Here is a 125942-nt window from a genome sequence, read left to right as displayed (position 1 = left end):
TTATAAAAAATATATATAAAAAAGATTAAAATTAATTAAAATTTATATATTTTTAACCTTCCTATTCCCGCACATTTTCGGTACCAATGACAGCCCAAAATAAAATTGCAAGGAGAGCAAAGGATGGTTGTAGTTGTGGACCAGTGGTGGGCTTGTGGGGGTGGTGCGTGCGTCTGCGTGATCACAATTTTGCGAATGGAGGGGATTAGTAGGATAGGCACGTGAAGCATGCATGCATGAACAACGAGTCCATTCTCACCCTCTCTTCCTTATTTTCTCATCCTCTCATCTTTGATTAGTTTATTTCTCCACCCCAGACCTACCACCTCACCCCTCACCCCGCACCCCTCACCCTAATTTATTTCTTCTCATCTTGTCGCGGTATATATATATTTCCTCCAACGTAAATTAATTTGGGAGAATTGTGTTTTGGGCCCAGCTGAGCCCAAAAATTAATATTTGGTCCATATAACTTCTATAATTGATGAAAAGGATATGAGATGTTAAAAGACTAATATATCCTTCAAATTCCTATACATTACCTTTTAAGGATATAAAATAGTGATGGACTAAAATACCCCATGACTTTTCACATAAGTTTTTTTTTGTATTTATTGCACCACTATTCATGCAACTATAATAATTATATTTTAACAATTTGAATTTTTCATTATTTTAAAACTTTTTATTTATAAATAATTGAAAATCAGCATTATTTTCTATTTTAAATTATAAATAAAGAAAAATTATGTTCAAAAACTATTTTAAAAAATACTTTCTAAAAAATAGTAATATGATTTATATTTTTATATTTTCTTTTTGAAAAAACATTTAATTAAAAAATGAAAACTATTTTAAAAAATAAAAATTGAAAAACTTATTTAGTACTATTTTTTATATGAAAATAATTAAAAGAATTAAATTTCATTAATTGATTATCCATTTTTTTTTTTTCATTAGTTATTTTAATAATAAAAAATATATAATATGTTTACGATTAAATAAAGAAATTGATCAATTATGTGTTTTTTGTGGGACTATCTTTTATATGAAAAATAATTAAATAACTAAATTATATATATTTATTACTCTTTTTAATTTTATTTTCTTTATTTATTTTTTGTCTAATAGAAAATTTTAATATATCCATAATTAACAAAGTAATAATAAATCAATTGTGCACATTTTAATCTATTAAAATAAATTACTTTATAATTTAATAAATAAAATGAAATAAGTAAATAAATTAGGGGTTATTTCTATTTTTTTAACATATCTTATATCAATATTTTTTATGATTAAATAAATTTTTTATTTTTTATTTCTTTAATTCCAAAAATAAAATGAAATAAATAAATAAATTTGGAATTTTCCAATCTTATATTCATATTTCTTATGGTTAAATAAGTTTTTTATTCTTTTTTCTTTATTTCCAAAAATAAAAGGAAATAAATAAATAAATTTGGCTTAAATAATAGTTTTTAAGTAATTTCTTTGTCTTATTTTTAATTACATTTTGCATTGAAAATAAAATAAAATAACGTTTTATTTAAGTCACTGTACAAGGTATTTACACTAAGTGTACATAACAAATATACTAACTGTATAAGGGTGTACAAGACTATTATTTGTGAAAGATTTTAAGTGATTTTGAAAAACTTGTTTGTTTATTTTCCCTAACCGAGGATAAATGACATTCCTTACACACATTAGTTAAGCATACATTCATCTTATGCACTTTATCTAATTTGTATATGGTCATTTTAATAGGTACCTCACTTATGATAATTATAAAACAAAATTATACAACAATTTTTCTTCTTTTTTAAAACCAAATCAATGCAAACATGGTTAACCGACCTATTGTTAGATATTCATGAGATGATGTATGAAATTTGAGTTATTGTACAAGAGTATTATACTAACTGTACAAGACAAATTTACTAATTGTACAAGGGTGTACAAAACTACTTTTTGTTAAAGATTTCAAGTGAATTTGAAAAACTTTCCCATTTTTTTCCACTCAAATATTTTTTCCTCACTCAAGTTCTCTCACTCAAGAATTGTTTCGAACTTTATTTTTAAATTTCATCATCAAATTTTTGTAATTGCATATTTTGTTTTTGTAGTTTTAGCAATGTTCTTTCTTTCCACTATTTTTTTTTTTGTGAAATTTTATCCAAATGAATCTATATTTAAAATTATAATCATATTTATCAAATTTTTTACTAAGATTTTCTTTAATTTTTTAATATATTTATACTCATTTATTTAAAAAATGAAAAACTAATTTTTTGTGTAAACATGTTCTATTACCTTTCAAGTAAAAAATTAGATAAGTTTGAAAGTCAATAAAAAAAATAAATAAATACCACTTTCAACAATTTTTAGATAAAATTTTATATAATATATTTTATTTGAAATTTAATTTCTAAAGTTTTACTAAAAAATTGTACTGATAATTTTCTTGTTGTGAATCAAAATACTTTGCATTAGTCTATCTAGATAAGAAAAATTATTAATATAATATTAGAATTTCATATCTTAGTTAATTTTTTCAATAAATTTATCTTTTTAAAAATTTTAAAATAAAAACATTAAAAATTAAAAAGCTAAAAGGATATATATATATATATATAATAGAGTGAAGTGATAGTCAATTTTATTTATTTTTTAAATATGGTTAATGTAGAAAATATAAAAAATAATTAAAAATAAGAGAAAAATATAAATGAAATGGTAATATAAATTTAAAATAAAAAATAAAAAATTAAACTAAAAAATAAATACAAAAAGATAAAAAATATTTGGATGAAAAATCCCAAAATTTTTATCATTGCTTATAATAAGAGCAAAAAGATTCAATATATATATATATATATATAATAGAGTGAAGTGATAGTCAATTTTAATTTTTTTTAAATATGGTTAATGTAGAAAATATAAAAAATAATTAAAAATAAGAGAAAAATATAAATAAAAGGGTAATATAAATTTAAAATAAAAAATAAAAAATAAAACTAAAAGATAAATACAAAAAGCTAAAAAAATATGTGGATGAAAAATCCCAAAATTTTTATCATTGCTTATAATAAGAGCAAAAAGATTCAATATCTTTAAAAATGAAAAACAAAAAAACATTATTACTTTTTATTTGACATAAAATAGAAATATAGATTGGAAAAAAAAAGTTAGAAATGAGTAATACTTAATAGGGAATAGAAAAAGGAAAAAAAAAACACAAAAAAATTGAAATTCACATTCACTTGTGCCTAGGTAAGGGTTAATGGTATTTTAGGGATTAATGAAGGACAATATCCTTCATCTTAATTTTCATATTTTGTTTGGGTCTTGGGCTTAAATATGCATGATATATAGACTAAATGTTAATTTTTGGGCCCAGCTGGGCCCAAAACATAATTCTCCCAATTAATTTTATGGGCTTGAGGTAGTGATAGTGGTGAAGTTTTTGTTTTCCCATGTGAGTAATTGACAAAATGGTTTATTTTTTCAAAAATAAATAAAAGATAAAAAAAGGTTGGCTATGTTTGCTTATCGGAAAGCACCAAGGAAGAAAAAAACCGTTACGCTATGTTTGGTTCTCAAAAAATTTAAAAAAGGAAAAAAATATAAAGAAGAAAAGTAGAAAGAAAGAAATTAAAAAAATATATTAAAAACCAATAAATTATTTTTATTTACTTCTATAAATTCATTTCATTTATTTGAACTCATCGATATATAAAGATTGTATAATTTGAAAAAACATAAGTTTCTAATTAGTTTTAATTATATTTGATTTTCTTTGTTATTTTTTATGGGACAATCAAATATGAGAAATCATTTTCTTTAACATTTTTTTCATTTTCTTAGTATTTTTTGGGAACTATAGCTTCAAGGAAAACAATTTTCTCATGTTTGGTTTCACTATGGACAATACAAAAGAAAATAAACTCTAATTAAAATTTATTAAAAATTTATATATTTTTCGATTATTTAATCTTTATATAATAGAGAAAAAGAAGTAAAATGAGTTTGAAAGAACACATTAAAATAATTTATTGAATTTAAACATATTTTTTATTTTCTTTAATTTTTTATTTATTTCTACTTTTCCTTCCCATTTTCTTTCCCCCATATTTTTCCTCAAATTTTCCGAGAACCAAGCATAGCTTTAATGAAAGTAAAAACATTGTATATCACTTGAAATTATTATCAAATGGGCCCGAACTTCTTATGAAAATAAACTCATAGCAAAGATCTTTCATTGCTTGGAATAAAGACTAGAAAGGATAAATATTAATTAATTTTTTTTCAAAAAATATTTATTAAAAATTGGATAAATTTTTTAACTCTAAGCTTAATTAATGTAACATTTAAAGTGATATTTTCTTCTTAGTTATAGCCAAACATGCTTAATATGAGACTATACCAATATGGTGAGTTCATCACCATCTTCTCCTATTAATTTATTGGGTCCACATCGAATCCAGAAGCATAAAGAAAATAGCATGTGGGGTTTAAAGAAAATCAATTTGTGGTAGAAAGGCAAGTGAAGCATGCATGCATGCATGCATGAGCAACTAGTCCATTCTCACCAGCTTCTCCAATGTGATTAGGTCACACGTGATTGAGTTCACACATCACCATCACAAAACCTACCCTCTTAATTTGGTCTTCATTACGTACCAAGCCCGCATCTTCTTAATTTAACTCTTCCTTCAACTACTCTTTTGGGCTTAAGCTTTCATCTTGATTAATTAGATACGTAATTTTTCTTTTCTAGTTTGGTCAACATTGTGATTAGTATAAATTTTCTATGTTAATTAATTAATTGCCGGAAAAGGGGGAAGAAAAGGGGAATATTTGTATATATATAAGTTTGTTTTTCTTAAGAAAATTATCAAATAGGATGAATGGGTGGTGATAAGCATCTTAAAAGGTTATACCGATTTTTATAAGTTTGGAAATCAGGTAGCAATGAGATCATGTGGGTGCATGGTGTAACTCTATTAGGAGTTTGTTTGACAATGATTTTAAAAAGTGTTTTTAATTCAAAAAAATGTTTTTGAAAAAAAAAATTATAAATTTTATAAAATTTAAGAAATATTTTTAAAAATTTTAAAAATCATGTATAAGATTGAAAAATCACTAATAATGTTTTCTGGAAAATGTTTGATAAGTGATTATCTTAGAAACACTTTTAAAGAAAAGGTTTCTACGAAAAATATATATTTTAAGTAAAAATACAATCTAACACACTCTAAGTAGACTTGTTTCGTCTCTTAGAGCGTGTTTAATAGTGTTTTTATTTGAAGTATTTTCTTCAAAAGTGCTTTTAGGAAAACCATCTATAAAGTGCTTCTCCATAAAACATAAGTGATTTTTTTTAATATTAATAATGATTTTAAAAAATATTTCTTAAATTTTACCTGATACCTAATTTTCTTCCATAAATACTGTTTAGACTAAAAGTGATTCGTACAGTTACTATCAAACTGATTCTTAATCAATCTTAAGTAATGAATAAATTAAATTTGATGCAGTGGGTGAAGGGCTGATGTCAAATTAATGAAGTAAAATCCATTCATTTCTCCCTCTCGGTGGACTAGCTAGAATATTGAAGAGGTTCATGATGGGAAGTACGTATAACCATGCACCAGAATGATCAAATTCAAGCCAAATTAGTCAAAGAATAGTGGGTTACCTAGTTGTTGGATGGCCTTCTTTCATTGTTCAACACACCTCTTGGATATATACGTATAACTTATAAGCCACAGCAGGGTGCATCCATGGTTTTCCAACAACGACCTGCATCCAAACCCCCCCACATTGATGCTTCTGAGCCCCATCGAACCCTTCTAAAAACCCTCAAGGTCGACCCACTTGTCTGAAAAGCCCTAAGATTGAACCATTTTTGGACATATAATGACTAAAGTATCATGAATGCTATACAAGAGTACATAGCACGGGCCTTCTAAATTTTGGTTTTCCTAGCCTTTCATGTTATTTGTCTCGATGGTTAGTTTTACTTTGGATTTGCCGTTAAACATAAAATAATTAGGGAAGATTCAACTATGCATTAATCTTAAAGCATACTTATTTTTGCCTCCTTGGTAGAATTAGTCTTGCCCACTTGTTTATGATGCCCGCCCAAAGCATACTTTTCTCCAATTTCTATGCTAAAGGTTCAAAATACCAAAAATAATTCAATGGCTTTGAGTTGGCGTAGATTTTGGATGTCTTAATCTCTTTGGACTTTTCCTCATTGTGGATGTCTTCATTAATGATTTCAATCTCAACCACCGACTATAAATTTAAAATTATGAAAAATTTTAATTAATTCAGTTGATATATAAAGAATAATAACTTCAAATTAAAATCTCCTTCCAACCAAAAGGCAGCCTGGCTTTTTGAGGAATCTCAAAAGATTAATGGGAGTTGACCCGTTATCCAAGTACCCCATAACTCATACACATGGAACCTAAAGGAGTCCATGGACAAAACCCTTGATGGGACTGCAGTAAGGGGAAGTTTTCAATAAAAAACATCAACATATATGCTTAAAGCCTCCAATTTAGTACTAAAAATTGTACATTGAACTTGAAAATTAAATCTTAGTCAACCCAAAATTAATCAATGTGATCTTGTGTTTGTCAATGTCCACATGGGTCTGTAATCATTTTCCAAGAATTACAAAAATATTTTCTATTTTAAATAATAAAAATTATTTTCAATAACAATTTTGGAAGCATTACTAAAGTTGTTACCACTTTGATTACAAAGAAGTATTGCTTGGATGACAACCTATAAACCTAACATATGGGAAAGTATTGTTTGGATTTAACCACTTGGTTATCCTTTACAATGACTTATATTTCTAGGTTTGGGAAAGATATCATCTTAAGCTTAAGATAATACCCACTAATTAATTATATAATCCCATTACTACTCACACAATGAAAGCAACATTAAGGATTTAATTATTTGGGAAATCATAATACAATATTCCCAATTTAAGGAATTATTATATAGAGCTTCCTACCATTCTTAATTGGTGGGGTAGTTGTTAACACATGTGGAGCCACACAAGCCTTCCTTCCATTCTTTGTGGTTGTTGTTAGGGTTGATTTTATCGACTTTATTCATTCAATACATTTTACAGCATGCGAAAATGAAAAGAACTCTCTTAATTATATGTATGTAAAACTTTATATCATGGGATTTTTCTAAAAAATATTTCCCCCCCTATGAGGTTAACCTAACTGTTTTCTTTTTCATGGGATCATGGCATGACATAAACCTAGTATTATAATTGTAGATCTCATTATATTATCGAATCATACATATCGAATAGTGGGATTAATCAAAAAGTCGTATAGTTAGGTGTCATGTTTAATGCTTAATCACATTTATTAAACTTTATAGGAATTAGAATCATAGAAAAAGGAATCCAACAAGGGAAAGAAAGAGAATACGAGGAAAGAGAATCGAATAAAAGAATTTTATTATAATGTTTTAAAATGAAATCAGAATGAATATGGTTGTTTAAAATGCCATTGAGTTATATCATTTCTCTACCCTTGAGAAATAGAATTGATTAATCTTAAATAAGACAAATGGTCAAGAAACTTAACATCACTATTTTTGAACAACTTGGTGTTGGATGTTCTTTTCACACTATTACGAATACAAAAATAATGGAAAAAATTGGATTCAATTGTCAATTGCTCTTATAAAAAAATATGATTGATTACAGATTCAAGTCATTGCACATGGTTTTATAAAACCGTAAGATTTTTCCGCTCTAAAACAAATAGTGAATTAAAAAGATTTGGCTTAACATATTCTATTCGATATAAGTAGGAAAATAACTCAACTTGATATTCTTAAAAAAAAAAAAATATAGAGAAACAAGTCAAGATGATATGGATTAACCCTTTCTTGTGCCAAACATCTTACAATTAATTTATGAAGGAACTAGTGTAATTTTATTACTCTACCTTTTTACCAACAATTTTCATAATTATTATTAAAGATAAAAGACCTTATTTAAATTGATTTGAAGATGAATAAAATTATTTTTAAAACATTGTTGGTTAATTTTCATAATTATTTTTAAAACATTTGCGTTTGAGAAAAAAATCATTAATTTAAATTATAAGATTAATTTTTAAATTGAAAATATTTATCCTTTGGAGCTTAATTAGATGTCACACTAATTTTTACCAAATTTTAATTTTAGCATGATAAAAATTAAAATTTATTTAAAAGTTTTGATTTTTAAGGTTTTCTTAAGATCAAATATTCAAGGCATTGTAATTATGGTTTTGAAAAATCCATGATTTGAAAATTTAACAAATATATATATATATATATATATATATATATATAATATTATCGATAATTTTAAAATATTTAAAAAAATTTATTAAATTCAGATATTCAAATGTAAAATTATTTAATTATAACAGTAATTATTTATTTTTAAATATTCAAATATTTAATAATTATTTTTAATATTGGAGTAAAATGATCAATTTTTGTGATTTCGTTTTCGACAACCACATTTCTCTACTATGTGGGAAGAAACACATCCTGCATTTTGGAGAATGGTTTCCTTAAAGTTTGATGGGATGCAAACTCTTTTTCTATTCCTATATACAAAGTAAACAAGGGAATGAAAAAAGATAATGAAGAAGTGTCAATTAAATGTCGCATATGAAGTGGGCACTAGGTTAACCACAAGAAGACAACAACCGACATTTAGCTACTTGAACCATTTGTGCTCAACAGCTACATGTTTGTACTCAACAACTACACAAACCATCAATGCAGAAAAGAACTCGAAAACAAAAATATTTTTCAGTTATACATTAAATCAATGGAAACATGACACATAGAAAGTTGTACAACGATATATGTGTATAAATATATATATAGTATATACAATTTAGGTTTTTTTATTTTGTACTTAAATTTTATTCGTTTGTCTTATGTATAAGATCTCATTATTTTATACTTTAGTTACATTTGATTGTAATATGATCTTATTACTTTATATTTTGATTCTATTTGCTTATAATTTAATGAAATAATTAGTTAAAAACAATTAAATACTCTATATTTATGAATTTATCAATTCTCATGAGTAATAATATAGTTCAAAATGATTGGAAGGTGGATATGAAGTACGCTTTTTCAACATCATTTCGTGTATCATATATGTACATATTGAAGTACATTTTTTCGATATTTATTGTATGTTTGTTTAATAGTTGAAATTTTATCATATATTTTCGAAGATTAGGATTTAAAATTCAATAAATATTAATAATCGACATTTAAAATTCAATAGATATTGATTCGATGCTTTCATCTCTCTCCATGTATATATTATGAAATGGTGGTAATATTTGAATGTTGGCATCTAGAGTCCAAAATGACTGGAAGGTGGATATGATTGGATGATGGGTGATTAGGACAGTAATGAGTCTGTCTTCCTCGTGTCTCACCATCATCTCATCAGTTCTCTCCTGCCACCAACCCCGGCCACTTCCTTTGTGGTGGTGAGGTTGGTGTAGGTTCAATTTCCATCCATATTTGCAGGTGAGATGCTGCATGAGCCTCACCAAACAGCCTACTCCTTTGAATCACTGGCGTCTACGACTTTAATTTCCTTTGTATGGCGAATTTCTAGCCATTTTGTTATTATGCCCACATTTTCTATTTATTAAGGACTGCCTTGGAGTCTAGCAGAGACTTATTTTTGTTAAAGATTCCCAAGCTTACCCTTGTGAAATTTTGTAAATTAATGCTATGCGTGTTTCAATTATTTGAGTAGAATGAGACCCACTTGATTAATTGGGAAGACAGCATCAGTGACTGTGAGTTTAAAAAAGGAGAAGAATTATGAGATGGTGGAAGTTATTTATGGAGCAAAAATGTATATTTTTGGATGCATAACACCAAATTGAAACACCCGAACTAAACCTACTGAGTTTTCCTTATCCCACCTAAGAAAATTAATGACACATAGGGGCCAAGTTTTAGCTTCTTAATCCTCATGAGCTTGCGGAGAGAAAGTGGAAGCTCATCCAATATGATTTTGGAGGGCTTGTTCCAAAAATCATTTGATCGGAAACATTCAATGAGTTCATTATGCGAATGTCAAGAAAGAAGTAACAGATAAGTTCATCATGTGATCTTGAGCGTCCTATCCACTGAGTTGTTTTTTATGTTTATTACTCCGTTAAAAATATGAATGATATATGAGAAAATTGATCAAAAAACATGTCAAGGTGCTAGAACCTAAAAATATGTCTTCAAAAGTTTCAAATTTTTTAAATGACTTAAGGATTGATGTATCATTTCAAATCCATGCCTATCATGCATGTCTTAATTAGTGAGAATGAGGATACTAAGTTGCATGAGCCTTTTGTTGTCGGGTATCTTCTCGAGGCCTTACTTGAGTCCTGAAAAGAATAATAAAAAAGTATGGAGCATACGAGGGAACTAACATTTAAAAAAAATACGATAATCTATATTAGGATTGAAGAATAGAACAAAATCAAAGAAAGTAAGGAATTCAATTTCCAGGCTAATCTACTAGAACACAAATTAAAGAATAGTGAGAACAATAAAAATAACCACCAGCCTAGAAATAAGAAATCTAACTCCACTTCTATGAATAAGTCTTAGAACACTAAATTTAAGAAGTCAGGAGATTGCTTTGTTTATAGAAAACTTGGGTACCGTGCAAAAGAGTGCAATTATAAGAAGGGGAATGAAGAACCAAAGCCTAAAACATACTTAGCTAAAATTGATGTGATAGCTATAGTAATTTCCTTTTAGATGAACATGGTCATTAGTGTGAAAAACTAGGTGGTAGATTTAGAGGCTATTGACATGCAAATTATTCTTATATAAAGAAAATGGTAAATATTGAATTGATACTTAAAATATTATTAGAAAACCATAAAAATATAAACATCATGTGAAATCTAAAACCATGGAGAAAACTTATAAGACACTGTAAGATAGTTAGAACTTTGAAGTCTTATTTATATTGACTTAGGAAACTTAAAAGGTACAACTAGTAGAGGTAAAGGAATTTACATAACTTTTATAGATGATTAGTCAAAATATACAAGGGTATTTTTTTTTAAACTCAAATATCAAGCTGAGATATTTTCATAAAATATAAAATAGAAGTAGAGAACCAATTAACTAAAAAATTTAAGAGACTAAAAAAAGATAAGAGGGAAATACAGGTCAAACCCTTTTGTGAAAATCATGAGATCATTCATGAAAAAAATCTTACATAATTAATCCCTTGATTCAAATGGTGTAGAAGAATATATAGGACTTAAATAAGAAATAAGATAAATGTAATGTAAGTATAAGAGTACCCTTGAACTTGCGTGGGTATGCAATCATCTCCATGAGTGACATTTAAAATAAGATACTCTTTAAAAAAAATGACAAAATACTATATAAGTTATGGAAGGGTCATGTGCCTAGCCTAGGATACCTTAACCTGTGGGAGTGTTTTGGGAAGACTCTCTTACCTTAATATAAGAACATTAGGTCTTAAAACTTTTGATGCAGTGTTCATTGGATGTTGAAAGTAGTATAACATACAAGTCCCTTGTGGTTAACTATGACAACAACTTAAAGAAAGTGAATGTCATGATAAAAACAAAGAATGTTGACTTTTTCAAAAATAATATTTCTTATGAAACTAATAGGGAAAATTAAATTCAAAGAACAATTAAAGATTAGTATGATGAATACTTTGAAATTAAACTACAAAAAAAGTAAAAAAAAATGATTTGAAATTGAACTAAGAAGAAGTAAAAGAGATAGGAAATAAATAAACTTTGGAGATGACTTCTTCACTTTCTTGGTAGATGATGACACCTTGAGAATTATAAAAAACTATGTTTCTCTTGATTTTTCTTTCTCAAAAGAAGCCATTAATAGGAAAATTAAGACTATAATGTCAATTGTCAAACCATATATGAGAGATAGTATATTTACCTTGTACAAAGGCTAGAGGTTGTGAATGTATCTTTAAGAAAAAAAGACTAAAACCAATTAAGTCTATAGAGAAATACAAGGCACATATGCTTGCTAATGGATACAAACAAAGGAAAGATAAAGATTATTTCAACATTTTCACCCATGTGAGTAGGATTTCCTTTTAATAAATTTTGATGTCTTTACCTTCCAATTGTAACTTAGTGGCCGACCAAAAGGACATTAAAATCATGTCCCTAAATAGGGAATTGGAAGAGAATATCTACATGGGCTAACCAAAGAATTGTATAGTCCACGGAGAAAAGCAAAATGTGTGTTGGCTAGTCAAATCTTTATTTGAATTAAAATAAGCACTTAAATAATGATGATATAAAAAATTTGAACATATGTTGATATCTAATGGATTTTCGATTAATGACACTAATAAATATATTTTATAACATATTCATGGAAAATATGTGTCATCACATACCTATATTCTTGATTTATGGAACTATGTAAAGAGAGGAAGAGAAGAGGTAAGGGGTGGTAATTATGAATAGGTAGTCCAACCTTTTTATGTCTAAATTTAAAGTTTATATTGTTTCATATGTACTTCAATTAATTCAACATCCAATCTTTTAATCCAAGAATAATTAGGTATATAACAATAATTTTATAGAAAAAGTTAATCCTAAAAAGTATTTTTGAAGAAAAATTAAGTGTTTGACACAATTTAAGAAGCATTTTTAAAATTTTAAAAGATGACTTGTAGTATTGAAAAATCATTTGCAATGTTTTTTTAGAAAAACACTTAGATAGATGATTATATTAGAAACACTTTCAAAGAAAATATTTTCACGAAAAACACTGTGAATATGAATACTATCAAACACACTTTTTATCTCAAGTTATTTTGTCTCGCTTACGTGTATTGATAAGAATATATTAAACTTATGATTTCACATTTTTGACTCATTTTTCATAACAAATATAACAAATATTTTATGATTATCTTATGTATTTTACAAAACTTTAAATAAGGATGTTTTGTAAATAAATTTATTGCTTAAAATTAATGATAATAAATATGAGTTAAAATTAACAATAATAAATAGGTCAATTTTGATGATTTAAAATAAAATTTAAGTTAATTTTACTAAATAACCTTAGTACTGTAAATTTTTTTAAGAATTTTATTATTTTCCTTGATAATTTGTCTTATGTTAATGTGCAAATATATAGAAATTGAACTTAGTTATACAAAGTAAATTGACCTAAATACTCAATTAAAGGAATTTAAAATCAATAAAATTAGTGCTTAATTATAGGAATATATAAGTCAACAATCTCAATAAAGATAAAAGAGAAAATCAAGTCTAAGAATAACATACCATGTAATTTCCTTTGGTAGACTTGAGGATATTTGATTTTGTATAATGGTAGAATGGAGCACAACCCTTGGCTCTAAGTTCTAACTACCATCCCACCAACCACCCAACACCATTCAGCCTCTCCTCTCCACACATTGTTTGCTCATTATTCAATGACTTGACTTTTAAAGTCAAATTGTTAATTCAAGTAATGGGCTTTAGACATCTTGAATTCAAATATGTTTTGTTTGTTTCATAAGGTGTGTTGATTCATTGTTATTTTTTCTTGGGTTTTTTTATTAGAAGGGATGATATCATTCCTATCTATAAATCTAGTCCTCCAACTTTTTCACCCTAAAAAATATCCATTTTGGACAAAAATGCCCCCATTTTTTCTTATAAAATACATGTAAATAATTGAAATTTTGAAGGGTATTTATGTTAAAAATAGATTATTCTTAAAGTTAAAAAATGAGAGATGTTAGTTTTATAAATTTGGCATCTTTCCATCTCTTTTAATCAATTAATCCTTTCTCCTTATAATCTGTTTTTACAAATAAAAAACAAATAACATTTAATTTTTATTTTTCAAACAAAAAATTATGATCAATAATATAATTTTAAGAATACATTGATGTTACTTTTAACTTAAAAAGGTTTTTGAGTTCAACAAATAGAAATGCTACCGAGAGGGATATATTTTTAGGAATCGATCCTATTGTTCTCCTAATAGGATGAGTATGATAATTTCTTATGCGTGCTCCACTTCAAACTCGGGACAAGCTTGTAAATAAATAATTAGAGTGGGATTGAAATGTTGTGACTAGTTGACATCTCTACTTATAATTAATACATAATGAAAAAAATTATATTTTACTCTTGTGTGTGTGTGTCCGCACAACTTTTATTTTTCTTATTATTATATAAAATTACTATATTTGTTACAATAATAATAAGAATAACAATAATTTCATTAAAAATATAATTCAAAAAAATCATTTTCTTTTATAAACCAACTTTGAATCATGTAAGAAATATGTATTTTTATTATTAATGCATTTGTATATTATTGAAAGTTGTAAAGATCTTGTAGATTGGTTTATGTGAAAAATAAGAAAATTAATTAGAAAATAATTTATTTAAAATTTAAATATTTTAAAATTCGTTCACTTTTTAAAAAAAAATTAAAAATATGAAAAATAGATTGGGAATATTGCATAACAAAATGCTTTCTAACAAATGTACTAACAAAACTATATTTAGAGTTAAGTTTGTAAACAAAATTTCTTTCTAAAAATAATAAATAAGGGTTACAAACCCTTGATTTTCGTTGCACATAAGAATATTATATGAAATTCCAAGCCAAAATTTATTTTATTTAATCACTAATTTTGTTAAAAATAAACAAATAAATAAGGAAAAATATTATGAAAATCATTAAAGGAAAAAAAACCAAAAATATTTAAGAAATAGTACGTTCTACTTTATAAGTCTAATAAATTAAAAAAATCATATCCACTTAACGCCCCAAACCTAATTTAAGGGTGAAAACATAATTTAGAAATAAATAAAAAAATAAGTTAAATAAATTTAATTAGGATAAAAATGTATTTTCATATTTAAAAGTCCTATATATAAATTAGATTGTCCTCATCTTCTCTAGGAAACCTATTATACAAAAATCAAAGGGGTTGGAGAACATAGAGCAACATAGGGTTAAAATTTTGGAGCTTTAGGGTTGAAGATTAGTTTTTGGGTAAAATTTTAATATTTAAATTAATTTTTTATAGTAGTTAATTAGTTTTAAATACTTAATATATTCTTTGAAAAATCTCAATTTAGAGTAGGGTTTGTAATAAAAAATTTCAATTTAGAGTAGGGTTTGTTAAATTAAAAAATGAAAATTTTATGAATATAAATAGAGTTATTAACAAATATTAGAAAATTTTGAATATTCCAATTAATAGATTAAAAAAGAAAATAAATTATAATTTTGGATGTGGAAGAAAATAATAACAATAATAAAAAAAAATATATAATATATATAATGAGAGGTGTATAGGTGGCCCTAATACTAAATAGAATGTTTTTAGGATTGTCAAATTTTTACTTGTAGATGAATAATCAATATTAATAGTTGTGTTTAATGTTATGTGTCATTTTTTAGTGCTTTCTTGAGATAAGAGAAATTAATATAGATTTTGTAAAAATGAAATAATTTTTTTATACTGTATTTTGAAATGTGTAAAAATATTATTTTTTATTTCTATGCATAAATTAAATATATGTTTTGTATGAAAAATATGTTTGAACATTTTTTTTTGTTTATGAATAAAAATGAAAAAATGTGGAGACACGATGTTTTGTTTTATAAGTTTGAATTAATGAAATAAAGTGTTTGACTTTGATTTATATGATCCTAGTTAACGAGTTATAATTGTTGTCATTTTTTTACCTTAATCAACGGGTTATAATTGTTGACATTTCCAACCCTAGTCAACAGGTTATAATAGTTGACTTTATGATCATAATCAATAAGTTATAATTGTTGACATTTGGTTTGTCCATATTAAAATAAACAAATTTGAGGCTAACTACTCATTTGTGAAGTCCTACCTAATTGGACATTATTTGTTATTCGATAACTAGAGTAAAAATATTTTGAATGTATTTTATTTAGTTTTGATATGAAATTGTTTTGACATAAATATGAAAATGTTTTGGTTGAAAAGTTTTGAATGTATTAGCATGTCAAACTCAAACATTTTTATGAAAATGATTATAGAGTTCATTCCCCTTGGTTGATAATTTTTCAGGTACCCTTAGTTCGGGCGAGAAGTGATGGCTAGGCTGGAGGATTTTTTTATATTATGATTTTGGTTTAAACTTTATTTTGGATATTATTTAGATGTTAAAATTTAATTCTCGTTTGCATTATTTGGACAATAACACTTTAGTTTTTAAAGTTAAGAATTGAGGATTATATAATTTATTTATTTTATTACTTTGAACAAAAATTTGGAAATTGGAAACCATTCTAATTTGAGCTTTTGGGCTTGAGATGTGAAATGATCGTCATGCCCTTAGAGGGTGAGTTTTAGGGAGTGAATAAAAGTAAATAAAAAAAAGGGGTTATTTTTAAGTTCTTCCACTCATGTCAATTTACCATTAAAAAATTAGTAGAAAATTATTACTTATTTAAACAATTTTAAATAAAAATTTTCATATATTTTAAAAATTGAATGTAATGACCCCTTCCTCTAGGCTCAAAGGGGTTCTCAAGTCTTTAAAATGCGTTTATAAGGTTAAGAGAAACCTATACTTATATAGCCTTGGTAACTTTTTCTTGATGTGAGAATATTACAAACACCCCCCTATAAACATAATGTCCTTATTGTGTTTCATGGATTTAAAGGGTTAAACAAATAAACATTCCCTGTGGGTATTTGTGATATCTCATAACAGATAGGGAAAAAAATTTCTAATGTCATAAAAGTATGAACTTTTCTTAACTTTGTAGATGCATTTTAAAATCGTAAGAGTCTCTTAAGCTCAGAGTAGACAATATTTACACGATTGAGAGTAAGTTGTTATATTGAAACACCATTAAACTAATTAAATTTTGATTTTTTAATTTTCTAGGAAACATCAAAGTTAAATATATTAAACCTTTTTGAGTAATTTTATTGAAACAAATTTTTTATTTTAATAAAGTTTTTGTTTATCAAAATTATTACCTCAAATGAAATCTTAGAATTCTTAATATATATATATATATATATATTTGTATTTATTAATATAATTTAGTAAATTAATGGGATTTTTTTTTAATATACATGATTCCATACATATAAGAATTTAATTTTCAACTTATTGAAAACAATTAGAAGAGGCAAAAGAAAATAAATAGGTGGTTATGTAATGCGGGATTACCATAATACCATTTATGAGACTTTGAAATTGAATGACATTTTGGTCATTTGAAGGTTTGTTTGGTTGTTATTTTTAAGAACTGTTTTCTGTTTTTGAAAACAAAAAACACTAAAAACATGTTTGGAGAAGGGGGTGTGTTTTTGTTTTTTTTTGTATTCTTTATATTATCGAAAACCATTTTTTTTAGAATAATAAAAAGATGTTTTCATTATTCTTTTTACTATTAAAAAAATAGATTGTTTAATGTGTTTTTATTTTTATTTTTATTTTTCTAGTATTTTTTGTGTTTCCACGAAAAGTGAACTCCACCTAACCACCACACCCCCACCGACAATCCCTTTTTTCTTCCTTAAATTATTGAAATTAATATACTTATACATAGTTATAAAGTCATAATTCGTTTAAGATAATTATAACTGGTATAAAATTTTTAAAATAAAATAATATTTTTTTAATTTAAATAAATTATACATATAAAAATTATTTATATATTTACAACATTAAGTTAATGGAAGAAAATACTTTATTAATTAAAAGAACAACTATCAAACATATTTTTTGTTTTATTTATTCTAAATTTTTTTTATTAACTAAACCATATATATATATTTTTGAAATTTTTGAGAACAAAAATTATTTTCTAAAATTCAATTCCCCAACAAAATATTTTTTTTAAAAATACCAAAAATTATTCTTAAAAACTGTTATTAAAAACGATCAAATGTGTCCGAATAATCAGATCGACCTTCCCTAAAATCAACCCACGCGAGATGTTTCCGTAATTCAAATCGACGGCAGAACCTCGCCACGTCACTCAATCCTATGGCGACAACATTGATAACGCCTGCTTTCGAATCCAGAAATCACCACGTGTCATCCCGCCAGCGAGAATCTTAAACGGAATCCAAAATATCGTCACTCGAGAGATTGAAAAACTCGGACGATAAAACATTAGAAGATGAAATTAAAAAAACAAAAAAATGAAAAAGGATTTTCAGTTCCTACTTCCAGACTTCCAGTAGGCAGCCTATTAATAAATCCAAAAAAAAGTTCCCTCCCCTTCCCTTCCTCTCTTTGCTATCATGCGCACCTGCTTCGCCTCTTCAGTTGTGCGCCGCATAACCTTGATGGTGGGCCATTTTTTCTGTTTGTTTCCTGTGAAACATGATAATCTTTTTCCTTATTTTTCTTCATCTACGAAGCTGAAGCTAGTAGCTTGTTGCTGTCTAAGTTTTTTGTTTTTTGTTTTTTGTCGGAAATATCAGATACAGAGGTTCGGTATTTTGGTTTTCGTATGGATCCTGATCTGTAGTGCGATTGTGCTATATTGCAGCTATGGTATGAGAGCGTGAAAGCTAGAAAATCGAGAACTCTGTGAAAATTCATTTATTCTGTGGAGAAAGCGCGTGGGGTTTGGCGAGAATGCCGGCGTTGGAGTTTTTGACGTGGGTTGGATCGGAGAAGAGCGGGAGGAGATTGAACGACATCGTAGGGTTAACGCAGAGAGGTCGGAGAGATAAGTTGATTAGTTTGCAATGGAGAAGCTGTTCGAGTCGGCAGAGACGAGTGTCTTTGGGGATTTCATCTCACTACTGTAAGGATTCTCAAGGTCAGTGTGAACTGTAAACATCTTTTGTCGCATGTGATTCATGTTTTGAGTTTTTGTTCAATGTGATCGTTTGAATATTCTTTGTGAGTTTTTGTATGATAGAGAGAGGGCAGAGACATTCACATTCAAACATTGCAATCAAAATCGGAAAAAGTTACTTTTTCAGCTTCATATCCATTTGGAGTCTACTTCTGATTTTCCTGGCATCCAAACGCGGCCTAACTGTATTGTTATTATAAAATACGATGTGTATGTTTCCCACTTTGTGGTAGGTGAAATTTTGAAATAGTATTTGAAATGCTTGAGTTGGTGTGTTTGCGAAAAAATATTTTGGTAAAAAAATGTGCTGGTCTGTTTTAACATAAGCGGTAAATAAATGTAGAAATTGAAAAAATTCCTTCTACTGAATTAGATCGTTTAATTACCAATATGGTAGTATTCGATCTAATTACTAGTCTTCTAAATTTGTGTATTTAAACTCTGATTGCTATTTGATTTCTTAATCTTGGTTGAGATAATCCACTACATCACTCCGTAATTTAAGGGTTTTTTTTTTAATTTTATTTTATAACACTAAATTGACTTTCCTTTTTGTTTTTTCTGTTCTTTCTGAGGTCTTGTGCTTGTGGGTATGTACTGTATTTATGTATTTGCTAAAATTTTATGGCTTCAAGGGGTTCCGGTATCACCTTGCCATGAAACAGCTAAAATTGTTGACGCCAGAGTAACTGAATATTTTATTATTATTATTATTATTTTTCTGGATCAAGTTTATTGAAACCTCATGCTGTATGATAATTGATTATTCATCTCTATTGTCACTATTTTGTAGCTCCTGCTGTGGAATCGGGAAATTTCTATGCTTGTTTTGATGGGAATTGGTTGTTAAAGGTATTAAATTTTGTAATAAAATTATTTGAGCTCGGGGAGTTTTTATTTTTATTTTTACTTTTACTTTTATATATTTGTATTTGATTGCTCTCAAAGTGTGAACATAGCTTTTGGTCAATATAATTCAATTTTGTTCATCCATTTTAATGGTTGCCTGATACAACCACAGAAGAAAGGGCAGGAGGTTGCCTCAAATTTAAATGGGCGCTGCATATTTCTTGTTGGTCAGTTCCCTTTCTCAAACCTGTCTTCTGAGATAACATTTTAATTTATTCTAGTGATTCAACTCTATGTGACTGAAATTCAGGAATGATGGGATCCGGGAAAACAACGGTGGGCAAGATCTTGTCAGAAGCGCTGGGATATTCTTTTGTTGACAGGTTTGAGCCTTGACTCTGTTTTGTTTTCTGGGGAACCTCTAATAAAATGGTGATGAATATGGTTCCAAGTGCCACGGTTTACTGCTAGGGATAGAGGCATTTGTGGTTAGGTTGGATCTACCATCTAGTTTGTCTTTCTCCATTGAGGACATCTGGCATGGTCAGTTGGTTCTTGACATCTTCCAGTAGCATCAGAACATGAGTATTGGTATCTAGTGCAAGTATGGTATATGGGCATCTCTAAAAAGTTGGATTTTGTGATGTAGAAATATATTTAAATAGAAATCTAAAATGCAGCTGAAAATGTGTGCAATATTTTGTATAATCATCCTGTAGATTTATCATGTATGTAACAAAATTATCACGGCGCTTGATATTTTGATTTCATATGTGGGTACAAATGGTGCATGCTCTGTTGTATGTCTAAAGTAATAATATTCAAAAAGGAGATATAGCAGTGCTGACCATATTCTATGGAGGATAGGGTTCTAAAATGTGCAGCACATAGGAACTTCACTCTCTTTAATGTGCCCAAGCAACATGGTCCACTGACTACCATAAACTGTTCACTTGACAGGCACATTCTATTTGTAATCAAATGTTACTGTAGCTTGTTATATGTTCATTAACAATTATATTGGTGTTTCAGTGACACTTTTGTGGAGAAGGCTGTAGGTGGAACATCTGTGTCTCAGATCTTTAATCAGTGTGGTGAGAAATTCTTCAGAGATTATGAGGTTTGTCTAAGAACAGTTTATTTATATTACTGGCTGCATTTTTCCTTCTGTTGTCTACTGCAGATGTGATATTTTTTTTAAAGCTCTTTCTTTAGAACTCTCAATTTTTACTGTGTATTCTTTGTTTTTCAAACACTCTCCTCCAAAAATAGTAATATTATTATTTCAAATCCCAAAAATTTATGATGCTATTATTTTATCTAATCAGGATATGATATTTGATAATTAATAATTCAAAAAAAATTTAATCTAACTTATTTCAAATATCCCAAAATGCCAAAATGGATTATAATAACAAAAAATTTATGATGATTAATTATGTAATTAATTTAGGATTGTTGGTGGGTAGTAATTAGGGTTTCTAACCATGCTTGATTGCTAAGAGAATGTTAAATGATTTTTAGGTTAAGTTTCATTGATTGCTCATTGGTGCATCTTTTAATTTATGAATTTGTGATTAAAATATCTATTCAATTATTGAGATTAATTTATTAATTTTTGGATTTTCAATTTGGAGGAGAACATCAAATCCTAACTTTTTATTTTTCAAATTGGAATTGTTGATTCTAGATGAGTGTGAATTACATTGCGGAGTTCTAATTGGAGAAATTTCATTTGAATTAATGATAGTTGATTTAATTCTGTTTTTATATATTATAAGGGGTTGAGCTTTGAAAAATGGTAGTAAATTGATTTTTGATCTAAATTTTATGATTTCAGTGTTGTTTCTTTTGTTTTATAATAAAAAATTTACCGAAATTTAAGTTTGATTTTGTTGAGAAATGGATGAGTTAGGAGACAAAAACAGTAGATGCATGTGGTTGAATCTTTGTTTTGATTTTTGAAATCTTTGGATTTATTTTAGATTCATTTTTCTTAATCTAAATTAAGTGATTCTTATATTGTTGATTTTGTTTTTAGTAAGGATTTCTAAAAAACTTTTATATCTAAATTTGTTTAAACATTAAGAGGCAAAATAGTAAAAAATAGTACTTATGTCAGTATATTCATTTTTTCTTGATGACAGTTTTGATAATTTATGCTAAATTCATTTCTCAATCAAATTGCATGAAATTTTGTGTATTTTGATTTAATTTTAAATCAAGAATTAATTAGTTTTATTTTGAGTGAGAAGTTGGGTTTGTGTATTGTAGAAGTTAAATGTTGAAAAGATAAAAGAGAAAAAGGGCTTTTCCATTAAAGAAAAATTAAAAAATTTCATTTTTTTTTCTATTAAGACAATTTTCTTATTTAAAGTAAAAAAGATGCAAAAAAGAAAAAAGAAAAAAAAAAGGCCCAACTAAACACCTAGAGTTGAGACCATAAAATTTAGGAAAGAGGTCTTTTCACCCCTTATAGCTCTATTCTCAAGACGACCTTCCTAGTCCTTTGACTTGAACTCCTAGGCCAACTATCAAACACCTTTGCAGTTGATCTAGGCACCACTCACTCAATGGCAATTTTAGAGTAACCAATAGTGCATCTAGAGATGGTTTGGCATGTTTTTATCCTCCTTAAATTTACAACACAAATTCAGAAGAATCTTCCTTCTTTTAACAGTTGATTAATTGTTAAAACCCTTTCCTTGCACTTCAATATTATCACATAATAGAACTTGTAGGAGAAAATATCTCATTTTGACACCTTCCATATTATGATAGGAGAGAATATCTTATTTTGAGACCTTCCATATTATGTTATTATTCCCTCCACCTTTTGTCTATTGAAATTTTATGGATATATCACAATATGATCCATGTTTCTATTGACAATGTATTCACTTTTTTTTTGATAAAACAACAAATATAGTAGTAGTGCCTAGAAGACGAGTGCACTAAAGTACACAACATTTACAAAAAGCCCCAAAAGGCAAATAAAAAGGAAGAGAGAAAAAAGAAACAACTCCCTCTCCCTACTTAGAGCTCAATACATTAGGCCTTAGTAGATTTTGGTACTAGGAGGTGAAGCAGTTCACAAGTCTAAAAGAAGTCTTCAAACACATCTCTAGAACATGAAGGAAAACAAACCCACTTCAGCGTAAAGTATTTATTTATTTGTTTCACAAATGATGCTGCAAAACTTTGATTCAAAATGCTAATATAGTTATAATACTTTTAATTCTAAAACATACTTAAAAGGTTACATAAATGTTGCTCCTTCTTGTGGCTAGGTGGTGAAAGCTCTATTTATATTTGCTGACCATAATAACTCCAATCCTAAGTTCCAAAATGAACTTAATAAAAGAACATTTTTATTTGTGAATTTTACAAAATTGACAAGGACAAAAATGTCATCCCGAATATTAATTAGTTAGCTGGCTGCATCAGTCATCCCTTGTTGTTTTTAAATTCATCCTGAAGTTGTTATCATCTTATGGTTTGAAGAAAAGTTTCCCACATTGAAAGTTGCTAAAGCTCTGTTCACCAGGACCTGATAATATTTCTATCTATGATGCTTTGTTGATCTCTCATAACTCTATCACAAACATATATGTCTTCATATTTGGTTTTACTTCCAAAACAACATCTTGTCTTGTAAGTGATCATGAATGTTAAACTTGCCCAACTTCGTTTTCATGTCTATTCAAGCAGTAGCAAAACTTTGCAAAGTGATCTATGACCAATTTTCTAATGAATTATTAAAGAAATGAGTTATAAGAAATGAAGTTAAAAGGATCATCATAGGGTGATGAACATAATAAAAAAATGCCCTTTTATTTACTTCCCTTGTTCTCACTGTAACTTTTCTCACTTTTTAAGATTTTTTTTTTTTGATAAATAAAAGAGATAAAATTGTATTGAAAAGAGCCACCAAAACGACTCAAAGTATACAAAGTAGAAACTCTTCCCCCCTCCCCAGCTGGAACAAACAACAGTCAAACATGAAGGAGTAAGAAAAACCCCAACTCAACGAGAACCCACCCAATCAATGAAACCAACTAAAGTCGAAGGACCATATTTTATGAATAATTTTGTCTCTGACCAAAGAAAGAAAAGAAAAGAACTCTTAAGTCTTTGGATGGACAATACATCATCTTCAAATGCAATTATGTTTCTTACCTTCCAAACCGTCTAAAAAATATATAAGGGGTCTACTCTCCAAACTTTCTTTCTCTTTTTTCCCACAAGGGACTTGTCTTAGCCCAAAAGCATTGCCTTAACTGTGGCTAGTAGCACCCATTGCACCCCAAGAGAGAGAAAAACAATGTCCATAAAGTCCTTGTCTTGGCACAATGGAGGAGGATGTGATCTATCAATTCTTCATGCAATTGGCAAAGGTAGCATCTATTCGCTAAAGGCCATCCTCTTTTTTGAAGTTGGTCCAAAGTTAGAGCTTTTCCCCACGTTGCTTCCCACCTAAAAAAACTCACTTTGGGTTGCACACAAGATTTCCAAATAACATTCGATGGAAAAGAGACTGGAGGGCTTGAAACTAAGGCTTTGTAGAGAGACTTAACAGAAAACTTCCCACATTTAGTCTCTATCCAAAGCATCCTATCTTCCACATCCCGCTGAGCACTCTTTTCATTGAGGCCCAGTAAAAAACTGTGCACCTCATCCACCTCCCAATCATTGAAAGGTTTAGAGAATTGCAGGCTCCAACTCCCCCCTCCCTTAGTGGAACTCTACACATCTTTCACCCAAGCGTTCTTGGAAACAGCTAGAGCAAATAAAGTTGGAAACAAAACACGAAAAGGTGCAGCCCCACACTATCTATCCCAAAATTTCACCCTTTGACCATTACCCACCACAAAAGAGAGCCTACTAATTGCTTTCCACAACCGCACACCATACCCATCCCTCACTTCCTTGGAACACCAACCCCCTTGCTCCTCTCCATACTTTCCCTTATCACTTGATTCCAAAAGGCTTCTCTCTCATTTGCAAACCTCTAACTCCATTTGCATAAAAGCACCTTATTTAGAGTAGAGAGACACTTTACCCCCAATCCCCTTTGCTTTTGTCTAAGCAAACCAACGCCCACCTAACAAGATGGGGTTTTTGCTCAAGAGCCCCGCCTCCCTACAAAAAATCCCTCTGAATCTGCTCTAACCTCAATTTGACCGTCTTAGATAAAGAAAGCACAAACATGAAATAAATGGGTAAGCTAGCAAAAGTGCTCTGAATCAAGGTGATCCTCCCTCATTTGGAGATGTATTGGCTCTTCCACCTTGCCAATTTCTTTCGAAACCTCTCCTCCACTCCATCCTAAGCAGCCAAGGATTTATAAGAATGCACCCAACGACAATCCAAAATAAGAGGATGGAAGACTCCCATTCTTGTAACCAAGTTCTGCAGCTAGAGCCTCTGTGTTTTCCACACATCTTAGTGGGATTAACTTGCTCTTATCCAAATTAATTCTCAACCCCGAAATGGCCTCAAACCACATTAGTGTCCAACTTAAATACATCATTTGATCCTGAGAAGCCCCGTAGAAAACCAAAGTGTCATCGGCGAACAAGAAGTGAGACACTTGAGCCCCTTCACCGCCTCGACCCTTCACCTTATAGGCCAACAAAAAACCCCCATTTACATCTCTCCGTAGAAGGCAACTAAGTGCCTCCATAGCAATCACAAATAAGTACGGTGAGACTGCGCTCTCTGCCTTAAACCCCTAGAACTTTGGAAGAAACTTGAGAAAGTCCCATTAACTAGAATAGAAAAACTAGGTGGAGATACACCATCGCATCCACCGAAGCCATTTCTCCCTGAAACCCATCATACCCACAACTGAAAGCGAGAAGGGCCAGACCACATGATCACTTTTTAAGAAATAACTTCCTCACAACTCCATTATTGATAATAGTTTGGCTATCTTGCACAAACTTTGCGTGTGGTGTGGAAGATGTTGATTGGAAGCCAATATGCCTTGGTTTCTTGATTTGGCAGCAGCAAACTTCTTTGAATAATCAGCGCCTCACTAGAACTACAATACAAAATGCTTTCATTGCCCTCCTATTCACTATTTTCTTTCTAAGGATCATATAGGCATGTTGTCTTAATCATAGTTGTTATTCCATGCCAAACAACCACTAGAGGCTTGCTTACAGTCCCAAAGATTATGCAGGATTATACATGAAAGATCCTTTTTTGGCTCTCTTTAGCCCTATGTCTCTTATCCCTAGGAGGTCTTCCTCCACTAGCAAGTTTTTTCAGAACACATGGTCTTGATCACCAAAATTGAAGCAATGAAAATTAAACCCACTTCTCTGGTTTTGAATCTTCACTGAACCTTGAGGCATTGGTATATTTTCCAACTGCAGCAACTGAATAGGAAGGAGCTTCTGGCCATATATGAGGCTGTTCTACTCCTCCTTTGTGTTTGAGAATTACTCTTTGGTGTGGCAAAAGAAATTTTTTGAAGTTTGCAGTTCAGCTCCTGCCCAGATTTCATGTCTATTTTGTTGCTTTTCTACAATCTAACCATGCTAGTAAGCTTTTGACATCAACCAAAACACACAGAGATTAAGGACATTTCCCTTGTTTTAACATTATGTAGACATTGACTAAGGGTTCAGACAATTAAATGATAGAAAGTTCTCCTTTAGTTTCTGCTTCATTTTTTTCCCAACCATTAATCTTTGCCTTTCTCCTTCCCATGTTAACTCGATTGTTCCTGGTAGTAGAAACTCTACACTTCAATTTGGTGTCAACTAGCTTGACTTTCTTATCATTTGAGTGTTTCTTTGAAGTTGAAAATTCTTTCACCTATGCTTGGCCAATCACTGAGTTCCTCAGCTTGTGGAACTCTATTGAATGTTGGTGTTTCAATCTTAATAGTCATCTCCCCCATTTGGTCATCTTGTACAAGGGGCCCTCTACATGGGGCAAAAGCATGAAACAGGTCATCAAGGTCGCCTTCCAATCCTTCATCTTCCTCCTCTGGAGTCGGGGTTTCTAGTTGTATTATTTGCTGAGTAAGAAACTCATATCCTTCATTGTTCCACATCATCATTGTCTAGAGAGGGATTGACATGGCATGTTGTATGCATTGATTATGTCCTTGGGCCTGATTCATCCGGGAAGTTAGTTTATCAACCTTAAACATGATATCAAACTGGAGCAGTTCACAAGCCTAAAACAAGACTTTTGAATACGGTTTAATACTATAAAAAAGCAAGCAAATCTAAAGAAGAGTTGTGGGGAAATATTCTAAGATTAAGCTATTATTATTTTTTATTTTAAAAAAGTTTCTGCAAAAACTTTCATTCATAATGCTAATATAGCTAAAGAACAATTGTAATTTCAGAACACACTTACAAGGTACTATAGATGCTGCTTCTTTTGGGGTTAGGAGGTCAGAAGTCTTACTACTAGCTGAACGCAATTAACTATAGTCCTAGGTTTCAAAATGGAATTGGTGGGTTGACATGACTACTTGCTACTTTTAGAACTGACAGAGTATCCTTCCGAATATAAACTAATTTGTTTCATCAGGAGGGGCCTCTGGAGACACTTTTTTGGGGAAACCCTTCCTGCAGTCTCCTTCAGCTATAGAATTGTTTAATAAAGGCAATGCATGCACTACCTATGTTACTGACAATCATTATGTTCTTTTTGAGAAATATGATCTTATGTGTAATTTTGATTTAGAGTTGATTTTCCAATTGGTGTAGTTGTTTGATGCAGAAACTAATAATTTCTATTCTTTAGAGTGAGGCATTGCGGAAGTTGGCTTCAATTCCCAAGCAAGTTGTTGCCACGGGTGGTGGTGCAGTGGTTCGCCCAATCAACTGGTATCCTGGGGTTGTGGATATCTTAAAAATGAATGTTTGACGTTGTCTCTTGTCATCTATATCTTATTTATTGGTTGTTAAATGAGCTCTGTTCTTATTTATTGAATTTTCAGGAAATATATGAAGCAGGGAGTCTCTGTCTTCTTGGATGTACCTTTGGACACATTGGCAAGGAGAATTGCTGATGTAGGAACTGATTCTCGCCCTCTTCTGCATTTTGAATCAGGCGATGCTTACACAAAGGTGGTTACCAATTCCATTTTGCTATACGGCCTTTCCACGAGAATAATTATTAATTCCTTTATTTTTTCTTGTTTGACAAGAATCATAGCGAGTCAGAAACAGCTCTAAAATTTGAGTACTGGTTTTGACATTTTCCTCAACTTCTCTGCAGGCTTTTGTTGGACTATTTACCCTTTCAAAAAAGAGAACTGAGGCCTATGCCAATGCTGATGCTACAGTCTCCCTTCAGCGTATGTCTTCTTATGTGCAGTTTGACTTGTTCTTGATCTTGTCTTCTATGCTCTTTCATTATTTCCCGTTGCATGTTGGTAGACATGATTGCTTTTCAGTTGTGGGAAAAGTGGAATTTGGAGATGGCTTGAAAAGAACAACTCTTTGCTTTGCCCTGCAATTACTATTGATATAATGCTATAATGAAATGAATGTGGGGCATATAGGACCTAATTGTGTTGCGGGCGCTTATTGGCTTCCTTTGCTTTCTTGGAACAATTTGAAGACAGCCTATCGTTTGATCTTTAGCTACTTAGAAAGGCCATCAATGTTAGGTGTAAAGGTTCCATCTATATTAATTGTCGAACCAAGATGAATTCAGAGAACATTTGGAACAATGATTTAAGGCTTATGAAATGTCCTATGACACCCATGACCTAGATGAATGCAACATGGTAGGATGTTGAGGCATGAAATTTAATCATCGAACCAAGTTCTGTTCTGTGAATGTATGCGAGTGCTGAGGAACCTTTTGTCTTTTTCCAGATATTGCTGCGAGGTTGGGTCTTGAAGACATATCTGATATCACGCCTGCTGCTATAGCAATGGAGGTCTCTCTTCGTCTTCCTTTAACACTTGAATACTTTTCTGTACCACTGTTATCCTGCAAACACAATCCACACAACCCGCAACACAATGCAGCCTCCTCTAGTAAAAATGCTTAACAAATCAGATAAGCTTTGGAAAATCCTTTTTTATGTCTCCGTTTCTACTGTACTGCTGTGCTCGCCTAATCTTATACCACTCATTGGCTCTTTGGTCAGGTACTGGTACAAATCGAGAACTATCTACAAGGGAAAAATGGCATCGGAATGTTCCCTTAGCATGGTTTAGAGTATCTTGGTTCTCCTGTCTCTGGTGACTGTGTGCCTTTTTTTCTATTTTTTTTCCTCTTTATAATCATTTTATGGAAGGATTCATTTTCCACTACCAAGTCCCAAAGTAAGAACCAAAAAATTTAGAGGGAGGTTCTTCTGGTAAGACAAGGCATAGAATGTACAGATGAAATAAAGGTCTCAAATCTCAAATATCCATATATACACATATGATAATATTGATTATTATTTTTATTTAGAATTATGCACATTAGGAGTTTTCTAAAACATCAAACACCAATCAGAACATTAGCCTTTTTAATACAGCAGATGATTAGGTAAGCAGGGAATTGAAATTAATTTTGGTGATGAGGTTGCCATCCAGACCTCAAGGTTGAGTTTGACTAGGTTTTTTTAATAATCACCCACCAAGTTTAAAATGGAATAACCCCATCCAGACCTGTGGCTTCACCCCTCCTACCATGCCCATATTTATCCACTGATTTCAAGGAATTGCTTCTGTGATGCTAATGCTATGTGTTGTTTGAAGGAAAACAAATAATAAGGAGAATGGTTTTCTTTTGTTATATTTTGCTGTATGTTTGGTTTTGAAAAATTTGAAAAAAAAAAATGCTAAAAAAAATTAGAGAAACAAGGAAAAAAAAAATGAAGGAAATTGAAAGTTAATAAATTATTTTAAACATATTTCATTTATTTTAAATTCTTTATATAAAAATTAATATTAAAATATATAACTTTCTAATTAATATTAATTATATTTATTTACTCTTCATATTTTCCACACATTAGAAAAACAAATGTTAAGAAAAAAAGTAAAAGATATGAATAAAATAAGATGTAATTAAAATTAATTATGAACTTATACATTTTAAAATTATTTAGTTTTTATATTGAAAAAAATCAGTTTAACAAAAAAAAAAAATGTGAAAATGAGTTATTAAAATCTATTTATTTATTTTTTTTCAAGAACCCAACATGGAGTTAAAAACAAAAGGAATTAATCAAACAAAATTTTTAAACGAGTAAAATTTGAATTACCTATACTACATTAAAATAACATAATTTCCAATTTGAGTAATCATATGAATTAATTTTTTTAGAAAAATTTCAAGTGAAACGAGTTTGACCTATCAACAAATCCTCTCTCACCACACCTGGATTTGGTATATGCTATAATTAAGAGTAGCAGATTGGGGAAAGGATTTGATAATCCGTTGACCATCCTAATTTTAGGATGCTTGAATTAGGCAGATAAATAAGGTATGATTGCTGTAATCATGGACATGAAATGCTTATTTTTTCTTATTTAAGTTCTATCAATTCTCATTTCTTCTTCTTGGGTTGCGTCATTTGGTATTAGAGTGATGATCCTGCTCGCTTCTAGACGGTAGATGGAACTAGAGGGTAAGAAATGAAGTAGATTGAGGCAACTGCATGAGAATTTAGATTCTTATTTTGAAGTGATCCTGCAACAAACTCAAGCCTTAAAGGAGTTACGCCGATGGAAGGTTGCAATGAATTTAAAGTATGATAAGATTAGTAACAATTGTGTCTTATTAGCCAGGTCGTGGTGAGACCTTGCACCACAATGACAATCGGACAAACCATAACCATAACAACAACTTCCAAGCTTGGTATTGTAAGATTGATTTTCCTAAACTTTTTGGGATTAGTGTTCAAATGTGAGAGGGGTTTTTCCGTTACCATGGAGTGGTAGAAGATGACAAGGTGTATGTGGCTTCCATTAATTTAGAAGGTATGGCCCTTGATTGGATTCAAAGTTATGAGATAAGTAATGCACAAGTACCTTGGGAAATTTTCTCAAAGAATGTTATATAGCATACATCGGGAAACTAAGTTGCAGTAAACCAGTAGTGTGAAATGGTATCAGTTAGAGTTTGAAGCACTCATGAGTAGAACAAAAGGGTTCACTATGTAGTTTTTCATTAGTTGTTTCTTTAGTGGACTACAACTAAAAATCCACAATGGAATCTCCATGTTCAAACCAACCCCCTTTTACAAGCCATGAGCTTAGCTTTGCTACAAGAGAACTCAGTGCTGCAAAAGGCCTACAATTAGATGCCATTCAAATAAGAGAATCTCGTAAGCAGAAATGAATAACAAATGTGCTAAGGGGTTATGCTACTATTGTGATGAAAACTATGTGTTAAGCCATCGGTGTAAAAAACATTAGATTTATTGGTTGGATGAACATAAGAGGATCAACAGTTTGACAACAATGAAGAATTAGAAGAGCCACTAATTTCTGTCTACACACTTTCAGATTCATGGTATGTGAATCAAAGGGTTTATCAAGAGGAGACCTATTACGATCCTGATTGAATCTGGAAGTACTCACAATTTTTTAGACCCCAATGTCACTAAAAGGACAACTTTCTCTATTCTTTAAACTAATTCCTTGTCAATAGCTGTTGCAAACGATTTTAAGATTTCGAGTAAGGACAAGTGTTAACAGCTGAAATGAGTTATGCAAGGCACCATGTTTTTTTTCTTTTTGGCTAATTTTCACTTATTATCTCTTGGAGGCTATGATATGGTTTTAAGGGTTCAATGACTTGCTACTCTGGGTCCTATACTTGCCTTGCCTTGCTTACATCAATTCATTCAATGGCTTACACTTGTACTTGCCTTGCTTTATTTTTTCAAAGAATTTACTATTAAATGTGATGCATTAGGAGTGGGGCTTGGGGTTGTCTTGATGCAAGAGGAGCGCCCAATAGCATTTGCTAGTCACACATTATCCCGTAAAAGCCTTGGCATGCCCACATATGAGAATGAACTAATGGCAATGGTTTTTTTAGTTTGTAAATGGCATTCCTACCTTGCTTGGTATCATTTTAAAATTTGGATAGATCATTTGAGCTTAAAAGATATGCTAAAACAAAGAATTAGCACCTCTGCATAGTAACGTTTGTTTTTTTTTTTTTTTTATAATCTAAATTAATAGGCTACAACTTTGAAGTTGTCTATTGTAGTGGCAAGGAGAACAAAGCAGTCGACGCACTTTCCTAGTTCTAGAAAATTCTAGCAACGGTTCACGCTTTTTAGGCGCACAACTAATGGATTTGTTAAGTCCTATTTCTACTTAGCTTGATACATTGAGGGAAGAGTGGCGGCAAGACTCTCAACTACAGTACTAATCAATGCACTTAGACTCAATCCACAATCCAAGCATGGTTATACTTGGACAAATGCTCAACACACAAAGGTCGCCTTGTCTTAGGCACAACTTCTTCCCTCAAAAATGCAATTTTACGTGAACATCATGACAGTTTAATTAGAGGACATTATGGTGTTTATAAGACTTATCATTGAATCAAATGAGAATTTTATTGGTCGGGATTAAAAGAAGATGTCCAACATTATGTTTTTTTTTTGATAAATAAGCATGAAATATATTAACAAAAGGCAAAAAGCCACAAAGCATACAGGGAGTATACACAGTAGCCTAAACCTTAAAACGCAAAAAACAAACAACCTTACCAGCCCTTAAGTGGACGCAAGCCACTCCAAAAAGCCCATCAGTGAAGATGACTCCTCTCCAATATACACCCTAGCCCAACTCCACAAATTACATACAAAAGAATTTTTGAGTTTTTGTATAGTTGAGGACCCCCCATGAAAGCTAATCTATTCCTTTCCTTCCAGACTGTCCAAAAAATACACAACGAAATGGAATTCCAGATCTTTTTTCATTTTTTTCCCCACAAAAGGCCCCATCCAACTAAATAACACTTCTTCAACTGTCTCTGGGAACACCCACTGAACCCCAAACAAGGTAAGAATGATCTCCTAGAGGACCCTGACTATTATACAGTGTAAAAGAATATGATTTGTAGCTTCTTCTTCATAACCGCACAAAAAACAACGATTGGGGAGCTGCCTCCCTCGTTTTTGAAGCCTATCTAGGGTAAGAATCTTCCCCCACGTGGCCTCCCAAGCAAAAAAGGCAGCTTTGGTTGGAACTTTATCCACCCAAATGCACTTTTTTGGGAAGGCGAAATCGTTGGGAGCAACCAGCAGTTTGTAAGCTTCCTTAACCCCAAAAATTCCATTTCCCCCACCCTTCCAAAAAACTGAAACCTCATCTGAAGATAACTTGTAATCCCTCAACATAGAAAGCAAATCTCTTATTAAATCCAACTCCCAATCATTAAAACCTCTAAAAAATATGAGATTCCAACTTCCTTGACCAAAATTTGGGTCTCACACTTCATTAACCGTTGCATTCCTATGGACTGCCAAAGCAAATAATTGGGGAAAGTTTTGGGACAACGTTGCATTGCCACACCAACAATTAGTCCAGAACTTGACTTTAGTCCCTTTACCCACTTTAAACTCAATGTTATCCCAACACCAGTTTGTCTCCTTCAAAATCTTCTTCCAAACCCCCACTCCAAACGTCCCACGAGCCTCATTAGTCCTCCACCCAAAGCCCTCTTGGCCATACTTCACCAAAATTACCTTCTTCCAAAGATTGTCATTTTCATTGGCAAATCTCCAGATCCATTTGCCCAGCAAGGCCTTGTTCAAAAGAACAAGCTTCCTTATGCCTAGACCACCCTTCTCCTTTTGAGCACACACCATCTCCTAGTTGATTAAGTGGACTTTCCTTTCCAAGCTTTCCCTTCCCCAAAGGAAGTCTCTTTGTAATTTTTCTAGCCTTCTTGCAACAATCTTGGGCATTCGAAAGAGGGACAATCGGTAAAGAGGCATGTTGGCCACCGTGCTCTTAATGAGGGTGATTCTCCTGCCTTTGGAAATATATTGTCTTTTCCAAAGAGCTAATCTTCTCCTCATTCTCTCTTCCACCCCATCCCACATAGAAGGAGCCTTGTGATAGGCTCCTAAGGGCACCCCCAAGTAAACAGTGGGCAGGGACCCCACTCTACACCCTAGCTCCACTGCCATTTCTTCAATCTCTTCCACCTCACCAACTGGAATTAATTCGCTTTTAGCCAAGTTGATTCTTAAGCTGGACGCAGCCTCAAACCAAGCCAAAATCCAACTTAAAAAGGTTAAATGCTCTTTCTTTGCTTCGCATAATATGATTATATCATCGACAAAAAGTAAGTGGGAGACAATCATCTCCATCCTTCAATTCCCTCGAATTCTGTAGCCTAGAATGAAACCCTCATCAGCAGCCCTTCTTATGAGTGCACTTAGCACTTTTGTCCCCAAAACAAAAAGGTAAGGAAATAGAGGATCTCCTTGACGCAGCTTCTTGGAACTCGAGAAAAAGCCCGCCGGCACCCCATTAACCAAAACAGAGAATTTGGTAGTTGAAATGCAATGCCAAATCCACTCCATCCACCAAGACCCAAATCCCATCTTAAGCAAAACCCTCATAAGAAAATTCCAATTGATGTTGTCATAGGCTTTTTCAATGTCCAATTTACATGTCAACCCTTTCTCTTTTCGTTTTTGCTAGGAGTCGATCACCTCATTAGCTATAAGCGAAGCATCCAAAATCTGTCTGCCCCTCACAAAATCATTTTGATCCACATAAACCACATTTCCTAAGACCTTCTTCAGCCTATTTGCTAGCACATTGGCCAAAAGCTTAAACAGTCTCCCTAGAAGGCTTATGGGTCGGAAATCCTCAAGGTCCTCAGCACCACCTTTCTTTGGAATAAGGACTAGGAAAGTGGTATTAAGGCTTTTGGCAAAAGAGCTTTGATCATAAAACTCCTTAAACAACTCCAAAATCTCCTCATTCACAAAGTCCCAACAAGCTTGCCAAAAAGTTACTGTGAATCCATCCGGGCCTAGAGCTTTATTACCATTCATTTCCATCAAGGCAGAATGAATTTCTTCCTCAGAGAAAGTCAGTTCCAAACTTTCAGCTTCTTAGGAACTTAGACGTTCAAGATGCAGCTCCTCAATGTCAGCTCTCCAACCTGGCTTTTTTGATAGCAGTTGCTGAAAAGCATTAACAACCTGTAGACCCCCGTTGTGGCTCACTTTTTGGCACCTTTACAGGATATATTTCTTTGCAGGTGGAGGGCTCTCAAGAAGCCACATGTCGATTCCTGGTTGGTTGTTGTGGAATCAGGTTAGTGGGTTGAGAAGGCAATGGAAAAGTGACACCTGTAAAGGGAGATTCAGAAGAGAGCGTATTCTGTTATTCAGTGCAGGAGGCTGTTAAGCAGATGGTGGTGCTTTTGTGGTTTTTTTTTTTGGGAAGAGATTTTTGAGAAGACTATTTCTTTTAACTTGGAAAAAAAGTTTGAGAGACAAGGGAGCAGACTGGTTTTCTGAGACGAGAGTTTGAGAGGAAAGTCGGGGGAGGTGAGATATTTTTGAAGAGTCACAGGGGGATTTTTTTCATTTTCTTAGGGGAGCAAGTTGGATATTCAGAGTTACAGAGAGGGAGAGGGAGAGAGCAAGATTGCCGGGGCAAAGAAAGTTCAACTAGATTTTCTTGGAAGGGAAAACTGGTCAGAGATAGGAGGAAACACGCAGAGGAATCATCTTGAAAGAAGACTACTCAGGTATTATTTCTATAAGCTACTAATCCTTTGGTGTTCATGCCATTTTTATTGTGTTTTTTGACTCTTATGAGATTCTATTCTGATATCAGAGTTTGCTCACACTCATGTTGTGTTTGATTTCTAATCTATTTTTTGGGTGTTGCCTTGAGTTTTTTTTTTCTTTTGTGAGTTGTTGGCCATCACGATATGATCTCTCTTTGAAACTTACTTGGAACCCATTTTGGATCACCCCTGCATTTAAGTTCATTGACTGATAAATGAAATGAGGCTTGTATGGGTTCGTTTTGCTCCTATTATTGGTGCTCTGTTTTGGCTGTTTTCCCCTGTTCTTGGTACCTCGCCCATGGTGCGTGTCAGTTTTCTCACCTCTGCCTGAGGGAGTAAGGAATGTGTTCTCCGTCTGAGGAGCTGCCTAAACTCAACCAAGGGATGTGAGGAGTCGACTTCAGGATTTGGCACAAGATGTCCCGAATTTGATGATCTTACTGTTGAAGCGACTCTCTTTGCTGACAATCTGGTATTGTAAGCCTCAGAGTTCTTGTTGTGGAAATGAAAGCCAATTGAAGGGAATATGACAGTGTCTTCAAGGGGTTTGAATCTCATCAATCTGATGGTGTATCGGCAACGACTATGACCTTAAAAGGAATTAACGACATGATCCTCTCCTTTGACTGCAATGACCATAGAGCCAATACATTTACTGCAGTATGCCCCTGTTTCCCTGCAAGGATGGGGTGGTTGCTTGACTGGGATGCACTTATGGGCGCTTTGAATCCTCAAACAAAGTGTGTACTACAGAGGTCTTGCTGATATTCATGGTGCCGCAATTTAAGCATAGATGGAGACAATAAGAGCAATAAAGATGATCAAGATGCAAAATCCAAACTGCTTGGTCACGGTGGATATTTGCTATGGAAAAGAAAAATAGATAAAAGCAACAACAACTCGTTTCTCTGCACCAGGGCTTGGGATGGATTGTGGTTCAACCCTAGGGGATATTGTGCAAACTTTCTTTCAGAGGTTGTTCATTTCACCGCAAATGGCTGGGGAGGCAATGAAGGGGAGCTTTTTGATTGTGGAGGTCATGACTTCTAAAGGTTTTAAGGTTTTGGCCACCTCCTAGAGCACCACGACATGATACAGTACAACTTGGAACCTGAGAGCGTCTTCTTGCTTTCTGTGAAGCTTATAAAGAAGCTCCCCAGTAGGTTCATTCACCAGACCAGTCGTGGGTTCCACTCCTGGATATACATATCTGAGGTTATCTTTGCTGATGGAACCTCCATTGATGGAAGTACATGTGAGCCCTCATGTGATGGGTTGCTGAGGGAGCCATTTGCTGCGTTCTGCCAGGGTGGTAGCCACTGCACACAATGAGGATTGGTTATAGGAGAGCTTTTGAAGTCCATATAATGTCTCTACTTTCTTTTGAAGTTACCGTCTTTACCAATCTCACTAGAGGATCAATTGAATACCGCACTACAATGTGGGAACTTGAAGAACTCGGTTTGTAACTCACCGGTTTATAAATGAAGCTGCTACCTGGCTCCACAGAATCATGGGTGCACCCCCTTGCTCCGGTTCACATCAGATCCACCGACCCTTTGCCTCATCTCTAGTATGCCATGCATGGCCACCTTTTGGTGAGCCACTCTTGAAACCCACATCTCATCCCATACCCCCATGCATATCACCATCCTCCAATACCCAACTTACCCATTTTTCTTACCACCTTTCTCTCTACACCACTTACCCATTTTTCAAATGTCCTTTAAACCCATTCCCTCAACTTTTGCATGGCCATACATGGCCACACTAACATCCATTACGCATTCCTCCAACCACTTACATTCCATTACACACCGTTCGTACCTATCATAATTGTCACCCACAGTTTATCCCACATAAACTCACCAATTCGTTATACCCATTACCATATTCATCCCTTTATCTTTCTTACCAACCTAACTCATATGTCTCACTAGTCTTCATCACTCTCAATCCGTATCTTTCGTACCTACTTGTTTCTACATTTCTTCCCCACAAATTCCTATCCCTCATACCCACGGGGTTGGATCACCATTACATCCTCATTCCATTCAGTTTATCATCTTCCCCACCATATTACCCACCTTGCTCTTATTTTATTTCTTTCACCTTCCATACACATAAAGTCCTACTGTGCATGGCTACCCTCGATCTCACTAACTCCAATAACCTCATCTCATCCTCCACCTTTATTTCTGTTGAATCCTCCTACAAGACACTCTCTTCAGCCGCTCGTCAGAAGTGTTTTCTTTCCTCTAAAATATGAGAGGAAGTCTTTGGAATGATGCCGATTCATTGTATGCTATTCACTTGCGCTCATAGGATCACCTGAGATTGAAAGGTCGTGGGTGTCAGTGATGAAAACGACCATGCCATTAATCGGATAATTGAAAGCGTATTGTAGGACACTGATTTCTGGGCAATAAATATAGATTATCAAGCTTTGTTACGTTTTGCTGCTCCGAACACGCCTTAGCATGCAGAATTTTTGACTCGTGGATTAGATAGCGACGTGGTAAATACGCTGAGTGTTAGAGAGATTTTGAGATCTCTGAAGTACTTAATCCCATGCTCTTCTTTCGTATTTCCACTCATCAGCAATCCCGTTCCTCCGAGCTGCAACCTTACCAAGTTTTGGGATCTCCAATCATAGCACGCCAGGTCGTCTGATTTAGATATCTCCTTTGATTGCATCGTTGGCAAGTTCATCATTTTCATTCGAATCACTAATCTCTCCCATATAATCCTTACTTATGTCCGTCCTAATGTCTTTCATCCGATGGTTCATTCATGGGTCCAACGTCTAGAGCTCAAGTCATGGGTTTAGTTCCATTGGATGGTATTTGTCGAAGACATAGAGATGACGATAGAGACTTGTCACACTACTTTTATTCGGCTCCACGAGATGCGGCGTCTTCAAAGGAGTTTTCTCTTTGTTTGATTTGTCCAAATGGGAACATTGGTGAGATGATGAACAGGGATTTTCAGTGCAACTTTTTGAAAAGCTGAATGAGCCTGAGGTTATATACCTTGAGGCGAGGAAGCTCGTAGCTGATAGAAAGGTGTTGGAAATCAAGCCAGCATCCTCTGTTTACTTCCCTAATTAGTGTAATGTACAGCCTTTATTATAATTGATTTAGGAATAATTCTAGCAAGGTAGTTTATTCACTTTCCATGTAAGAGTAGTTTATTTACTTTCCATGTAAGAGTAGTTTATTTAATTCCCATGTAAGAGTTTATTCACTTTCCATGTAAGGGAAATTCCATTCCGGAATTGTCTCATATCCGTAGGCTATTTATTTATGCTTTCATTCATTGTAAAGGAATGTATCACAGAATGAATTGAGGTGTTCCTCCATATTTTGTCTTCAAATTCCTTCATATTTTTCTTCAAATTCTTCATGGTATCAGAGCAGGTTTAATCCTGTCTCATCGTCTTCATCTTTAGTCAGTTTTTACTCAATTCTATTCTTCTAATTTATGCCTAAATACGGTCCAGCCTTTGGAATGGCTACCAACTCATCATCCTCTACTTCTGATATCATCATCTCATCGTCTTCATCCTCTCATCAGATGGAAACCTCTCATCTTCCAATCACAACCCATAAACTGAATGGGCAAAATTATTTGCAATGGTCTCAGTCCATATTAATGTTTATACGGGGAAAGGAGAAAGATGACTACATCACCGGAGCTTCGGCGGCACCAGAAACCACAGCATCAACCTACAAAAAGTGGATAGCAGAAAATAATATGGTCATGTCCTGGCTAGTCAACTCTATGACCGCTGACATTGGTGAAAATTTTCTGTCATTTGATACTGCCAAAGAAATCTGGGACACTGCAAAAGAAACTTTCTCAGACAAGGAAAACACATCTGAAATCATCCAGATTGAAGGCATCCTCAACGATTTGCGTCAAGGAAACCTTACAGTAACTGAATATTTCAATACTCTTACTCGTCTATGGCGTCAACTTGATACGTTTGAGGTTCATAACTGGAATTGTGTTACAGATGGTTTTTTGTATAAAAAGATTGTCGAAGGGAAACATGTGTTTAAATTTTTGTTAGGTTTGAACAAAAATCTTGATGAAATTAGAGGAAGAATCATGGGAGTAAAACCCCTACCTAGCCTCAGAGAGGCATTCTCTGAAGTCCGTCGCGAAGAAAGTCGGAAAAATCTCATGATGGGATCCCATCAACAACTGAATATGGCAGAAAGCTCGGCTCTTAAGACTCAATTCGCTCCTTTTGACAACCGTCAAAAAATTAAAGGAGGTAGACCTTGGTGTGATCATTGCAGAAAGCCGGGACACTCAAGAGAAACTTGCTGGAAGATTCATGGAAAGCTAGTAGATTGGAAGCCATGTCAACCACTTGAGAAAGAAGGACGAGGCAATCATGTGGCTACCGATGAACAATCACCACAACCTGAAGCTAGCCCTTTTAATAAGGAGCAAATGGAGATGCTTCAGAAACTACTGTCTCCTCTTTTGTCAGTACAGTCACAAACTGGCTCATCTTCCAACCAGGTCATTGGTTCCGGAACCTTGGCTCACAAAGGTAATTTTTTGAGTGCCTTCACTGCTGGTAAGAAACGTAAAAAACCTTGGATAGTGGACTCAGGAGCATCTGATCATATGACGGGAGATGCGACAATTTTTGATACATATAGCTCATGTCCAAATAATTTAACAGTCCGAATAGCAGATGGTTCACTATCAAAGGTTGCCGGAACAGGTTCAGTTGTGCTATCAAGGGATCTTACTCTCAACTCTGTTCTCCTTGTTCCTAACTTGGACTGTAATCTATTGTCAATTAGTAAACTCACTAAGGAAAAGAGGTGTATTACTAATTTTTCCTCCACTCACTGTGAATTTCAGGATTTGGATTCGGGGAAGACGATTGGCAATGCTGAGGAATGCTCTGGACTCTACATCCTTAAGGAGCGCCACGATCCACAAGAACAACCTCAAATGACAGTTGGTAGTAATTCTTTTTCGGTTTCATGTCAAAATAACGATAGTGCAATTAGGTTGTGGCACTATCGCTTAGGTCATTCAAATGTTATGTATCTCAAGTATTTATTTCCTTCATTATTTAATAAAAATCCACAATCCTTTGAGTGTGAAATCTGTCAATTATCAAAGCAAGTCCAGTCTCATTTTCCCATTCAACCCTATAAAGAGTCTAGTCCATTCTCAATGATTCATAGCGATATCTGGGGTCCGTCAAGAATAAAAAATGTAACTGGTACTAGGTGGTTTGTCTCATTCATAGATGATCACACTAGATTAACTTGGGTATTCCTCATGAAAGAAAAATCTGAAAGGAGTCAAATTTTCAAAAATTTTAAAAATATGATTCAGACCCAATTCCAGTCAAAAATACAAATTCTAAAGTCTGATAATGCTAGGGATTATTTCAACTCCATTCTAGGAGAATTTCTAGCACAAGAAGGGATAGTTCACTTAAGTTCATGTGTTGATACCCCACAACAAAACAGAATCGCTGAAAGGAAAAATAGGCATTTGTTAGAGGTGGCTAGATCACTAATGTTCTCCATGAATGTTCCAAAATTATTCTGGGGGCAAGCTGTCCTTACGGCAGCCTACCTCATCAATAGGATGCCGTCTAGGGTACTAAAATTCCAAACACCTTGTCAAACTCTCCTAAAATCCTTTCTGACTACTCGTCTCATCTCCACCGTCCCACCCAAAATTTTCGGGTGCTCTGTCTTTGTTCATATCAATCAACAACATAGAAGTAAACTTGATCCTAGGTCACTCAAGTGCATCTTTCTTGGGTATTCTTCAAATCAAAAAGGGTATAAGTGTTACTCTCCGGTCACAAGAAAATTCTACAATTCAATGGATGTCACCTTTTTTGAAACCCAGCCTTACTATCCCAAAAACGATATTCAGGGGGAGAATTCAACTCAGGAATATCAATTTTGGGATCTTGAGTCATTCAGTGAGTCACCCATCACCACTGAAAATCACATTCCTCCAGAGTCATTTAATCAACCCGAGTCCATTGTTGACTTGTGGGATAAGGAGCACATCCAAGAGGAAACGGAGGAAAGAGCACTTTCTCAACAAACCCATGAGGCAGAACCGGGTCCTAATCCAAGCAAACTTCCAGGTAACAACGCTCCTGATGGTACTGTTGATTCCGAGTTAGAAAATGATATTCTTAATATGCCCATAGCTTGGAGGAAAGGAGTTAGATCATGCACTCAGCATCCCATTGGAAATTTTATTTCTTATGATAAGCTATCACCTACGTTTCGTGCATTCACTTCTAGCATCACAGAGATACAAGTTCCTCAGAATATTCATGAAGCTTTCAAGTATCCTAAGTGGAAGGCGGCAGTCGATGAGGAAGTTCGGGCGCTGGAAAAGAATGGTACGTGAGAAATTACTGACCTCCCAAGAGGTAAGAAACCAGTTGGGTGTAAGTGGATTTTCACAGTAAAGTACAAGGCAGATGGTAATGTGGACAGGTATAAGGCTCGGTTGGTCGCCAAAGGATTCACCCAATCCTATGGCATTGACTATCAAGAAACTTTTGCTCCAGTTGCCAAGCTCAATACTGTTCGTGTACTTTTATCCTTGGCAGCTAATCTCGATTGGTCACTTCACCAACTTGATGTGAAGAATGCATTCCTCAATGGTGACTTAGAGGAAGAAGTTTACATGGACATTCCTGCTGGACTTGAGACGACATCAAATTTCAACAAGGTTTGCAGACTCCGAAAATCCTTGTATGGTCTCAAACAATCTCCCAGGGCCTGGTTTGAACGGTTCACTAAGGTAGTGAAAAGGTACGGATTCGTTCAATGTCAATCCGATCACACATTATTCGTGAAACACTTCCCAGAAGGGAAACTGGCAATTATCATTGTATATGTGGACGACATAATTTTGACAGGTGATCATGAAGAGAAAATTGACTTACTTAAAAAATTACTGACAAAGGAATTTGAGATCAAGGATCTTGGAAACCTCAAGTACTTTCTCGGAATGGAGATTGCTAGGTCAAAGAAAGGTATAGCAGTCTCACAACGCAAATACGTTCTGGACTTATTGAATGAAACAGGAATGCTAGGATGCAAGCCGGCAGAAACGCCTATGGGTTCAACTGTCAAACTGGAAGAAAGTGATGGAAGTGCGCCAGTTGATAAAGGAAGATATCAACGTCTTGTGGGGAAACTCATCTATCTTTCTCATACAAGGCCAGACATCGGCTTCTCCGTTAGTGTGGTAAGTCAATTCATGAATAATCCAACCAAAAAACACATGACTGCTGTGATCAGAATATTGAGATACCTCAAGATGACACCGGGAAAGGGCCTCTTCTTTCAAAGAACAACAAAGAAAGAGATTGAAATTTTTTCAGATGCAGATTGGGCAGGTTCAGTGACTGATCGGAGATCAACTTCAGGCTATTGTTCATTTGTCTGGGGGAACTTGGTTACATGGCGAAGCAAGAAACAGTCAGTGGTAGCCCGTAGCAGTGCTGAGGCAGAATTTCGTGCTATGGCACAAGGTATCTGCGAGGGAATCTGGTTGAACAGGCTGTTAGAAGAATTACGGGTTCCATTGAAGCATCCCATGGTGTTATACTGCGACAATCAAGCTGCCATCAGTATCGCTAAGAATCCGGTTCATCATGATCGAACTAAGCACGTGGAGATAGATCGACACTTTATCAAGGAAAAGATTGAAGAAGGAGTTTTCAAAGTCAGCTACACTCCGACAAACTGTCAAACGGCTGACATTCTCACAAAAGCTCTTACTCGAGTTAACTTCGAAGATCTGACAGAAAAACTTGGAATGATCAACATCTACAACGCGGCTTGAGGGGGAGTGTTGGAAATCAAGCCAACATCCTCTGTTTACTTCCCTAATTAGTGTAATGTACAGCCTTTATTATAATTGATTTAGGAATAATTCTAGCAAGGTAGTTTATTCACTTTCCATGTAAGAGTAGTTTATTCACTTTCTATGTAAGAGTAGTTTATTTACTTTCCATGTAAGAGTAGTTTATTTAATTCCCATGTAAGAGTTTATTCACTTTCCATGTAAGGGAAATTCCATTCCGGAATTGTCTCATATCCGTAGGCTATTTATTTATGCTTTCATTCATTGTAAAGGAATGTATCACAGAATGAATTGAGGTGTTCCTCCATATTTTGTCTTCAAATTCCTTCATATTTTTCTTCAAATTCTTCAAAAGGTGACAATTTTAGGTGCGGAATGAAGAGAATAAGAGTTTCAATTTGATTCGCGTTGTGCAAATACGAGAGTTGATATGCTTCCAGCACTGTCAAGAGATTACCTGGAAAAAGGGTTATTTTGGAATGGGTTCAAATGTGTACTTGGTCGAAATCCTCTCGAGGTTGAATAGGTCCATGAAGAGGATGATGTGTGTATACAGACTGAGGAAGAAATAAAATATTGTAAATTGATTGTTGTGTATGTTGGCCTGGAGAGAGGTGAAACAATTGACGAACAATTTGAAATGTTAAATCTCAAAGGAGTTGGAGGAGTAACCCACTGTTTGTTCAAGAGTGTAATCTCACTCAAGTCTCTACCTACTGGACCTGTTAATTCGTTAGGGCCTATATCCGCTTCAAGTTTAAGGTCAAGCTTGTAGACTTAGGCAACAGCAGAGGGTCCTCCACCAGTTTCGAAACGTTATTTTTGTGTCACAAAATTGCAGCACAAGGTCGATACATTGAGAAAGCGCGTTCATGAATCCAATGCCAATTATGTGATAGCTTATATGAATCACACTAAGCAGCTGAAGTATGCTATCCTCAAACTAGAGGCTCATGAGATGAAAGCAGCAAAGTTACTTGGGGATCTCGATAAGTTTGCCAGATTAACAACTTTGAAGAAATTCTAGAATGAGGAAGTAAGGGTTCTAGTGACAAATGAGCTTTCTGCCAGGGGTTTGGATATGTTCGAATGTGGACATGTGGTTAATCTGTACTTACCCACAAACTCAATTCACTATGCACATTGAGCTGGCAAGACAGGTAAACTTGGCAGGAAGGTACTCTAGTGAGCATATGTAAGGGGTCAGAAGTGTTTGTTGTAAAGAAACTGCAGAGGCAGCTTGGGGCTCTTATTCTGGCTTATGAGTTGGCAGAGGGCAAGCTTGTTGTAGCCATAGATGAGAAGGAAACACTGCATGGTGGCAAAGCTTGAATCATCAAAGGAATATACTGGTGGTGCATGGTATGTGGAGAGGAACCTATGCATGACCCATTTTGGGCCACGTGCCATTTTTTTTTTCATTTCACAATTTTTTAATTTTGAAAATATATTTTGACTTTTCCATTTTTCATCCTTAGCATTTTTTCTTACTTTCTAAAAATCCATTTTTCCAATAAAATATTTGCTGCCATTTTCTTCGGTATGTAATTTTCATAACTTCCATGTTTCTAAAATGTTTTAAAATAAGCGTGAATTTAATCCCGTAATTCTGAATATTGGAGTTATTAGAATTAATTCATGCAAAATAAAATGGGGTTTGGTGGGGGCCTAACATCAAATAAATTTTCATTAAAATAAAAATGAATTTGAATGAAATGTCATGCGTGCTACTGGTGGTTTTTCCTCTTGTTTGGTGATATGAGTGACATATTTTATGTTTATTATTATGCACTAACCCCATTTTATGATAGCGCGTTGCCGTTTGCTGATCAGGTATGCATCTTTTCTCACTCTGACCATCATCCATATATGTTTTGGCTTTCAATATGTGATTATGTCGGTATTCATTGCTTTTCTTGTCGATTGCCATGTCAGCTTCATTTTAGTAGAGACCCGTTTTTAGGGACTTAGAGGGGTGCTACGGTCTTTACCGTACTTTCCCGATAAATAACCTGACCCCCGAGCCTTGATCCGATTTTTCACAGATCACATTTTCCAAAATAAGGAGTCACATTTAGGATTTTCTTTCTTATTTTGTTTACCATTTTAAAAATAAAACAAAAATAAGTGGCGACTCCAAGTCATTTTCTAATAAATAAAATCATTTTCAAATAAATATCGAGCTCGCCATCGAGTAGAAGCTCATGAGCCGGAATGCGGGGTCCACACAACCCCTTCCCTCACTTCCTGCTCCTTAGTCAACCACACACCGTTAATCTTAATTCTATCTAAAGAATTATTTTTTCGGTGGGCGTTTGCCATCCGGTGAAAGAAGCCTGTGTTCCTATCCCCTTCCTTTAACTAAAGCTTCCTTGACAATTATCTCTAATGGGTTTCTTCCAGTAAAACCCACTTTTTATAGTTATCCTTAGCTTCTTTTTTCAGCTTTGTTTCTCTTTCAAATAGGCTCCTCTCACTTTCCACTCCATCCCAGTACTCGACTTGTTGCAGAGCTGAGTTTTTATTGACTTCCAGTCTTCCAAACACGTCCCTATTCCAATATTTGATTTTTCGCTTCATCTCCTTCATCTTAGTAGTCAGTCTAAAGTTGACACTGCCTCTCACCACAGTCCCTTGCTACTATCCCCGAAGGAGGTCCTTAAAGCCTTCAATTTTAAGCCACATATTTTCAAACCTAAACGGGGAGGGGCCCTGCCTTAACCCACCACCCTCCAACAAAATGGGAAAATGGTCTGAAGTGGGTCTAGGTAGTTTGCTTGGACTACCCCACTGAATTGGTCAAGCCAATTCTGGGTCACTAAGAATCTATCTAGTCTAGCCCAGGACTGATTATTCCGACCCCCATTCCAAGTAAGCAATCCCCCTTGCAAAAAAAGGTCAACTAGCCCTAGCTCGTCAACAATCTGGGCAAACCTTCTCATTGCACCAGTTAGCCTTCCTTGCCTACTCCTTTCCCTTCGGGAGAGAATAACATTGAAGTCACTCCCTAAACACTAGGGATCATCCCAAATGCCTCTGATCGCCCCTAACTCCTCCCACAAACATTCCATTTCCTCTCTAGAGAACGGCCCGTACACTCCTGTGAACATCCAAACACGCCCATCTTCAACATTCTTGAGTCTACTGGAAATTGAGAAATGACCCACCTCCAATTCAAGCATATCCAACGTCCTTTTATCCCAACAAATCAAAATCCCTCCCGCAGAGCTAGAAGCATCTAAGGCACCCCAATTTAGAAACCTTCTAGTGCCCAAACTCCTCACCACACCCTCTAACATTGCCTGAATTTTTGTCTCTTGGAAACAGAACAAATCCGCCCTCTGACTTCTAATGAGGGCCTTAATCACCTTTCTTTTGGAGCTATCATTAGCTCCACGAACGTTTCATCTCAATAGCCTTAACTTCATTGGACTTTCGTGATCTGACACCCTCTTCTTTGCATATCGCATTTCTGCTTTTTCCTCCCCTCATAGTTAATTGTGCACTCTAGTCTTTTTAGTTCCCTTTTGAATTTAGATTTCTCCAAAAGAGTTTTGCTATGAATTTTTTCCCTTCTCTTTTTTATTTTAATCAAAAAGTCCAGAATATCTTTCTCCAATCCCTCTGTCTAAAATCCCAGAAATTGCTGAACCTTGCCAGATTACTTTCCTCCCAATTGACCTTCTCCTAGCCTTTTTCTTCTTGTGGCTTAATTTGAACTGAGCTCAACTCCGCTCTTCTTTCTTTATTGCTACCATTATTCAATTCCAACAACTCCCAACGAGTAACGGTCCCACCCTCTATAAACCCCGGAGCATTGATCATGCATAACGGGGTTTCTTCCTGGACTGTCTCACAAACGACCCTAGAAAAGTCGTAATACTCCTCCACTGGAGTCGGATCAGAAAAAAAGAGAGGGAAGAAGAGAATCCAGAAACCAAAATTCCTTTAGGATCAAGAGCATTCTCATACCTCAAGGCTTCCTCAATTAAGGCATGGTCAGTCCTCGATCTTTCCTCAATTTTGGAGCTCTTTTTCTATTTGCTTTCGCAAGCCATCCTTTACCCAGAAATTAGTGAATTATGAGTCTCATATCCTCCAATTTGTTGGGCCAGACATAACTAAGGAATAGGCCACACCTAATTGGGCGCTGCCCTCAAGTAGAGGTTGGGTCGGGCCTCGACTTTCCTCTGGCCCAAGTGAAGGTGTTGGTCTCCTTTACATTGGCCCACCCAGAGTCCTTCAGAGACATTGACCCATTATTAAACGAGCCAGCCCCATTCGAAATCAAGACTGGGCTAGGCCCATTGAGCCCAATTGTCGGATTAAGGCTTTGTGGGTCATTTACTAGGCCTGGCTTAGAGGGCCCACCCAAAGACTGCATGCCTCCAAGGGGCCTGCCCGCTGACCCGTAATAGCTTCGAATAAGATCCGAAGGACGCCCCGACCCGCTCTCTGCTCCCACTTCCTGTTGACAGACTGTAGCAGAGTCTCTAGCCTAGTGTTGCCCTCCTCCTCCATCACATGCTTGCTAGCGCGTGCAGAGACCTCACCCCCAACCTCTTTTTTTGATCCGATTTTCTTCCCGCCTTTGCTGGATAGAAAAATCCTCATTGACGGCCTCACTTCCCACCAAAGGGTTAGAGAATAGCATACCTCTTCAACCCAGATTTTCACCATGTTAGAAAGATCCTCCCTGTTTGTCTTCACTAGAATTTGGGCCCATTGTAAGTCCTCCAACTTCTTCATGTGGGAGTTGACTGCTAAGAAGCCCTCGCACTCCTCCCTTATCCTTCTCAAGATGGCCGGATCCCATAATGTAACGGGTAATCCCACAATTCTCACCCAGGCCTCACTTTTTTTTCTTTCTTTCCACCAAACACCCCGTCTCAGGGCTCCATCTCTCCAGGCGTAGAAGATGCTCCCCAACCGAGATTTTTCCATAGTTAAGAGCTTTCTTAGCTTTTGCTAACAACTCAAACTCCAGCAACACCTTACCCTTTTCCAATTTTGCCAATCCTAGTTTACCTTTCAGCCCCCAAATTTTTTCCATTTGGTCTCCAACCTTTTCAAGTCGTCACCTTTAGCTGAGCTAGGGTTCCAAGCCCAACAAGGCAATGGACCAATTTGTTCAAGTTTCTGCTCAAATCCTTCTCTCTAACCTCCACCCTAACCACTACTCTGCCTTTACTCCTCGGCAGCTGGACCACTTTCGCAAAAGTTTACACCAAGTTAGGTTTCAACAAGATTGCCTCATCCTACTAGCTTTCTATCCTTCCAGTGGTTACACCCAAGCTCTGTAAGGTCTCTGCCATTGAAGACCAGCCACCCTTTACTCCTCTGCCTTTCGGGATGAAGATGTTGTAGCTTTTCTTCTCCAGGTCCACAATGCCTAACCGGAGAAAGCACCCCCCTTGTTCTCATCACGCACCAGCGAGTAGGACCTCCCGTTTTCCTTCCATCTTCTTTCCCATTTCCCAGTTCTCGTATCTTTTATGCAGAGTAACAGACATTCCAAAAAAAACCCTAGGCTCTTCGGTCCCAGCTTGACCCACGAAGAAATCCTTCTCTTCCTTTCCACAATAATGGCTTGCAGTTTACCTTTCTTATCTTGTACTTCGATCTCGAAAGTCTTCGACTCCACTTCGAAGCTACTCCCCTTCAAGCTTTTTCGGGACCCCGAGCAAAAAATGATTTCTACACCCTCGCTCACACGCAGATTCTATCGCTTTCCTCCATCATTCTCGCTCTCTCTCTTTCTTTCTCTCTTCTCTGTCCAACATTATGTTGTTGAATGTGATGTGTGCTAACACAATAAATATGACAATGTTGCTTCTCCTGGCTTGCTTCAACCTCTCCCAATCCCTACTAGAAATTGAAGTGACATTTCAATGGACTTCATTGAAGGGCTTCCTCGTTCAATAGAGAAGGATGCCACTTTGGTGGTGGTTGATCGACTCAATAAATACAACCACTTCATCGCATTAAGTCATTCCTATTTGGCCAAGGACATTGCTAAACTCTTTATGGACCATGTCTTCCGTTTACGTGGCATGCCTACCACCATTGTTAGTGATAGAGATCCCATCTTCACCAGTACCTTCTCGAATACTTTTATGAAGAGGCAAGACACTTAACTATGCATGAACTTTGCAGATCACCTTTAGTTGAATGGGCAAACAAAGGTTGTTAATCGTTACTTGGAAAAATTATTTCTGTTGCATCATAGGTGATCGCCCAAAAAAATGGTTGCATTAGCTTGCTTTGGCAGAGCGATGGTTCAACATTTCTTTCCACACCACCACTAAACTTGCATCATATGAAATAATTTATGGCCAACCTCCTCCTTCTTTACCAATATATACTCGAAGTGATTCTAATGTGGCAGCTATTGACCAAAAGTTGATGGATCGCAATGCCATAATATGGGTGCTAAAAGAAAATTTCGAGAATGCTTAACACCATGTGAAGCAACAAGCTAACTGACATCGTTTTGAAAGATCCTTTGAGGTGGGGGATATGGTGTATCTTCACCTTCAACCATATCGACAACCTTTTGTTGCATTCCGCAAAAATAAGAAACTTTCTCCCCAATTTTATGTTTGTTCAAGTTCTCACTCGTGTTGGATACGTTGCCTATTGTTTGGCGTTGCCTCCTTGTAAAATTCACCTTGTTTTTTTTTATGTTTCTTGCCTAAAGAAGATTGATCAACAATTAGTTGTGGAACTCAAGCTACCACAAGTCAACAAAGATGAACAAGTCTTGTTTGAACCCCTTGCAATTCTAGATTTTGTCCTGTTGTCAAACATGGCAACTACCCCAAGACTAAAGTCCTGGTTCACTGGTCCAATTCATTTCCAAAGGATGCCACATCGGATGATTTGGATGCAACTACCCCAAGACTAAAGTCTTGGTTCACTGGTCTAATTAATTTCCAAAGGATGCCACATCGGATGATTTGGAACCACTCATTGCTTTCCTCACTTCAAACCTTGAGGACAAGGTTCTTTCAAGGGGAAGGGAATATTATGTACCTTCCAATAATCACGGTAGTAGATTGGGGGAAAGGATTTGAGAATCGGTTGACTATCCTAATTTTGGGATGTTTCAATTAGGTAGATAAATAAGGTTTGATTGTTTAGATCATGGGCATGAAATGCTCTATTTTTTTTCTTATTTAATAGGTATTGTAAATGGGAGGGAATATCATCTAGCCATTGTATTTCTTTTTGAATTTTCAGAAATGAAAGTTCTATCAATTTTCCTTTTTTCTTCTGGGGTTGCATCAGTTTACTTTTGATGCAGCACAGCCATCTCCAACTGTGTGCCTAAATTTGGTGCTCTGCAGCTCTTATTTCCCAGTCAGTTTGGGAGAAACAGTGTTGCATCCATGGCACTAAAGAGTGATCCATATTGAGCCCTCCATAATCAGGATACATTTTAGCAGGACACCGCAATAAAGTATCAGCAAGTTCCTCACAATTGTTCATTGATTAAGAATTTTCATGAAGAGTTGTTTCGTTACATCATTTTGTAGGTTGAACCCCAACCCACCCACCCCCCACCCCCCACCTCCCCCAAAAACCCAACAATGGCACTTGTAGTTCACTACAATGGAAATGAGCAATTTCAAAATAAAATTTTCACCCTTTTTTGTACCTAATCCCAGCAAACTCTTGCTTCCTCTAATCCCTGTGTGATTTTATGTATTTTGTCCTCTCATATCTTATACTGCAGAAATGAAGCCCGACCACCTCTTATGCTTCCTCTCAACATTTTAGAATTGGATGGCTGTCACAAAAATATCCTCCGAATCGTCCTTGCTGCAACTCGAGACATTAACCTTCCAGCCAGATTTGATGGCAGTAGGAGTAGCTGCTGTTGCAATTCTGGTGGAAGCTGACAAAAATGTTCAGGTGACAAAATGCTTAGCCTGATTCTAGCTATAAAACGATTCACAACACAATACTGTATAGAAATATATGCGTGTTCAGTTCAGTCCAGTTCAGTTCATTATTTCAGGCGTTCCTGTGAGGGCATGATTTTGATACTTAACCAGTAGAACTTGATTTAGAACGCTTTAGGGCACTACGGTACTATCTCCTGGTAGAAAATATGCAGCTGCTCTTCAAATAAATTATCCGAAACACAATTTAAACTCTTTACCTCAGGAATAATAGAAAGGATGGGGAGAATTTCCTGAACAGAAGCAAGTTGATAAAAAGCCAGTGACACTTCCTCCGAGTCTTTAACTCCCTACAATGCAGTCCTTCAAAAAGTTATATTGCAAGATTGAAAGAAATAACTGTTGTTTCATCTCCACAAGGCAGTACTTGAAAAAGTTTGTATACTCCATAAAAATATTTCATCTCTTTATTTTTTTTCAAAAGAGGGAAAAAAAATCCAGACTTTTTCTTTCAATAATTTCCAATTGCTAAAATATTGTAAGGGAACAACAAAATTTCCTCTTACAGGATTATGAACAACATTTGTAGATACCCGAGGTCTTATTAGGCAAATTTAACATTCCGTAAACAGGAAATCTTTGAATTGTCTCAGTGGGAAACAAAGTTAAATGAGCAGTGTTATAAGCTCAACAACAATCGAACTGAACTCACAAATAATAGCAAATATAAACAAATTATATAGCATAATTAGAGATTTTTTAAGTTGCAGTTTCACAATGGCTCAATGGATATTCAGTTGGATAGCTTCCCATACCTATATTTCAAGATCCCACTGAAATCAATGACTGGTAATTCATTTGAATTAACCTTAAAAACTTCAATGCCTAATTGCCTTTGACATAGCCAACTTTTGGGGATTTTGAATAAATGTGCGGATTTTCAAATAATTTGTAGAACTTCCTCTTTTGTTATGATATTAAATCAGATCAACCCATAGGCACTATATATAAACAGGGGCACTAAGATTATAAGGCAAATGAGAAGTTGAGAAAGAAGAAAGGAATTATAAGAAACATGAATTGTAGAAAGATTTTCCGAAGAAGTTAGAAGGGTAGAGAGGTTATTTATGGGGCATACTCATGTGTAGTTAATATTTTATTTTATTTTGTTTTTTACAATAATAACAATCAAAATTGTAAGAGGGGGTTATCTAAAGGGGAAAAGTGTCTTTTCATACATTCATATAAAAAAACCACAAAATAGGAACCCAAATTTATAAAATACAAATTTTAGGCGGTTATCTAAAAATAATTAGCATGCTGCATTTTTTTGTTAAAGGTAAGCATTTTTTTGTTAAAGGTACTACTTTTGACCATTCGGGTACTACCTTTTAATAAAATAAGTATTACCTTTGATCATAGTAGGTACTACCTTTAACTGGTGAGTGCATGAAAAATGTTCATATTTTGTAATTATTTTTACATGAGTGTGTGGAAACACACTCTTTCCTATTTAAAGTCATTTCACAGGTAAATATGGGATGAGACAGCAATTTGTCTCTTCCTTATAAGGCACACATGCGCACATACTGTAAAGAGTTTGTACATCAAATCAGATTTCTCTAAATTAATTTAGATGACCTAAAACAATGGATGAATAGAAAAACTAAATTATTCAGGAAATTGAACAAAATATATGACAGATCCAAGTCTCACCAAAGGCCAGCATTCATCACGATTCCTCTCATGTAGTCATAATACAGTATGTGCCCACAATCAGAAATTGGTAGTTGTTAGACTGGCTTTTTAAAAAAAAACTATAGGTGGGAGGGTCGTTTGAATTTAGTGGCTATTGAAATCTGATTAATTATGGCATACAAGGGAGGAACATGAGATCCAACTGTGGCCTAAGCAAAGATATGTCTTGCAACATAAAGAAGTCATATGGACATTTTCTCCTATTATCAAAGGAATCATCACCCCATCCATATCAATAAAATGTAAGTGTAGTTATTTATTTAAAGCTGTGAAGTACTTAAGACTTTGTATATCAAGCAATTAAATGCTCTTACCTTGCTAGAGCTTTCCGTCTTTTGAGGTCCTGATAACAGTAGCAGAAGGCGGCGCAAGGTCCTCAAGTTGTTAATGTCATCATCAGTCATTGAGGAGAATGGACGGGAAGCAGAAAAAGGTAGAGTTGTAGCAGTAACAGAAGTAATAGAATCCAGGGTTGCTAGGCCAAGTGCATCCAAACCCTGTGTTTATTTGCATAAAGAAATCATAACTACAAATCAAGCAATTACTAAACAAAAGGATAAAGTCAGAAACAAAATTCAAAGGTTTGGCATTGATTAAATTATATGGACGGTTGTTAATGAAAACTCAGTAAATGAAGAATACATACTTAGTGCTCATCCAACATATTCCATTTGGGACGTGTTTCATGCCAAAAACTTGCATGGTCAAGAAAATATCTGTACTATTCTGTAGTACAGAATGTTGCAATCATCCATTTATTTCACGAAAATTAGTGTTGGTTTTTGATGTTAAATGTAAGGTGTGGCATCTCTGTGTGTTTATGAGTTTATCTTGCTTCAGCTTGTGCTGGTGAAGGAAATCCAAACAAAAGAAAACAGTGAATTTTTTTTATTTTTTATAATAGGCTCTTAATGAAAACACATTCTTTTTCTGCACAGTGATAAGTAAATAAAGGTAGAAGCACTTGTAACGGACACGAGCAGGAGTGTTGTGCTGATACATGTCTGACATGTTACCAGTCTGTAAGTAAGTTGTCCTACATATCTTAAGTTCTATCCCTCAAAAAGATCTTCTGGGTTTTAGTCAAAGTAAACTTAAACCCATAGATTATGGGCATTTTATTCTCTAAACTGCCTGAGAACTACACTCCGGATTGCTCTTTTGAATGGAATCAGATCAACTTCTCTCCAGTCCGTATTGAACTCAATTTTTGGCATGTTTAATCTTGCATTGGAACCTACCAAAGACTCCCTTTTTCTCCACAGGGAGACATAGGTGAGTGGTTGGAGTGTTTGCATTGGAGGAAGCCAATGTTATTGCAAGCATGCTATGATATATAGCATTGGCATGAACAAGAAAATAGGCCCAACTCAGCCCGTATTAATATCAATTTTTGGCATGTTTGATTTTATAATGGAAAACAACAAAACTAGCCTCCTTCACACTCAAGACACAAAGGTAGGGTTGGACTATTTGCATTGAAGGGTGTCTAACATTGTGGCAAGTAAGCTAGGTTACTAAGAGCCCGTTTGGTAGTGATTCTAGGAAGCGCTTTAAATATTTTTAATACTAGAAAATTTTTATCATTCAAGCGTTAGAAATGCTAGAAACGCTTTCTAGAATCACTCCCAAACGCACTCTTAACATTGGCATGGACATGGATCATGGAACTTCAATACAACACCACATCAATATACTCAGAAAAAATGGGATTTGGAATTGGAAAATCCTTAAAATGAAAAACAAGGATATGGACCATAGTTTTGAAAGGCGCAAGGGCACACCTAAGGCGCAAAAATATCTTAAGGCTTTAGACACAAGGCACAACACAAGGTGTGCTCCTAGGTGAAGTGAGATACAAGCTAAGGTGCATGTAAAATTTTTTATAAAATATAACCCAAAATTCAATCCAAGAAATTGAACTCAAGGATTTCAAGTATTTAAAAGAAGCATCTAGCAAAAAACTAATGAAATTATATAATAGAAGTGTTAAAAAAGAAAAAAGAAAATAGACGAGGTGTGTCTTTCAAACAAAATGTGCACCTTGGCAGGTGAGGTGATATAGCTAGGGAGTCATTGTGCCTTGGGCCTAGTGCTATCCTTTAACAACTATGATATAGACATAGCATAAACATGGTGCTTTTTATAATTAATAACATATGCTTATCACGATATTTTGAAAAAGGGTATGATTGTTAATAAAAGGAAAACGATTTTCTATTTAGATAAAATAAATACATCATAAGAAGGTCATAACCCTCCACATGAGAGAGGAATGGAGTGACAAGCCTTCTTCTTCTTCCCCTTCTCCTCCTTCCCTCATCCCTTTGCACCAAAAATGAATGTTTCTGAAATAAATATCTCTTTTCCAACATCGCATGTATCAATCCCATGTCCATGAAAAAAAATTTAAATATAATCAAGAGAGACAAAGCACGTCTAATACATGACTGCAGAATATTGGAGCTGTGTGTTGGACATTGCCGGACTAGTGTTTCCATGCTTCAAAGGTGCTAGGTCACATGACTCACAACATATTGTTGTTTGCAGGTCATTGAGAAGTTTCTTACTTTTCCCCATTCTCCACCTTGTATGGTCACTAAATACAATGTGATAGCACAAACACTTTTAAAGAGCTTTAATGTCCAACATGGAACTCTTCTTGACATATTTATGTTGAGTTGTGTAGAACCTAATTATATTGAGAGTGAACAGCTATAAATTTTATGCGTGCTCTATTTATTCTCTCTTTCTTGTGTGTTATTGCTCTCATAAATATGAATTCACTCCTAAGTTGGATTTGGGTCTAGAACTAACAAGTTCAATGGTACGAAGTCTGCATTATGAAGAATGCAAATTCAAGATTATCTGTATGGTAAATGGCTGCATTTGAGAACAAAACTAGAAACCAATGTCAAACGCCGATTGGGATCTCCTTGATAGACAAGTGTTAGGAGTCATCCGATTGACATTGACAAAGAATGTGGCACACTAATGTGGTGAAGGAGAAAACCACAAAAGGGTAATAGAGGTCCTGTTCGACATGTATGAGAAGCTTTCTACAAATAATAAGGTACATCTTATGAAAAAATTATTTAATTTGAAGGTGGGAGAAGGTGGTATAGTGGTAGAACATATGAATGAATTTAACATCATTGTTAATCAACCATCCTTTGTTGAAATAAATTTCGAAGAGAGCAGTACTTAGTAATTCTATAGGTAACTCAAATTTAAAATTTAATGATGTTAAGGATCAAATTCTTGTTGAGGAACTTCGTAAGAAAAATCCGGGTGAAGCAACAACATCAAACTTTGCTCTAAATGTTAGGACTAGGGGTAGGAGTTAGGAAAGGAATTCTAACTAAGGCAACAGTAGATTGAAGTAAAAGAATGGGAGAAACAAATCCAAATTGGAATATTGGAATTATGGCAGGATTAGTCACATGAAGAATCGCAAAGCATTAAATAAGGATAAGAACAAAAGCGACACTGCCAATATTGTGACTAAGGAGGTATAAGATGCATTATGTTTATCTATTGATAGTTTTATTGACTCTTGGGTGTTAAGATTCAGGAGGCTCTTCTCATACCACTAGACACCACAAAATTATGGAAAATTATGCTGTTGAAAATTAGGGAGAAGAGCATTTGGCTAATGGAGAAACTTTAAACACTGTTGGTGTTAGTGATGTTATTTTGAAGACAACAAATGGTGTGGAAAAGCATAAAATATTTGAGAGATTTGATTTAGTGTTGTAAATGGGATGTTGTGATTTGATTTAGTGAAGTAAATTAGGAGATAGAATCAACTAAGTCAATGTTTCCAATTTAATTTTTATTTTTTCCTGATTTTAGGGTAGTAATTATTTGCACAATTGTACCTTTTTATTTTCTTTCTTTTGCATGTACTCAAGAGTAGGCCTATATATACGCTGCAATCCTAAACTTCAAAGATATTAAAGAACTAAACTTTCATTCAAAGCCAGTTTCCTACTGGAAGTGGTACTTTCATTTTTTGTTTCAAGTATGGATATTTTTTTTTTTTTCCTGGAACTATTAAGTTGTAGGTAGGAGTTTCAAGTACTAGATTTTTTTTTTTTTTTTTTCCTCTTGGAACTATTAAGCTACTGGTAGGAGGATTTGATGTCAAGAATCAATATGGAGGAGAATTTTGGAAATTCTTCACAGCAGGCATCAATGCCTCCATTTCAAGTCTCACCTCATGGCATTGTTGAGGTTTGAAGGGAAGAAAGTCGTAGTTCAGTCATGATGGGAGGCTCTTCTTCAACCATTCATGAGAACTCAACACTTGTTGCAACTGATGTTGCTGCCATTGCTGTTGTCAATTCTGCTATCAAAGCTGGTGATCAAGGGATCTCAAAGAAAGCAGGGGATAAAGGGAAGATATAGTGTGATCATTGTAACAAACAATGGAACACTAGAGACACCTATTAGAAGTTGCATGGGAAGCCACAGAATTTGAAAAACAATGGTAGATTTCATAAGAGAAATGTCCAAGACATGTAGGCTGTAATCGAGAGTCCAAAATCATAACTAAAGCATATCCATTCAGTGAAGGGTAGTTGGAACACTTGTATAGGTTATTCAATTAGTCTCCATCTTCTAACCTTTTTATCATCCTATTCTTTAGCACAAACAAGTAAATCTCTTATTGCTGTAAGCATTCATTATGAAAATTTTACACCATGGATCATAGATTTTGATTTAATCATATGGCGAGCTTGTCAAATTTGTTTTCAACATATTCTTCTTGTCTAGGTAACCAGAAAATCAAAATTGCGAATGAATCATTTTCATCTCTTGCAAGGAAAGGTTCAACCCCTATTTCAAAAATTTTGACTTTAGAATCCATCCTTCATGTTTCTAATCTTTCATGCAATCTTCTTTCTATTAATAAATTAACAAGGGACATGAATTGTGTTACTAAGTTTTTCCCATTTTATTGTGAATTTTAGGACCTATGCTTGGGGAGAACGATTGGTAGTGCTAAGGAGATTGATGGACTTTATGACCTTGTTGAGGATCCTATCAAGAGTAGACAAACTCAACTTTTATTTCTTCGCTTGAACATCTAATAATGTTATGACACCATAGGTTAGATTATCTTAGTTTTTCATATTTAAAAAAATTGTCTCCATCTTTGTTTAACAATAAAAATCCGCCAATGTTTCAATGTGAGGTATGTCAACAATCTAAACATCAATGTGCCTACTTTCTTGAACAACCTTATAAAAAAATCTAGACCTTTTGCATTGATACTTAGTGACATTTGGAGACTCTCACGTGTCGTGAACTTAATTGGAACTAGGTGGTTTATCACTTTCATAGATGACCACACTAGAGTTTGTTGGATTTATTTGTTGAAGAAAAAATTAAAGGCAAAAAGAGTGTTTAAAATTTTCCATGCTATGATAAAAACAAAATTTCAAACTTAAATTCAAGTACCTCGGATTGATAATGCAAAGGAATAGTTTAACTATATCCTTGGAGATTATCTACTTGAAAATGGGATCATACACCAATCTAGTTGTTTTGATACCCCACAACAAAATGGGATTGTGGAGAGGAATAACCGTCACTTAATGGAGGTTGCTAGAGCCATCATGTTTACATTAGGGCACCTAAAAGTTTTAAAACCATCACTTAATGGAGGTTGCTAGAGCCATCATATTTACATTGAGGTACCCAAATGTTTTTGGAGAGAAGATGTACTCATGGCCTCTTATCTAACAAACAAGATACCAACTAAAATTCTTGGTTTTAAAACTCCTCTTAATCATTTTTCTAAGGTTTATCCTCATACAAAAATATTTTCCTCAATTCCTTTGAAAATTTTTGGACGTACAACATTTGTTCACATTCATAAAGAACATAGAACTAAGCTTGATCCATGTGCACTTGCCAACTTTTGATGACAACGTGAATCCAAGTCTTTCACATTCTTTTGGTTTGGGTCCTGTTGGGTAAAAAAACTTAGGTTCAAGTTCAACTCTTCAACGGAGTTTTATTGTGCCAAACAATGAAGAATTGTTGATAGGGGGATAATCACTACAAAAAAATCTCAAATTTGAGCGTCGTGTCTACCTAAAAAGGAGAAATCATCAAAGTAATTCAGAAAATCATACTTTTGCCACTATCTAAGAGTCATAACCAATCATAGCGGCCTAGGAAGGTACAATTTTACCTACTCTCTCTTCAAATACAAATTCTAATGCTTCCAATGACCTTGATATTCCCATTGCCCTTAGGAAAGGAACCAAATCTTGTACCATGCATCCTATTTCTAAATATGTGTCACACTATAAGTTGTATAATTCCTTTAGAGTCTTTACTACTAACATGTCTTCTATGAAGATTCCAAAATTTAGACAGGATCATCTAGTTCTTCCTAAGTGGAGAGAAACAGTCATGGAAGAAATGAGGGTTTTTGAAATGAACTTGGGATTTGGTAAGTTTGCCAAGAGGGAAGATAAAAATAGGATGTAAGTGGGTATTTACTATCAAGCATAAGCCCGATAGTTCAGTGGAGAGATATAAAGCTAGGTTAGTTGCCAAGGGCTTCACACAAATCTACAACATTGACCATCAAGAGACGTTTACACTAGTTGCCAAGATGAACACAATTTGAGTCTTATTGTCACTTGCAAACAATCTAAATTGGGCATTACAACAATTAGATGTAAAGAATGCTTTTCTAAATGCAGAATTGGATGAAGAAGTGTATATGGATTTATCCCCTAGTTTTAAGCAATCATTTGGCATTGAAAAAGTCTGTAAATTGAAAAGATCTCTTTATGGGTTGAAGTAGTCCCCAAGAGCATGATTTGATCGTTTCACAAAGTCCATTTAGAATCTTAGGTATATGCAAAATCAGACCGATCACACTATGTTCTACAAACATTCTGGTGACAATAAAATTTCCATCTTGATATTTTATGTAGATGATATCATCTTGATAGGTGATAACATTATGGAATTAGAGAAATTAAAGGGGGCACTTGCTAAGGAACTTGGAGTTAAAGATATTGGGCAATTCAAATACTTCCTTGATATGAAAGTTGCAAGGTCTTGAGGTGGTATATTTGTTTCTCAACAAAAATATACTCTAGACTTGCTTAAAGAAACAAGAATGTTGGGTTGTAAACTAGCTAATACACCAATTGATCCTAATAGGAAATTGGGGCAAACAGAGTTAAGCTCAAGTGTGTATAAAGGACACTATCAGCGTTTGATGGGTAAACTGATATACTTATCATATACACATCTTGATATAGCGTTTGTAGTTAGTATGATCAACTAGTTTATGCAATCACCTACTGAAGAATGTTGTGAAGTCGTGTATCAAGTTCTGAAGTATCTGAAAGGAAGCATAAGGAAAGGATTATTGTTCAAGAAAAAAGGGCATATGTAGATTGAGGTGTATATTGATGTTGATTGGGCATGAGATAACTAGGATAGAAGATCAACTTCAGGTTATTGCACCTTTATTGGAGGGAACTTGGTAACTATAAGAAGTAGGAATAAAATGTTGTTACTCAAAGTAGTGCAGAAGCCGAATTTCAGGTCATTGCTCATGGAATTTGTGAACTCATTTGATTGAAGAGGATATTAGAAGAATGAAGGATTCCTTATGAGAAACCTATGAAATTATATTGTGATAATAAGGTAGCAATTAACATAGTTCACAATCCAATTCAACATGATAGAACTAAGCATGTTGAAGTGGATCGTCATTTCATCAAGGAAAAACTTGAGGGGAACTTAATTTGTATGCCATATGTTTCTATAGAAAAATAGGTAGCGAATATCCTAACTAAAGGCCTTCAAAAGCAGTTGTTTGAAGTTCTAGTAAACAAGCTGGGAATGTTAAAACATCTTCAAACTAGCTTGAGGGGGAGTGTGGAAAATCATAAAATATGTGGGAGATTTGATTTAGTGTTGCAAATGGGATATTGTGATTTGATTTAGTGAAGTAAATTGGGAGATAGAATCAGCTAAGTCAATGTTTCTAATTTAGTTTTTATCTTTTCCTGATTTTAGGGTACTAATTATTTACACAACTATATCTTTTTATTTTCTTCATTTTGCATGTACTCAAGAGTAATCCTATATATATGTTGTAATCCTAAACTTCAAAGACATAGAGGAACAATTTTTCTCTGTAAACTTTCAAATGGGTCTGTGTGAAAAATCCAGAGAGTGATGCATACACCAAAGTCAATATTTAACTTGAACTTAGTAAGACAACTTGATGATGAGGGTCGTAATGTGACATTTATTGGTGGGACGTGGTAAGTGTTGGGAATTTCGGATTGCCCCGTTTCTTGACCTTGAATCTAATAGAGTGAATGCATCTGACTTAGGGCTCTCTAAATCCTAATCAAAGCAAAAACATGGCTTTCAAAAACCAATTAGATATTTAATCTAAAGAGAATTGAAAACATATCTGGATCTAGATGTTTCCAAATCAATTCCAAATCGCAAAAGATGTTGAAGAATCCAAAACCGTAGAAACTTTGAGAAGCTCATCTACTTGGTGTTCTTCCATCCAATCACACCTTACAGAGTACTAGGCATGACAAAAGTGTGGATTTTTCTCTTTTTAGAGGGTGGCTAGGGTTTCTCTCTGGAGGCTCTCGCCGGAAGAAGTCAAGTAAAAGTTTGAAGACCTAACCTGAAAGAGAATATTTATAAGGTTCCCTGTGGGCTTAAGTGACTTGGGTGCAAATTTAGCTTGGGTCATTTAATCCACCCAATGGGCTCTAATTAATTAATTAGCCTAATTTATAAGATAATTCATAAAATATAGTGCAATCTTACTTTTTTTTACCAAAATGCCCTTATGCACACTTATGAACATGAAACTCAAATCTCTTAAAACAAATGTGTTATATCATGAATTGGATGCTTGATTGGAGCCAAAATATGTGCTTTAATGGCATATATTCGATATGATTTGTGCACCAAACGACACTTAAATCACCCAAATTTGGGGTACTTTCTGAAGTCCATAGGCATACTATATATCGTTTCGAAGCTCGGGAAGTCAAGAGTCTAACACTTTAAATGGTGTGCAAATCGAAGCTGAAATGAAAAAGTTATGGCCATGTGAAGACAACTACGTAAAGCTGAAGGGTCATTTAGAAATGATTTCGAAATTCAACTTGTGAATTTGAAATCCAACTTATGAATTTGAAATCCAAATCGAAATGACCTCAATTTCGAATTCACCCACTACCACTTTGATGTTTTGCCTCCTCTATCTCGGGAATTGCATCTAGGGCACTCCATCTGCCTTAAGTGGAACCCACACGACTAGAAATTACCATTTTATTATTTTTAATCATTTTTAGATAATTATTTTTGTAATAAGTGACCAATGAGAGTGTGCCACATGTTAGGTAATTGATGATATTATATAAACTCTCTTAGTTCTAGGTTTTAGAAATCTTGGATCTTTTTTCGAAGAGTTTGACATTGAAAGTGGAAGAAGACGAAAACTTTGATTTGTTTTTTTTTTCTTCTGTATTAAATATATCGTTTTTAGTTTCTTTTGATTCAAATTATGGATTTTTACCCTATTATGGATTGTGAATGTAACATAACCCCTATAAGAGGCTAAGAAGCCAACTTGGGGCTTGAAGCATGAAAACCTAAGGGTTAGGAAACCTATAAGGACAATGGGTAAATTATTATAACAATGAGATTAATTATTGATTGGGTGACAATTTATCAATTTTTTTATCCTCTCCTCGTGAGTTAATTTAGGGAATGATACGGTAGATTATTACCCGATACTAGTGATTCTTGGTAATTCTTAATCATTAATTATCCTCGTCTTCCTTATCGTTATTTGCCCCAAAACAAAGCTATAAGGAGTAGGAATGGTTAAAAAGCCAAATCTTAAACTGGTAATCAATCTCATTCATTTGATGGTTTTAGGAACCTGTTTTAAAAAGGAAAAATTAGGTTTCAAATGCAATTTTGAGTTATAGAACTCAAATTGATCGCGAGCAGCCAAAGATCCCAAAACCTTAAGATCACTTTACTAAAGAAACCCTTGTTCTCTCTATTTCTATACCTTAAGTTGGATTGTGGAAAGCCCCAAACTTGAATCGATTGAATTAAAAATCAATATTCATTTTGTTATTAATTTAGTTTCATTCACTTAATCTTATTTCACAAAAGATAATTCTCAAATTGTTTTTCACTTTAGGATTTAAACAAAAGCAATTCATTTATTCTAGTTGTTAGCTGTATATATCTGTACATACCATAATTTGGTTGTTTCCTTAGGGATAATACCTTCCTAATTTAGGACTCTCAATTGTATATATAAACAAGTATTATTCATCTAATAAAGATACAAGGAATTGAGAAATACCTTGATTCTAATTACATGGTATCAGAGCCACGTTTGGTTCAAGGGAATTTTCTGGGTTTTGGGTTTTGTTCCTAACAATCTGGAACAGTAACCTGTTACCTTTTTTGTTAGTTTGGATTGCGTCACCGCCGACCCAGGGAGGAGCGCATTCTTGTTTCCGGAGCGTGGGAGCGCTTGAGGCCGCCGTTTCTTCACCGATTTGACTTTCAGACGTTTCCCATCTCTCGATCTGACTTTCCGACGTTTCTCATCCGGTGTTCGATCAACTGTTGAGAGGAACATCTCCTTGGCAGTTTACAATTTACGTCGATCGAGGGATCGCAAAGATTCATCGACGACTGAAAGATTCATCGACGACTGCGGAATCGCTGTCGCTAGTCCGGCGAACTCTGCCCCTCGATTCACCTTCCTGAGACGCCTTCTTCTCAGATCCCGCCACCCTCTCACGCCTTCTCTCCGCCGCCGAAGCGACGCCGTCGTCCGAGATCATTGAAAGCCCCGGCCTCCACTCTTCTCGGGCCCGACACACGACCCACGTTTGTCAGCAGCCCTGACGAGACCTCTGTCTCAGGCTCGTGCTGCCGAGCTCCAGTGCCGGAGCCGATCCAGTTGAACTGCTCCTCTTAGCAACCGGACCGATCTGAGTTTCTTCGCCCACCTTGGTCTTGGTCGCCACGACTCACAACTTTCAGGGTGAGAAAGAGAGGGAGTCAAGGGTTTGACGCACGCTTTTGACCCTTTGACGCTTTTGACACCTTGTAAGAGAGGTACTTGTCTCTTTCTTCTTGTAGTGGTAAATTGCAATTTCTGGTCTGGCTGATTACTTTGGAGATTAAATTTTATTATCATGGAAGAGAGTAAGAATTCTGTTGCTGATATAGTGCCTATTGTGTAAAAAATAACTGAACACAAATTAAATGGGTCTAATTATATTGAATGGAGCAAGACTATCAAAATTTATTTGAGAAGTGTTGCTAAAGATGACCACTTGACTGAGGAACCTCCTAATGATCACACTAGAAAACTTTGGATGCAAGATGATGCACGGTTATTTCTGCAGATGAAAAACTCTATTAATAGTGATATTGTTGGTCTGCTGAGTCATTGTGAATTTGTTAAAGAGCTAATGGATTATCTTGATTTTCTGTACTCTGGAAAAGGAAATGTATCTCGGATGTATGATGTATGGAATGCCTTTCATTGTCCTGAGAAGGGAGCTAAATCCCTTACTGCATATTTTATGGACTTCAAGAAGGTATATGAGGAATTGAATGCACTTATGCCTTTCAGTCCGGATGTTAGAGTACAATAGGCTCAAAGGGAACAGATGGCTGTTATGAGTTTCTTATCCGGTCTCCCATCTGAGTTTGAGACTGCAAAATCTCAGATTTTTTCTGGTTCTGACATTGGTTCCCTTCAGGAAGTTTTCAGTAGAGTTCTACGAACTGAGAATGTCTCATCTTCTCAGCACACCAATGTTCTTGTTGCAAAAGGAGAAAATGCAGAAAATGCAAGAAGGGTGAATAACAGGGGCGGAAACAGGGCATTTGAAAATCGTGGCAATGATTCAAGTACAATTGTGTGTTTTTACTGCCATGAGGCTGGCCATACCAAGAAGAACTGCAGGAAATTGCAAAATCGAAATCGGAGAATTCAAACTGCCAATGTTGCTACATCTGATACTGCTACATTTTCAGACTCCTCAGACAAGATCGTCACAATGACAGCAGAAGAGTTTTCTAAATATTCACAGTATCAAGACGCACTGAAAGCATCTACTCCTGTTAGTGCTCTGGCAGAGTCAGGTAAAACATGTCTTGTCTCCTCCTCAAACAAATGGATAATTGATTCAGGTGCCACAGATCATATGACAGGTAATCATAAAACTTTCTCTACCTTCAGAACACATTCTACTCCTCCTGTTACTGTTGCTGATGGTTCTACCTATGAGATTAAAGGGTTTGGGACTGTGAAACCAACATCTTCTATTACGTTATCTTCTGTGTTAAACTTACCAAATTTGGCCTTTAACCTAATCTCTGTCAGTAAACTTACCAAAAATCTGAATTGTAGTGTCTCATTTTTCCCTGATCATTGTGTGTTTCAGGATCTTATGACGAAACGGACATTTGGTAAAGGACATGTATCTGATGGGCTCTATATTCTTGACGAGTGGGTGCCTCGACCAGTTGCGTGTGTCAGTACTGCCTCTCCTGTTGAAGCTCATTGTCGGTTAGGACATCCTTCTCTACCGGTGTTGAAGAAATTATGTCCTCAGTTTGATACTTTACCTTCATTAGATTGTGAGTCGTGTCATTTTGCGAAGCATCATCGTAGTTCTTTAGGCCCAAGGCTTAATAAACGGGCTGAGTCTTTGTTTGAGTTAGTACATTCTGATGTTTGGGGTCCGTGTCCTGTTACTTCTCAAACTGGGTTTCGATATTTTGTTACCTTTGTGGATGATTTTTCTCGAATGACTTGGATTTATTTTATGAAGAATCGTTCAGAAGTATTTTCTCATTTTTGTGCCTTCTCTGCTGAGATTAAAACCCAATATGATGTGTCTGTGAAAATATTAAGAAGCGATAATGGAAAAGAATATGTGTCTAACTCATTTCAGAATTACATGAGTCACAATGGGATTCTTCATCAAACATCTTGTGTTGATACTCCTCAAAATGGGGTTGCTGAAAGAAAAAACAGGCATTTACTTGAGACAACTCGTGCCCTCATGTTCCAGATGAAGGTTCCAAAACAGTTTTGGGCTGATGCAGTTTCCACAGCTTGCTTTCTGATCAACCGTATGCCCACTGTAGTGCTTAAAGGTGATATTCCGTACAAAGTAATACATCCACAGAAATCCCTTTTTCCACTTGAACCAAGAATTTTTGGATGTACATGCTATGTTAGAGATACAAGGCTTTTTGTTACTAAACTTGATCCTAAGGCGTTACAGTGTGTTTTCTTGGGGTACTCAAGACTGCAAAAGGGCTATAGATGTTTCTCGCCTGATCTCAATAAGTATCTAGTATCAACGGATGTTGTGTTTACAGAAGACACATCCTTTTTCTCTTCACCCACAAGTTCTGCAAGTGAGGAGGATGAAGAATGGCTTGTGTATCAAGTGGTTAATTCAAGACCAACTGTTGGGCAATCAAGTGTGGTTGATTCTGATGCATCTCTTGCTCATTTGGGTCCTGTTGTTAATATTCCTCCTGCTCCAGACAAACCACCAATTGTTCAGGTGTACTCTTGGCGCCCAGTGACAACCGATACATGTCCTGCACCAGCTCCTTCGTCATCTGATCCTTCCAGTGATCTCGACCTTCCTATTAGTCTTCGAAAAGGTAAACGACACTGCAAATCTATCTATTCCATTGCTAACTTTGTGTCTTATGATCACCTGTCATCTTCCTCAAGTGTCCTTATAGCCTCTATAGATTCTATTTCAGTACCTAAAACTGTTACAGAGGCCCTGAATCATCCTGGTTGGAAGAATGCAATGCTTGAAGAAATCTATGCATTGGAGGATAATCATACATGGAAACTTGTTGATTTGCCTCAAGGAAAGAAAGTTGTTGGCTGCAAGTGGGTCTTTGCGGTAAAAGTTAATCCTGATGGCTCTGTGGCACGACTGAAAGCCAGGCTTGTAGCTAGAGGATATGCTCAGACATATGGAGTAGACTATTCTGATACTTTCTCTCCAGTTGCCAAACTCAATTCAGTTCGACTATTTATTTCTATTGCTGCTTCCCAACAGTGGATGATACATCAGTTAGACATCAAGAATGCTTTTCTTCATGGTGATCTAGAGGAAGAGGTCTATCTGGAGCAACCTCCTGGGTTTGTTGCTTAGGGGGAGTATGGGAAGGTTTGTCGTCTGAAAAAAGCTCTCTATGGATTGAAGCAGAGTCCCCGTGTTTGGTTTGGAAAATTCAGTAAGGAGATTCAAGCATTTGGCATGAACAAGAGCGAGAAAGATCACTCCGTTTTCTACAAGAAATCAGCTGCTGGTATCATACTTCTTGTGGTCTATGTCGATGATATAGTTATTACAGGAAATGATCATGCAGGAATCTCTGATCTTAAGACATTCATGCATTCCAAGTTTCATACAAAGGACTTGGGTGAACTGAAGTATTTCCTGGGAATAGAAGTATCAAGGAGCAAGAAAGGGATGTTCTTATCACAGAGGAAGTATGTGCTTGATCTGCTTAAAGAGACCGGTAAGATAGAAGCAAAGCCATGTACTACCCCGATGGTTCCTAATGTACAACTTATGCCAGATGATGGAGATCCCTTCTACAACCCTGAAAGGTATCGGAGAGTGGTTGGGAAGCTGAATTATCTCATCGTGACGCGACCAGATATTGCATATGCAGTAAGTGTTGTTAGTCAGTTCACATCTGCGCCTACAATAAAGCATTGGGCGGCTTTAGAGCAAATTTTGTGCTATCTAAAGAAGGCTCCTGGTCTAGGCATACTATATAATAGTCAGGGACACACTCGCATTGAGTGTTTTTCTGATGCGGATTGGGCAGGTTCTAAGTTTGATAGAAGATCCACTACAGGTTATTGTGTGTTCTTTGGCGGGAATCTAGTGGCTTGGAAAAGTAAGAAGCAGAGTGTTGTATCCCGTTCGAGTGCAGAATCTGAGAATAGGGCCATGGCACAGGCTACTTGTGAAATCATATGGATACATCAACTCTTATGTGAAGTGGGAATGAAGTGCACAATGCCAGCAAAGCTTTGGTGTGACAATCAAGCCGCTCTTCATATTGCTGCGAACCCAGTCTATCATGAAAGAACCAAACACATTGAGGTCGATTGTCACTTCATTCGTGAAAAGATTGAGGAAAATCTAGTCTTTACTGGCTATGTGAAGACTGGAGAGCAACTTGGGGATATTTTTACAAAAGCTCTAAATGGAACTCGAGTTGAGTACTTTTGTAACAAGCTGGGCATGATCAACATCTATGCTCCAGCTTAAGGGGGAGTGTTAGCTGTATATATCTGTACATACCATAATTTGGTTGTTTCCTTAGGGATAATACCTTCCTAATTCAGGACTCTCAATTGTATATATAAACAAGTATTATTCATCTAATAAAGATACAAGGAATTGAGAAATACCTTGATTCGGTTACACTAGTATTGACAATTTCCATAAGCCAGTCCCTGAGGATGATACCTAGAGTACTACAAAAGCCGTAGTGATTCTTTCTCTAATTTTTTCTTGACCAGAGTTGCTACGTAAAAAAGCTAAGTATTTTTGTACAGCAGAGAAGTTCGATCAATGCTCGAGCAAGGACCCTTTAGACCCATAAGAAAATATTGGCTTCTTTAGAATCCAATTTTGAAGTTAATTCAACGCTCAAATAAAGAAAATCAATTGCACTCTAATATCCTACGAAAGTGCAACAAGGCGAAATTCGGGTTCGTGACTTACTATCCACTATATGTAGACCCCCCATGAACTGGTGTTTGTAATCTAACAAGGTAGTGTTGTCACCTATCAACATTACCTCTCAAATCCTTGAATTGCAGATCCACCTATTATGTGATCAATTGACATATTTTAGCTCTAAGGAGCATATGTCAAATTTCGACTATAGAAAATACTATAATCATAGTCTTCTAGATCACATATCCTTTGAATCACCTAAGGGAATACACTGTATCAATCCCATGAAATATCATGGTGCCTTCATTAAGAATATTTATTGCCACTAGCCTTCATCAACAGTGACTCAATTCATAAAGATATATGATCACCTTAAAGTTTCACTCATAAGTCTTAAGAGCCTCCTGTTGACTTTAGCACAAACTCAATATCCTCTCAAGGTTGAGAGTACATCTAGTATAGTAGTTTGGTGAATCATGACAACTGATAACCTTGTGTCATGATTCACCATAGGTTTTGTCCAATGTGTAACCATATACACTAGTGCACTGACAATGAGAAACCTATCCCAACAGATAAAACAAGTCAACCCTCTAATTAGGAGGTAGCATACTAGAGTCCTTGTTGATTGCCCAAATCCATGAACCGACTATGAAGAACTTATCATCTTGCAAGAATCCATCACTTGTATTTTTGTACAACTCTTAATGCTCCTAAGTCATGTACACTATAAGCGATATGGGTAGAAATGATCAAATAACCAATTAATGCAAATAGAATGAAAACGGGAAACAAAAACATAAATAAATGAATTTATTAATGAATATAAAAATTGTTACATCATGTCATGCTTTATAGGGCTCTATCCTAACAAAAGGTTACCACGGGAGCCATGGTTGTCAATTGAGGAAATAAAACTGGAACACTGTTACTACTGTTGATGTTAATGTTAATTTAGATTTATAACATTGTAGGCTTAGGCATATAAGCAAGAAGGGAATGAAAGTGCTTCTATCAACGGAAACCTACCATGATTGAAATCTATTAAACATAGTTTGTGTGAAGGTTGCATCTTTGGCAAGCAAAAAAGGCTAGTTTTTCTAAAGTTGGAAGGGAATCAAAAGTAGAAAAATTGGAGTTGGATCATACTCATGTGAAGTGATTACTATTTGATAATGGGGAAGAATACATTGATGAAGAATTCAAGTAGTATTGTGCTGATAACGAGATTAAGATTAGGAAAAACCATTCTAAGAAAACCTCAATAGAATGGTGTGACAGTAAGGATGAACACCCTAAATGAGTATGCTAGGAGCATGAGATTGCATGTAAAGTTGCCGAAGATATTCTAGGCTAAAGCAGTTAGCACTACAACCCATTTGATCAAGAAAGGACCCATAGTAGTAAACTTGATCCAAAATCTAAAAAGTGTTTTTTATTGACAATAGTGATAGCGAGTTTGGTTATCGCTTTTGGGATGACCAAAATCGTAAGTTACCAGGATTAGAGATGTTATTTTCAATGAATGAATGATATGCAAGGAAAGGTTTGACATAAAATCTAAACGCACATGATGTAAAGTTAAAAATCTAGAAATAGTTTAGTTGAAATATTTCCTAATAAATGAGTTATAGAATAGTGATTAAGAATATTAAGAAAACATGACCTGAGAGGTGAACTCACACACCACACATACTACCGTGACTAAACTTGGGAGATCTTCCAAAAACATCAGACAACCACAAAGAGACTTCCCTTCATTATTCTTCATTTTGTTAACTGATAGAGATGAATCATAAATTTATGAGGAAGTGATGAAAACTCAAAAGCTATTATAGCTACTATCAAAGTAGATTACAACCAAGTTACTCCAAACACTGTTGAGGCCAAGATTTCTTAAGGAAAAATCTAGGAAAAACCCTTTGCATAAGTTGAAACCAGAAAGTTCTGGTTAATCACTTGTATTTTTTCTGGATAATCATTAAAAGTCCTTACAATAAGCAAGCTCTTCTCTTTTATAATGATAATCCTCAACTACTTTCTGAAGGTTTCCAAGACACAATTAGTAGCCTTTAATAACCAAAAACTGACCTTTTGACTTCTAATTTAATAACAAACTTTTCCCATGCAAACTTTTGATATTTTCAAACTTGTCATAAATTGCCTATTAATGATTGCATCAGGAAGCCATACAGGCTTATGAATCAGTCAAGTGGGGGCTAGCTATGAGGGATGAGATGGACTCTTTATTATCAAATTAGACATGACACTTGGCTAAGCTATGGAAATGCAATAAGGCATTGAATAACAAATGGGTTTACCGTGAAAGAACATGATAACAATAAGCAACATAAAGTAACATTGGTTGTAGAATGGTTTCAATAGAAGGAAGACATTGATTATACTGAAATATTCTTTAAGTGGTAAAAACAACCTTCCTTCATGGTAACTTAAAGGAGGAAATTTATATAAACCAACCACAAGGAAAGTTTTGAAGAACAAGGTAAGGAGAGAAGGTGTGCAAACTTCAAAATAGTTTATATGGTCTAAAATAGGCTCTAAGACAATGGTATTAGGTTCATGAGTAATAACAGGTTCTTAAGGTGCCGGTCAAATCATTGTTACTATGCTAAGAAATGATATAACTTCTACATTATCCTATTGTTATATGTTGATGACATGCTGATTACAGAGACTTGCATATAGGAAATTGATATGCTAAAAATGGAGTTGTCAAAGGAGTTTGGAGTGAAGGACCTAGAGCTCGCAAAACAAATCCTTGGGATGAGGATTACTAGGGATAGGGTGCACGACTTCTCAAAACTATCACAAGAAGAATATGTGAATAAAGTGCTTAGTAGATTCAATATGGATGGAGCAAAGCTCATGACCACTCCTTTGACTAGTCATTTTAAACTATTCAAAGAGCAGTTACCCTTGACAAAGCAGGAGCGGGCTTATATGACCAAGGTACCTTATGTTTTTGCTATTAGTAGTCTTGTGTATGCTATGATGTGTATCAGGCTCGATATAGCACATGTAGTGGGAGTTGCAAGTAAAGATATGAGCAATTTGAGAAAACAACATTGGGAAGCAGTAAAAAGGATTCTCAAGTATTTACAAGGTATCATAGATCCAACCTTATATTTCAGGAAATCAAACTTCGGTCTGTAAGTCTATGCTGATGTTGATATGGCTAGTGATAGTGACAATAAGAACAACACTGCTTGATATGTAAACATGGTTGGAGGTAGAACAATCAGTTGGGTCTCAAAATTGCAAAATATTGTTGTTCTCTCTACTATTGAGGTGGACTATATTTCTATGATAGAAGATAGTAAGGAGTTGCTATGCTAACAAAGTTTCTAAGAGGAGTTCAACCAGTAACATATGAAGAATATTAATGAATATTTGAAGGGCTATTTTAGGTATTCTACACTGTGTATTAGCTTCTCCCATTTTTGCATTATATAAGGAATTATTAAGGCGGCTGATTTTGAGGGAGAACAAAAGAGAGGTGATTATTGTAATGCATGAGATCACCCTATAATAATTAATTATTATTATTTTTATTATTATAGTGGAAAATTTACAGCAGTAAAATGAACGTAACTCAAACATTGAGAGTAAATCATTATAAATCCTATGTGTTGTCATTTCTATTTATTGTATGTTATTTCTCTCATAAATAAGGATTCACTCCTAACACTTATGTTTCAGAATTTTAAAATAAATTTTAACACCATATACATGGGCAATAAACATTAAACATCCAACATGCATAACATTATAAAGAAAAAAGAAAAAAAAGAAAAAATTCGCAAAATATAGCATGTGTTAAATTTGTTCATCTTCACATTCTAAATTATGCTACTTTGGACATTAGAATTCAACAGAATTAATCAAGATATAAATGTCACACAATATAATTACATAAACTTTAAAAAGATATGCTATATAGTATAGCATCCACCCATTTGTCCTACTTTTTCAAAATTCATGGTGTTAGTATATAGTGTCATGTCTATGTTTATGTCCATGCCACATAGAAATTGATTGTTTCAAAAACCATACCTTAGCAAATTCTTCAAGAAGCATTTCTCTCACAAATGTCCCCTGCCAAAGTTTCAGAATAAAAACAAAATAGAAAGTTCACAATTTGACTTTATTCTGATGACCTAGCAAGTTCACAAAAAATTATGAAAGAGAAAACATGATAGTTACCTTTTCAGTTAATGTAAAAGAAAGAATCTGTTTAACAACCAACCGGGAATCAGTGCCTTCCATCTGTTTTGTAACCAAGGCCCTCTCTGTTCTGGCACGAAGAGACTGTCACAAAAGCATTTGAGTTTCTGAATTAACAAAATTATCTGGATGAAATAAAAAATTACAAAATAAAAATTAGAAAAGAAATATGGAGACTCAAAACTTTGACAATACTTTGTCACTTATAGTAAACACACACAAGATTAAGATAGTGGCTGATGCAATCCCTTTAGATGGTGCTAAGCACCAATTAAGTGGGCCAGCTTGCAGATGTAGAAAGACAGGAAGCATTTCACTATTGGAGCAAGTAACTATCACCATTATTTTAAAACCCAGACCAACCAGTTGGTTTAATTTGAACGAGTAATCCTACCTTAGCTAACTGGATTACACCTATTTGCTGAATTGATCCGGAAACCTGGTTGGTTCAGTAAAAAAGACAGCCTGGGTGATTCAACTTGAACCAGATTGAACCTTATTCATATCAGTAACTAAATTTTATTTTAAGCATAATATTATCAAATGGCATAGAACAAGAATGAACTAACCCAGAGTCCTTTCCAGATCAATAGTCAATCCAGGTTCTGCAAATAACCAGTTCCTTTTTACCTATTTGTTTCCTCTTCATCTTCATATGCTTGAAAACCAAGACCATCAATGTTTATGTAGTATATTTATCTGGAGGAGGTCAGCCATGTGGGATGATGAGGTGTCTAAATTTGAGGGTAGACAAGAGTGGGTTGGAGAGTCAAGTAATGTTCTTGTATCAAAAACTCAAAAAGAATCCAGAGGATCTAGGAGAGCATGTCTTTTAGTTTTGTTGAACTACCAATTTTCCTAAAAGCTTAAGCTTAAGTATTTGGGCTCACAACATATATCATGCCCTCTAACAAGTTTTATCTGTTGTAGGAAATGGAGCCTCCTATGATACTGTAAAAAGTTAACTCCAATGTCAATTACCAACATGGAAGCTTCTAGTAACATGAGTGTCCTGCACCCAATGAGCTTTAATGCATGTCAATTTTGGTTTGGTGAGCGTCTAACTCTAATAATCAAACCAAGATTCTCAAAAAAATTCCAAATTAATTAGTGGGGAGAGGCTAGTCTCATCACTAAAGGGTACTAAGTCTACATAGGACTCCATGGTCTCTAATCCCAACTTGCAAAGATCTATTAGCATAAGAATGTAATGTTAAATAGGTTAACTTCAAGAGAGTATAGAAGATTATTATATGTTCATTATCTTAGAAGAATATGAAGCTTTTTCTGGAAAAAAAAATGAAGCAATCACTTCCTTTAGGCCCAAATAGCATTGGTTCCACCAAGAAGTGAAGTAGGAGAACCTATTAGTCATCTGTCACAGGTGGTCATTTACATTCCATCAACATCTATATTTCATGAATATCCAACTTAGGTATCTATTTGAAAATAGGCCTCTTTGCAGCTTGGAAAGAATTTTAGTGAGCATGTGAGAAAGTATGAAGGGGCCACATGGCATATTCATCCAAAGGTGAAAAAAAACCACCTAGTCTCTTGCTAGTAGAAAACCATTGTGGTTGCATGACACCAAATCCTAAGACAAGTGGTGCTATATGTTAGATAGATCAAGGCCTATTTTCAGTAAAATCTTTCTTTTTAACCTTGTCCAACCTTTCAAATCTTGCCCATTTCCCTTTAGCAAAATTCATTTGAAAATCTACAACCCCATCCAAGACTATGGCCTTTGCATGGCTAATGGCCAACAAGAAGGTGAATACTAATAACTTGCTATAGGTGAGAAGATTGTACAAAACTCTTAGTCTTGACCATTGCACAATGTGTATGGAGAGTGAGGATCGATTGACCATCTGTTCTTACATTGCGCTATGACTTTGTGGCTTTGGAGCAGACTCTTCAAACTAGCTAGTCTCGATTGGGTTTCTCTTAGGAGCATAGATGACATGACGACTACTATCCTGTAAAAGTTTTTAGCAAAGTGCTTGTTTCACCCTAATTTGCATAGTAAAAAAATTTGAGGAAGAAGGAAAAAAAAAACTTCTTTTATTTTTCTCACACTATTTAAATTAATAATTGTATCGATATTTATACATGAATGACTAAGGTCATTTTCCTTAAAAAAAGAAATCTAATATTTGATTTTAGGAGAAAGTATCTCAAAAAATCATGAAATAAAATTAGAATAGGAAACCATTGTATGTGGTATAGTTGGTAGTACAGCTAGGCGGTACAACTGTATGCACAGTTGTACTTACCGAATTTCCACTCTCCCCCTTAAGCTGGGTTGTAAATGTTGATCATTCCAAGCTTGGATCTCAAGTCTTCAAAGTTGGTTGTAAGAATGCTTGTTGTCTAGAGAGTTGTTGGAGTGTAAACCAATGAAATCATCCCTTCTTCCATCTTCTCCTTAATAAAATGACGATTTATCTCCACATTCTTTGTCCAATTATGATGAACCAGGTTCCTAGTGATACTTATGGCAGCTTGATTGTCATAGAACATCTTCATGGAATCTTCTACTAGAATTTTCAGTTTGTTTAAGAGTCTCTTTAACCACATTCCTTCACAAATTTCATGTGTAATAGCTCTAGATCCTGCTTCTGCATTACTCCGAGCTACAACAAATTGTTTCTTGCTTCACCAAGTAACCAAATTCCCCCAAACATAGGTGTAGTATCTTGAGGTTGATCTTCAGTCAATTATGGAGCTAACCCAGTTTGCATTTGAAAAAATTTCAATATTTCTCTTCTGTGTTCTTTTGAAATAAACTCCCTTTCTTGGAGTTATTTTGAGATATCTTAGAATATGATATACCATTTTCATATGTTCCTTAACTGGATTGTTCATGAATTGACTAATTATGTTGACCGAAAAAGTAATGTCTAGTCTTGTATGAGAGAGATAGACGAGTTTCTCCACAAGTCTTTGATATCTCCCTTTATCCACTAGAGCACTTCCTTTGACCATTCCTAGTTTAGTAGTGTAGTCCATAAGTGTGTTTGCAGGTTTACAACCAAGCATCCTAGTTTCCTTTAGCAAATCTAGGATATACTTATGTTGGGAGACTACAATACCCATTTTTGATCTAACAATTTCCATCATAAGAAAATATTTAAGATTTCCCAAGTCTTTAATTTTGAACTCATGGGAAAGAAAACTCTTGAGCTTGCCTATTTTTTCTACATGATCTCCAGTTAGGATTATGTCATCCACATAAACAGTGATAATGACAATTCTTCCTTTAGTACTGTGCTTTACAAATAGTGTGTGGTCAGATTGACACAGGGAGTAACCAAACCTCTTTATAGCTTTGGTGAAACGATCAAACCAAGTTCGGAGATTGCTTGAGACCATATAAAGATTTTTTTAGTCTACAAACTATGCCAATGTTTGTTTCAATCTCAAGACCTGAAGGAATTTCCATGTACACTTTTTCTTCTAAGTCACCATTGAGGAAGACATTCTTGATGTCCAGTTAATGAAGAGGTTAATCTTAGTTAACAGCTAACAACAACAGAATATGAATTGTGTTTAATTTGGCAATTGGAGCAAAGGTTTCTCATTAGTCAATTCCATAGGACTGTGTAAATCTCTTATCAACTAGCCGAGCTTTGTACATGTCAACACTCCCATCTACTTTGTACTTGATTGTGAAGATCCAATTACTCCCGAACGGATTCTTTCATTTTGAAAGTTCAACAAGCTCCCATGTCCCATCCTTTTCAAGAGCTCAGGTCTCTTCCTTGATGGTTGCCTTCCATTTAGGCATTTGTAGGGCTTCCTAGATATTGTTGGGAATTTCAATATCCGTAAAACTGGTAACAAAAGCCCGATAACCTGGTGACAAAATTTTATAGGAGATAAAGTTAAAAATTAGATGATTTGTGCAAGATCTTACTCCTTTCGTTTTGACAATTAGCAAATTGAGCTCATCATCTTTTGACTCATTAAGATTAGAATCAATGTTACCTCAGTGTGCCTCTTCTAGGACTGAATTCGGTTCGCTTTCATGTACTAGTCCGAGATGTATTTGTTGTTCTATATCTCCTTGAGACTTCTTCTTTTTCCTTGAGTAGACAATGAACTCATTGCTATTGACAGTTTGAGATTGATTTGGGTGAAAAGGAGTATTTGGCTCAGTGCCTACAAATTCAATAGTTTGGAGTGGGACACTTAGAGTAGGAAAGATAGGGTTAGAGTTGTGAACAATAATAGACTCAAGTGTTTGAGGTTTGGTCATAGTTTTTGTTTCCCAAAACTAGTATTCTTGAATTCTAATCTCCCCTTGAATATCGATTTTGGAGTAATAGGACTGATTTTCAAAGAATGTCACATCTATGGAGGTGTAGAACCTTTTTGTGATGGGAGAGTAACACTTATAACCTTTCTGGTTTGGAGAGTATCTTAGAAAAATACACTTAGTGGCCCTAGGATCAAGCTTACTTCAATGTTGTTGGGGAATATGAACAAAGGCTGAGCGAATAGAGGAAATGAGCCGAGTCCTAGGGTATGATTTGAGAAAGACTTTGCACAGTGTTTAAAAACTCAGGACATGGGTAAATATTCTATTGATGAAATAGGCTGTAGTAAGTATAGCTTCTCCCCAAAAATTTTTGGAACATGGGAGGAGAGCATAAGTGCCCTTGCAACTTCTAACAAGTGTCTATTCTTTCTCTTAGCTATCCCATTTTGTTGAGTATTAATGCAAAAACTTTGATGAACTATACCTTCTTTTAAATAATATCTTGCATTTTTAGTTTTTAACGCTAGAATTTTGGCATAAAACTGGATTTGGATCATGTTATAAAAATTTTCGAAAATTTGTCCTACTTTGGATTTTTCTTTCATCAAGAATATCCAAGAAATGCTAGTATGATTATCTACAAAGGACACAAACCATCTAGTCCCAGTTATTTTTTTTTATCTTAGATGATCCCCAAACATCACTATATATCGTGGAAAAAGGGTGATATGGTTTGTATGGTTGAATTGGATAAGGCTTGTGAACATGCTTACATAATTGATAAATTTCACATTGAAAACTATATGGACTTTTAGTGAATAATGATGGAAAGAGTTTTTTGAAATACAAGAAACTAGGATGTCGTAAATAATAATGTCATAACATAACATCATTATCTTTATTAGAACTAAAGACAGACCTTTTTTCACCAACTATCAGTTGAGATTGTCTTTCAATATAATTAGTCACTTTGAAAATATAGCGTCTTGAATACACCTTAGCATTGCCAATCGTCTTCCTCGAATTCAAATCTTGAAAAAACAATGGTTTGGGAAAATTTTAGTAACATAGTTCTTTTCTTGAGTGAGTTTACTAATGGAAAAAAACTACAATCCAAGTTTGGAACCAAAAGAACAAAGTCAAGAGTTAGGTCCTTAGAGACGACAATAGAACCTGTACGAGCCACCTTTGAGAGAGAACCATCAGCTATATGAAAAGTATAATTCCCATAATAAAGCGTATAATTTTGAAAAATTGTGGCATCTCTAGTCATGTGATCAAAAGCTCCTGAGTCAAAACAACCAATGACTTAAATTTTCTTTTTTACTTTTAGGGCAACAAGAAAATTACCTTTTTGAGCTAAGGATCTGGATCCGATGATAGAATTGAAGGAATTTGCCACTTTTGGGGTTGGTTAAATATTTTTTGTAATAGTTCCAATTGCTCTTTGTTGAACAGATTGGAATTAGGTGGTACTGGGTTGTCCTCAACAGTGACATGGTGTCCTAGACTTTCTTTATCATTTTGAGGACATGACGACTTCCAATTCGCTGGTTTCCCATGGATTTTCCAGCACGTGTCCTTGGTATGACCTGGTTTTTGGCAGTGATCACACCAAGGTCTTATTTTTCTTGGTTGATTGTTGTTAGAAGGATTGGGAGGACCTCGAGCCGCTAGGGCTGAACACTCGGTGATAGGTTGGTTGGTTTGTGCCCCCAACATGACTTTCTTTCTACTTTCTTCTCAACGCACTTTTGAGGTTGAGGAGTCTTTCTTAGTGGCCATTCCATATTTGGTCATGGACGGATTGAATGGTTCAGAATTATCTCTGATACCATGAAGAAATTTGAGGAAGAAGAAAAAAGAACTATTATTTTTCTCACACTATTCAAATTGATTATTGCATCAATGTTTATACATGAATGACTGAGGTCATCTACCTTAAAAAAAGAAATCTAATCCTTGATTTTAGGAGTGAGTATCTCAAAAAATCAGGAAATAAAATTAGAGTAGGAAACAACTGTATGCGGTATAGCTAGCGGTACAGTTGTATGCACAACTGTACTTTTTGAATTTCCACAGATAGCATGGAAGGAAAAACATGTAAGGATTTTCTAGGATATGTAAAGAACTACAGAAGCCATATGAGACCTAATTTATCTTTATTTTTCTTTTTGGGCCTCAACAATTGTAGCTTTCAAGGGGACTCCTCTCAATGTAATTAAGCTCAATTAGGATTCTATGTGTGAATCATAAGAGTAAAAATAGTTGAGCTTTGAGCAAAGCTTCAATCTATAAAGAGTAGAGTAGCTTTTTCGTGTATATTGCTTTTGGCCGATATATTAAGGTATAGGCCTTGTTTTGTACTTCAGGGGATTTATCCACTTGCTTTGGTTGCCTAGAGTATTGTATCTAGGGGAAAGGATTCCTTATCCTTCACATGTTCTTTCAATTCCCTATCAATGAATTGTTGTTTCTGATAAAAAAAACATTTGTTAGCTAGATCACCATGATGCCTACATGTTACAAACTGAACATATGGTATGTGTGTAAAATTAGACATCCAATATGCTCACCCCCATTATCAAGGATTTAGATCCATGCCTACCATGAAAAGGATGCTCCATGCAGAAAGGATGTGCAAACCAGGTTGGTAGTCATCCATCCTTAGGTTGGGAACACAGATGTGAGTTAAGACAAACAAGAACTATGTCATGCATCAAATTATCACAATTGATTAGTGGTATAGATTTGAGAAATAAAGGAAGCAATGAGGGTATATGTTTGAAGCATGAACAACTCAATTTGAACATAAACATGAGAATAAATAATAGAAGAAAATAAAAAGAAAGAGAAGAAAATCTTACCTCTGATAGCAAAGACTCTAGACGATCAATTCTGAACACGCCTTCCTAACAAGACACATTCTAGAATCAGGGATAGTGGTTCTATATAAACATTGTTTGTGTAGAGAGAACAATCAGGTTAATACATGTACAGGGCAAAACTGACATACTTGAAGGAAAAGAAAGTTTTCATAGATTTACCTTATAAAGAAGAGCCTGCAAAGAAGACTTCAGTTTGGGTGAGCTGTCAGTTAGAACTTTTCTAGCAATCCATGGGTATGTACTACCTAAAACTTTGTAATCTCGGTTAAAACCGATTGCAATTCCCTCCAAAACAGCAAGGCTGAGAGATAGCGGAAAAGAATTTGTAGTCACAAAGAAGCACGTTATATGATGTAACATGAGAAAAAAACCACCAACCTCTCTAGCAAAAGACCTGGAAGTCCACTAGCGAACCCTTGGATTGATAGTGGATCTTACATCTAAATAGAAAAAGTAGAAGAAAACTCCAGGCAAAGAAACACTAATAATAATTTGTCTACTACAACCCCATTATAAGCATGGACTCCTTAGAACAGGAAACCCCTAGAAAAATTTCTGAAAAGTAGAAAAAGTCCCAGAATTGCTAGAACCACCAAAGCTAACTCAAAATTACTTAATTCCAAAAATTAATCTAGAAAGCAAAAGAACAAACAAGCTTGCTAAAAGTACTCCAGGCAAAGAAACTCTAATAATAATTTCTCTACTACAACCCCATTATAAGCATGGACTCCTTAGACAGGAAACCCCTAGAAAAATTTCTGAAAGTAGAAAAGTCCCAGAATTGCTAGAACCACCAAAGCTAACTCAAAATTACTTAATTCCAAAAATTAATCCAGAAAGCAAAAGAACAAACAAGCTTGCTAAAAGCTAAAAATTTCTAAAAAGGAAAAGAACCTTCACAGAACTGCCCGATAAAACTGTTTTACTATTCTCAGAGCCAAAATTGCATCCTTGAACAGCGAAGCAACTCAAAACTACCTCTAGAACATCTGGTCAATACATTAAGAACCTGTAACTCCTCTCAGATAAAAAGTTATGCTAATTTAAATCAATTGCAAAATCAAGGCACTGGATTAACCTGTTTGGCCTTCTATACATCTATCATTATAAATAATTAGTGGATGCCCATTCCATGCCATTAGAGTAATCACAAGAAGCAACAAGGCAGATTAAATTATTCAACATTTCTAATATACAGCCAGTTATTCAACAATTCTTATAAACCCAAGTAACCATCTTAATCTTTCAAAAAAAGTAATAACAACACATGCAACAGTGGAGAGGTTCACAGGATCTCCTTCAAAAGAATGAGTACCTTCGAATAACAAGAGAAAAATATGAAGGTATCCGGAATTTAAACTTGTACCTGAAAATAAAGAAAATAATACATGAACTCATATGAGAACAACATTGAAAACTCTTTCTAAGAATTTAAAACACTAGACTTGAGAAATTGAACACCTATGTTCATTCCTTTTTCTTTTTGAATGACATTCAAATGTTAATTCTTTACTACCCATAATAATTCTAACTTACAAAATAATGTTTTAGAAAAAATGAACTGCCTTTTTATTTTATTTTATTTATGCTGGTGGTGTGGAGGTTTGTTCTTGGTTTCTTTCTTTTGTTTCGTTTGTTCTCTTTGTTTTTGCTTTATTTTCCTTAAAATTGATTAGATCTCTTGTTGTTGCACCCTCTAGTAATCTCTTTCTTTCTTCTTTCTTTCTTTATTTTTTTTAAATATATAAATTAACATCCTCTCTTTGTTTTTTTCCTTTAACAAAGAAAGAAAAAAAGATGATGTTGAATTCAATTCAGGGCATGGTATTGTGTTACAAGGAACAAAAAAATGAAAATGAACCACTACCATTTAAATTCTTAGAATAATCAACCTTGTTCATCCTTAATTGTTTATTTGACTTAACCAAAGTAAAAATCATCTCCTGTAGCACATCAATTACTATTGATATAAATATGTAATCTGCAAACAGATATAAAGGATATCAGAACACCTTACATGGTGCTTCCTAAGTTCCCTAAAAGATCTCCAAAACTTATATTGCGAAATCCTTTGGCAACAGCCATTTGAAAGACACCTACAAACAAATGATGCCCATTGAACCAATTAATAGATAGCTGCTCTGGAGATAGAAGTAAAAAGACTACAAACTGAAACAACCAGAACCCCTAGGTTCATGTAGATAGAAAAAAGGAAAAGAGAGGAGGGTGGGGTGGAACCAGTTAATGCATCTGTTACAGCATCCTTGTCTGCAGTTGGCGGAAGAAGCCTGCAGAGTTTATCGGCAAACCAGCCTTATAAATATCCTCATCAATGAGAATTATCTCTTCAGCAATTTAAGGGGAAGATAATTATTATACCCAAGAGTGACGAAGTCCTTAGCCAATGCATCATAATCACGGTTTACAAGATGGAGACAGGCTTCAATAAATCCATCTCGGAGTTCTGGTTCAAATTCACCCATCATACCAAAATCTGGTGATAAGAGATGTTAAAAGATGGTCCAACATGATACACACACACACACACACACACAAGAGTTTGGTCAACACAATTGAACCCAAAATGACAGTAACTGATAGACAAGTTCTCATAATAACACAAGCAAAAGAGATTCTATTGGGATTGAGCTTTAAAAGCAAGACATGATGTAACAGAGTTAAACTTGAGCTACAACTTTATCTGTTCATTGTATGCATTGATATTGACTTGAGCATTTTAGACCCATCATGACTTGGATGCATTAAGAGTTGTACAAAAGATATAAGTCATAGGTTCCTTACAAGATGACCACAATTAGTTCATGGATTTAGACAATCTAGTAGAGACTGCAGTACACTACCTCCTAATTGGAGGAATGAGTTTCCTAGGCCATCGCGATGAGTTTCTCATAGTGAGTGCGTTAGTGTTATGATTACATATTAGACAGGATTTGCGGTGAATCATGACGTAAGACTATCGGGTTGTCATGATTCACTAAGTTACTATGTTGCATGAACTCTCAACCTTGTGAGGATATTGAAACTATGTTGAAATCAATTGGAGACTGAAGAATTTCTGAACTCCTTTATTGATTGTATTCGGTACACACCATACACATATATATACACAAATGACTGAATAAGAAAAAATCAATCTAGCTTAATTCTCTCCTAAAATTAGGAAACTGAATCATAAGGAAATATCCTAAATGATCTCTCCTTTTTTATTCCTAAAATACTTTCCTAAATTAAAATCCTAACTTTGGCATTATTTCAACACTCCCCCTCAAGCTGGAGAATATATATCATATAATCCCAGCTTACAAGTTAAGTCTTCGAAGTTAGGCCTAGGTAAAGCTTTGGTGAGGATGTCTGCGGTTTGGTGCTTGGTAGGAACATAGTTCAATTTAACCGTCTCATTAGTCACCTTCTCTGTGATGAAGTGTCTGTCAATCTCAACATGCTTGGTCCTGTCATGATGCACGGGGTTCTTTGCTATGCTTATAGCTGCCTGATTATCACACATCATCAGAATTGGAGATGAACTCGTTTGTCCCAGTTCACTAAGAACCCTTTTTATCCAAATCCCTTCACAGATTCCCTGTGCAAGAGCTCTGTACTCAGCTTCTGCACTACTTCTAGCTACAACTGATTGCTTCTTACTCCTCCAGGTAACAAGATTTCCCCAGACAAAAGAACAATATCCAGAAGTGGACCGCCTGTCAATGATGTTTCCTGCCCAATCCGCATCTGAGTATACTTCAGTGTCACGGTTCTCTGTCTTTTTGAAGAATAAACCTTTCCCTGGTGTCATTTTTAAATATCTAAGAATCCTGTAGACAGCTTCCATGTGTTCCTCAGTGGGGCTGTGCATGAATTGACTTACAACACTCACTGCAAAGCCAATATCTGGCCGAGTATGTGAGAGATAAATCAAACGCCCGACAAGCCGCTGATATCTCCCCCTGTCTACCGGTGTACTTTCTTTCTCGATACCAAGTTTCTTCTGACTATCCATAGGAGTATCACTTGGTTTGCATCCAAGCATACCGGTCTCCTTAAGAAGATCGAGTATGTATTTTCTTTGAGAGACTACAATTCCCTTCCTTGATCTAGCCACTACCATACCAAGGAAATATTTCAAATTTCCAAGGTCTTTAACTTCAAACTCTTCTGACAAATACTTCGTCAAATTCTGTAATTCCTCCATATCATTCCCAGATAGAATAATATCATCGACATAGACTATCAATATGGCCATTTTCCCGGCATGAGACTTCTTGACAAATAGAGTATGATCAGCCTGACCTTGTTTGTAGCCCAGCTTCAGGACTGCTTTTGTGAATCTATCAAACCAGGCTCGGGGAGATTGTTTAAGGCCGTACAAGGATTTTTGGAGTTTGCAAACCTGATTCTTTGCCATACTTTCTTCGAAACCAGGTGGAATTTCCATGTAGACTTCCTCTTCTAGGTCACCATTTAGAAACGCATTTTTTATGTCCAGTTGTTGCAAGCACCAATCTTGATTGACAGCCAATGAGAGAAGAATCCTGATAGTGTTCAGTTTTGCAACAGGAGCAAAAGTCTCCTGATAGTCTATCCCATAGGATTGTGTAAACCCTCTAGCTACCAAACGAGCCTTGAATCTCTCGACTGATCCATCTGCTTTGTATTTTATGGTGAAAATCCACTTGCACCCCACAGGCCTCTTCCCAACCGGCAAATCTGTGATAGTCCACGTCCCATTCTTCTCAAGTGCATCAATCTCATCTTGTACTGCCTTCTTCCATTCTGAAATTTTTAATGCCTCTTGTATTGTGTTGGGAACCTGAGTATCATCAAGAGAAGTAGCAAATGCTCTGTAAGATGGTGATAGCCCTTCATACGTAACATAATTCCCAATTGGATGATCTGTACATCTCCTAACACCCTTCCTCAATGCAATCGGCAGAGTAGAATCATCAATGCTGGGAATTAACACCTCTCCAGCCCTATCCTCACCTATGTTCTCTTCAGGAAGACTTGAATTGGAGTCAATATATTGGCCACATGTTGACTGTGATCCGTGCTCTAATTCCTGTCTTTTCCTCCTCCTGATGTAAACTTGTAAGTTCTCATTAGCAAGTTGTGGGGCTATAGGTTGAATAGGCGTGGGAGACTGGATGGTCACGGGAGAAGGAACATTTGTGTGCTGGGCTGGCTGGACTGATGACAGCATGGGTGTGGACAACTCAGTGGGTGCGAATTGGGAAGGATTTGGTGACTCTGAGTGAAAAGAAGATACACCCTCAAGACGAGACTCCCAAACTTGATGTTCATTCATGCTCTCCCCCTGAACATGAAATTTGGGATAGAAGAAGACATGTTCAAAGAAAGAGACGTCCATGGTGGTGTAAAATCTTTTGTTGGTTGGAGAATAGCATTTGTACCCTTTTTGGGTTGGAGAATACCCTAGGAAAATGCACTTATTTGCTCGAGGAGCAAATTTGCTACGATTTTGAGGATACACATGAATGAATGCTGTGCAACCAAATACTTTGAGTGGTAAATCAGAAGAGGCGGCACGGGTGTGAGGAAATTGTTTTAAGAAAAGTTGACATGGGGATTGAAAGGTAAGCACTCTAGATGGCATACGGTTAATCAAATAGGTAGCTGTGAGAATAGCTTCCCCCCAGAAATAGTTTGGAACATTAGAGGAAAACATAAGGCACCGGGCAACCTCCAAGAGATGTCTATTCTTGCGTTCAGCCACCCCATTTTGTTGTGGGGTGTCAACGTAAGAACTTATGTGGATAATGCCGTGATTTTGAAGATAAGTACTGAGACTACTAGTAAAGTATTCCTTTGCATTATCTGACTTGAGGACTTGAATTTTGGAATTGAATTGGTTTTGAACCATAAGATTGAAGGTTTGAAAAATGTGCCCGACCTCTGACTTTTCTTTCATAAGGAAAACCCATGTTACCCGAGTATGATCATCAACGAATGTCACAAACCATCGAGTGCCAGAAATATTTTTTATCCGGGAGGGACCCCACACATCACTATGAACTAGAGAGAAAACAGTCGAAGGTTTGTATGGGATTTGAGGATATACTGTTCGAGTATGCTTTGCAAACTGACAAATTTCACAGTGATAAGATGCTGGATTTTTATTGATAAATAATTTGGGAAACAATTTTGCAAGGTAAACAAAGCTAGGATGACCAAGGCGATAGTGTAACATTATAATCTCACTATCTTTATTGACCTTAGAATTTGACACAGAATTGAAAGACTCTAACATACTCTGAGACTGTACGCAACTTGCTTAAGAGACTTGGTTTGAGAATTGGCCATATGAGAGGAGGTAGAGCCCGGAACACAGTTCAACACTGCCAATCATCTTCCCCGATTTCAAGTCCTGAAAAACACACGAGTTTGGATAGAATTTAATAACACATTGGAGATCACGAGCCAATTTGCTAATGGACAAAAGATTACAATCCAAGTTTGGAACATGGAGGACAGAGTCAAGATATAAGTCTTTCATAAGTTTTATAGAACCTGTCCCGACAATTTCTGACTTTGAACCATCAGCAATATGGACGGATGAATGACCATTACTTGGCTTGTAATTTTGAAGAATGGCAGCATCTCCTGTCATGTGATCAGAAGCACCTGTGTCCACTATCCACGGCTTCATTCCTCCTCGATTAGCAGTGAAGGCTACACCGGTAGTACTGCCACTGCCAACTTGGCTTAATAGTTTCTGTAGCATCTCCATCTGCTCTTTGTTGAATGGACTCGACTCGGGAACAGATGTGCTCTCAGAGTTGGCAGCCACGTGTGCTCTGCCATCTCTGTCAAACCGTGGCTTTGGTTTCCAATCAGCCGGTTTGCCATGAAGCTTCCAGCAAGTCTCCTTATAATGGCCTAGTTTCTTACAATAATCACACCAAGGCCTATCCTGTTTCTGACGATCTCCACCACTACTATTAAATGACCGAGCAGCAAGGGCAGAGGCATCCAATGTTGGGGTAGGTTGCTCTTTTGATCCCATCATCACTTTCTTTCTACTTTCTTCACGCCTAACCTCTGAAAAAGCCTCCCTGAGACTTGGCAGGGGTTTAATGCCCATGATTCGGCCTCTAACATCATCCAATTCCCTGTTTAGTCCTAGGAAGAACTTGAACAGTCTCTTTTGTTCCACAATTTGCCTGTATGTTGCTGCATCATCCGAACATTTCCATGAGTGAGTCTCGAATAAGTCAAGTTGCTGCCAATACCTTGTGAGTGTGTTGTAATACTGAGTAACTGACTGCTCTCCTTGGCGGAAGTCATGTAGGGCTGATTCAACCTGAAAAAGTTCTGAAGTATTTTCAGAACTTGAGTAAGTTTCTTTGGTTGCATCCCATATGTCCTTTGCAGTCCCAAACAGCAAGAAATTTTCTCCTATGTCATTATTCATGGAATTGATAAGCCATGACATGATCATGCTGTTTTCAATCTTCCACTTCCTGAAACCCGGTTCTGTAGTTTCTCGCATGGCTGCTTCTCCAGTGAGGTACTCATCCTTTCCTTTACCACAAATGAACAGCAACACAGATTGTGACCACTGTAAATAGTTATGGCCATTTAATTTGTGTCCTGTGATGAGAATAGGAGAGGAATCATTGCCACCAAGGTTTGGAATTTCAGATCTGCCCCCTGATTCTGGTGACGTGACGCTGGATACTTGTGATGATGCCATTCCGTATTTTGTCATGGACCGGAAAGGTAGAAGAACACTTCCCAAGGCACGTGCAGGGATTGGAGTTGAGAAAAAATAGCCGGAGGACGCCGGAAAAACTGATCGGAGGGCCCACGGAAGCAAAAGAACCCCAAAAGAGGCACGTGCAGGGCTCGGATGGCAAAAACAGGTAAGAAAGGTGGCTGGTCGGCGTCAGGCGAGCTTGGAGGAGGAAGCGCGTCGCCGGAAAGTGGCTCACGCGCCCTCACGCGCCGGCGCGTGAGATGCAGTAGCCGGCCGGAAAAACGCGCGTGGACGGCGCGTGGATGGGTTTCTGGTTCCGGTGCTTTGGGACAAATTGGAGATCTCCTCCAGGCGCTCCTTGCGGTGTAGAAAAAACCGTCGCCGGAAAGTTCGCCGGAAAAGTTCATCGGAAAAGTTGCCGGCAGTGCATGTTTTCTGACGACGATTCGACAGACCGGAAAGCGTTTTCTCCCTTGACTCTGAGAATAGGGACTGATGACCGGAATGAGAGATGGCCAGAGAGAGAGATGGTCGGATTGAGAGATGGCCAGAGAGATTTGGCCGGAATGAATGATGGCCTGAATAAGAGGTGGCCAGAAGGGATTAGGGTTTCAGAAAACTGGCTCTGATACCATGAAGAATTTCTGAACTCCTTTATTGATTGTATTCGGTACACACCATACACATATATATACACAAATGACTGAATAAGAAAAAATCAATCTAGCTTAATTCTCTCCTAAAATTAGGAAACTGAATCATAAGGAAATATCCTAAATGATCTCTCCTTTTTTATTCCTAAAATACTTTCCTAAATTAAAATCCTAACTTTGGCATTATTTCAACAGAGACTTTGACCTAATGAATGAGATTCTAATGTGGTCATATATCCCTATAAATTGGGTCACTGTTCATGAAGATTGGTAGAAACATGTATTCTTAATACAAGCACCATGATATCTCATGGAATTGATACAACATGTCCCCTTGGGTGATCTTAAAAACATTTGATCATGAAATCTGTGGTCATAGGAATTCCTCTAGTGGTATTGTTGGGATAATCAAAAGGTGTTCGTTGGCACAAATGCTAGATTTTTTATGAACGCTACATAAGGTAAGTGATAAAGTAAAAAATGATATAAACTGGAATACATTAGAAGATAATTTCACATTGACAAGTTACAATGGATCTAAAGATATAAGCACATACCATTCCTGATACTTCTAGTGCACAAGTGTCTCATCGTAGTGGGAGGTTTGTATCCCATGGATTATGACGAACAATGTGTCGTGTTAGTGCTCATATTTGGCAAAAGGCCTTATGTGTACAAGAAGACGCAAAGAAGCATGGTGGTATTTTTAGATCTTGTAGGAAGATGACAATTTACTCATTTAGAATGATGTAAGGATATTGTCAATGGTTAAGATCAAGTTCTCTACTTGGTTTTAGACGAAAATCTAGAAGGGTGCAATATATTCTTGTGATTAAAGTCCTTAGGGACTGCAATAATAAGAAAATTGTGCTATGTCACCTACACTAACAAGCATTTAGTTAAATACATGATGTAAGACTCTAAGAAGGGTTTGTTACCCTTTAGTTTTGGAGTTGTCTTTCTCAAAATTAGCATCCTTGGACATTTGAGGAGAGAGATCGCATTAAGGTGGTATCCTATGTTTCTACAATGGGTAGCCTTGTATATGCGATGCGACGTGTTAAACAAGATATTTACTTTATTATAGGGATGGTGAGTAGATATCAGTCCAATTCATGATTAGATCTTTGGGTGGATGTTAAACATATACTCAAGTATCTTAGGAGAATGAGGGAATATATGCTTACGAGTCTTTGAGATGAGTTGGTACTTTTTGGGTGTCGAGAATTAGATTTTCAGTCTGATGAGAACTGTCATGGGTTTACCACTAGGTATGTCTACACTCTAAGTGGTATTAGTTGTTGCTTTTAAAGCAACAAAGGAATCCTTTTGGCTTAAGGGTGGTTCCTTTGATTGGATCGTCCAAGATGTTGTTATGTGATAATAGTAGGGTGATGGTACAATATTAAAGAACTAAAGTACCGCTGGTAGAGAACACAAAGAGGAAGTGCCACCTTTTAGTGAGATAGTTCAGAGAGGTGATATGATTGTGGAGCAGATTCTTTCTGCAGTTCCCAGTTTGCTTTTAAGGCTAATGGGAGTTTGCTAGGATGAAGACCTTAAAAGCAAGATATGATGCAACAAAGTTAGACTTAAGCCTCCACATTATCTAGAAGGTTAGGTCATAGAAGTTTTATATTAAGGACCAAATGTTATTGGGGAAATGGCTTTAGAGATTCTCTAGACAACAACATTGTTTTTTTAGTAACATATATGGTTAGGTGATTGACCTCTCAAGCTTCAATCTTTATATATTTTCAGAGTTTCAAGGATTGGAGACTTTTTTGTTCTTTTACTCTAGTTTCTTCCTTCACCTTACTATCTTGGTAATTTCTCCTATCTTAACTCCTTCCACCCCTACCAAATTCTTTTAGAATTCAAAAGCTTCACCTAAGGTTAAGGCTTCTACATGGCTTGTGGCTAGTAAGGATGTTAAAACCAACAATACGCTTCAGGTGAGGATGTCTGTAAAGCTCTCAACCCAGACCAACATGTTATGTTTCACTTTCTTCATTGTCTTATAGCATTGAGACTTTAGCATCGATTGTTTAGACCTACCAAGATTGATAGGGTGCCTTCCAAAGGTATAGAAAATATGTTAGTAAACTATTTCCAAGGTTTTGAGAATCAATTTAAAGAGGGAGTTTTTTGACAAGTAGCTATCTTATTCTTGATATGGTTTTTATGGTTGGAGAGATGTCAATCTTTGAGGACAAATGGGGATGGATCCATGGAGGCTTTGGAATTTGGTTTACTTTTAATCCTCCCTTTAGGCCTTGATTATTGATCCTTTTGCAAATATACCTTTGAAGTGAATTGGAAAAATGTTTGCTACTTCGAGAGATTATGTGGGGAGACTTTTGTTTAATTAGTTACCTCATCCGGAAGAGGGTTCAATAAAGTTAAACTTTGAACACACAACTTTGATGTGTGTTCTTTTGGTAATCTATTAGAGACATTGTAAGAGATCATTCAGGTATGATACTAAGAAGTTACTCTAAACTTGTTGGAGTTTAACCATTGAGGTGAAGATACTAGCATTATTGGAGGGGTTGTTGTAGGCTAAAACTTGTTTTGAGAGGGAGATTTTGCTATTATTTTCTTGGTGTCTGATAGGGAGATACTAGCATTATAGAAGTTTGGTATTTTGCTCTGCAAAATTCTAGATGTTACTAGTGAGATGGGATGCTCCTTCCCTTAGGGTCCTCACTTAGTCAATCAAGTTGCAGACTAGTCATCCAAACAAAGAGCCAAACACTTAGTTTCTTTTGTTGGAGAATTTTTCCCTATCCGAATCTGTGTAGTTTCGTAGTTTGTCTACATTACTTTTCTACACATAGTCTGTGAAAATAACTTTAGTTTTTGTGGAGTAACATTCCTACTCTCTGATTAGCAATTGTACATCTTGGAAGGTTTGCTCTTCTTTGAATTATCATTCAATGGAATGAATATGTTTGTTTTTCAATGAAACAAAAAATTTTATACAGAAAAGCACTTTAAGGAACTCGATAAGGACTAAATACAGTTTGAATAAAATGGTTGGATGCCCACTTGGCTTGTAGGGAGACCTGTTATTGTCTCTTGAAAGCCATTGATTCGGGCTACCATGAACTCTTCCCTGAGTTGTGGAAGTGGGTTCAGATTTCGTTTCCATGATGATTTATGGTAGGGAAAAGCAGCCTCATACGGAATCTTTTCATTGGACCTTTCAAGACAGAGAGGAGCTTCCATCTCAGACCTTTCTCATCACTTATTTAACTCCATTTTTGGGAACTTGAATCTTTCTAGAAATCCTAATGCTTTGGAAGTCGATGATTTAGAATCTCTTCCTGCAGATCCATTCTGCACTAAGTCCTTTTTCTAGTTTCCAGCAGAATATAACCACCACAAATCTTATATACAATCATAGTCCCTTGAGAAATTCCAATGGATTCCAGCGATAATCCAATAAATAAATAAGATTAAAAAAAATAAACAACCGCTTATATCCATTTCTCTTCTAGATATAGATGCTTACTCAGAAGTCACCTTTTAATCAAAGTCACATTAATGACAATTGTTGGGCTTATGAATCATTTTAATATACTGGGCAAAGAAGCATGCCCTGAAATTATAGTTGACATTAGATATAGGAACTGACCATGCAAGGAATATAGAGCATGGTTCATGAGGGACAATTTCCTCTTATGTTTTTTAGATTTTAAGTTGTATCTTGGTGGAGACAAATTATTTTTCAAGTTCAAAATTATAACTAAGTCCTTCCATCCAAGCAGACAGTCACAACAACACTTTGAATGCACCCGCTTATAACCCTCGAAATAAATATACTTTACATCTTCCAATAGATTGCTGCATCACCATGCAAATTAAAGCCCTGTTCTTTAAGCTGTTTCTTCAAGCCCCAAAGGTCATGATTGGTTGCCTGGATTGGAAAAACTGACATTCTGCTTTATCTGTCCTGTTAACAAGTTCAACCGAGATATTATCCATCTCTTTAGACTTTTTCCTGGAACTTTTGCAATGTAAGCCACAATGTTATCTTAGACTTCCTAATTCACTAAGTCAACAACTTGATGACTTTTACCTACAATTTCATAAGCATAAAATGATGCAGCCATGAGCTAATAACAAGTTTAATTAAACATCATTATTCAACAGATTCCGATACTCAAATCTTCAATTGATTATCCATCTTACTCGTAAGTAAAAGAGCTTCCATGAAAAGAATGAAAATATCATCAGGAAGCAGGGTTACTCTATGGACTCCAGGAGGCCATCAAACAACTTTGCACCTATTCAGCAAGATTGAGGAGGTTTGAATAAACCACAACAGCCATGTGGGTGCAACTCATTTATCTTTTATAGGATCAGTGGTCCACTTGAAAGTAGAGATTTGAATCTTCCTTTCAACATTAAGCACTTACTTTGGTATTCGTAAATACAATAAGAAAAGCTCGACATAACCAAGACAAAACAGGTACTAAGCCACCACTATAATAAAAGAACTTGAGTGCCATCATTTTAAGGATGGCTAGAAAATTTTTTGTGCACTATCCATAACATCTACACTATCAATTTGAGTGAAGCCAGTCTTGGCATCTCCAGCAACAAACAGCAAATGTTAACCCTAGCATTCCAGTAACAGTTACAGAGAACAAGGGCACCTCTAAACCCTGCTCCTATTAAGCAGGAAGTAACACCCTGTTCCCAACCCAGGAAATAATGCAATTAATGGATTGAATACAAAGATACCACTATAGTTCATTTATAAATCTGCAAGTTGATGTGAATGTTATAAGCTCATATTCTACAATAAACATATTAACATCTACAAACACAGAAGCATGCAAACAATTAGCTTAAGAGATGTATGGATGCTTTACTTAAAAAGAGTTCAAAAGGTAAGCAGAATTATTTTTAAGCAGAGAAGCACTGACTAAAAAAAACTTGCAATTGTAACATGTCCATTATTTATGCCAAATTGAGCAAATATAAACTAAAAAGCATACCTAAATAAGCTAGTTTTCCATCATTTGTACGAAGAAGGTTTCCTGGGTGTGGATCCGCATGATAGAACCCATATTCCAGAAGTTGATTAAATGAGCTGTAAACTCCTACCTGTGTAGCACCAGGGAACATGTCTCTTCTTTAGCCATTGTGCAATAATATATATCACAATGTCAATTAGTTAAGCTCAAAATACATTATTTCATTTAGTTTTGCAGCTTGACCTCAATCAGGTAAAGATCCTTCACTTCTGTCAACTTTTGCCCCTGTGCACCCATCAAAATAAGAGAATAACATGAGATGAAAATCTAGAGAATACCAGAAGGCTACTCTGGGAGCATCTTCAAGAATGAATGTCTAGTAATAGCCACTTGAATAATTTCTAGGTCTTTTTGAGGCACATAACTATGAGTCCAGGGAATTTCTTGTGTAGTAATTCTGGAAATTATCAATCATTGCAAGCTATGTTACCAATGACTCCTTAGTTTTCATAAGAAATATAGGAGCAATTTTGTTTCATGTCCATTGTGCTAATTGTTTTATGCAAAAAATAAAACTGAAAGGTATCAGTTGAGACAATTGACCAACATCTGGGACACTATTTTAACATTTAGAAAAAAAAAAAAAAAAAATAGACCATGCATTAACAAAAGAAAAAAAGAACAATCATATTTGCATAGATAACTGCCCTACTTTCAGGATCTATCATTAAATGACATAAATAAAAAGACAATCCAGATGGGAAATCTGGCCTAATCTCAAGGGAATAATCCCCTCTCAAATTTTGGCCTTTAAGGTAGATCCCTGTTTCTGTTTTTCCTTTTTCCAAAAGATTGGGCGGTAACCACATGTTCCTTGGAGAAAAATTCAATGGAGGTGTCATTATTATTTTTAAAGTTGTCTGGTTTTATAATCACGTCCATGGCTGTCTGGCAATTATGAGTTTGTCTTTCTTGTAATTTGGTTCCATATTCTTCAGGAAAAACATGCTTGTGAATGATGACAAAAAAGGAAGGAATACTACATACCTCCACCCATTCCATAATGAGAACCCTACGAGTTGTTCGCTCCAGGTACATTTCTGGAACAAAAACATCTTTTATGCCACCATATAGCTGCCTGCTCAAACGTGTGTAAAAGAACCAAAGCTGGTTATAGCAAATTAAATAGGAGACCTACTTCAGATATTGATACACGAAAATACATGTAAACAACAATAAGTGCACAACCAGAAGATGAGAAAGAAAATTCCAAAGCCCTGGAACGAATTTCAGAAAATCATATTGTCACCAGCAATATTAATAGCACCTTTTGACATTTGAACAACATTTTAACCATCCATCATGAGTTAATTAAGCTGAAAAAGAAGCCCAGGATAACAGGCTTTTTTTCAAGAATATTACAGAAATGTATATCTATAGAACATATGAATAAAAAAGTATAAAATATTAATCAATATGCAACGGTAAAAAAGTTATGAAGATTACTGAGAAGATGAAAATTGATAGGACCATCGAAATGTTGTAAAACTTCTTAAAATCAAGGATGAAAATATCGGTAATCACGGATATATTGGTACTTCGATTTTATGGAGATATATCAGCGGATATTTTAGAAAAAAATATCGGTAGGCTTAAAATTGTTAAAAACTCATGAAAATGTAAGGAAAACCTCATAATAATATAATTAGAAGTATAATAGACATTTTAAAGTTATTTTATTGAAAAATTTGATATATGTATAACATGATTTATCATATTTGATAATAATATCGTATGCATCGATAAAAATATGAATTTTATAAGTGTACATTTATTATTAAATTACATCTAATATTATGATATTTAATTATATTATGTCTAATTTTAAAATATATATTAATATTAAAATTATGATCCATTTAATTCAATTGTATTAAACAATATAAAATAAATTATGATATATATATAATTTTTTAATATTTAATTAATTATTAATGATATTAAAAATATTATGAAGAAAATTATATAATTTTTATATTTTTGGTAATCAATTAAAAGAAAATTTTGCATTTAATTATAAAATAATTATAATTAATTTGCTCTTTAAAATATTCTTTTAATATTTTCTTTATATAATGAGTTTAAGTATATATAAATTTAGTGCACAATATATAACAAGGGCAAGCTTGCCCGGATGGTAAATGGAATTAACCCCAAACCTTTTGGTTTGGGGTTCAAATCCCCTCAGAAGCAAAATGAGAAGGCACTGTAGCGGCACTGTAGCACATTTTGACTTTACTGTAGCACGTTTGACTTTCGTTGACCCGCGTTGGCGATTTATCGCCAAATCACATATATATCGCGAGATATCGCCAATTTATTGGGATTTATCCCGAAATATCGCCGGACCGATATTTCTCCATGAAATGTCGTGTCGATACCCTCTGATACACGATATTTCGGCGATATATCGCTAAAATATCGCGACATTTTCCTCCTTGCTTAAAACTAAGTACAAAGGAATTGATTAAAACCAAAAATAAAATCTGAATACAAAAATGGCATGAAAGCTACTTTTTTGGTAAGTATTGAAGCTAAAGGAAAAACCAACTGAAAGTTTGTGTTTCTCTGCAAACAAGCATTGCGTAGGCGAATCTAATCATTCCTCCAAACAAGTATTGGGTAGTCAAAATTAATCATTCCTTCATTGTTACTTAATGATATTATTGTTGTTATTATAACTGTTATATCATTTGTAGATAAAGTTGTTATATTTTTTTCCTAATAATTTTTTACCTCTACAATGCACCCTATCCAGTAATACAGAGATACCTTCCATCACAGCCTTGCAACTATTCAAATGTTCCCTGGCTTTGCATTTGGCTTTAACACTATAGGGCAAATTTGTAGTCAAATGAGCTATATGCTATCCTAACTTAGTTGAAAATTTGAGGAAAGATACCATTGCGTCTCAGTACAAATTTGAAAAAACATCCTAAAAATGATAAAGCAAAATGTTGAATATTTTGATAGTACTAATCCTTCTTTAATCTCATTCATCCCTTTAATTAGACAATGACTAACATTTTATTTCCCAACCCAATAACAATGATGATGATTACTTAGTTGAAAAATTGTACCATCAAGTCTAAGTACAAATTCAAAAAAACATCCTAAAAATGATAAAGAAAATGTTGAATATTTTTACAGTACTAATCCTTCTTTAATCTCTTTCATCATTTTAATTAGACAATTACTAACATTTTATTTCCCAACCCTAAAGATGATGATGATGATGATGATGATGACGACAACGACGACCATGCAATTACATAAAAAATTATAAAGGAGTTCTTGTGTTTTCAATTTATTAACCTGATATACATTGTGGCCCCATATTCTAACAATTTAAGATTTTAACAAGTTGATAACCTAACATAGTATCAAAAGTTTGGTTAATTAGAGGTCTCGAGTTCGAGTCTCTCCTACTGTTTATTCTCCTAGCAATGTCTCTCCTTGTATTTGTATCAGGCTATAGATGAGGAAGGATGTTAGCCTAATAGCTTAAGCTTTTAGAAAGTTGGTAGCTTAATATGGTATCTCCACATGTGCAATATCCCCATGTCTGAGTATAAGGCTACACATGAGAGATGGTGTTAGTAGACCCAAATCCTCTGCCTAAACTTTTAGAAAAGTTAATAGCTTAACATGATATCAAAACTAGAGGTCCCAATTTGAGCCTCTTCCATTGGTACTCTTCTTGAGTGTCAAGTCTCTCCTACTACTATATACTACTATACATTGTATCATTTACTACTCTCCCCATCGATTTATCCACTACTCCAAGGAAAGGATATACATTATGTTTGTCCTTATCTATTTATCTACTGCCATTATCTTTTCCATCTATATATTATGAAGGTCTACTACTATTGTCTCCATCTATTTTATCCATTGTTACTACCCCCATCTATTTATCCATTGCTACTATCATCTCCAGCTATTTACCTACTACTACAACCGAGAGAAGGTGTCAGCATGATATATTATGGGTTCAGATCCTAACAACTTAAACTTTTAAGAAATTTGGTAGCTTAAAACAATATCAAAATTAGAGGACTTCAAAATAGTTTAAGCCTTTCCTAATTAAAAATAAAATAAAATAAAATAAAACAACTTCAACTTTTAGGAAAGTCAGCAGTTTGATACAGCATCAAAGTTAAAAACTTCTAAAAAAGTTGATAGTTTAATATGGCATCAAAGCTAGAGGTCTAAGGTCCGAGTCATCCCTACAGTCCTCAAGACTCTCCCATTGCTTCTATCTTCATCTATCTACCATGATAACATGGTACAAAAGCTAGAGCCTCAACTTTGAGTCTCTCCTATTATTACTAGTCTTATCCATACTCCTATTGCTCATGTATATATATATATATGGGCCCATATCCTAACAACTTAAGCTTGACAAGAGAAGCTAAGAATCCGCATGATGTATATTGTCACCATCTATTTTTCTACTATACTACTGTACCCACATGTCCTTGCAATTTAAATTTGAAAGGAGAAGCTAAATATATTTTTTTTTTAATAGGAAACCACGCGTGAATATATTGATAGAAAAAGAAGTACAAAAGGAGGATGAGGAATCCTCCCACCAAAAGTAAAACTAAACAACATGAAAAAATAACAATACACTAGGCCGTCCCATTGGAACTATTGGATCTACACACTGCTAGCCAATCAAGTTGTAATACGTTAAGGGGGATGCCCTTAAAACCCGCTGAACAAAAAGCCCAAAAGGACACAAGGAAATGAATGGAATCCCAAAGATTCTCTGAATTCCTAGCTTTGTCCTCAAATATCCTAACATTTCTTTCCCGCCACACAACCCAGATTTACGCTATACTCGCGTTTTGCCATAGAATTACCCCTCTTTTGGACTTGCTAAATCCTTTATAATTGATGAACATCATGTCTGAAATGCTTTTCGGAGGTACCCAATCCATCTTGGCTAGCTGAAAAAGTCTGTGCCACAACCCCAATGTCACTGAACAATGGAGGAAGAGATGATCTGCTGATTCTCCTTGCTCCATACACAACTTACATATGTCAGGGCTAAGAACTTTGTGGGGTATCCTCAATTGTAGCAAGTCATTGGTATTTACCTTCTTGTGTGTCACAAACCAGACAAAGGCCTTAACTTTGAAAGGGACTTGAGATTTCCATACAAACTTAGTGGGGAAAAATGGAGATGAATCAGGCATTTGGGACAAGGCTATAAAGAAAGACTTGACTGTAAACAATCCTGAAGACAATAAGGACCATGATCTTGCGTCTGAAGCGAAAGTGGATAAGTTCATACAATCTAGAGAATGCATGAGGCGTTCTAGATCTTCTATATCAGAATCGGTTAGATTACGACGGAAATTAAAGTTCCATGAGAAAGGGCGAGACGAACCGAGAATTGAAGATGTAGGAATATTTTTATCCATTACTACTCGATATAGTCTTGGATATTGGTCTTTAAAGATTTGGTCCCCCCACCACAAATCTTCCCAAAAGCGAATTCTTTCCCCATCTCCTACGATAAACTGAGTATACTTGGAAAAATCCTAAAAGACTTGTGCAATGGCCTTCCAAGGATAGCAGTGTGACCATCTGACTATAGTATTGGCGTTCCAACCATTTGAGTGTGTCCCGTATATGCTAAGAATGACATGATGCCATAGAGTTGTACTCTCCCTAGGAAACCTCCACAACCATTTCCCTAAAAGAGCGCGATTCCTTAAAGGTATCTTCCCAATCCCCAAAACCCCTTTAACCCTCGACTTGCACACTGCATCCCACCTAACAAGATGATCTCTTTTGCCTTCCCCAACCCCTGACCAAAGAAAGTCCCTTTGCATCCTCTCGACTTTTGCAACCACTGAAGCTGGAATCTTAAACAGAGAAAGGAAGTAGCTAGGGATATGGGAAAGGCAAGATTGTAGGAGAGTTATCCTACCACCTAAAGATAAGTAAGCCTTTTGCCATCCGTCTAATCTCCTAGAGATTCTCTCAATCACTGGATCCCAGAATCCACAAGCAGTTGGATTCCCTCCCAAAGGAAGACCCAGATAAAGTATGGGTCAATCTGAAGCCTTGCAGTCAAGCATCAAGGCTAACCTAGAGAGATGATTCTGATCAAGGTTGATGCCAAAAAGATTACTCTTGTCAAGATTGACCTTAAGCCTAGAGATTTGACCAAACACTAACAATAAACTCTTAAGAGTTTGCAATTCTTCCTCTCTAGGGTTAGCAAAGAGGATATTGCCTCCATCTAAATATCCACATGATATATATTGCCTCCATCTATCTACGACAACTATTCCCATCTATTTATCTACTGCTGCTACTGATATACATTGTGGTCTCATATCCACTTCTACTACTAATTGGGGGTGCAACTCAAGCAGGTTAGGTTGGGTTGATAGTCAACCCAAGAATAAATTACATCCACCCGAAGCCCAACCCAACCCAAGTTGTAAGCCGAGCTGCCCAATACAAGCTCAACGCAAATCCTTTTTCCCAAACTTGATTTGAAGTCAGATTAGGCTCAAGTTAGAAAAAAATTGTGTAAGTTAGGCTTGGGTTAGTTGAGTTAGCCAGGTTACATGGGTTAGTCAGGTCAAAACTTAGGTTAGGTCAGGTTAGGTAGCACGAAAGGTAAAAAGAAACATACACACACAAAAACAAATAAATAAAAAGTGCATAATATATTAGTAGGCCAAGAAAAAGCTTGCCAATGGAAGCTTACATTTCACCGTATGTAGGATTAATCCATATATGTTAATCTCATCAACATTAATCTACTGCAATAATTTAGTACAAGATAAATGTTGGAATATTAATTAAATTCTAAAGTTAATTAAAGTTTAAATACCACTAATTAAATAATATAATATAAAATTTAATTATTTATGAGATATATATATATATATATATAATTATCCAATTACAATTATTAACTACTCAATTCAGTTTCGGTCGCCCGACATCCCAACCCAAATTCAATTCAGTTAGCTTTTTTCTTTTTTACCCAAGCTCAACTCAAATTGAAAAAGGGACTGCCCAAGCCCACCCAAAATCAGGTTGGGTTGAACTCGTCCAAGTTGCATCCCTACTACTAATATACATTATGGACCCATACCCTATCAGTTTAAGATTGAAAGGAGAAGCTAAATATTCATATGATCCATGCGAACTATATTATTAGTTAAAGTCCAATCACATGATAGAAGCTAGATTTCTCCAATGAGATGATGAACTAAAGGTTTGGAGAGAATAGATTCCTAGTTCACACATCCTAGTCAACCATTGGAATTGTTGGGTAGCTTTTAAATGGGAGGAAAGTATAGAAAATGAGATATTTTTTTACTTTTTTTATTGATAATTTTTTTTTTCTATTTTATGTTTTATTTATTATATATTCTGCCGTTACATGAATTGGACCTGGAACCTCCCTTTTCCAAGCCCAACCCCTAGCCACTTGAGTTGAGCCTCAAGTATCCCACTTTGAGATCTCATGGACCACAAAGCTGCATTACTTATAGGAGTTAAATACAGCATAATGCAACGACAAGATAAAAAATGTCGAGCACAGAGAAACCTGTCCATAACTAAAATTTATATCACGTGCACTGAAATCAAACTCTTACCTAAACTTGATCCCATTCTTCGCTTCTTTTCTATAGTCCATCTCCTGCATTCAATGTGATTTACCTGTATTCAATATGAAGCACTAAGAAAATGCCTAGAGCAAAGGATAAAAGGAAAAAAAAAAAAGAAGTTTTAAAATGCTTCATGACTAATAGAAGATGATCAAAACAATATAAATGATCTAATTACTAGCTCTTCCCATATGGAAATGCAACAAATTACGGAAAGAGTGAAAGAGGGTTCAAGGAGAAATGTATGTTACAAAAATGAGATTGTTAACTAAACAAGATCTTTAGAGATATTAATATAGGATGTCTCATGCAGAAGATCTCACAAGCAAAAATATTTATACACACACTCAACTGTATGTTTTATTCTCTGCGATTCTCCCTTTACAATTGTCAGTTATTCCACATCAACCAATAACCTTGTTTTAATATGCATACTACAGATTATCTTTGATGCAACCATGAATCTTCAACACAGCAAGCGCTTGTGTAGACACTTTTACCACTCTACGAAAATAATTGATAGAAGCAAGACAACTTTGCCCAATATTCATCTTCCACATATTTCCTTATTTCTCACAATTTTCAGTTCCTGTAATGCAGGGACTCTTCCATGTTCCTTAAAATAGTATACCGAATTCAGTTTTCACTTTTTAAGAATCTCTAGAACCCAAAAAAGCAGGATTTTCATTTATATCCTTATCAAATTGACCTTGATGGATCTTATTCAGTTCCCTTTACTTTCCAACTGCCCACCTTAGTTTAACTTCTATATATATATATATATATATATGCAGGGAATCCTTATCCACTGTAGCTTGTGGATGTCACTGTTTCATTCTTTGCAGGCATGTCAACCACCCAAAGACTTGCAAATATCAATGTTGTATGGCTTTAAGCTCTCAGTATAACAAGTACTTAGTTTTTGATGTTAGGATATCATTTGACTAGTGTAGAGATTTTCTATACATGATTATTTGTTAATGTGACTGATAAAAAGGAGAAAACTAGTGAACTATTAAGAAACCAAGTAGTTTCCATTAAGATTCTCCACTAGATCTCAAGCAAAGAGTCTGTTCAATTTACAAATAAAATGTGAAACCAATCCTCAGTCTTAGCATAGTGGATTACAATTATTCTGTTTCTCCATTCCAATCTATCTGCCCATATTCTCTGTTACCAGCAGGTTCTCTCTGTGTCTCAACCTACATCCTTCTCAGTATTATCTTGTCCTTGTAGTGCCTTCATATGAGCCCTGACACTACAAACATTTGCCTCCACTGTGCATGAGCAAAAACCATGTGAATCAGATTTCTGTCTTCTTACCTAGTGCTAGTTGTGCTACTTTAAAATCTCAATTCTCACAAATAAACTCAGTTACTAATCTAAGCTTTCTCATGTCCCATCATGCACCTCACATCCTCGTTTCTTTTTCACACTCATCCTGTGCACTTCAATCATAATTGCAAATATTCCAGATCATCAAGCATGAGCAGCTGTGTACTTGTATAAATCGTCCCCTTCAGTTTGATAGAACTTTTAACCACAAAGTATTCCCCAAGCACCTCTCAACTTCATTCCTTGTCTGATCCTATGCACAACGATCTCTCCAGTCTCACCACAATCTCTTCAGTCTCTCCGGCTTATAAATTATGGAACCAATACAATGAAGACCTAAGCTAAAACTACATTTCTTTTGCCCTTTCCTTGCATCTTTTTGCCTGACCATCTCACTTCATTATCCTTCCATATTAATGGGAAAACTCGATGAACCATTAGATTATAGCCAAGAGCAATAATAACCAAAAGAACTTAAGAAATCAGAAGGCATCACTTTCAGAACTCCAAGGGACAATGGAGCATGGATTGTACCAAGGACATTATATAATTGCTTCATCTGCCTAACAACAGATCAACAGTCTCTTCCAATTATGAAGTAATCCTTTCCAACTAAAGAAAGCATTTGATCTTAACCTTCCTACTAACTTTTTGGGCCCCAATATTTGAGTACTTCCCTCAAAGCTTATGCTGCAATAGTCATAGCACTACAATTTATTAATACCTCTGACCATATAACTTCATCATCAAAAACTAGTTAGAAAGCAGTGCACATCCTGCCTAACCATGCAATGACACATACAAAGAAGCACAAAAAGCAATCAGCACAACATTTGCAAATATGGCAGGTCATTTAATCAGGATACAGAACAAATTAACAGATTTTATTATTTCTTTCTGGGTAGCAGTTTTAATTTGGGTAGCACTTTTTTATTAGTATTATTTTTTTTGTTTAATCTAAGGATATGTAATTCTTCCTTTTTAACACTCAAATCCTTATAATGAAATGTGTAATTGTCTCTGTGTGTTAGCAATTTCAGGTCAAAATTCCCATTGTGCTCTCCTAACTCAATTAATTCAAATCCTCCCTTGGACTCTTGTCATTTCTGAAGTGTTCATGAATGAAGATTGCTAGAGGAAATGGTGGGTGTTTTTGTGGTGATGGATTATATCAAATATTGATCAACCAAATTTTAAACTGTTATTATTTTTTTGAAAATTGGAGTTGAAGCTTAAGGGTGTCAAATTTTGTATTTATAACATTTGGGTCAATTACTGATTGATCATGCTAAAGGGTATTATACCTAGAATTTCACACTCTCATCTAATCAATCAGGATTTGATCACATCAATGAAATCTTCATTGTTTTTGAAAAAACTAATAAAAGGAGAGAAACAATCTCAAGCACTGCATTTAATTCATCAAAACCATAAAAAAATACAATCTGCAATGCCCTTTTTATTCTACTAACTCTGCAGATTGGAATAGAAACCAACTTCCTAAAAAATACGAAGCACCCTTTATTCTCTCACCTATCTAAACAATAAAATAACTAAAAAAATAATAATAATAAGAATGCTAACAGTTTTCAAACAAATGTGAAGTGCTTAATGAAGATTAAAACCCTAGTATTTAAGCCTATTTCTAGAAGAGGGTTGAACAGTTGTGAAGCTAGGTGGCCTACCTTGAGCTTCAAGTTCTTTACCTATTTTGGGGGTTGTTTGGTTTCAAAGTAAATTTTATAGATTTTGAGCTGAAAATAATATTTTAAGTGAGAAAAATTCTTTCAAAATGAGTTGATTCAATGTAGGTTTCATCTGTACTCTCATATTGGTCATCTTTGGGGTAAAACCAAAATATCTTTTTGTGCGAATGAAAGAAGAAACTGAGTTCAAACTTAATGTAGACCCCAAGTACGCTTTAGAAGAAGAAAGTGGGTAGCTGAAGTTCGAAGGTACTAGGCAAATGGTCCGAGAGAGGATTGAAGGCTTGAGCTAGGTAAATCCTTGTACTTGGTTAATTTTCTTCCTAGTGGATGCTTTTGATCACTTATAGAACTGTGATTTTTTATCTTTTCGGAAGTTTTCCATGTTAAATCTTGGTGTCATTGTCTCTTTATCTCTATCTCATCTTTTCATTATTTTATCTTAACTTATGAAATTTCCATTGATTTATTACATTGGTTGATTGAGGAAATGAGCTAAAATTAGATCATTTAACATTTAGAATAGTGTGAAATAATTTCTGTTTTGGTTTTGATTGTAATATATATTTGAAAAATGTGTTTTTGAATAGTTGAAATGCCTTATAAATATTGGTTGGGGAGTGTTGACTCATTTGCATGTGAATTGCATTGACTACTTTGTTGGGAGAGTGTTGATGCATCCATTCTTCCTTGTGCTTTTGCTTGTTTGTTGATGAGATCGAAAAAAACAACAAAAATATTGAAAAATCAAGGCAGTGATTAGTACTTGTGAGGTAACATCTCAAATTGATTTTAAAACACCTATTCACCCTCCTAGGTGTTGTCCGTCGTTGAGATTCATCCAGAAAATGAAATATTTTTGTTCCCTCTACTACACACACAGCCCACTCTAGGTGTGATCCATAGTTGAGATTGATCCACAAAATGAAATATTTTTGTTTCCTCTACCACACACACACATAATTTCAAATGATAGCATGGAAATACAGAGCAGTAGAATTATCACTAAGGGCAGTAGCAGGGTACCAAAACTCATCCAAAGTCAAAAGGGTATCTGGTTAAAGTGACAATTCTTCTTTAAATAAAACTCTGCTCCAAGTGATAGCATACTCTTGGAAACATCAGGATTTCATAATTGAAGCACAAGGATAACACAAAGAGATCCAAAGCATACCCGGAAAAGACTTGATGCCCATTCATCAAGAACTGCCTGAAAATTGAAGGTAATGCTTAATTATTATAGCTAGATTAAAATAAAGGACAGGTTTATGAAACTAATTTCTATTGCACTTCAATGGGCACAATCATGTCCCTTGAGTTGGTACAGGCATTATCAGCAATGCCATATACAACTAGTTAGTGGGATGTAGGAATCTCATTCCTTAGCTGCAACAAATACAAATGTACAGACAATTTTACAAAAGTTATGTACTGCAGAGCTACCTGAAGATCAGTGTTCAATTTGCCTGCTCTCCTAACCAATCCTGCAAGAAAACGCAAGATTAATATGTCCAAGGAAATAGCAGCTTGAACCCCAGGCCTCTGCACTTTGACAGCAACAACCTGACCACTAGGACAAAGCCTAGCTTGATAAACCTAAATAAAATTTTTTGTTATGGGGGGTCTGTGATGAGTTTCAATCTTGAAGAAAAATAGGCAACATATCCCAAGGTGACAAGCACCAAGTATAATTGAAAGTAAACCTGCCCAAGAGATGCTGCAGCCACTGGCTCTGGAGAGATCTCTGAGAACAGCTTATCAATTGGCAGTCCAAGTTCTCGTTCTATGGTATTGAAAGCAACTTCATTGGAAAATGGTGTTATTCGATCTTGCAAAAGTGAAAGCTGATCTAGATATGAAGGTGGAATCAGATCCTACAAGAAAGAATTTTGCGAACATGCTTATGTTGAATACCAACACAACTTAAATGCAACTGCTGGAAAAGAGCTCAAACTATCTGTGCTTCTTCTCAATTCTTTTAATTTCTGTGCAGGGGGAGGGATCAGGGTGGTTACTACGGATAAATCTCACATAGCAAAACATATGATACTCCTAGTTAATTTGGTTAAAGAAAATGTCAACTTACAGGACGAGATGAGATAGCTTGAGCAATTTTGATATATGCCTGCAAAACAAGTAAAAATAAAAACTCAACCAAGTAGTAATCCCAATTACCTGGCTTTGGATACATGAGTAGATGGTCACATTTTAGACTTCAAAGATGGGTGAAAGTTGAGTTCTGAACCAGTAAAGAAAAGGACGACAATGAATGAAGAAAATAAAGTCAAAAACTTGTTAGAATATTCTTGAATGTACAAAACACATCTCTACTGACACCTTTTTCTAGGAAGAGAATCCATGATGTTGAAAGCCTCCCAAAGAGATTTGGGTAGTAATGTTTCTTTTGTTTTTCCAGTAAAGTAACCATCCCAAAACAAAATGTAGGCATTGTAGAAGGGGCCTTGATTATCACAATGGGCAGAATGACATGTAGAGTTTATTAAGCTTAGGTCACTGTATAAGTAAAATTATTTGATCAAGCATGCCGAGGTTCATAACTCATTATAAAACTACTGATAACATCCAGCAGCAAACCTGCCTTTTCCTGTTTAGAGACGACCTACACTGGTTCTGTTTCCCGTCTTTCAATAAAAAATGTTCTATCCAGTTTAATTACTTGTGTCATTATTGAATTTTTTTCTTTTCTTTTCTATAATTTTATTTTTTCGGATAGGCAAGTTATAAATCTTATGTTAAAATTAAATGTAGCGGCAGTGTCATTGAAACAACTTCCATTGGCCTTTTTTAGATTATTTTTAGGCTCTCCAATCATTTCAGGCACATGATAAATATAAAAGCCAAGAAGGTTCCACTCAATTGTACTGCCACATTGTGCAGATAACTGGGTATAGGGTTGGGAAATTTCATACTTTCCTCATTTATACTTATAGGAAACATAGAATACTACTAATAAAGAAAGTGTAAAAATGAAGGATATGGTTTTGCCCCCAGGATGTAGTTTAATGGTAATGCCAACTAGAATTGAACCAAAGTTCCCGATTTTGAGCCTTCCCAGCATTTCAGTGCTGTAAGGTAGAGTGGTGGGCTCATATTAGAAAAAGAGAGGGGGAAAGAAAAATGAAGGAAAAGATTCCCTTATTTCAAAAGTAAAGATAAAAAGAAAACAAAAAGGAAACTTTTGCCTTTTTTTTTTTTGGATAGGTAAATTTTTTGTCCCCATTGGGACTTGAACTTAAAACCTCCCACAAACCCTCCCCAACCCTTTACCACTTGAGCTAGGTCTTGAGGGCAAACAAAAAGGAAACTTTCAGGCTGCCCAGAAGGATTTTTTTTTTTTCAAGAAAGAAAAAATAAAAAATACAGTGGGGAATCATACCAACATCATATTAAGGTAATTTTTCTAATTGACCTCCATAATTTTTTAAAAAGAAAGCATACTTGTAACCATGTTAAATAGAAGATATAAATGAAGGGCAAGGGGTTCCCTTCAGAAAAGGAAGCATAAATATGCAGGGTGGTCACTACAAGACTAGAGAAAAAACATAGCTCCCTACAAACAGCCACTCTCGCGTCCCAACTCAGAACCAAAGATTAAAGAATGGATCCCCAACTTACAGCTGCATGAAATCCCCAACAATGTCAATATTAGCTTCCTGATTTGCAACTTAAAGACTTCCAAGAAAAAAAAAAAGAAACCAAAAAACCAGCCATGAGATCCCTGTCTATTTTTTTTTTTTTTTGATAAGAAACGACAAAGGGATATATCGATAGAGAAAAGGAGTACAAGAGAAGGATGAGGAATCCTCCCACCAAAGAAAACTAAACTACAAGAATACAAAAACAAGAAAATACACAAAAAAAACAAACAAACTCTCTAGATTAGACCAACCCTTTGGAATTGCACACCGCTAACCAGTCAAGTTGTAACACATTAAGGGGAGTCCCCTTAAAAACCTTGGAACAGAAAGCCCAAAGAGAAGCAAGGAAACGAATAGAATCCCAAAGATACTCTGAATTCTTTGCTTTATCCTAAAAAATCCTCGCATTTTTTTCTCGCCACAAAACCCAAATTAAAACGATGCTCGCAGCTTGCCACAAAACTATCCCTCTCTTAGATAAACCAAAACCATTATAATTGATGGATAGCATGTCGAAGATGCTCCTTGGGGGAACCCAATCCATCTTGGCTAACTGAAATAATCTGTGCCACAACCCCATCGTCAAAGAGCAATGTAGGAAAAAATGATCTGTTGATTCTCCATGTTTCATACACATATTACAAATATCAAGACTAAGAGCTTTGTAGGGTCTTCTCAATTGTAGCAAGTCATTAGTATTTACCTTCTTGTGTGCCACTAACTAAACAAAGGACTTGACTTTGAAAGGGACTTGAGAATTTCAAACGAACTTAGTAGGAAAAGCTGGAAGAGAACCAGAAAATTGGGATAAGGCTAGAAATAAAGATTTGACTGAAAAAGCCCTAAAGAAGATATAGGCTAGGATCTCACATCTGAAACCGAAGGTGATAGATGCAAACCATCAAGTAATCGCATGAGGCCTTTTAAATCTTCTATCTCAGAATCGGAAAGGTTACGACGGAAATTAAAGTTCCAAGAGAAAGGACGAGTAGAACCGAGAATTGAAGAAATAGAAATATTTTTATCCGAGACTACTCTAAATAGTCTTGGATATTGGGATCCCAAAGGTTGGTCCCCCCACCACAAATCTTCCTAGAACCGAATTCTTTTCCCATCTCCTACCACAAACCGAGTAAACTTAGAAAACTCCTGAAAGACTTGTGCAATAGCCTTCCAAGGACAACGATGAGATCCCTGTCTATTTACCACTCAAGAAAGAACCATCACTAAATACAACCTCCACCAAGAGATAGGAGGCCCCTAGCCTATATCATACATGCTAAACAATTGAATCTGTGATATTTCACATCTGTCCGTCCTGTGTACCCATAATTGTCAATCCAAATAACCACCCTTATATATCAAATTAAATAATATTCTTTGAGTTAAATTTCTACACTTTCGTAATGAACCAAAAAATAAAAATAAAAACAAGGAATGTGACCACATTAATAATTACATCAGTACCGTTTTATAATTCTAAAAGTTTTAATACCATTTAGCAAGAAAAAACAAAATTTATAACTGAAGTAGTCATCTTATAAAATTCTTAGAGCAAGTCCAGGAATTTTTAATTAGAGAGACTGATTTAAGATACTAAAATAATATTTGAGGCTAAATTCTTGAAGCAACTATCCTTCTTAGTTTTTGAATAAGCCTCTTGGGAAATACTAAAATAAAACAAAGGGATTTTCGTATCTGCATGTACATTAATTTTACATCCATGATAAATGGAATAAACTTATCTCTTAACATTAAGTACATAAAAATAAGTGTATAGTACTTAAACAGCATAGCATGTAATGGCTATTAGAGTTTCTCATGTAGTATTCCACTGTAATTGTGGATTTAAACTTGGACCGTATAAGGGACATTCAAAGTATTAATATTCGCATTTTAGGCTTCAACCAGTGTCCTGAATGATTGTTTTTCCAGCGATATTATATCGGGTGATCATGTAAATCAAGTCTCTTTCAATATTTCCAATAAATATTAATATTTACATGTTTTTCACATATTTCTAGAACTTCTTGAGAACTACAGTGAGCAAAAATTTCCTCTCAAACTTGCAATTCCAAAAATGCAAAATTGAGGATAAAATGGTTGCTTATGGTAACTTAATGTAATGCCTGTGACACCTTACTTGCTGAATCAAGAAACATTTCAATGTAAAATAAATGGATGTTGTGTCTTAATTCCATTTTAAGGCATCTCTAAAAGTACAATTCTATAGTTACTGAAGAAATTTGAGGAATAAAAAAAAAAAAAAACTTTTTATTTTTCTCATACTATTCAAACTGATTATTGCATCGATATTTATACATGAATAGTTGAGGTCATTTACCTTTAAAAAGAAATCTAATCCTTGATTTTAGGAGAGTCTCTTATAAAATCAAGAAATAAAATTAGAATAGGAAACAACTATATGAGATACAACTCGCGGTATAGTTGGTGGTTCAGCTATGCGGTATAGTTGTATGCACAGCTATACCTTCTGGATTTTCACTCCCCCTCAAGCTGAGTTGTAAATGTTGATTATTTCCAGCTTGGAACTCAAGTCTTCAAAGTTGGTTCTAGAAAGCGCCTTAGTAAGAATGTCTACTGTCTAGAGAGTTGGAGGAGTGTAAACCAATGAAATCGTCCCATTTTCTATCTCCGTCTTCATAAAATGACGATCTATTTCCACATGCTTTGTCCGATCCGATCATGATGAACTAGGTTCTTAGCGATGCTTATGGCAGCTTGATTGTCACAGAACATCTTCATAGAATCTTCTCCTAGAATTTTCAGTTCATTTAAGAGTCTCTTTAACCACATTCCTTCACAAATTCCATGAACCATAACTCTAAATTTCGCTCATGCATTGCTTCGAGCTACAACGGATTGTTTCTCACTTCGCCAAGTAACCAGATTCCCTCATATATAGGTGTAATATCTTGAGGTTGATCTTCGGTCAATTATGGAATCAGCCTAATCTGCATTTGAAAAAATTTCAATGTTTCTCTTTTGTGTTCTTTTGAAATAAAGTCCCTTTCCTGGAGTTATTTTGAAATATCTTGGAATATGATACAAAGCTTTCATATGTTCTTTGGTTGGATTGTTCATGAATTAACCAACCATGCTGAAAAACCAATGTCTGGTCTTGTGTGTGTGAGAGAGATGAGTTTCCCCACAAGTCTTTGATATCTCCCTTTATCCACTAAAGCACTTCCTTTAACTGTTCCTAGTTTAGTAGTGTAGTTCATAGGTGTGTTTGTAGGTTTACAACTTTCATATGTTCTTTGGTTGGATTGTTCATGAATTAACCAACCATGCTGAAAAACCAATGTCTGGTCTTGTGTGTGTGAGAGAGATGAGTTTCCCCACAAGTCTTTGATATCTCCCTTTATCCACTAAAGCACTTCCTTTAACTGTTCCTAGTTTAGTAGTGTAGTTCATAGGTGTGTTTGTAGGTTTACAACCAAGCATCCTAGTCTCCTTTAGCAAGTCTAAGACATACTTATGTTAGGAGACTGCAATACCCATTTTTTATCCAACAATTTCCATCTTAGGAAAATATTTAAGATTCCCTAGGTCTTTAATTTCAAACTCATGGGCAAGAAAACTCTTAAGCTTGCATATTTCTTCTACATGATCTTCAGTTAGGATAATATCATCCACATAAACAATGATAATGGAAATTCTTCCCTCAACATTAAGTTTTACGAATAGAGTGTGGTCAGACTAACACTGAGAGTAACCAAACCTCTTTACGGCCTTGGTGAAACGATCAAACCAAGCTCGAGGAGATTGCTTGAGACCATATAGGGATTTTTTTAGTTTGCAAACTTTGCTAATGTTTGCCTCAATCTCAAGACCTAAAGGAATTTCCATGTATACTTCTTCTTCTAAGTCACCATTGAAGAAGACATTCTTGATGTCCAGTTGATGAAGAGGCAAATCTCAATTAATGGCTAACGACAATAGAACAAGAATTGTGTTTAATTTGGCAACTAGAGCAAAGGTTTATTGGTAGCCAATTTTGTACGACCGTATAAATCCCTTAGCAACTAGTCTAGCTTTGTACCTACCAACACTCCCATCTGCTTTGTACTTGACTATAAAGATCCACTTACTCCCGACTGGATTCTTTTCTTTCGAAAGTTTAGCAAACTCCCATGTCCCATTCTTTTCAAGAGCTCGGATCTCTTCCTCAATCAATGTCTTCCATTCAAGTATATGTAGAGCTTCTTGGATATTATTGGGAATCCGAATATCCGTAAGATTGGTAACAAAAGCCCGATTTTTTGGTCACAAACTCTTATAGGAGATGAAGTTATAAATCGGATGATTTGTGCAAGATCTTACTCCTTTCCTTTTGGCAATTGGCAAATTGAGCTCATCATCTTCTAACTCATTAAGATAAGAATCAATGTTACTTAAGTATGTCCCTTTTGGGACTGAATTTGGTTCAATTTCATGTACTAGTTCACAATGAGTTCATTGCTCTATATCTTCTTGAGATTTCTTCTTTTTCCTTGAGTAGACAATGAACTCACTTCTATTGACAGTCTGAGATTGGTTTGGATGAGGAGTACTTGGCTCGATGTCTACAAATTCAGTAGTTTGGAGTGAGAGACTTGAAGCAGGAGAAATAGGGTTGGAGTTGTGAGCAATAACAAACTCAAGTGTTTGAGGTTCGGTTACGGTCCTAAAATTGGTATTCCCAAATTCTATTCTCCCCTTGAATATCGGTTTTAGAGTAATAGGATTGATTTTCAAAGAATGTCACATGCATAGAGGTGTAGAACCTTTTTGTGATGGGAGAGTAACACTTATAACCCTTCTAGCTTGGAGAGTATCCTAGGAAAATACACTTAGTGGCCCTAGGATCAAGCTTACTTCAATGTTGTTAAGGATTGTGAACAAAGGCTGAGTAACCAAATACCTTCAATGGAAATGAGGAAATGAGCCAAGTCCTAGGGCATGATTTGAGAAAGACTTTGCATAGTGTTTGGAAACTCAAGGCATAAGAAGACATTCTATTAATAAGATAGGTTGTAGTAAGTACAGCTTCTCCCCAAAAATTCTTCAGGACATGGGAGGAGAGCATAGTATCACGGACTTAGTCTTTTCCTAAGCTCGTGTGACACTTAGACAAATTAAGACACTTGATATTGCTAAGTCAACCTTACTCCCAATGTTTAGCTTGCTAGGCTAAGATGCTCACGACTCAAAAACTTTAGAAGGCGTAGTAGGCGACGCTTAAAGAATGGAAGCTTTTATTGCTCAAAGGAAGCTTTACAAGTGCTTTTGGGGACTCACTTGCTTGGTTGGTTAGGTTCTTGGGTGGTGCCTTGGCCAAATGAGAGCCTCACCTATTTATAGGCACCAATGGAACTCTCTGGAACTTTGGAGGGTTCCTTACAAATCAAGAAGATTCTAGAACACTCTACATAATTTTATGTACAAACCTATATACAAGAATATACAAGAGATTCCTAAAATTCTCTAGAAAGCCTTGGACTCCTCTCATGCCTTCCACCATAGTGTAGAGGTGTGGATTTCTCTAAGCTTTTGTAGAACCTTCCACACTCTTCCCACTAATGGCTAAGTGTAGGAGTTTCCAGAAACTTCCTGGGCTCTATATAAGTCCATGGGGAGGGTCATTTGAAGCATCCTTTGACACTCTCCCCCACCTATGCCGTCGACATCCCCGTTGTTGCCTCTTCTTGAAACCTCTCGATGTGCTTCCAGAACCTTCTCAAGGCATCCGCATGTTCCCAGCTTACCTGCCTCTTAGGTAGTTCTTTCCATCGGACTAGATACTCTATCACAAAAAGGACCCCTTGTCTCCTTGTGACCCGTTCAGCCAGGATATTTTTCACCTTCTTTTCTCGTGAGGCTTTGGATGGATGCAGACACCTGCACTTTCGATGCTTGGAGTGTTGCTTCCTCTTACCCATTGAGTTCACCTTTTCCTTGGTGACCTTGTCCATGTGTGTGCGGGCTACCTCAGCTCGCTCCCCTTTTGCCTCATTTACTTGCACCCCTGATAGTAAGGAGGTCTTAGGCGTACTAGGCTTTGGGTTGACTTAGAGGGCACCTAGCAGCTACATTGAGCTCATATGTGCTTCGTGTTCCTACTCCCTCTCCTCGATCATGGCATTGAGCATCTTCCTCTTTGGACAATCTCGTGCCCAATGTGGACCATCACACATGAAGCATTTGATTTTAGGCGTAAACTTCTTCCTTTCTGCCTTACCCCTTCCTTCCCGAACGTTAGGTGTCTTGCCTGATCCCATTCTAGAAGCATTGTAATCCCTTGAAACCTTGTTTCCCCCACCCATGGCGTAGCTATCTTCCAAAGACTCAACCTTGGAGGAGTCTCCCCTCTTGTAATCTGTTAAAGACTTTGCTATTGCCATAGCAATGGCTAAGTCTTGAACACCTCGGCGCCTTAATTCCTACTCGGCCCACCCTTGCAAGTTATCCATGAAGTTGAATAGCAACTCCTCCTCAATCATGTTAAGAATCTCAAGCATGAGCGAAGAGAATTCCTTGACATAGTCGCATATCGAGCCTATGTACTTGAGACGCCTCATGTTTTTCCTAGCTAGGTAAGCCACGTCCTTGGGGTAGAACTACCTCTTGATCTCCTTCTTGAAGTCCTCCCACGTCTCTATGGTGCAAATGTCTTTCTCCATATCGGCAAGCCTCCGATGCCACCATAGAGTAGCTGTGTCAGTAAGGTAAAGGGTTGTAGTTCTTACCTTATCCGCCTCATCAGTCAGTGTGATAGCCTTGAAGTATCGCTCCATATGCCATAAGAAGTTGTCCAACTCCTTGGCATCCCGCTTGCCACTAAACCCTTGTGGCTTCGACACCTCCACCCTAGATGCCTCCTATGTGGCCATGACCCATGCCGACACAGCAGCCTTGTAGATGGCCAACTCCTGCCTAACCTCCTAGTCTCGAGACTCCATTCGAGTGGCCAAGGTCTCTATCCTTGACTCCATGCTAGCAAGCATGCTCAAGACCTTTTCTTGGAAGGACACAAACTCCTCGTGTGACACTGGTTGAACCTATGAGACTAGCACCCCCTCACGAAGATCTTCGATCTACTCCCTTAGATCCTCTAAGCCTTTCTCTATGCCTTGCTCGATCAAGTCTAACCCCTCCCGAGTGTCCGCCATGGCTAGCTCCACCTTAGCTAACCTTGCCTCCATATTGGCAACGGCATCACGAGATTTATCCTTCTTACCCCTGCCCCGTGCAGCAGGCTCGGTCTCCCTCCTACGGGTTTGCTTGCTAATCTCCTTCACGTTAGGGCCCGACATGCTTCCTTTACTATGCCCGCTTCGTAGTCGCGCTCTGATACCACTTGTCACGGACTTAGTCTTTTCCTAAGCTCGTGCGGCACTTAGACAAGTCAAGACACTTGATCTTGCTAAGTCAGCCTTACTCCCAATGCTTAGCTTGTTAGGCTAAGATGCTCACGACTTGGAAGCTTTAGAAGATATAGTAGGCGACACTTAAAGAATGGAAGCTTTTATTGCTCAAAGAAAGCTTTACAAGTGCTTTTAGGGACTCACTTCCTTGGTTGGTTAGGTTCTTGGGTGGTGCCTTGGCCAAATGAGGCCCTCGCCTATTTATAGGCACCAATGGAACTCTCTGGAACCTTGGAGGGTTCCTTACAAATCAAGAAGATTGTAGAACACCCTACATAATTTTATGTACAAACCTATGTGCAAGAATATACAAGAGATTCCTAGAATTCTCTATAAAGCCTTGGACTCCTCTCATGTCTTCCACCATAGTGTAGAGATGTGTGGATTTCTCTAAGCTTTTGTAGAACCTTCCACACTCTTCCCACTAATGGCTAAGTGTAGGAGTTTCCAGAAGTTTCTTGGGCTCTATATAAGCCCATGGGGAGGGTCATTTGAAGCATCCTTTGACAATAGGACCATTGCAACTTCTAACAAGTGTCTATTCTTCCTCTAGGCTATCTCATTTTGCTGAGGAATATCAATGCAGGAACTTTGATGAACTATACCTTCTTTTAATAAAACTTCCCCAAGGATAAAATTGAAATAATCACTTGCATTGTCAGTTTTCAATACTTGCATTTTGGCATGGAATTTAGTTTGGATCATATTATAAAATTTTTTGAAGATTTGACCCACTTCTAATTTTTCTTTCATTAGTAATATCTAAGAAATTCTAGTATGATCATCAACAAAGGACATAAATCATCTAGTTTCAATTATGTTCTTTATCTTAGATAATCTCTAAGCATCACTATGTCTCATAGAAAAAGGATGAGATGGTTTGTATGGTTAAATTGGATAAGGCTTGCCAACATGCTTGGATAATAATTAACAAATTTCACACTAAAAACTAACTAAATTAGGATGTACTAGACGATAATGTCATAACATAACATTACTATCTTTATTAAAACTAAAGACAGAAAAAGACCCCTTTTCACCAACTGTCGATTGAGGTTGTCTTTTAATATAATCAGTCACTTCAAAGATATAGAGTCTTGAACACACCTCAACATTGCCAATCGTCTTCCCTGAATTCAAATCCTAATAAACACAATGGTTTGGGAAAAATTTAGTAACACAGTTCTTTTCTTAAGTGAGTTTCCTAATGGGCAACAAATTGGAATCCAAGTTTGGAACTAAAAAAACAGAGTCAAGAGTTAGGTCCTTAGAGATGACAACAAGACTTGTACCAACCACCTTTGAGAGAGAACCATCAGCTATATGAACCATATAATCCTTAGAATCAGGTGTATAATTTGAAAAATTGTGGCATCTCCAGTCATGTGATCAGAAGCTCCTGAGTCAACAATCCAAGGACTCAACTTTTCCATTTTTCCTTTCAAGGTAGTAACAAAATTACCTTTTTGAGCTAAGGATCCAGGCCCGATGATGGAATTGAAGGAATTTACCACCTATTAGGACTGGTTGAACATTTTTTGCAACAATTCCAATTGCTCTTTGCTGAACAGACTGGAATTAGAGTTGTCCTCTACGGTGACATGGTGTCCTCAATTTTCTCTATCATTTTGAGGATGTGACGACTTCCAATCCTCTGGTTTCCCATGGATTTTCCAGCATGTGTCTTTGGTATGACCTGGTTTTTGGCAGTGATTACACCAAGGTCTTCCTTTTCCTAGTCAATTGTCGTTAGAAGGATTGGGAGGACCTTGAGCCACAAGGGCTGAACCCTCAGTGACAGGTTGATTGGTTTGTGACCCCAACATGACTTTCTCTCTACTTTCTTCTCGGCGCACTTCTGATGTAACTTCTCAGATGTTAGGTAAAGGTTTAATTCCCAATATTCTACCTCGAACTACATCTAGATTTTTGTTCCGTTCTAACAAAAATTTGTAGATTAGTTTCTTCTCAACATTCTTTTTGTATTTGATTGCATCCATTGGGCAGTCCCATTTGGTGGTTTCAAACATGTCCAGTTGTTACCAATAACGAGTTAAAAAACTGAAATATTGAGTGACAAACAACTCACCTTGGCGTAAATCATTGAGGATCCCTTTTATCTCAAATGTCTCTGTTGTGTCTTTTGTATTGAAATAAGTCTCCTTTGTTGCCTCCCAAATTTCTTGTGTCATTTCATGCAGTATGAAATTCTCTCCTATGTCATTGTTCATCGAGTTAATTAACCAAGACATAACCATATTATTCTCAGTCTTCCATCCTTGGAATTTCAGTTCTTCTTTCGTAGGTCAAGGCACTGCACCAGTAAGGTAGCCATCCTTCCCTTTACCACACATGAACATCATGACTGCATAGGACCATTGAAGATAATTTTGCCCATTTAGTTTGTGTCCAATAATGAGAAGAGCAACACCATCTAATCCTCCATTGTTGCTTGGAATAGGAGCTTCTTCAGTGGAGGTGACTTATGAGATTGAGGAGTCCTTGGTGGCCATTCCGTATTTGATCATGGACGGATTGAATGGTTCAGAATTAGCTTTGATACCATGAAGAAATTTGAGGAAGAAAAAGAAACTTTTTATTTTTTCACACTATTCAAACTTATTATTGCATCGATATGTATACCTGAATGATTGAGGTCATCTACCCTAAAAAAGAAATCTAATCCTTGATTTTAGAGGAAGCCTCTCATAAAATCAGGAAATAAAATTAGAAGCGGAAACAACTATATGCGATACAGATGGCGGTACAGCTATGTGGTACAGCTGTGCATACAGCTGTACCTTCAGGATTTCCACAGTTACAACTAGTTTTGAGAGCTCCATATAGTCATTCAGCCTAAATAAGAAAATATTGACCCACAAGAAAGAGGACCAAAGTTAAATGATCCTAATGTGAATGCATGTCTTATTCAAAAAACACTACCAGAAGACATGTGGATTAAGAGACACTAACGAAGTTTAAAATACCTTAAAATATAATCCAATCACATTGATCCAGGTTCAAAAAAGTTCACAGAAACATACTCCAGAGAACCCGCAGGTGAATGCACACAAAATTTAAAAATAAAAAGAAAAGGGAACTTCATAAGAACAATAATGAAAATACGTACAGATATATAAAAATAAATAAATAAATCCAAAAAATGTTTGAAAACACATTAAGATTGAGAAGAAAGACATACAGGGCCTAGTTCTACCAATATCTTCCGAAGCTCTGCAGCTCTAACCTGCAAGCAAGCAAAAAGAAGTTATGCATGCCTCCATACGACACAACAAACTGACTCATCTTCTAATCAGAAGCATTATGTTAAGGATCCAATCTCAATTTATTTGCACATAGAGAAAAAGAGACAGAATTAAAAAGGGAACCAAAAAGAATGGGCAGTCAAAAAACAAACTGGATACAAAAACAATGGTCTAAGTGTCACTGCAAACAGAACAAATTCCAAACAGCCAAATGGCTTATTCTCAGGAAAAAGAGTGCAAATGGGAAATTTTGTCACACTAAAAAAGAAAAGAAAAGAGAGAAAGAACTGAAAAAAGAAGATGGGAAAAGAGATAATAATTGGGATCAAAATCAAGTCATAGAACAACCATGCTCCGGAGCTACTTACCAGCAGCCAATGGCCTTGAGACTTAGCCAAAAAATATAAAAATAGAAGTAAAACAATTGTATGCCACTGGGGAAAAATGTAGGCTAGTTATTGATCATTGTCAGGTTTTGCAAGGAATTATTGAAATTAATAAACTATACCAAATACAATATGAAATCATTTACACCATAAATGGACCAACAGAAATGCAAAAACAAGTCAAGTCTTTAATTACATGGTTAATTCATGGATATACATATTTGAGAAGAGAATATGTAAGTTGTGGATTTCGAGCATCACCAATAGAAACCTAGGAAATGTTGTCTTTAATTCATGGTTAATTTACAACCCCATGTAACTCACTGGGACTTTGTAGATATTTTTTCACTTTCCAATATTTACAGATTCTACCCATAAAATCTCTGCAACATAATTCTACTTGCAATATAAGAATCAGTTTCAATTTCAGGTGCCAATAAGCAATATTTAAACTTTGTAAATAATAATTCCCTGATTCTCCCTCCTTTAATTTGATTAAAAAGACAGAAAATAATGATAATAATTCGCTTATTCTTCTTACTATGCTTTGATTAAAAGGACAGAAAATTTAAAATTATTCTAATTTTTACTATTTTTTTTTTCCAATTTCCATTAAAACTAAGACAAAAACTCCTCATTTTTGCGTTAATTTAAACTTTTCCATTTTCATTTTACCTCGAACATCTGGTCGGAGCGCTCCATGAGACCATCGATGTAGCGAAGCCCTAGCCACTTCCCAAGCGTAGTAGCAATCTGGAACAGGCGGCGAATCAGAACCAAGGGTCTGTTCCGATAAATGGCTCCGATCCTAGACACGTCGTACTCTGTCAGCGAATCCGCCTCCGAAGAGCTGAGGTTAAAAAGGTAGCCGGAGTACTGGGTAAATGTGTCAACGTCGCCGGAAATGCCGCAAACCACCGTCCTCCTGAGACGCACCGGCAGAGGAACCTTGCGATTGAAGCCATTGAGCTGGATGGCGTAAGGCTTTCCCTTCGACAATTTGGAGGCCGAAAGCGGCGGTGCCGGTGGCGCCGCCGGGAGGAGAAGCATTCCTGAGCTTGCTGGCGAACAGCGTGAATTAGCGGCTATCTTTTGTAAGATAATCCTAATCGCCCCTGCTCCTCTCTTCGTAACGTGGGGTGCCTTTATCTTTTATCCAATTTTTTCCACACAAAATTTCTGCTGCTGCCACATGGCATCCTTTCTTTCCGTTTACGGAAACTCGTTTCGACCATGTTTCATGTGCTCGCCTCGGACCACTAAATTTAATTTTTCTGACACTAATAAAAAAAACAAAAAAAAAAAACAAATGCTACATTTATATCTCTAATAATCTAGACCTAAAGGCATGATATTTGGGTGGTGTTATGGGATTTGCATGTGGAAGGCGTGAGCCTTTACTGTTAGGTGTTAGGTAACGAGTAGAGTTTACATGTAAAATGCATGAACCAACTTTAAATACGATTTTGTTAAATTCCCAAACTAAGAAGGACTACAAATAACTATTAAGTGAAATGAATATTTCTAAAAGGGAACTTAGGGAAGAAGATTGTTATAGAAACGTACAAGATAACTATCCTTTTCTTATTTATCTTACAACGCAACACCACACATAATCCTCCACAGTGTATTTACACGTAACCCACGAAGCTGACTCTGCTACATTTATACAACTCAGAGCACGTCACAGATAAAGCTTGAGGTTAGAGTTGGGCCACATGTATCGTCCTTACGCCGCTTGGACTCTCAGTTTTCTTAGGCACAGTGACGGTCAAAACTCCATCCTTTAGCGCAGAACTGATCCTGTCCGTGATTGCATTTTCCGGCAACCTGAACCTCCTCAAGAAACTGCCTCTTTGCCTCTCCACACGGTGCCATTGGTCGTCCACTTCCTCTTTTTCCTTGGTCTTCTCACCGCTGATCTTTAGGATGTTGTTGTCCTCCACTTGCACCTTCAGCTCCTCTCTCCTTACCCCTGCCAGTCAACAAGGCGTGTAAATGAGACAGTAGGCACCTTACTGTGTTGCAGCTGGAGGATACTTGGGCGCATAGCCCTACAGTACAGCCTATTGCTATCTCTTCTTTGTCTTTCATTTATTTCCGTTATAGAAAGCATGGAAAACATGTTGCAGGAAGCAAAAGCGAAAGGGAAGAAATTAACAAACCAGGAAGATCAGCGCGGAAGACGTGAGCGTTATCGGTCTCACGCCAGTCGACGTGAGCATGAGCTAGAGCCGACACATCGTCATCAGGGCCACGGCCCCAGCTCTTTTCAACCCCAAACCCAAAATCAAAAGGGTCCCAGGCATCTGATGGTGACAGGGGCGTCCAAGGGTCGTACCCTCCTCCCCGCCACAACCCCAACGAACTCATTGCACTTTAACTGCTCAGCCCTGCTGTTTTGATCTTATACAAGCCAACCTCCTATCCATGTGTTCGCAACTTGCCATGTGTTCATGGTGACGTTGGGTGGCCATGACAAGTGTATTCCTGTCTGCCACGTAGCAACCAGGTGGATGAGGTTTGGGGACATTTGTCAATGTCTCTGTGCACCGCACCCTCGTGGATGTAGAGACATGTCAAGTTCGCAATCTGGGCCACTTCAATTTGCAGAAGTGTTTCCAATCATCTTCTAGATGAGGTTTTTCTCCTTTTTTTTTTTTTTTTAATGTTTTAATTAATTTATGGGTTTATAGATATTAGAATGTTTAGTTTTGGATACAATATCGTTGTATCATTATTATTTCTTTTTTAATGAAATGAGACTATGAAGTAGAATACTTAAAAATACTATTGAAAAATGAGTCATAATAATCTTTGAAATTAAGTTTTTGAAAAATTAGACCCTCAAATGATTGATTCTACAAATATGATTTTTAACTAATCGATCTGATTTTGATTTTGATTTGTATTGTCACTTTCCAATTTCATTCATTGTCATATTAAAAAATTAATCTATCTACAATTAAGATTTGTCAAAGAAGATTATGAATGGAGAAGGATGTCATGACAATTTTTATTTGAGTGGTAAACAAATAAGGTGTCATTCTCTTCAATATTAGAAAACATGTCTTAACAATACCAAAAACATGTTTAATGACATTTCTTAATCTTACATGGCATTAGTTGAACATCTCTTCTTTTCCTACAGCTTTATCACACCTACAAAAATTCCTCAACCAATAGCATATATTATGATATGTTACTATAAAATCTCGAGTGTGTGTATGTTGCATCCAATAAATAATATTTTTCCAAAAAAAAATAAGAAGAAGAATTGAGTTGATTATTATTATGAATAAATACAAATCTTATTAAATAAAATACAAATAAAATATTTACCTGATGGGAGCATTGGAAAATTATGTTATGGGTTATGGATAGTTTCCATCAAAACTCTTGGATCATGAGTTATTCCTTCTCATCCAACAACAACATACCTAAATATTATATCAAAATCACAAACTGCTATAACATTCACTAAAGAAAACCTATTTTTCCCAACAAAAATTAATTTAGTGATGGAATTTTGTAGCTAAAAATAATTTTTCCTGACGAAATTTCAAATGTTGTCACTAATACCAATTTTGTGAAATCTTTTCATGATGAATTTGAAATTTTCGTCACTAAAATATATAGTGGGAAAATTTAGTGCCCATTTTTTTTGCACGAACACTTTTGTGATGAAAATAACCTATTTACTGACGAAAAATATATATCACTAAATATATTTTTTGGTGACAAAAATAAATTTATCACTAAAAGTTACAACTTTTTGTTTATATTTATCGACAAAGGTTTTTTTTGTTAGTGATAATATTATTTCCCGATGAATTGAAGAATTTTGTCACTAAATAGTATTATTAAATTGTGGCATCAAATAATATTCATTAATAGTTAGATGATCTATTTAATAATTAATTGTTATATTTTTAATCTTTATATAATAATAGCACTATTATGAAATAATATATTATTTCAATAATTAATATTTTATAGTATGAGATTTATTTATATTATTGTATAAAAATAATTAAAGATATGTAAAGTTAAATATTATGATGTAAGTATATTTGAATGCTTTGTTATGGAATAATATAAATATATATTATTTTAGTAATTAATATTCATAATATGATATATTATTTTTATTATTTTATGTAAATAATAATGATAAAATAATAATAATAATTGAAGATATGCAATATTACATCTTCCCTTTTTCCCATTTTATGAGATTTAATCCTAGCCATTCACTACATATTCCTTTTTCCCATTCTATGAGATTTCATCCTAGCCATTCATCTCATATTCCATTTTCCCATTTTTTGTTTCAAAACCGTAAAGACAAAGAGCCTCTCCTCACACTTTCCCCCACACCTAGCCCTTCTTTTTTCCTCCCTCACGGTCTCTCCCATTTTCTTACCCCCAAACACCACTTTTCTCTTCATTTTATCTCATTTTCTCAACCCTAAACACCATTTTATCTCATTTTCTCAAACCCCAAACACCCATATCTCTGTATTTTCTCTCATTTTCTTAACCCCTAAACACCTCTCTCATTTCTTTCCTCTTTCTCTTACATTCTCTCTTATTCCCACATTTGTGTCCCCATTTCTTAATCTCAACATTTCTAACATATAGATCCATCCATGACAATCGTCATGGATGCTCATCCTCGTCATAAATCCAACATCATGGCTAAGACTCCGTCCATGGCACAACCGATAGCCACACTTCATAAATGCTCAAATCTTGCAATGTCAGTCTCGACGTTGGCCACCACATTTCCATCTCACTTTGTATCTCATTATGATGTAAATAGATTTGAATGCAATTAGGTTTTTATTTTTTTTAGTTTTTTGGTTGATTATTATGTAGTTGGACATCGATGTATTGGGATTTTGATAAATTAGTTTTAATGGAAAGACTTTGTGATTTAATTAAATTTGTTTGGTTGGTACCTTGGCTTACAAACTAGGTAATGCTTGATTTTCTATGGATTAATTAAGCTTTATTTGGGCATATTTGAGATTCAATATGATTTTATTTTATGGATTAAGAATAGTTTTCAATGTTAATTTTATTCTATAAAATTTGGATATTATGTTTTGTAGACGAAATGAATTTGTCACAGTTAATTGTTAATGACTTTTGGGACAAATTATGTCAATTTTCAATGATAAACCTTTTTTACTTTTACCAATGAAATATTTCGTTGGCAAAAAGTTTGAGTGACAAATTTCGATTTTGTTGGAGAAAACTTTAGGCAACGAAATGAGATTTTTCGTTGGGATACTTTTAGCAACGAGAATAAGGTGACAAACATGATACGAAATATTTTTTGTCAAGAAATGTTTTTGCATACGAAATTCGTATTTTCAGTGACAAAATATTTTGTCCCAAAAAGCTTATTTTCTTGTAATGATTCGGAAAAACATTATCCTCTCCCATGAACTCAATATGGTGCTTATTGATCAACAAGAATACATGCATAGATAAAAGTTCTGTCAATTACATCAACAACATCTTATATGATAATAATTTTTAAAAATATAAATAATCATTTTTATATGAGAAAAATACAAATATGATATGAATAATTACTAATAAAAAACAATATACCTTAAAAATTTATCTTAGTTGCCGATTAGAGATACCATTTGAACTATCATTGAATAATGAAGGAGTAATCATTTCTTTTGAGAAATTCACCATGACCACTAAAACCTCATGGAAGTATTTGTGAATTGTTTTACCTAAATGTTGGAATCTATTCTTAATTAATTGATTTCGAAGATTATGACTAATAGACATTAAAAACATGGTCATTTTTATCTTCAACATTTAAAGGTTTTCTATCAACAAGCCATCATTTTTCTCAAAACATGTGACATAGAGAAATAAGTCCATGTTTTTCCATCTGCATTAGATCATAACATATGTTAGATGAACCATCTAAAAGCTCTCAAATGAAAAGTGAACCTATAAATGATGATGTAGAGACTTGTTCCTTATTAATAGACGAGTCATTTAATAATTGGAGAAATAATACAACCAATCTTTTTTTTTTTATAACTCTTGTCACTTCTAACTTTATATCTTCATCTTCACTTGATGATGATGAATTTGAATTGTTTGAGTGATGTGAAGGATTCTCCATAAGAATATCTATCATAAAAACACAATATTTATGAAATAAAAGCATAACAATATAGTCAAATAGTTACAACAATGTATAAGTAACAACTTGCATCATTACATTATGCTTCAATTACCATGAAAAACTAACAACTTATATTACACTCATTTCACATCATCATAGTAGAGATAAACTAATATAGGAGTGAATCTTCTCAATAAAATGTAGAGAAAAAGTCTTATAATTCAAAAAGTTTAAATGTATCAAATATCCAAAATAAGCAAATCAAATGTATCATAGTACAATCATCATATAGGCAATACATCATATGCATTCCACAAATCTAAAACAAATATTTAAAAAATCATTTTCACAAGCTTTGAATCCATTCCATTCAATTTGGGTCACTTTCCATATCCACCCACACCACTCTATACTCTTTCTTCTTGTAAAATGCATTAATTGCAATATGATACAATGGATCCTCATCAGTTAAGAGTCTTCTCAAAATCTTCATGCATTTCTTCATTAAGGGTCCTTCAAAATTCTCCAACACATTCATTGTTTTTTTCATTTCTTCTTAAGTTTG

At 35.3% G+C, this 125942-nt stretch overlaps 4 protein-coding genes across 9 annotated transcripts; 2 read left to right on the top strand and 2 right to left on the bottom strand.

Annotated features, from left to right (window-relative positions):
* The first annotated feature begins 18322 nt into the window (after positions 1–18322).
* LOC100244261 (shikimate kinase 3, chloroplastic) lies at positions 18323–29258 on the top strand. 3 transcript variants are annotated; one of them, XM_010647503.3, is made up of 11 exons: positions 18323–18454; positions 18658–18933; positions 19766–19824; positions 19997–20048; positions 20132–20204; positions 20854–20941; positions 27595–27677; positions 27791–27920; positions 28072–28150; positions 28677–28741; positions 28955–29258. In XM_010647503.3, exons 2-11 carry the CDS (start codon positions 18747–18749, stop codon positions 29012–29014), a joined length of 876 nt encoding a protein of 291 aa, XP_010645805.1. In that variant the 5' UTR covers positions 18323–18454; positions 18658–18746; the 3' UTR covers positions 29015–29258. The 3 variants fall into 3 exon arrangements, with proteins under 3 accessions (XP_010645805.1, XP_002265897.1, XP_010645804.1); XM_002265861.4 differs by having other exon boundaries at positions 19994–20048; XM_010647502.3 differs by having other exon boundaries at positions 18333–18454; positions 18590–18933; positions 19994–20048.
* Positions 29259–39699: 10441 nt separating this feature from the next.
* LOC109121963 (uncharacterized) lies at positions 39700–40556 on the top strand. The gene is made up of 2 exons (XM_019217856.2): positions 39700–40153; positions 40474–40556. The coding sequence occupies exons 1-2, from the start codon at positions 39700–39702 to the stop codon at positions 40506–40508; spliced, it is 489 nt and encodes a 162-aa protein (XP_019073401.2). The 3' UTR covers positions 40509–40556.
* A 10393-nt stretch (positions 40557–50949) lies between these two features.
* On the bottom strand, positions 50950–120652 carry LOC100242645 (uncharacterized aarF domain-containing protein kinase At1g71810, chloroplastic). Of its 4 annotated transcripts, XM_010647500.3 has the most exons (22): positions 119887–120652; positions 118762–118806; positions 106557–106595; positions 106174–106344; positions 105914–106066; positions 105645–105680; positions 101418–101461; positions 94768–94858; positions 93964–94005; positions 93742–93850; positions 82724–82838; positions 82583–82632; positions 82362–82440; positions 81660–81710; positions 80504–80645; positions 80324–80368; positions 73590–73634; positions 73175–73279; positions 73025–73066; positions 53456–53638; positions 51644–51733; positions 50950–51376 (listed from the first exon to the last, which is right to left on the bottom strand). In XM_010647500.3, exons 1-22 carry the CDS (start codon positions 120259–120261, stop codon positions 51272–51274), a joined length of 2157 nt encoding a protein of 718 aa, XP_010645802.1. In that variant the 5' UTR covers positions 120262–120652; the 3' UTR covers positions 50950–51271. The 4 variants fall into 4 exon arrangements, 2 of the variants coding, with proteins under 2 accessions (XP_010645802.1, XP_010645803.1); XM_010647501.3 differs by lacking the exon at positions 73590–73634; XR_002029272.2 differs by lacking the exons at positions 50950–51376; positions 51644–51733 and adding an exon at positions 57361–57489 and having other exon boundaries at positions 53538–53638.
* Positions 120653–120732: 80 nt separating this feature from the next.
* Positions 120733–121603, bottom strand: LOC100264933 (16.9 kDa class I heat shock protein 3). Its single transcript, XM_002264941.4, has 2 exons — positions 121377–121603; positions 120733–121186 (listed from the first exon to the last, which is right to left on the bottom strand). Exons 1-2 carry the CDS (start codon positions 121582–121584, stop codon positions 120915–120917), a joined length of 480 nt encoding a protein of 159 aa, XP_002264977.1. The 5' UTR covers positions 121585–121603; the 3' UTR covers positions 120733–120914.
* Positions 121604–125942: the final 4339 nt, after the last annotated feature.

This window comes from Vitis vinifera, chromosome 18 (genome assembly GCF_030704535.1).
Source record: "Vitis vinifera cultivar Pinot Noir 40024 chromosome 18, ASM3070453v1".
Lineage (NCBI taxonomy): Eukaryota > Viridiplantae > Streptophyta > Magnoliopsida > Vitales > Vitaceae > Vitis > Vitis vinifera.
This window is presented reverse-complemented; position numbering and strand designations above follow the sequence as displayed.

Coding starts and splice junctions, on each gene's coding strand:
- LOC100242645 (XM_010647500.3), bottom strand. CDS start 120,261: ATGCTTCTCCTCCCGGCGGCGCCACCGGCACCGCCGCTTTCGGCCTCC. Junction 81,711..82,361: donor GGGAACTTAGGAAGCACCAT/GTAAGGTGTTCT, acceptor CTTTATTTTCAG/GTACAAGTTTAAATTCCGGA. Junction 73,635..80,323: donor TAGAGTCTTTGCTATCAGAG/GTAAGATTTTCT, acceptor TGAACCAACCAG/GTTTCCGGATCAATTCAGCA.
- LOC100264933 (XM_002264941.4), bottom strand. CDS start 121,584: ATGAGTTCGTTGGGGTTGTGGCGGGGAGGAGGGTACGACCCTTGGACG. Junction 121,187..121,376: donor CTTCCGCGCTGATCTTCCTG/GTTTGTTAATTT, acceptor GTTGACTGGCAG/GGGTAAGGAGAGAGGAGCTG.
- LOC100244261 (XM_002265861.4), top strand. CDS start 18,747: ATGCCGGCGTTGGAGTTTTTGACGTGGGTTGGATCGGAGAAGAGCGGG. Junction 20,049..20,131: donor GCGCTGCATATTTCTTGTTG/GTCAGTTCCCTT, acceptor ACTGAAATTCAG/GAATGATGGGATCCGGGAAA. Junction 20,942..27,594: donor AATTCTTCAGAGATTATGAG/GTTTGTCTAAGA, acceptor TCTATTCTTTAG/AGTGAGGCATTGCGGAAGTT.
- LOC109121963 (XM_019217856.2), top strand. CDS start 39,700: ATGGGAGTAAAACCCCTACCTAGCCTCAGAGAGGCATTCTCTGAAGTC. Junction 40,154..40,473: donor CGGAACCTTGGCTCACAAAG/GTAATTTTTTGA, acceptor TGTGAATTTCAG/GATTTGGATTCGGGGAAGAC.